Genomic DNA, 143,774 nt, shown 5'->3' on the forward strand with positions numbered 1-143,774 from the left:
GCATTGTGCATTGCTTTGCAATAGTCTGTGCATTGCTTTGCAATAATCTCTGTGCTTTGCTTTGCAATAATCTCTGTGCATTGCTTTGCAATAGTCTCTGTGCATTACTTTGCAATAGTCTGTGCATTGTGCATTGCTTTGCAATAGTTTGTGCATTACTTTGCAATAGTCTGTGCATTGTGCATTGCTTTGCAATAGTCTGTGCATTGCTTTGCAATAGTCTCTGTGCATTGCTTTGCAATAGTCTCTGTGCATTGCTTTGCAATAGTCTCTGTGCATTGCTTTGCAATGGTCTGTGCATTGCTTTGCAATAGTCTGTGCATTGCTTTGCAATAGTCTGTGCATTGCTTTGCAAAAATCTCTGTGCATTGCTTTGCAATAGTCTGTGCATTGCTTTGCAATAGTCTGTGCATTGCTTTGCAATAATCTCTGTGCATTACTTTGCAATAGTCTGTGCATTGCTTTGCAATAGTCTGTGCATTGCTTTGCAATAGTCTGTGCATTGCTTTGCAATAGTCTCTGTGCATTGCTATGCAATAGTCTGTGCATTGTTTTGCAATAGTCTCTGTGCATTGCTATGCAATAGTCTCTGTGCATTGCTTTGCAATAGTCTCGGTGCATTGCTTTGCAATAGTCTGTGCATTACTTTGCAATAGTCTCTGCATTGTGCATTGCTTTGCAATAGTCTGTGCATTGCTTTGCAATAATCTCTGTGCATTGCTTTGCAATAGTCTCTGTGCATTGCTTTGCAATATTCTCTGTGCATTGCTTTGCAATAGTCTGTGCATTGCTTTGCAATAGTCTGTGCATTGCTTTGCAATAGTCTGTGCATTGCTTTGCAAAAATCTCTGTGCATTGCTTTGCAATAGTCTGTGCATTGCTTTGCAATAGTCTGTGCATTGCTTTGCAATAGTCTCTGTGCATTGCTATGCAATAGTCTGTGCATTGCTTTGCAATAGTCTTTGTGCATTGCTTTGCAATAATCTCTGTGCATTGCTTTGCAATAGTCTCTGTGCATTGCTTTGCAATAGTCTCTGTGCATTGCTTTGCAATAGTCTGTGCATTGCTTTGCAATAGTCTGTGCATTGCTTTGCAATAGTCTGTGCATTGCTTTGCAAAAATCTCTGTGCATTGCTTTGCAATAGTCTGTGCATTGCTTTGCAATAGTCTGTGCATTGCTTTGCAATAGTCTCTGTGCATTGCTATGCAATAGTCTGTGCATTGCTTTGCAATAGTCTCTGTGCATTGCTTTGCAATAGTCTCTGTGCATTGCTTTGCAATAGTCTATGCTTTGCTTTGCAGTAGTCTGTGCATTGCTTTGCAGTAGTCTCTGTGCATTGCTTTGCAATAGTCTCTGCATTGTGCATTGCTTTGCAATAGTCTGTGCATTGCTTTGCAATAATCTCTGTGCATTGCTTTGCAATAATCTCTGTGCATTGCTTTGCAATAGTCTCTGTGCATTACTTTGCAATAGTCTGTGCATTGTGCATTGCTTCGCAATAGTCTGTGCATTACTTTGCAATAGTCTGTGCATTGTACATTGCTTTGCAATAGTCTGTGCATTACTTTGCAATAGTCTGTGCATTGTGCATTGCTTTGCAATAGTCTGTGCATCACTTTGCAATAGTCTGTGCATTGTGCATTGCTTTGCAATAGTCTTGCATTGCTTTGCAATAGTCTCTGTGCATTGCTTTGCAATAGTCTCTGTGCATTGCTTTGCAATATCCTCTGTGCATTGCTTTGTAATAGTCTGTGCATTGCTTTGCAATAGTCTCTGTGCATTGCTTTGCAATAGTCTGTGCATTGCTATGCAATAGTCGGTGCATTGTTTTGCAATAGTCTCTGTGCATTGCTATGCAATAGTCTGTGCATTGTTTTGCAATAGTCTCTGTGCATTGCTATGCAATAGTCTGTGCATTGTTTTGCAATAGTCTCTGTGCATTGCTTTGCAATAGTCTCGGTGCATTGCTTTGCAATAGTCTGTGCATTACTTTGCAATAGTCTCTGCATTGTGCATTGCTTTGCAATAGTCTGTGCATTGCTTTGCAATAGTCTCTGTGCATTGCTTTGCAATAGTCTGTGCATTGCTTTGCAATAGTCTCTGTGCATTGCTTTGCAATAGTCTCTGTGCATTGCTTTGCAATAGTCTGTGCATTGCTTTGCACTAGTCTGTGCATTGCTTTGCAATAGTCTGTGCATTGCTTTGCAATAGTCTCTATGCATTGCTATGCAATAGTCTGTGCATTGCTTTGCAATAGTCTCTGTGCATTGCTTTGCAATAGTCTCTGTGCATTGCTTTGCAATAGTCTATGCATTGCTTTGCAGTAGTCTGTGCATTGCTTTGCAGTAGTCTCTGTGCATTGCTTTGCAATAGTCTCTGTGCATTGCTTTGCAATAGTCTCTGTGCATTGCTTCGCAATAGTCTGTGCATTACTTTGCAATAGTCTGTGCATTGTACATTGCTTTGCAATAGTCTGTGCATTACTTTGCAATAGTCTGTGCATTGTGCATTGCTTTGCAATAGTCTGTGCATTACTTTGCAATAGTCTGTGCATTGTGCATTGCTTTGCAATAGTCTTGCATTGCTTTGCAATAGTCTCTGTGCATTGCTTTGCAATAGTCTCTGTGCATTGCTTTGCAATATCCTCTGTGCATTGCTTTGTAATAGTCTGTGCATTGCTTTGCAATAGTCTCTGTGCATTGCTTTGCAATAGTCTGTGCATTGCTTTGCAATAGTCTGTGCATTGCTTTGCAATAATCTCTGTGCATTACTTTGCAATAGTCTGTGCATTGCTTTGCAATAGTCTGTGCATTGCTTTGCAATAGTCTGTGCATTGCTTTGCAATAGTCTGTGCATTGTTTTGCAATAGTCTCTGTGCATTGCTATGCAATAGTCTGTGCATTGTTTTGCAATAGTCTCTGTGCATTGCTTTGCAATAGTCTCGGTGCATTGCTTTGCAATAGTCTGTGCATTACTTTGCAATAGTCTCTGCATTGTGCATTGCTTTGCAATAGTCTGTGCATTGCTTTGCAATAATCTCTGTGCATTGCTTTGCAATAGTCTCTGTGCATTGCTTCGCAATAGTCTGTGCATTACTTTGCTATAGTCTGTGCATTGTACATTGCTTTGCAATAGTCTGTGCATTGCTTTGCAATAGTCTCTGTGAATTGCTTTGCAATAGTCTCTGTGCATTGCTTTGCAATAATCTGTGCATTGCTTTGCAATAGTCTGTGCATTGCTTTGCAATAGTCTCTGTGCATTGCTATGCAATAGTCTGTGCATTGCTTTGCAATAGTCTGTGCATTGCTTTGCAATAGTCTCTGTGCATTGCTTTGCAATAGTCTGTGCATTGCTTTGCAATAGTCTGTGCATGGCTTTGCAATAGTCTCTGTGCATTACTTTGCAATAGTCTGTGCATTGCTTTGCAATAGTCTGTGCATTGCTTTGCAATAGTCTGTGCATTGCTTTGCAATAGTCTCTGTTCATTGCTATGCAATATTCTGTGCATTGTTTTGCAATAGTCTCTGTGCATTGCTATGCAATAGTCTGTGCATTGTTTTGCAATAGTCTGTGTGCATTGCTTTGCAATAGTCTCGGTGCATTGTTTTGCAATAGTCTGTGCATTACTTTGCAATAGTCTCTGCATTGTGCATTGCTTTGCAATAGTCTGTGCATTGCTTTGCAATAGTCTCTGTGCATTGCTTTGCAATAGTCTCTGTGCATTGCTTTGCAATAGTCTCTGTGCATTGCTTTGCAATAGTCTGTGCATTGATTTGCACTAGTCTGTACATTGCTTTCCAATAGTCTCTGTGCATTGCTTTGCAATAGTCTGTGCATTGCTTTGCAATAGTCTCCGTGCATTGCTTTGCAATAGTCTCTGTGCATTGCTTTGCAATAGTCTGTGCATTGCTTTACAATAGTCTCTTTGCATTGCTTTGCAATAGTCTGTGCATTGCTTTGCAATAATCTCTGTGCATTACTTTGCAATAGTCTGTGCATTGCTCTGCAATAGTCTGTGCATTGCTTTGCAATAGTCTGTGCATTGCTTTGCAATAGTCTCTGTGCATTGCTATGCAATAGTCTGTGCATTGTTTTGCAATAGTCTCTGTGCATTGCTTTGCAATAGTCTCTGTGCATTGCTTTGCAATAGTGTGTGCATTGCTTTGCAATAGTCTGTGCATTGCTTTGCAATAGTCTGTGCATTGCTTTGCAAAAATCTCTGTGCATTGCTTTGCAATAGTCTGTGCATTGCTTTGCAATAGTCTGTGCATTGCTTTGCAATAGTCTATGCATTGCTTGGCAGTAGTCTGTGCATTGCTTTGCAGTAGTCTCTGTGCATTGCTTTGCAATAGTCTCTGTGCATTGCTTTGCAATAGTCTCTGTGCATTGCTTCGCAATAGTCTGTGCATTACTTTGCAATAGTCTGTGCATTGTACATTGCTTTGCAATAGTCTGTGCATTACTTTGCAATAGTCTGTGCATTGTGCATTGCTTTGCAATAGTCTGTGCATTGCTTTGCAATAGTCTCTGTGCATTGCTTTGCAATAGTCTCTGTGCATTGCTTTGCAATATCCTCTGTGCATTGCTTTGCAATAGTCTGTGTATTGCTTTGCATTAGTCTCTGTGCATTGCTTTGCAATAGTCTGTGCATTGCTTTGCAATAGTCTGTGCATTGCTTTGCAATAGTCTGTGCATTGCTTTGCAATAGTCTGTGCATTGCTTTGCAATAGTCTGTGCATTGCTTTGCAATAGTCTCTGTGCATTGCTATGCAATAGTCTGTGCATTGTTTTGCAATAGTCTCTGTGCATTGCTATGCAATAGTCTGTGCATTGTTTTGCAATAGTCTCTGTGCATTGCTTTGCAATAGTCTCGGTGCATTGCTTTGCAATAGTCTGTGCATTACTTTGCAATAGTCTCTGCATTGTGCATTGCTTTGCAATAGTCTGTGCATTGCTTTGCAATAATCTCTGTGCATTGCTTTGCAATAATCTCTGTGCATTGCTTTGAAATAGTCTCTGTGCATTACTTTGCAATAGTCTGTGCATTGTGCATTGCTTTGCAATAGACTGTGCATTACTTTGCAATAGTCTGTGCATTGTGCATTGCTTTGCAATAGTCTGTGCATTGCTTTGCAATAGTCTCTGTGCATTGCTATGCAATAGTCTGTGCATTGTTTTGCAATAGTCTCTGTGCATTGCTTTGCAATAGTCTCGGTGCATTGCTTTGCAATAGTCTGTGCATTACTTTGCAATAGTCTCTGCATTGTGCATTGCTTTGCAATAGTCTGTGCATTGCTTTGCAATAATCTCTGTGCTTTGCTTTGCAATAATCTCTGTGCATTGCTTTGCAATAGTCTCTGTGCATTACTTTGCAATAGTCTGTGCATTGTGCATTGCTTTGCAATAGTTTGTGCATTACTTTGCAATAGTCTGTGCATTGTGCATTGCTTTGCAATAGTCTGTGCATTGCTTTGCAATAGTCTCTGTGCATTGCTTTGCAATAGTCTCTGTGCATTGCTTTGCAATAGTCTCTGTGCATTGCTTTGCAATGGTCTGTGCATTGCTTTGCAATAGTCTGTGCATTGCTTTGCAATAGTCTGTGCATTGCTTTGCAAAAATCTCTGTGCATTGCTTTGCAATAGTCTGTGCATTGCTTTGCAATAGTCTGTGCATTGCTTTGCAATAGTCTCTGTGCATTGCTTTGCAATAGTCTCTGTGCATTGCTTTGCAATATCCTCTGTGCATTGCTTTGCAATAGTCTGTGTATTGCTTTGCATTAGTCTCTGTGCATTGCTTTGCAATAGTCTGTGCATTGCTTTGCAATAGTCTGTGCATTGCTTTGCAATAATCTCTGTGCATTACTTTGCAATAGTGTGTGCATTGCTTTGCAATAGTGTGTGCATTGCTTTGCAATAGTCTGTGCATTTCTTTGCAATAGTCTCTGTGCATTGCTATGCAATAGTCTGTGCATTGTTTTGCAATAGTCTCTGTGCATTGCTATGCAATAGTCTGTGCATTGTTTTGCAATAGTCTCTGTGCATTGCTTTGCAATAGTCTCGGTGCATTGCTTTGCAATAGTCTGTGCATTACTTTGCAATAGTCTCTGCATTGTGCATTGCTTTGCAATAGTCTGTGCATTGCTTTGCAATAGTCTCTGTGCATTGCTTTGCAATAGTCTGTGCATTGCTTTGCAATAGTCTCTGTGCATTGCTTTGCAATAGTCTGTGCATTGCTTTGCACTAGTCTGTGCATTGCTTTGCAATAGTCTGTGCATTGCTTTGCAATAGTCTCTGTGCATTGCTTTGCAATAGTCTGTGCATTGCTTTGCAATAGTCTCTGTGCATTGCTTTGCAATAGTCTGTGCATTGCTTTGCACTAGTCTGTGCATTGCTTTGCAATAGTCTCTATGCATTGCTATGCAATAGTCTGTGCATTGCTTTGCAATAGTCTCTGTGCATTGCTTTGCAATAGTCTCTGTGCATTGCTTTGCAATAGTCTATGCATTGCTTTGCAGTAGTCTGTGCATTGCTTTGCAGTAGTCTCTGTGCATTGCTTTGCAATAGTCTCTGTGCATTGCTTTGCAATAGTCTCTGTGCATTGCTTCGCAATAGTCTGTGCATTACTTTGCAATAGTCTGTGCATTGTACATTGCTTTGCAATAGTCTGTGCATTACTTTGCAATAGTCTGTGCATTGTGCATTGCTTTGCAATAGTCTGTGCATTACTTTGCAATAGTCTGTGCATTGTGCATTGCTTTGCAATAGTCTTGCATTGCTTTGCAATAGTCTCTGTGCATTGCTTTGCAATAGTCTCTGTGCATTGCTTTGCAATATCCTCTGTGCATTGCTTTGTAATAGTCTGTGCATTGCTTTGCAATAGTCTCTGTGCATTGCTTTGCAATAGTCTGTACATTGCTTTGCAATAGTCTGTGCATTGCTTTGCAATATTCTCTGTGCATTACTTTGCAATAGTCTGTGCATTGCTTTGCAATAGTCTGTGCATTGCTTTGCAATAGTCTGTGCATTGCTTTGCAATAGTCTGTGCTTTGTTTTGCAATAGTCTGTGCATTGCTTTGCAATAGTCTGTGCATTGTTTTGCAATAGTCTCTGTGCATTGCTTTGCAATAGTCTCGGTGCATTGCTTTGCAATAGTCTGTGCATTACTTTGCAATAGTCTCTGCATTGTGCATTGCTTTGCAATAGTCTGTGCATTGCTTTGCAATAATCTCTGTGCATTGCTTTGCAATAGTCTCTGTGCATTGCTTCGCAATAGTCTGTGCATTACTTTGCTATAGTCTGTGCATTGTACATTGCTTTGCAATAGTCTGTGCATTGCTTTGCAATAGTCTCTGTGAATTGCTTTGCAATAGTCTCTGTGCATTGCTTTGCAATAGTCTGTGCATTGCTTTGCAATAGTCTGTGCATTGCTTTGCAATAGTCTCTGTGCATTGCTATGCAATAGTCTGTGCATTGCTTTGCAATAGTCTGTGCATTGCTTTGCAATAGTCTCTGTGCATTGCTTTGCAATAGTCTGTGCATTGCTTTGCAATAGTCTGTGCATGGCTTTGCAATAGTCTCTGTGCATTACTTTGCAATAGTGTGTGCATTGCTTTGCAATAGTCTGTGCATTGCTTTGCAATAGTCTGTGCATTGCTTTGCAATAGTCTCTGTGCATTGCTATGCAATATTCTGTGCATTGTTTTGCAATAGTCTCTGTGCATTGCTATGCAATAGTCTGTGCATTGTTTTGCAATAGTCTGTGTGCATTGCTTTGCAATAGTCTCGGTGCATTGCTTTGCAATAGTCTGTGCATTACTTTGCAATAGTCTCTGCATTGTGCATTGCTTTGCAATAGTCTGTGCATTGCTTTGTAATAGTCTCTGTGCATTGCTTTGCAATAGTCTCTGTGCATTGCTTTGCAATAGTCTCTGTGCATTGCTTTGCAATAGTCTGTGCATTGATTTGCACTAGTCTGTGCATTGCTTTCCAATAGTCTCTGTGCATTGCTTTGCAATAGTCTGTGCATTGCTTTGCAATAGTCTCCGTGCATTGCTTTGCAATAGTCTCTGTGCAGTGCTTTGCAATAGTCTGTGCATTGCTTTACAATAGTCTCTTTGCATTGCTTTGTAATAGTCTGTGCATTGCTTTGCAATAGTCTGTGCATTGCTTTGCAATAATCTCTGTGCATTACTTTGCAATAGTCTGTGCATTGCTTTGCAATAGTCTGTGCATTGCTTTGCAATAGTCTGTGCATTGCTTTGCAATAGTCTCTGTGCATTGCTATGCAATAGTCTGTGCATTGTTTTGCAATGGTCTCTGTGCATTGCTATGCAATAGTCTCTGTGCATTGCTTTGCAATAGTCTCGGTGCATTGCTTTGCAATAGTCTGTGCATTACTTTGCAATAGTCTCTGCATTGTGCATTACTTTGCAATAGTCTGTGCATTGCTTTGCAATAATCTCTGTGCATTGCTTTGCAATAGTCTCTGTGCATTGCTTTGCAATAGTCTCTGTGCATTGCTTTGCAATAGTCTGTGCATTGCTTTGCAATAGTCTGTGCATTGCTTTGCAATAGTCTGTGCATTGCTTTGCAAAAATCTCTGTGCATTGCTTTGCAATAGTCTGTGCATTGCTTTGCAATAGTCTGTGCATTGCTTTGCAATAGTCTCTGTGCATTGCTATGCAATAGTCTGTGCATTGCTTTGCAATAGTCTCTGTGCATTGCTTTGCAATAATCTCTGTGCATTGCTTTGCAATAGTCTCTGTGCATTGCTTTGCAATAGTCTCTGTGCATTGCTTTGCAATAGTCTGTGCATTGCTTTGCAATAGTCTGTGCATTGCTTTGCAATAGTCTGTGCATTGATTTGCAAAAATATCTGTGCATTGCTTTGCAATAGTCTGTGCATTGCTTTGCAATAGTCTGTGCATTGCTTTGCAATAGTCTCTGTGCATTGCTATGCAATAGTCTGTGCATTGCTTTGCAATAGTCTCTGTGCATTGCTTTGCAATAGTCTCTGTGCATTGCTTTGCAATAGTCTATGCTTTGCTTTGCAGTAGTCTGTGCATTGCTTTGCAGTAGTCTCTGTGCATTGCTTTGCAATAGTCTCTGCATTGTGCATTGCTTTGCAATAGTCTGTGCATTGCAATAATCTCTGTGCATTGCTTTGCAATAATCTCTGTGCATTGCTTTGCAATAGTCTCTGTGCATTACTTTGCAATAGTCTGTGCATTGTGCATTGCTTCGCAATAGTCTGTGCATTACTTTGCAATAGTCTGTGCATTGTACATTGCTTTGCAATAGTCTGTGCATTACTTTGCAATAGTCTGTGCATTGTGCATTGCTTTGCAATAGTCTGTGCATTACTTTGCAATAGTCTGTGCATTGTGCATTGCTTTGCAATAGTCTTGCATTGCTTTGCAATAGTCTCTGTGCATTGCTTTGCAATAGTCTCTGTGCATTGCTTTGCAATAGTCTCTGTGCATTACTTTGCAATAATCTCTGTGCATTGCTTTGCAATAGTCTCTGTGCATTACTTTGCAATAGTCTGTGCATTGTGCATTGCTTCGCAATAGTCTGTGCATTACTTTGCAATAGTCTGTGCATTGTACATTGCTTTGCAATAGTCTGTGCATTACTTTGCAATAGTCTGTGCATTGTGCATTGCTTTGCAATAGTCTGTGCATCACTTTGCAATAGTCTGTGCATTGTGCATTGCTTTGCAATAGTCTTGCATTGCTTTGCAATAGTCTCTGTGCATTGCTTTGCAATAGTCTCTGTGCATTGCTTTGCAATATCCTCTGTGCATTGCTTTGTAATAGTCTGTGCATTGCTTTGCAATAGTCTCTGTGCATTGCTTTGCAATAGTCTCTGTGCATTGCTTTGCAATAGTCTGTGCATTGCTATGCAATAGTCGGTGCATTGTTTTGCAATAGTCTCTGTGCATTGCTATGCAATAGTCTGTGCATTGTTTTGCAATAGTCTCTGTGCATTGCTATGCAATAGTCTGTGCATTGTTTTGCAATAGTCTCTGTGCATTGCTTTGCAATAGTCTCGGTGCATTGCTTTGCAATAGTCTGTGCATTACTTTGCAATAGTCTCTGCATTGTGCATTGCTTTGCAATAGTCTGTGCATTGCTTTGCAATAGTCTCTGTGCATTGCTTTGCAATAGTCTGTGCATTGCTTTGCAATAGTCTCTGTGCATTGCTTTGCAATAGTCTCTGTGCATTGCTTTGCAATAGTCTGTGCATTGCTTTGCACTAGTCTGTGCATTGCTTTGCAATAGTCTGTGCATTGCTTTGCAATAGTCTCTATGCATTGCTATGCAATAGTCTGTGCATTGCTTTGCAATAGTCTCTGTGCATTGCTTTGCAATAGTCTCTGTGCATTGCTTTGCAATAGTCTATGCATTGCTTTGCAGTAGTCTGTGCATTGCTTTGCAGTAGTCTCTGTGCATTGCTTTGCAATAGTCTCTGTGCATTGCTTTGCAATAGTCTCTGTGCATTGCTTCGCAATAGTCTGTGCATTACTTTGCAATAGTCTGTGCATTGTACATTGCTTTGCAATAGTCTGTGCATTACTTTGCAATAGTCTGTGCATTGTGCATTGCTTTGCAATAGTCTGTGCATTACTTTGCAATAGTCTGTGCATTGTGCATTGCTTTGCAATAGTCTTGCATTGCTTTGCAATAGTCTCTGTGCATTGCTTTGCAATAGTCTCTGTGCATTGCTTTGCAATATCCTCTGTGCATTGCTTTGTAATAGTCTGTGCATTGCTTTGCAATAGTCTCTGTGCATTGCTTTGCAATAGTCTGTGCATTGCTTTGCAATAGTCTGTGCATTGCTTTGCAATAATCTCTGTGCATTACTTTGCAATAGTCTGTGCATTGCTTTGCAATAGTCTGTGCATTGCTTTGCAATAGTCTGTGCATTGCTTTGCAATAGTCTGTGCATTGTTTTGCAATAGTCTCTGTGCATTGCTATGCAATAGTCTGTGCATTGTTTTGCAATAGTCTCTGTGCATTGCTTTGCAATAGTCTCGGTGCATTGCTTTGCAATAGTCTGTGCATTACTTTGCAATAGTCTCTGCATTGTGCATTGCTTTGCAATAGTCTGTGCATTGCTTTGCAATAATCTCTGTGCATTGCTTTGCAATAGTCTCTGTGCATTGCTTCGCAATAGTCTGTGCATTACTTTGCTATAGTCTGTGCATTGTACATTGCTTTGCAATAGTCTGTGCATTGCTTTGCAATAGTCTCTGTGAATTGCTTTGCAATAGTCTCTGTGCATTGCTTTGCAATAGTCTGTGCATTGCTTTGCAATAGTCTGTGCATTGCTTTGCAATAGTCTCTGTGCATTGCTATGCAATAGTCTGTGCATTGCTTTGCAATAGTCTGTGCATTGCTTTGCAATAGTCTCTGTGCATTGCTTTGCAATAGTCTGTGCATTGCTTTGCAATAGTCTGTGCATGGCTTTGCAATAGTCTCTGTGCATTACTTTGCAATAGTCTGTGCATTGCTTTGCAATAGTCTGTGCATTGCTTTGCAATAGTCTGTGCATTGCTTTGCAATAGTCTCTGTTCATTGCTATGCAATATTCTGTGCATTGTTTTGCAATAGTCTCTGTGCATTGCTATGCAATAGTCTGTGCATTGTTTTGCAATAGTCTGTGTGCATTGCTTTGCAATAGTCTCGGTGCATTGTTTTGCAATAGTCTGTGCATTACTTTGCAATAGTCTCTGCATTGTGCATTGCTTTGCAATAGTCTGTGCATTGCTTTGCAATAGTCTCTGTGCATTGCTTTGCAATAGTCTCTGTGCATTGCTTTGCAATAGTCTCTGTGCATTGCTTTGCAATAGTCTGTGCATTGATTTGCACTAGTCTGTACATTGCTTTCCAATAGTCTCTGTGCATTGCTTTGCAATAGTCTGTGCATTGCTTTGCAATAGTCTCCGTGCATTGCTTTGCAATAGTCTCTGTGCATTGCTTTGCAATAGTCTGTGCATTGCTTTACAATAGTCTCTTTGCATTGCTTTGCAATAGTCTGTGCATTGCTTGGCAGTAGTCTGTGCATTGCTTTGCAGTAGTCTCTGTGCATTGCTTTGCAATAGTCTCTGTGCATTGCTTTGCAATAGTCTCTGTGCATTGCTTCGCAATAGTCTGTGCATTACTTTGCAATAGTCTGTGCATTGTACATTGCTTTGCAATAGTCTGTGCATTACTTTGCAATAGTCTGTGCATTGTGCATTGCTTTGCAATAGTCTGTGCATTGCTTTGCAATAGTCTCTGTGCATTGCTTTGCAATAGTCTCTGTGCATTGCTTTGCAATAGTCTCTGTGCATTGCTTTGCAATATCCTCTGTGCATTGCTTTGCAATAGTCTGTGTATTGCTTTGCATTAGTCTCTGTGCATTGCTTTGCAATAGTCTGTGCATTGCTTTGCAATAGTCTGTGCATTGCTTTGCAATAGTCTGTGCATTGCTTTGCAATAGTCTGTGCATTGCTTTGCAATAGTCTGTGCATTGCTTTGCAATAGTCTCTGTGCATTGCTATGCAATAGTCTGTGCATTGTTTTGCAATAGTCTCTGTGCATTGCTATGCAATAGTCTGTGCATTGTTTTGCAATAGTCTCTGTGCATTGCTTTGCAATAGTCTCGGTGCATTGCTTTGCAATAGTCTGTGCATTACTTTGCAATAGTCTCTGCATTGTGCATTGCTTTGCAATAGTCTGTGCATTGCTTTGCAATAATCTCTGTGCATTGCTTTGCAATAATCTCTGTGCATTGCTTTGAAATAGTCTCTGTGCATTACTTTGCAATAGCCTGTGCATTGTGCATTGCTTTGCAATAGACTGTGCATTACTTTGCAATAGTCTGTGCATTGTGCATTGCTTTGCAATAGTCTGTGCATTGCTTTGCAATAGTCTCTGTGCATTGCTATGCAATAGTCTGTGCATTGTTTTGCAATAGTCTCTGTGCATTGCTTTGCAATAGTCTCGGTGCATTGCTTTGCAATAGTCTGTGCATTACTTTGCAATAGTCTCTGCATTGTGCATTGCTTTGCAATAGTCTGTGCATTGCTTTGCAATAATCTCTGTGCTTTGCTTTGCAATAATCTCTGTGCATTGCTTTGCAATAGTCTCTGTGCATTACTTTGCAATAGTCTGTGCATTGTGCATTGCTTTGCAATAGTTTGTGCATTACTTTGCAATAGTCTGTGCATTGTGCATTGCTTTGCAATAGTCTGTGCATTGCTTTGCAATAGTCTCTGTGCATTGCTTTGCAATAGTCTCTGTGCATTGCTTTGCAATAGTCTCTGTGCATTGCTTTGCAATGGTCTGTGCATTGCTTTGCAATAGTCTGTGCATTGCTTTGCAATAGTCTGTGCATTGCTTTGCAAAAATCTCTGTGCATTGCTTTGCAATAGTCTGTGCATTGCTTTGCAATAGTCTGTGCATTGCTTTGCAATAGTCTCTGTGCATTGCTTTGCAATAGTCTCTGTGCATTGCTTTGCAATATCCTCTGTGCATTGCTTTGCAATAGTCTGTGTATTGCTTTGCATTAGTCTCTGTGCATTGCTTTGCAATAGTCTGTGCATTGCTTTGCAATAGTCTGTGCATTGCTTTGCAATAATCTCTGTGCATTACTTTGCAATAGTGTGTGCATTGCTTTGCAATAGTGTGTGCATTGCTTTGCAATAGTCTGTGCATTTCTTTGCAATAGTCTCTGTGCATTGCTATGCAATAGTCTGTGCATTGTTTTGCAATAGTCTCTGTGCATTGCTATGCAATAGTCTGTGCATTGTTTTGCAATACTCTGTGCATTGCTTTGCAATAGTCTCGGTGCATTGCTTTGCAATAGTCTGTGCATTACTTTGCAATAGTCTCTGCATTGTGCATTGCTTTGCAATAGTCTGTGCATTGCTTTGCAATAGTCTCTGTGCATTGCTTTGCAATAGTCTGTGCATTGCTTTGCAATAGTCTCTGTGCATTGCTTTGCAATAGTCTGTGCATTGCTTTGCACTAGTCTGTGCATTGCTTTGCAATAGTCTGTGCATTGCTTTGCAATAGTCTCTGTGCATTGCTTTGCAATAGTCTGTGCATTGCTTTGCACTAGTCTGTGCATTGCTTTGCAATAGTCTCTATGCATTGCTATGCAATAGTCTGTGCATTGCTTTGCAATAGTCTCTGTGCATTGCTTTGCAATAGTCTCTGTGCATTGCTTTGCAATAGTCTATGCATTGCTTTGCAGTAGTCTGTGCATTGCTTTGCAGTAGTCTCTGTGCATTGCTTTGCAATAGTCTCTGTGCATTGCTTTGCAATAGTCTCTGTGCATTGCTTCGCAATAGTCTGTGCATTACTTTGCAATAGTCTGTGCATTGTACATTGCTTTGCAATAGTCTGTGCATTACTTTGCAATAGTCTGTGCATTGTGCATTGCTTTGCAATAGTCTGTGCATTACTTTGCAATAGTCTGTGCATTGTGCATTGCTTTGCAATAGTCTTGCATTGCTTTGCAATAGTCTCTGTGCATTGCTTTGCAATAGTCTCTGTGCATTGCTTTGCAATATCCTCTGTGCATTGCTTTGTAATAGTCTGTGCATTGCTTTGCAATAGTCTCTGTGCATTGCTTTGCAATAGTCTGTACATTGCTTTGCAATAGTCTGTGCATTGCTTTGCAATATTCTCTGTGCATTACTTTGCAATAGTCTGTGCATTGCTTTGCAATAGTCTGTGCATTGCTTTGCAATAGTCTGTGCATTGCTTTGCAATAGTCTGTGCTTTGTTTTGCAATAGTCTCTGTGCATTGCTATGCAATAGTCTGTGCATTGTTTTGCAATAGTCTCTGTGCATTGCTTTGCAATAGTCTCGGTGCATTGCTTTGCAATAGTCTGTGCATTACTTTGCAATAGTCTCTGCATTGTGCATTGCTTTGCAATAGTCTGTGCATTGCTTTGCAATAATCTCTGTGCATTGCTTTGCAATAGTCTCTGTGCATTGCTTCGCAATAGTCTGTGCATTACTTTGCTATAGTCTGTGCATTGTACATTGCTTTGCAATAGTCTGTGCATTGCTTTGCAATAGTCTCTGTGAATTGCTTTGCAATAGTCTCTGTGCATTGCTTTGCAATAGTCTGTGCATTGCTTTGCAATAGTCTGTGCATTGCTTTGCAATAGTCTCTGTGCATTGCTATGCAATAGTCTGTGCATTGCTTTGCAATAGTCTGTGCATTGCTTTGCATTAGTCTCTGTGCATTGCTTTGCAATAGTCTGTGTATTGCTTTGCATTAGTCTCTGTGCATTGCTTTGCAATAGTCTGTGCATTGCTTTGCAATAGTCTGTGCATTGCTTTGCAATAATCTCTGTGCATTACTTTGCAATAGTGTGTGCATTGCTTTGCAATAGTGTGTGCATTGCTTTGCAATAGTCTGTGCATTTCTTTGCAATAGTCTCTGTGCATTGCTATGCAATAGTCTGTGCATTGTTTTGCAATAGTCTCTGTGCATTGCTATGCAATAGTCTGTGCATTGTTTTGCAATAGTCTCTGTGCATTGCTTTGCAATAGTCTCGGTGCATTGCTTTGCAATAGTCTGTGCATTACTTTGCAATAGTCTCTGCATTGTGCATTGCTTTGCAATAGTCTGTGCATTGCTTTGCAATAGTCTCTGTGCATTGCTTTGCAATAGTCTGTGCATTGCTTTGCAATAGTCTCTGTGCATTGCTTTGCAATAGTCTGTGCATTGCTTTGCACTAGTCTGTGCATTGCTTTGCAATAGTCTCTATGCATTGCTATGCAATAGTCTGTGCATTGCTTTGCAATAGTCTCTGTGCATTGCTTTGCAATAGTCTCTGTGCATTGCTTTGCAATAGTCTATGCATTGCTTTGCAGTAGTCTGTGCATTGCTTTGCAGTAGTCTCTGTGCATTGCTTTGCAATAGTCTCTGTGCATTGCTTTGCAATAGTCTCTGTGCATTGCTTCGCAATAGTCTGTGCATTACTTTGCAATAGTCTGTGCATTGTACATTGCTTTGCAATAGTCTGTGCATTACTTTGCAATAGTCTGTGCATTGTGCATTGCTTTGCAATAGTCTGTGCATTACTTTGCAATAGTCTGTGCATTGTGCATTGCTTTGCAATAGTCTTGCATTGCTTTGCAATAGTCTCTGTGCATTGCTTTGCAATAGTCTCTGTGCATTGCTTTGCAATATCCTCTGTGCATTGCTTTGTAATAGTCTGTGCATTGCTTTGCAATAGTCTCTGTGCATTGCTTTGCAATAGTCTGTACATTGCTTTGCAATAGTCTGTGCATTGCTTTGCAATATTCTCTGTGCATTACTTTGCAATAGTCTGTGCATTGCTTTGCAATAGTCTGTGCATTGCTTTGCAATAGTCTGTGCATTGCTTTGCAATAGTCTGTGCTTTGTTTTGCAATAGTCTCTGTGCATTGCTATGCAATAGTCTGTGCATTGTTTTGCAATAGTCTCTGTGCATTGCTTTGCAATAGTCTCGGTGCATTGCTTTGCAATAGTCTGTGCATTACTTTGCAATAGTCTCTGCATTGTGCATTGCTTTGCAATAGTCTGTGCATTGCTTTGCAATAATCTCTGTGCATTGCTTTGCAATAGTCTCTGTGCATTGCTTCGCAATAGTCTGTGCATTACTTTGCTATAGTCTGTGCATTGTACATTGCTTTGCAATAGTCTGTGCATTGCTTTGCAATAGTCTCTGTGAATTGCTTTGCAATAGTCTCTGTGCATTGCTTTGCAATAGTCTGTGCATTGCTTTGCAATAGTCTGTGCATTGCTTTGCAATAGTCTCTGTGCATTGCTATGCAATAGTCTGTGCATTGCTTTGCAATAGTCTGTGCATTGCTTTGCAATAGTCTCTGTGCATTGCTTTGCAATAGTCTGTGCATTGCTTTGCAATAGTCTGTGCATGGCTTTGCAATAGTCTCTGTGCATTACTTTGCAATAGTGTGTGCATTGCTTTGCAATAGTCTGTGCATTGCTTTGCAATAGTCTGTGCATTGCTTTGCAATAGTCTCTGTGCATTGCTATGCAATATTCTGTGCATTGTTTTGCAATAGTCTCTGTGCATTGCTATGCAATAGTCTGTGCATTGTTTTGCAATAGTCTGTGTGCATTGCTTTGCAATAGTCTCGGTGCATTGCTTTGCAATAGTCTGTGCATTACTTTGCAATAGTCTCTGCATTGTGCATTGCTTTGCAATAGTCTGTGCATTGCTTTGTAATAGTCTCTGTGCATTGCTTTGCAATAGTCTCTGTGCATTGCTTTGCAATAGTCTCTGTGCATTGCTTTGCAATAGTCTGTGCATTGATTTGCACTAGTCTGTGCATTGCTTTCCAATAGTCTCTGTGCATTGCTTTGCAATAGTCTGTGCATTGCTTTGCAATAGTCTCCGTGCATTGCTTTGCAATAGTCTCTGTGCAGTGCTTTGCAATAGTCTGTGCATTGCTTTACAATAGTCTCTTTGCATTGCTTTGTAATAGTCTGTGCATTGCTTTGCAATAGTCTGTGCATTGCTTTGCAATAATCTCTGTGCATTACTTTGCAATAGTCTGTGCATTGCTTTGCAATAGTCTGTGCATTGCTTTGCAATAGTCTGTGCATTGCTTTGCAATAGTCTCTGTGCATTGCTATGCAATAGTCTGTGCATTGTTTTGCAATGGTCTCTGTGCATTGCTATGCAATAGTCTCTGTGCATTGCTTTGCAATAGTCTCGGTGCATTGCTTTGCAATAGTCTGTGCATTACTTTGCAATAGTCTCTGCATTGTGCATTACTTTGCAATAGTCTGTGCATTGCTTTGCAATAATCTCTGTGCATTGCTTTGCAATAGTCTCTGTGCATTGCTTTGCAATAGTCTCTGTGCATTGCTTTGCAATAGTCTGTGCATTGCTTTGCAATAGTCTGTGCATTGCTTTGCAATAGTCTGTGCATTGCTTTGCAAAAATCTCTGTGCATTGCTTTGCAATAGTCTGTGCATTGCTTTGCAATAGTCTGTGCATTGCTTTGCAATAGTCTCTGTGCATTGCTATGCAATAGTCTGTGCATTGCTTTGCAATAGTCTCTGTGCATTGCTTTGCAATAATCTCTGTGCATTGCTTTGCAATAGTCTCTGTGCATTGCTTTGCAATAGTCTCTGTGCATTGCTTTGCAATAGTCTGCGCATTGCTTTGCAATAGTCTGTGCATTGCTTTGCAATAGTCTGTGCATTGATTTGCAAAAATATCTGTGCATTGCTTTGCAATAGTCTGTGCATTGCTTTGCAATAGTCTGTGCATTGCTTTGCAATAGTCTCTGTGCATTGCTATGCAATAGTCTGTGCATTGCTTTGCAATAGTCTCTGTGCATTGCTTTGCAATAGTCTCTGTGCATTGCTTTGCAATAGTCTATGCTTTGCTTTGCAGTAGTCTGTGCATTGCTTTGCAGTAGTCTCTGTGCATTGCTTTGCAATAGTCTCTGCATTGTGCATTGCTTTGCAATAGTCTGTGCATTGCAATAATCTCTGTGCATTGCTTTGCAATAATCTCTGTGCATTGCTTTGCAATAGTCTCTGTGCATTACTTTGCAATAGTCTGTGCATTGTGCATTGCTTCGCAATAGTCTGTGCATTACTTTGCAATAGTCTGTGCATTGTACATTGCTTTGCAATAGTCTGTGCATTACTTTGCAATAGTCTGTGCATTGTGCATTGCTTTGCAATAGTCTGTGCATTACTTTGCAATAGTCTGTGCATTGTGCATTGCTTTGCAATAGTCTTGCATTGCTTTGCAATAGTCTCTGTGCATTGCTTTGCAATAGTCTCTGTGCATTGCTTTGCAATATCCTCTGTGCATTGCTTTGTAATAGTCTGTGCATTGCTTTGCAATAGTCTCTGTGCATTGCTTTGCAATAGTCTGTGCATTGCTTTGCAATAATCTCTGTGCATTACTTTGCAATAGTCTGTGCATTGCTTTGCAATAGTCTGTGCATTGCTTTGCAATAGTCTGTGCATTGTTTTGCAATAGTCTATGTGCATTGCTATGCAATAGTCTGTGCATTGTTTTGCAATAGTCTCTGTGCATTGCTTTGCAATAGTCTCGGTGCATTGCTTTGCAATAGTCTGTGCATTACTTTGCAATAGTCTCTGCATTGTGCATTGCTTTGCAATAGTCTGTGCATTGCTTTGCAATAATCTCTGTGCATTGCTTTGCAATAGTCTCTGTGTATTGCTTCGCAATAGTCTGTGCATTACTTTGCTATAGTCTGTGCATTGTACATTGCTTTGCAATAGTCTGTGCATTGCTTTGCAATAGTCTCTGTGAATTGCTTTGCAATAGTCTCTGTGCATTGCTTTGCAATAGTCTCTGTGCATTGCTTTGCAATAGTCTGTGCATTGCTTTGCAATAGTCTGTGCATTGCTTTGCAATAGTCTCTGTGCATTGCTATGCAATAGTCTGTGCATTGCTTTGCAATAGTCTGTGCATTGCTTTGCAATAGTCTCTGTGCATTGCTTTGCAATAGTCTGTGCATTGCTTTGCAATAGTCTGTGCATGGCTTTGCAATAATCTCTGTGCATTACTTTGCAATAGTGTGTGCATTGCTTTGCAATAGTCTGTGCATTGCTTTGCAATAGTCTGTGCATTGCTTTGCAATAGTCTCTGTGCATTGCTATGCAATATTCTGTGCATTGTTTTGCAATAGTCTCTGTGCATTGCTATGCAATAGTCTGTGCATTGTTTTGCAATAGTCTCTGTGCATTGCTTTGCAATAGTCTCGGTGCATTGCTTTGCAATAGTCTGTGCATTACTTTGCAATAGTCTCTGCATTGTGCATTGCTTTGCAATAGTCTGTGCATTGCTTTGCAATAGTCTCTGTGCATTGCTTTGCAATAGTCTCTGTGCATTGCTTTGCAATAGTCTGTGCATTGCTTTGCACTAGTCTGTGCATTGCTTTCCAATAGTCTCTGTGCATTGCTTTGCAATAGTCTGTGCATTGCTTTGCAATAGTCTCCGTGCATTGCTTTGCAATAGTCTCTGTGCATTGCTTTGCAATAATCTCTGTGCATTGCTTTGCAATAGTCTCTGTGCATTGCTTTGCAATAGTCTCTGTGCATTGCTTTGCAATAGTCTGTGCATTGCTTTGCAATAGTCTGTGCATTGCTTTGCAATAGTCTGTGCATTGCTTTGCAAAAATCTCTGTCCATTGCTTTGCAATAGTCTGTGAATTGCTTTGCAATAGTCTGTGCATTGCTTTGCAATAGTCTCTGTGCATTGCTATGCAATAGTCTGTGCATTGCTTTGCAATAGTCTCTGTGCATTGCTTTGCAATAGTCTCTGTGCATTGCTTTGCAATAGTCTATGCTTTGCTTTGCAGTAGTCTGTGCATTGCTTTGCAGTAGTCTCTGTGCATTGCTTTGCAATAGTCTCTGCATTGTGCATTGCTTTGCAATAGTCTGTGCATTGCTTTGCAATAATCTCTGTGCATTGCTTTGCAATAATCTCTGTGCATTGCTTTGCAATAGTCTCTGTGCATTACTTTGCAATAGTCTGTGCATTGTGCATTGCTTCGCAATAGTCTGTGCATTACTTTGCAATAGTCTGTGCATTGTACATTGCTTTGCAATAGTCTGTGCATTACTTTGCAATAGTCTGTGCATTGTGCATTGCTTTGCAATAGTCTGTGCATTACTTTGCAATAGTCTGTGCATTGTGCATTGCTTTGCAATAGTCTTGCATTGCTTTGCAATAGTCTCTGTGCATTGCTTTGCAATAGTCTCTGTGCATTGCTTTGCAATATCCTCTGTGCATTGCTTTGTAATAGTCTGTGCATTGCTTTGCAATAGTCTCTATGCATTGCTTTGCAATAGTCTGTGCATTGCTTTGCAATAGTCTGTGCATTGCTTTGCAATAATCTCTGTGCATTACTTTGCAATAGTCTGTGCATTGCTTTGCAATAGTCTGTGCATTGCTTTGCAATAGTCTGTGCATTGCTTTGCAATAGTCTGTGCATTGTTTTGCAATAGTCTCTGTGCATTGCTATGCAATAGTCTGTGCATTGTTTTGCAATAGTCTCTGTGCATTGCTTTGCAATAGTCTCGGTGCATTGCTTTGCAATAGTCTGTGCATTACTTTGCAATAGTCTCTGCATTGTGCATTGCTTTGCAATAGTCTGTGCATTGCTTTGCAATAATCTCTGTGCATTGCTTTGCAATAGTCTCTGTGCATTGCTTCGCAATAGTCTGTGCATTACTTTGCTATAGTCTGTGCATTGTACATTGCTTTGCAATAGTCTGTGCATTGCTTTGCAATAGTCTCTGTGAATTGATTTGCAATAGTCTCTGTGCATTGCTTTGCAATAGTCTCTGTGCATTGCTTTGCAATAGTCTGTGCATTGCTTTGCAATAGTCTGTGCATTGCTTTGCAATAGTCTCTGTGCATTGCTATGCAATAGTCTGTGCATTGCTTTGCAATAGTCTGTGCATTGCTTTGCAATAGTCTCTGTGCATTGCTTTGCAATAGTCTGTGCATTGCCTGTGCATTGCTTTGCAATAGTCTGTGCATGGCTTTGCAATAATCTCTGTGCATTACTTTGCAATAGTGTGTGCATTGCTTTGCAATAGTCTGTGCATTGCTTTGCAATAGTCTGTGCATTGCTTTGCAATAGTCTCTGTGCATTGCTATGCAATATTCTGTGCATTGTTTTGCAATAGTCTCTGTGAATTGCTATGCAATAGTCTGTGCATTGTTTTGCAATAGTCTTTGTGCATTGCTTTGCAATAGTCTCAGTGCATTGCTTTGCAATAGTCTGTGCATTACTTTGCAATAGTCTCTGCATTGTGCATTGCTTTGCAATAGTCTGTGCATAGCTGTGCAATAGTCTGTGTGCATTGCTTTGCAATAGTCTCTGTGCATTGCTTTCCAATAGTCTCTGTGCATTGCTTTGCAATAGTCTGTGCATTGCTTTGCACTAGTCTGTGCATTGCTTTGCAATAGTCTCTGTGCATTGCTTTGCAATAGTCTGTGCATTGCTTTGCAATAGTCTCCGTGCATTGCTTTGCAATAGTCTCTGTGCATTGCTTTGCAATAGTCTGTGCATTGCTTTACAATAGTCTCTTTGCATTGCTTTGCAATAGTCTGTGCATCGCTTTGCAATAGTCTGTGCATTGCTTTGCAATAGTCTGTGCATTGCTTTGCAATAGTCTCTGTGCATTGCTATGCAATAGTCTGTGCATTGTTTTGCAATAGTCTCTGTGCATTGCTATGCAATAGTCTCTGTGCATTGCTTTGCAATAGTCTCGGTGCATTGCTTTGCAATAGTCTGTGCATTACTTTGCAATAGTCTCTGCATTGTGCATTGCTTTGCGATAGTCTGTGCATTGCTTTGCAATAATCTCTGTGCATTGCTTTGCAATAGTCTCTGTGCATTGCTTTGCAATAGTCTCTGTGCATTGCTTTGCAATAGTCTGTGCATTGCTTTGCAATAGTCTGTGCATTGCTTTGCAATAGTCTGTGCATTGCTTTGCAAAAATCTCTGTGCATTGCTTTGCAATAGTCTGTGCATTGCTTTGCAATAGTCTGTGCATTGCTTTGCAATAGTCTCTGTGCATTGCTATGCAATAGTCTGTGCATTGCTTTGCAATAGTCTCTGTGCATTGCTTTGCAATAATCTCTGTGCATTGCTTTGCAATAGTCTCTGTGCATTGCTTTGCAATAGTCTCTGTGCATTGCTTTGCAATAGTCTGTGCATTGCTTTGCAATAGTCTCTGTGCATTGCTTTGCAATAGTCTGTGCATTGCTTTACAATAGTCTCTTTGCATTGCTTTGCAATAGTCTGTGCATTGCTTTGCAATAGTCTGTGCATTGCTTTGCAATAATCTCTGTGCATTACTTTGCAATAGTCTGTGCATTGCTTTGCAATAGTCTGTGCATTGCTTTGCAATAGTCTGTGCATTGCTTTGCAATAGTCTGTGCATTGCTTTGCAATAGTCTCTGTGCATTGCTATGCAATAGTCTGTGCATTGTTTTGCAATAGTCTCTGTGCATTGCTATGCAATAGTCTCTGTGCATTGCTTTGCAATAGTCTCGGTGCATTGCTTTGCAATAGTCTGTGCATTACTTTGCAATAGTCTCTGCATTGTGCATTGCTTTGCAATAGTCTGTGCATTGCTTTGCAATAATCTCTGTGCATTGTTTTGCAATAGTCTCTGTGCATTGCTTTGCAATAGTCTCTGTGCATTGCTTTGCAATAGTCTGTGCATTGCTTTGCAATAATCTCTGTGCATTACTTTGCAATAGTGTGTGCATTGCTTTGCAATAGTCTGTGCATTGCTTTGCAATAGTCTCTGTGAATTGCTATGCAATAGTCTGTGCATTGTTTTGCAATAGTCTCTGTGCATTGCTATGCAATAGTCTGTGCATTGTTTTGCAATAGTCTCTGTGCATTGCTTTGCAATAGTCTCGGTGCATTGCTTTGCAATAGTCTGTGCATTACTTTGCAATAGTCTCTGCATTGTGCATTGCTTTGCAATAGTCTGTGCATTGCTTTGCAATAGTCTCTGTGCATTGCTTTGCAATAGTCTGTGCATTGCTTTGCAATAGTCTCTGTGCATTGCTTTGCAATAGTCTCTGTGCATTGCTTTGCAATAGTCTCTGTGCATTGCTTCACAATAGTCTGTGCATTACTTTGCAATAGTCTGTGCATTGTACATTGCTTTGCAATAGTCTGTGCATTACTTTGCAATAGTCTGTGCATTGTGCATTGCTTTGCAATAGTCTGTGCATTGCTTTGCAATAGTCTCTCTGCATTGCTTTGCAATAGTCTCTGTGCATTGCTTTGCAATAGTCTATGCATTGCTTTGCAGTAGTCTGTGCATTGCTTTGCAGTAGTCTCTGTGCATTGCTTTGCAATAGTCTCTGTGCATTGCTTTGCAATAGTCTCTGTGCATTGCTTCACAATAGTCTGTGCATTACTTTGCAATAGTCTGTGCATTGTACATTGCTTTGCAATAGTCTGTGCATTACTTTGCAATAGTCTGTGCATTGTGCATTGCTTTGCAATAGTCTGTGCATTACTTTGCAATAGTCTGTGCATTGTGCATTGCTTTGCAATAGTCTTGCATTGCTTTGCAATAGTCTCTGTGCATTGCTTTGCAATAGTCTCTGTGCATTGCTTTGCAATATCCTCTGTGCATTGCTTTGTAATAGTCTGTGCATTGCTTTGCAATAGTCTCTGTGCATTGCTTTGCAATAGTCTGTGCATTGCTTTGCAATAGTCTGTGCATTGCTTTGCAATAATCTCTGTGCATTACTTTGCAATAGTCTGTGCATTGCTTTGCAATAGTCTGTGCATTGCTTTGCAATAGTCTGTGCATTGCTTTGCAATAGTCTGTGCATTGTTTTGCAATAGTCTCTGTGCATTGCTATGCAATAGTCTGTGCATTGTTTTGCAATAGTCTCTGTGCATTGCTTTGCAATAGTCTCGGTGCATTGCTTTGCAATAGTCTGTGCATTACTTTGCAATAGTCTCTGCATTGTGCATTGCTTTGCAATAGTCTGTGCATTGCTTTGCAATAATCTCTGTGCATTGCTTTGCAATAGTCTCTGTGCATTGCTTCGCAATAGTCTGTGCATTACTTTGCTATAGTCTGTGCATTGTACATTGCTTTGCAATAGTCTGTGCATTGCTTTGCAATAGTCTCTGTGAATTGCTTTGCAATAGTCTCTGTGCATTGCTTTGCAATAGTCTGTGCATTGCTTTGCAATAGTCTGTGCATTGCTTTGCAATAGTCTCTGTGCATTGCTATGCAATAGTCTGTGCATTGCTTTGCAATAGTCTGTGCATTGCTTTGCAATAGTCTCTGTGCATTGCTTTGCAAAAGTCTGTGCATTGCTTTGCAATAGTCTGTGCATTGCTTTGCAATAGTCTGTGCATTGTTTTGCAATAGTCTCTGTGCCTTGCTATGCAATAGTCTGTGCATTGTTTTGCAATAGTCTCTGTGCATTGCTTTGCAATAGTCTCGGTGCATTGCTTTGCAATAGTCTGTGCATTACTTTGCAATAGTCTCTGCATTGTGCATTGCTTTGCAATAGTCTGTGCATTGCTTTGCAATAATCTCTGTGAATTGCTTTGCAATAGTCTCTGTGCATTGCTTCACAATAGTCTGTGCATTACTTTGCTATAGTCTGTGCATTGTACATTGCTTTGCAATAGTCTGTGCATTGCTTTGCAATAGTCTCTGTGAATTGCTTTGCAATAGTCTCTGTGCATTGCTTTGCAATAGTCTGTGCATTGCTTTGCAATAGTCTGTGCATTGCTTTGCAATAGTCTCTGTGCATTGCTATGCAATAGTCTGTGCATTGCTTTGCAATAGTCTGTGCATTGCTTTGCAATAGTCTCTGTGCATTGCTTTGCAATAGTCTGTGCATTGCTTTGCAATAGTCTGTGCATGGCTTTGCAATAATCTCTGTACATTACTTTGCAATAGTGTGTGCATTGCTTTGCAATAGTCTGTGCATTGCTTTGCAATAGTCTGTGCATTGCTTTGCAATAGTCTCTGTGCATTGCTATGCAATATTCTGTGCATTGTTTTGCAATAGTCTCTGTGCATTGCTATGCAATAGTCTGTGCATTGTTTTGCAATAGTCTCTGTGCATTGCTTTGCAATAGTCTCGGTGCATTGCTTTGCAATAGTCTGTGCATTACTTTGCAATAGTCTCTGCATTGTGCATTGCTTTGCAATAGTCTGTGCATTGCTTTGCAATAGTCTCTGTGCATTGCTTTGCAATAGTCTCTGTGCATTGCTTTGCAATAGTCTCTGTGCATTGCTTTGCAATAGTCTGTGCATTGATTTGCACTAGTCTGTGCATTGCTTTCCAATAGTCTCTGTGCATTGCTTTGCAATAGTCTGTGCATTGCTTTGCAATAGTCTCCGTGCATTGCTTTGCAATAGTCTCTGTGCATTGCTTTGCAATATTATGTGCATTGCTTTACAATAGTCTCTTTGCATTGCTTTGCAATAGTCTGTGCAGTGCTTTGCAATAGTCTGTGCATTGCTTTGCAATAATCTCTGTGCATTACTTTGCAATAGTCTGTGCATTGCTTTGCAATAGTCTGTGCATTGCTTTGCAATAGTCTGTGCATTGCTTTGCAATAGTCTCTGTGCATTGCTATGCAATAGTCTGTGCATTGTTTTGCAATGGTCTCTGTGCATTGCTATGCAATAGTCTCTGTGCATTGCTTTGCAATAGTCTCGGTGCATTGCTTTGCAATAGTCTGTGCATTACTTTGCAATAGTCTCTGCATTGTGCATTACTTTGCAATAGTCTGTGCATTGCTTTGCAATAATCTCTGTGCATTGCTTTGCAATAGTCTCTGTGCATTGCTTTGCAATAGTCTCTGTGCATTGCTTTGCAATAGTCTGTGCATTGCTTTGCAATAGTCTGTGCATTGCTTTGCAATAGTCTGTGCATTGCTTTGCAAAAATCTCTGTGCATTGCTATGCAATAGTCTGTGCATTGCTTTGCAATAGTCTGTGCATTGCTTTGCAATAGTCTCTGTGCATTGCTATGCAATAGTCTGTGCATTGCTTTGCAATAGTCTCTGTGCATTGCTTTGCAATAATCTCTGTGCATTGCTTTGCAATAGTCTCTGTGCATTGCTTTGCAATAGTCTCTGTGCATTGCTTTGCAATAGTCTGTGCATTGCTTTGCAATAGTCTGTGCATTGCTTTGCAATAGTCTGTGCATTGATTTGCAAAAATCTCTGTGCATTGCTTTGCAATAGTCTGTGCATTGCTTTGCAATAGTCTGTGCATTGCTTTGCAATAGTCTCTGTGCATTGCTATGCAATAGTCTGTGCATTGCTTTGCAATAGTCTCTGTGCATTGCTTTGCAATAGTCTCTGTGCATTGCTTTGCAATAGTCTCTGTGCATTGCTTTGCAATAGTCTATGCTTTGCTTTGCAGAAGTCTGTGCATTGCTTTGCAGTAGTCTCTGTGCATTGCTTTGCAATAGTCTCTGCATTGTGCATTGCTTTGCAATAGTCTGTGCATTGCTTTGCAATAATCTCTGTGCATTGCTTTGCAATAATCTCTGTGCATTGCTTTGCAATAGTCTCTGTGCATTACTTTGCAATAGTCTGTGCATTGTGCATTGCTTCGCAATAGTCTGTGCATTACTTTGCAATAGTCTGTGCATTGTACATTGCTTTGCAATAGTCTGTGCATTACTTTGCAATAGTCTGTGCATTGTGCATTGCTTTGCAATAGTCTGTGCATTACTTTGCAATAGTCTGTGCATTGTGCATTGCTTTGCAATAGTCTTGCATTGCTTTGCAATAGTCTCTGTGCATTGCTTTGCAATAGTCTCTGTGCATTGCTTTGCAATATCCTCTGTGCATTGCTTTGTAATAGTCTGTGCATTGCTTTGGAATAGTCTCTGTGCATTGCTTTGCAATAGTCTGTGCATTGCTTTGCAATAGTCTGTGCATTGCTTTGCAATAATCTCTGTGCATTACTTTGCAATAGTCTGTGCATTGCTTTGCAATAGTCTGTGCATTGCTTTGCAATAGTCTGTGCATTGCTTTGCAATAGTCTGTGCATTGTTTTGCAATAGTCTCTGTGCATTGCTATGCAATAGTCTGTGCATTGTTTTGCAATAGTCTCTGTGCATTGCTTTGCAATAGTCTCGGTGCATTGCTTTGCAATAGTCTGTGCATTACTTTGCAATAGTCTCTGCATTGTGCATTGCTTTGCAATAGTCTGTGCATTGCTTTGCAATAATCTCTGTGCATTGCTTTGCAATAGTCTCTGTGCATTGCTTCGCAATAGTCTGTGCATTACTTTGCTATAGTCTGTGCATTGTACATTGCTTTGCAATAGTCTGTGCATTGCTTTGCAATAGTCTCTGTGAATTGCTTTGCAATAGTCTCTGTGCATTGCTTTGCAATAGTCTCTGTGCATTGCTTTGCAATAGTCTGTGCATTGCTTTGCAATAGTCTGTGCATTGCTTTGCAATAGTCTCTGTGCATTGCTATGCAATAGTCTGTGCATTGCTTTGCAATAGTCTGTGCATTGCTTTGCAATAGTCTGTGCATTGCTTTGCAATAGTCTCTGTGCATTGCTATGCAATATTCTGTGCATTGTTTTGCAATAGTCTCTGTGCATTGCTATGCAATACTCTGTGCATTGTTTTGCAATAGTCTCTGTGCATTGCTTTGCAATAGTCTCGGTGCATTACTTTGCAATAGTCTCTGCATTGTGCATTGCTTTGCAATAGTCTGTGCATTGCTTTGCAATAGTCTCTGTGCATTGCTTTGCAATAGTCTCTGTGCATTGCTTTGCAATAGTCTCTGTGCATTGTTTTGCAATAGTCTGTGCATTGCTTTGCACTAGTCTGTGCATTGCTTTCCAATAGTCTCAGTGCATTGCTTTGCAATAGTCTGTGCATTGCTTTGTAATAATAGTCTCCGTGCATTGCTTTGCAATAGTCTCTGTGCATTGCTTTGCAATAGTCTGTGCATTGCTTTACAATAGTCTCTTTGCATTGCTTTGCAATAGTCTGTGCATTGCTTTGCAATAGTCTGTGCATTGCTTTGCAATAATCTCTGTGCATTACTTTGCAATAGTCTGTGCATTGCTTTGCAATAGTCTGTGCATTGCTTTGCAATAGTCTGTGCATTGCTTTGCAATAGTCTCTGTGCATTGCTATGCAATAGTCTGTGCATTGTTTTGCAATAGTCTCTGTGCATTGCTATGCAATAGTCTCGGTGCATTGCTTTGCAATAGTCTCGGTGCATTGCTTTGCAATAGTCTGTGCATTACTTTGCAATAGTCTCTGCATTGTGCATTGCTTTGCAATAGTCTGTGCATTGCTTTGCAATAATCTCTGTGCATTGCTTTGCAATAGTCTCTGTGCATTGCTTTGCAATATTCTCTGTGCATTGCTTTGCAATAGTCTGTGCATTGCTTTGCAATAGTCTGTGCATTGCTTTGCAATAGTCTGTGCATTGCTTTGCAAAAATCTCTGTGCATTGCTTTGCAATAGTCTGTGCATTGCTTTGCAATAGTCTGTGCATTGCTTTGCAATAGTCTCTGTGCATTGCTATGCAATAGTCTGTGCATTGATTTGCAATAGTCTCTGTGCATTGCTTTGCAATAATCTCTGTGCATTGCTTTGCAATAGTCTCTGTGCATTGCTTTGCAATAGTCTCTGTGCATTGCTTTGCAATAGTCTGTGCATTGCTTTGCAATAGTCTGTGCATTGCTTTGCAATAGTCTGTGCATTGCTTTGCAAAAATCTCTGTCCATTGCTTTGCAATAGTCTGTGAATTGCTTTGCAATAGTCTGTGCATTGCTTTGCAATAGTCTCTGTGCATTGCTATGCAATAGTCTGTGCATTGCTTTGCAATAGTCTCTGTGCATTGCTTTGCAATAGTCTCTGTGCATTGCTTTGCAATAGTCTATGCTTTGCTTTGCAGTAGTCTGTGCATTGCTTTGCAGTAGTCTCTGTGCATTGCTTTGCAATAGTCTCTGCATTGTGCATTGCTTTGCAATAGTCTGTGCATTGCTTTGCAATAATCTCTGTGCATTGCTTTGCAATAATCTCTGTGCATTGCTTTGCAATAGTCTCTGTGCATTACTTTGCAATAGTCTGTGCATTGTGCATTGCTTCGCAATAGTCTGTGCATTACTTTGCAATAGTCTGTGCATTGTACATTGCTTTGCAATAGTCTGTGCATTACTTTGCAATAGTCTGTGCATTGTGCATTGCTTTGCAATAGTCTGTGCATTACTTTGCAATAGTCTGTGCATTGTGCATTGCTTTGCAATAGTCTTGCATTGCTTTGCAATAGTCTCTGTGCATTGCTTTGCAATAGTCTCTGTGCATTGCTTTGCAATATCCTCTGTGCATTGCTTTGCAATAGTCTGTGCATTGCTTTGCAATAATCTCTGTGCATTACTTTGCAATAGTCTGTGCATTGCTTTGCAATAGTCTGTGCATTGCTTTGCAATAGTCTGTGCATTGTTTTGCAATAGTCTCTGTGCATTGCTATGCAATAGTCTGTGCATTGTTTTGCAATAGTCTCTGTGCATTGCTTTGCAATAGTCTCGGTGCATTGCTTTGCAATAGTCTGTGCATTACTTTGCAATAGTCTCTGCATTGTGCATTGCTTTGCAATAGTCTGTGCATTGCTTTGCAATAATCTCTGTGCATTGCTTTGCAATAGTCTCTGTGCATTGCTTCGCAATAGTCTGTGCATTACTTTGCTATAGTCTGTGCATTGTACATTGCTTTGCAATAGTCTGTGCATTGCTTTGCAATAGTCTCTGTGAACTGATTTGCAATAGTCTCTGTGCATTGCTTTGCAATAGTCTCTGTGCATTGCTTTGCAATAGTCTGTGCATTGCTTTGCAATAGTCTGTGCATTGCTTTGCAATAGTCTCTGTGCATTGCTATGCAATAGTCTGTGCATTGCTTTGCAATAGTCTGTGCATTGCTTTGCAATAGTCTCTGTGCATTGCTTTGCAATAGTCTGTGCATTGCTTTGCAATAGTCTGTGCATGGCTTTGCAATAATCTCTGTGCATTACTTTGCAATAGTGTGTGCATTGCTTTGCAATAGTCTGTGCATTGCTTTGCAATAGTCTGTGCATTGCTTTGCAATAGTCTCTGTGCATTGCTATGCAATATTCTGTGCATTGTTTTGCAATAGTCTCTGTGAATTGCTATGCAATAGTCTGTGCATTGTTTTGCAATAGTCTGTGCATTACTTTGCAATAGTCTCTGCATTGTGCATTGCTTTGCAATAGTCTGTGCATTGCTGTGCAATAGTCTGTGTGCATTGCTTTGCAATAGTCTCTGTGCATTGCTTTCCAATAGTCTCTGTGCATTGCTTTGCAATAGTCTGTGCATTGCTTTGCACTAGTCTGTGCATTGCTTTGCAATAGTCTCTGTGCATTGCTTTGCAATAGTCTGTGCATTGCTTTGCAATAGTCTCCGTGCATTGCTTTGCAATAGTCTCTGTGCATTGCTTTGCAATAGTCTGTGCATTGCTTTACAATAGTCTCTTTGCATTGCTTTGCAATAGTCTGTGCATCGCTTTGCAATAGTCTGTGCATTGCTTTGCAATAGTCTCTGTGCATTGCTATGCAATAGTCTGTGCATTGTTTTGCAATAGTCTCTGTGCATTGCTATGCAATAGTCTCTGTGCATTGCTTTGCAATAGTCTCGGTGCATTGCTTTGCAATAGTCTGTGCATTACTTTGCAATAGTCTCTGCATTGTGCATTGCTTTGCGATAGTCTGTGCATTGCTTTGCAATAATCTCTGTGCATTGCTTTGCAATAGTCTCTGTGCATTGCTTTGCAATAGTCTCTGTGCATTGCTTTGCAATAGTCTGTGCATTGCTTTGCAATAGTCTGTGCATTGCTTTGCAATAGTCTGTGCATTGCTTTGCAAAAATCTCTGTGCATTGCTTTGCAATAGTCTGTGCATTGCTTTGCAATAGTCTGTGCATTGCTTTGCAATAGTCTCTGTGCATTGCTATGCAATAGTCTGTGCATTGCTTTGCAATAGTCTCTGTGCATTGCTTTGCAATAATCTCTGTGCATTGCTTTGCAATAGTCTCTGTGCATTGCTTTGCAATAGTCTCTGTGCATTGCTTTGCAATAGTCTGTGCATTGCTTTGCAATAGTCTCTGTGCATTGCTTTGCAATAGTCTGTGCATTGCTTTACAATAGTCTCTTTGCATTGCTTTGCAATAGTCTGTGCATTGCTTTGCAATAGTCTGTGCATTGCTTTGCAATAATCTCTGTGCATTACTTTGCAATAGTCTGTGCATTGCTTTGCAATAGTCTGTGCATTGCTTTGCAATAGTCTGTGCATTGCTTTGCAATAGTCTGTGCATTGCTTTGCAATAGTCTCTGTGCATTGCTATGCAATAGTCTGTGCATTGTTTTGCAATAGTCTCTGTGCATTGCTATGCAATAGTCTCTGTGCATTGCTTTGCAATAGTCTCGGTGCATTGCTTTGCAATAGTCTGTGCATTACTTTGCAATAGTCTCTGCATTGTGCATTGCTTTGCAATAGTCTCTGTGCATTGCTATGCAATAGTCTGTGCATTGTTTTGCAATAGTCTCTGTGCATTGCTTTGCAATAATCTCTGTGCATTGTTTTGCAATAGTCTCTGTGCATTGCTTTGCAATAGTCTCTGTGCATTGCTTTGCAATAGTCTGTGCATTGCTTTGCAATAGTCTGTGCATTGCTTTGCAATAGTCTGTGCATTGCTTTGCAAAAATCTCTGTGCATTGCTTTGCAATAGTCTGTGCATTGCTTTGCAATAGTCTGTGCATTGCTTTGCAATAGTCTCCGTGCATTGCTTTGCAATAGTCTGTGCATTGTTTTGCAATAGTCTCTGTGCATTGCTTTGCAATAGTCTCGGTGCATTGCTTTGCAATAGTCTGTGCATTACTTTGCAATAGTCTCTGCATTGTGCATTGCTTTGCAATAGTCTGTGCATTGCTGTGCAATAATCTCTGTGCATTGCTTTGCAATAGTCTCTGTGCATTGCTTTGCAATAGTCTCTGTGCATTGCTTTGCAATAGTCTGTGCATTGCTTTGCACTAGTCTGTGCATTGCTTTGCAATAGTCTCTGTGCATTGCTTTGCAATAGTCTGTGCATTGCTTTGCAATAGTCTCCGTGCATTGCTTTGCAATAGTCTCTGTGCATTGCTTTGCAATAGTCTGTGCATTGCTTTACAATAGTCTCTTTGCATTGCTTTGCAATAGTCTGTGCATTGCTTTGCAATAGTCTGTGCATTGCTTTGCTATAATCTCTGTGCATTACTTTGCAATAGTCTGTGCATTGCTTTGCAATAGTCTGTGCATTGCTTTGCAATAGTCTGTGCATTGCTTTGCAATAGTCTCTGTGCATTGCTATGCAATAGTCTGTGCATTGTTTTGCAATAGTCTCTGTGCATTGCTATGCAATAGTCTCTGTGCATTGCTTTGCAATAGTCTCGGTGCATTGCTTTGCAATAGTCTGTGCATTACTTTGCAATAGTCTCTGCATTGTGCATTGCTTTGCGATAGTCTGTGCATTGCTTTGCAATAATCTCTGTGCATTGCTTTGCAATAGTCTCTGTGCATTGCTTTGCAATAGTCTCTGTGCATTGCTTTGCAATAGTCTGTGCATTGCTTTGCAATAGTCTCTGTGCATTGCTTTGCAATAGTCTGTGCATTGCTTTACAATAGTCTCTTTGCATTGCTTTGCAATAGTCTGTGCATTGCTTTGCAATAGTCTGTGCATTGCTTTGCAATAATCTCTGTGCATTACTTTGCAATAGTCTGTGCATTGCTTTGCAATAGTCTGTGCATTGCTTTGCAATAGTCTGTGCATTGCTTTGCAATAGTCTCTGTGCATTGCTATGCAATAGTCTGTGCATTGTTTTGCAATAGTCTCTGTGCATTGCTATGCAATAGTCTCTGTGCATTGCTTTGCAATAGTCTCGGTGCATTGCTTTGCAATAGTCTGTGCATTACTTTGCAATAGTCTCTGCATTGTGCATTGCTTTGCAATAGTCTGTGCATTGCTTTGCAATAATCTCTGTGCATTGCTTTGCAATAGTCTCTGTGCATTGCTTTGCAATAGTCTCTGTGCATTGCTTTGCAATAGTCTGTGCATTGCTTTGCAATAGTCTGTGCATTGCTTTGCAATAGTCTGTGCATTGCTTTGCAAAAATCTCTGTGCATTGCTTTGCAATAGTCTGTGCATTGCTTTGCAATAGTCTGTGCATTGCTTTGCAATAGTCTATGCATTGCTTGGCAGTAGTCTGTGCATTGCTTTGCAGTAGTCTCTGTGCATTGCTTTGCAATAGTCTCTGTGCATTGCTTTGCAATAGTCTCTGTGCATTGCTTCGCAATAGTCTGTGCATTACTTTGCAATAGTCTGTGCATTGTACATTGCTTTGCAATAGTCTGTGCATTACTTTGCAATAGTCTGTGCATTGTGCATTGCTTTGCAATAGTCTGTGCATTGCTTTGCAATAGTCTCTGTGCATTGCTTTGCAATAGTCTCTGTGCATTGCTTTGCAATATCCTCTGTGCATTGCTTTGCAATAGTCTGTGTATTGCTTTGCATTAGTCTCTGTGCATTGCTTTGCAATAGTCTGTGCATTGCTTTGCAATAGTCTGTGCATTGCTTTGCAATAATCTCTGTGCATTTCTTTGTAATAGTCTGTGCATTGCTTTGCAATAGTCTGTGCATTGCTTTGCAATAGTCTGTGCATTGCTTTGCAATAGTCTGTGCATTGCTTTGCAATAGTCTCTGTGCATTGCTATGCAATAGTCTGTGCATTGTTTTGCAATAGTCTCTGTGCATTGCTATGCAATAGTCTGTGCATTGTTTTGCAATAGTCTCTGTGCATTGCTTTGCAATAGTCTCGGTGCATTGCTTTGCAATAGTCTGTGCATTACTTTGCAATAGTCTCTGCATTGTGCATTGCTTTGCAATAGTCTGTGCATTGCTTTGCAATAATCTCTGTGCATTGCTTTGCAATAATCTCTGTGCATTGCTTTGCAATAGTCTCTGTGCATTACTTTGCAATAGTCTGTGCATTGTGCATTGCTTTGCAATTGACTGTGCATTACTTTGCAATAGTCTGTGCATTGTGCATTGCTTTGCAATAGTCTGTGCATTGCTTTGCAATAGTCTCTGTGCATTGCTTTGCAATAGTCTCGGTGCATTGCTTTGCAATAGTCTGTGCATTACTTTGCAATAGTCTCTGCATTGTGCATTGCTTTGCAATAGTCTGTGCATTGCTTTGCAATATTCTCTGTGCTTTGCTTTGCAATAATCTCTGTGCATTGCTTTGCAATAGTCTCTGTGCATTACTTTGCAATAGTCTGTGCATTGTGCATTGCTTTGCAATAGTTTGTGCATTACTTTGCAATAGTCTGTGCATTGTGCATTGCTTTGCAATAGTCTGTGCATTGCTTTGCAATAGTCTCTGTGCATTGCTTTGCAATAGTCTCTGTGCATTGCTTTGCAATAGTCTCTGTGCATTGCTTTGCAATGGTCTGTGCATTGCTTTGCAATAGTCTGTGCATTGCTTTGCAATAGTCTGTGCATTGCTTTGCAAAAATCTCTGTGCATTGCTTTGCAATAGTCTGTGCATTGCTTTGCAATAGTCTGTGCATTGCTTTGCAATAGTCTCTGTGCATTGCTTTGCAATAGTCTCTGTGCATTGCTTTGCAATATCCTCTGTGCATTGCTTTGCAATAGTCTGTGTATTGCTTTGCATTAGTCTCTGTGCATTGCTTTGCAATAGTCTGTGCATTGCTTTGCAATAGTCTGTGCATTGCTTTGCAATAATCTCTGTGCATTACTTTGCAATAGTGTGTGCATTGCTTTGCAATAGTCTGTGCATTGCTTTGCAATAGTCTGTGCATTGCTTTGCAATAGTCTCTGTGCATTGCTATGCAATAGTCTGTGCATTGTTTTGCAATAGTCTCTGTGCATTGCTATGCAATAGTCTGTGCATTGTTTTGCAATAGTCTCTGTGCATTGCTTTGCAATAGTCTCGGTGCATTGCTTTGCAATAGTCTGTGCATTACTTTGCAATAGTCTCTGCATTGTGCATTGCTTTGCAATAGTCTGTGCATTGCTTTGCAATAGTCTCTGTGCATTGCTTTGCAATAGTCTGTGCATTGCTTTGCAATAGTCTCTGTGCATTGCTTTGCAATAGTCTGTGCATTGCTTTGCACTAGTCTGTGCATTGCTTTGCAATAGTCTGTGCATTGCTTTGCAATAGTCTCTATGCATTGCTATGCAATAGTCTGTGCATTGCTTTGCAATAGTCTCTGTGCATTGCTTTGCAATAGTCTCTGTGCATTGCTTTGCAATAGTCTATGCATTGCTTTGCAGTAGTCTGTGCATTGCTTTGCAGTAGTCTCTGTGCATTGCTTTGCAATAGTCTCTGTGCATTGCTTTGCAATAGTCTCTGTGCATTGCTTCGCAATAGTCTGTGCATTACTTTGCAATAGTCTGTGCATTGTACATTGCTTTGCAATAGTCTGTGCATTACTTTGCAATAGTCTGTGCATTGTGCATTGCTTTGCAATAGTCTGTGCATTACTTTGCAATAGTCTGTGCATTGTGCATTGCTTTGCAATAGTCTTGCATTGCTTTGCAATAGTCTCTGTGCATTGCTTTGCAATAGTCTCTGTGCATTGCTTTGCAATATCCTCTGTGCATTGCTTTGTAATAGTCTGTGCATTGCTTTGCAATAGTCTCTGTGCATTGCTTTGCAATAGTCTGTGCATTGCTTTGCAATAGTCTGTGCATTGCTTTGCAATAATCTCTGTGCATTACTTTGCAATAGTCTGTGCATTGCTTTGCAATAGTCTGTGCATTGCTTTGCAATAGTCTGTGCATTGCTTTGCAATAGTCTGTGCATTGTTTTGCAATAGTCTCTGTGCATTGCTATGCAATAGTCTGTGCATTGTTTTGCAATAGTCTCTGTGCATTGCTTTGCAATAGTCTCGGTGCATTGCTTTGCAATAGTCTGTGCATTACTTTGCAATAGTCTCTGCATTGTGCATTGCTTTGCAATAGTCTGTGCATTGCTTTGCAATAATCTCTGTGCATTGCTTTGCAATAGTCTCTGTGCATTGCTTCGCAATAGTCTGTGCATTACTTTGCTATAGTCTGTGCATTGTACATTGCTTTGCAATAGTCTGTGCATTGCTTTGCAATAGTCTCTGTGAATTGCTTTGCAATAGTCTCTGTGCATTGCTTTGCAATAGTCTGTGCATTGCTTTGCAATAGTCTGTGCATTGCTTTGCAATAGTCTCTGTGCATTGCTATGCAATAGTCTGTGCATTGCTTTGCAATAGTCTGTGCATTGCTTTGCAATAGTCTCTGTGCATTGCTTTGCAATAGTCTGTGCATTGCTTTGCAATAGTCTGTGCATGGCTTTGCAATAGTCTCTGTGCATTACTTTGCAATAGTGTGTGCATTGCTTTGCAATAGCCTGTGCATTGCTTTGCAATAGTCTGTGCATTGCTTTGCAATAGTCTCTGTGCATTGCTATGCAATATTCTGTGCATTGTTTTGCAATAGTCTCTGTGCATTGCTATGCAATAGTCTGTGCATTGTTTTGCAATAGTCTGTGTGCATTGCTTTGCAATAGTCTCGGTGCATTGCTTTGCAATAGTCTGTGCATTACTTTGCAATAGTCTCTGCATTGTGCATTGCTTTGCAATAGTCTGTGCATTGCTTTGCAATAGTCTCTGTGCATTGCTTTGCAATAGTCTCTGTGCATTGCTTTGCAATAGTCTCTGTGCATTGCTTTGCAATAGTCTGTGCATTGATTTGCACTTGTCTGTGCATTGCTTTCCAATAGTCTCTGTGCATTGCTTTGCAATAGTCTGTGCATTGCTTTGCAATAGTCTCCGTGCATTGCTTTGCAATAGTCTCTGTGCATTGCTTTGCAATAGTCTGTGCATTGCTTTACAATAGTCTCTTTGCATTGCTTTGCAATAGTCTGTGCATTGCTTTGCAATAGTCTGTGCATTGCTTTGCAATAATCTCTGTGCATTACTTTGCAATAGTCTGTGCATTGCTTTGCAATAGTCTGTGCATTGCTTTGCAATAGTCTCTGTGCATTGCTATGCAATAGTCTGTGCATTGTTTTGCAATGGTCTCTGTGCATTGCTATGCAATAGTCTCTGTGCATTGCTTTGCAATAGTCTCGGTGCATTGCTTTGCGATAGTCTGTGCATTACTTTGCAATAGTCTCTGCATTGTGCATTACTTTGCAATAGTCTGTGCATTGCTTTGCAATAATCTCTGTGCATTGCTTTGCAATAGTCTCTGTGCATTGCTTTGCAATATTCTCTGTGCATTGCTTTGCAATAGTCTGTGCATTGCTTTGCAATAGTCTGTGCATTGCTTTGCAATAGTCTGTGCATTGCTTTGCAAAAATCTCTGTGCATTGCTTTGCAATAGTCTGTGCATTGCTTTGCAATAGTCTCTGTGCATTGCTTTGCAATAGTCTCTGTGCATTGCTATGCAATAGTCTGTGCATTGCTTTGCAATAATCTCTGTGCATTGCTTTGCAATAGTCTCTGTGCATTGCTTTGCAATAGTCTCTGTGCATTGCTTTGCAATAGTCTGTGTATTGCTTTGCAATAGTCTGTGCATTGCTTTGCAATAGTCTGTGCATTGCTTTGCAAAAATCTCTGTGCATTGCTTTGCAATAGTCTGTGAATTGCTTTGCAATAGTCTGTGCATTGCTTTGCAATAGTCTCTGTGCATTGCTATGCAATAGTCTGTGCATTGCTTTGCAATAGTCTCTGTGCATTGCTTTGCAATAGTCTCTGTGCATTGCTTTGCAATAGTCTATGCTTTGCTTTGCAGTAGTCTGTGCATTGCTTTGCAGTAGTCTCTGTGCATTGCTTTGCAATAGTCTCTGCATTGTGCATTGCTTTGCAATAGTCTGTGCATTGCTTTGCAATAATCTCTGTGCATTGCTTTGCAATAATCTCTGTGCATTGCTTTGCAATAGTCTCTGTGCATTACTTTGCAATAGTCTGTGCATTGTGCATTGCTTCGCAATAGTCTGTGCATTACTTTGCAATAGTCTGTGCATTGTACATTGCTTTGCAATAGTCTGTGCATTACTTTGCAATAGTCTGTGCATTGTGCATTGCTTTGCAATAGTCTGTGCATTACTTTGCAATAGTCTGTGCATTGTGCATTGCTTTGCAATAGTCTTGCATTGCTTTGCAATAGTCTCTGTGCATTGCTTTGCAATAGTCTCTGTGCATTGCTTTGCAATATCCTCTGTGCATTGCTTTGTAATAGTCTGTGCATTGCTTTGCAATAGTCTCTATGCATTGCTTTGCAATAGTCTGTGCATTGCTTTGCAATAGTCTGTGCATTGCTTTGCAATAATCTCTGTGCATTACTTTGCAATAGTCTGTGCATTGCTTTGCAATAGTCTGTGCATTGCTTTGCAATAGTCTGTGCATTGCTTTGCAATAGTCTGTGCATTGTTTTGCAATAGTCTCTGTGCATTGCTATGCAATAGTCTGTGCATTGTTTTGCAATAGTCTCTGTGCATTGCTTTGCAATAGTCTCGGTGCATTGCTTTGCAATAGTCTGTGCATTACTTTGCAATAGTCTCTGCATTGTGCATTGCTTTGCAATAGTCTGTGCATTGCTTTGCAATAATCTCTGTGCATTGCTTTGCAATAGTCTCTGTGCATTGCTTCGCAATAGTCTGTGCATTACTTTGCTATAGTCTGTGCATTGTACATTGCTTTGCAATAGTCTGTGCATTGCTTTGCAATAGTCTCTGTGAATTGATTTGCAATAGTCTCTGTGCATTGCTTTGCAATAGTCTCTGTGCATTGCTTTGCAATAGTCTGTGCATTGCTTTGCAATAGTCTGTGCATTGCTTTGCAATAGTCTCTGTGCATTGCTATGCAATAGTCTGTGCATTGCTTTGCAATAGTCTGTGCATTGCTTTGCAATAGTCTCTGTGCATTGCTTTGCAATAGTCTGTGCATTGCTTTGCAATAGTCTGTGCATGGCTTTGCAATAATCTCTGTGCATTACTTTGCAATAGTGTGTGCATTGCTTTGCAATAGTCTGTGCATTGCTTTGCAATAGTCTGTGCATTGCTTTGCAATAGTCTCTGTGCATTGCTATGCAATATTCTGTGCATTGTTTTGCAATAGTCTCTGTGAATTGCTATGCAATAGTCTGTGCATTGTTTTGCAATAGTCTTTGTGCATTGCTTTGCAATAGTCTCAGTGCATTGCTTTGCAATAGTCTGTGCATTACTTTGCAATAGTCTCTGCATTGTGCATTGCTTTGCAATAGTCTGTGCATTGCTGTGCAATAGTCTCTGTGCATTGCTTTGCAATAGTCTCTGTGCATTGCTTTCCAATAGTCTCTGTGCATTGCTTTGCAATAGTCTGTGCATTGCTTTGCACTAGTCTGTGCATTGCTTTGCAATAGTCTCTGTGCATTGCTTTGCAATAGTCTGTGCATTGCTTTGCAATAGTCTCCGTGCATTGCTTTGCAATAGTCTCTGTGCATTGCTTTGCAATAGTCTGTGCATTGCTTTACAATAGTCTCTTTGCATTGCTTTGCAATAGTCTGTGCATCGCTTTGCAATAGTCTGTGCATTGCTTTGCAATAGTCTGTGCATTGCTTTGCAATAGTCTCTGTGCATTGCTATGCAATAGTCTGTGCATTGTTTTGCAATAGTCTCTGTGCATTGCTATGCAATAGTCTCTGTGCATTGCTTTGCAATAGTCTCGGTGCATTGCTTTGCAATAGTCTGTGCATTACTTTGCAATAGTCTCTGCATTGTGCATTGCTTTGCGATAGTCTGTGCATTGCTTTGCAATAATCTCTGTGCATTGCTTTGCAACAGTCTCTGTGCATTGCTTTGCAATAGTCTCTGTGCATTGCTTTGCAATAATCTGTGCATTGCTTTGCAATAGTCTGTGCATTGCTTTGCAATAGTCTGTGCATTGCTTTGCAAAAATCTCTGTGCATTGCTTTGCAATAGTCTGTGCATTGCTTTGCAATAGTCTGTGCATTGCTTTGCAATAGTCTCTGTGCATTGCTATGCAATAGTCTGTGCATTGCTTTGCAATAGTCTCTGTGCATTGCTTTGCAATAATCTCTGTGCATTGCTTTGCAATAGTCTCTGTGCATTGCTTTGCAATAGTCTCTGTGCATTGCTTTGCAATAGTCTGTGCATTGCTTTGCAATAGTCTCTGTGCATTGCTTTGCAATAGTCTGTGCATTGCTTTACAATAGTCTCTTTGCATTGCTTTGCAATAGTCTGTGCATTGCTTTGCAATAGTCTGTGCATTGCTTTGCAATAATCTCTGTGCATTACTTTGCAATAGTCTGTGCATTGCTTTGCAATAGTCTGTGCATTGCTTTGCAATAGTCTGTGCATTGCTTTGCAATAGTCTCTGCATTGCTTTGCAATAGTCTCTGTGCATTGCTATGCAATAGTCTGTGCATTGTTTTGCAATAGTCTGTGCATTGCTTTGCAATAGTCTGTGCATTGCTTTGCAATAGTCTGTGCATTGCTTTGCAATAGTCTCTGTGCATTGCTATGCAATAGTCTGTGCATTGTTTTGCAATAGTCTCTGTGCATTGCTATGCAATAGTCTCTGTGCATTGCTTTGCAATAGTCTCGGTGCATTGCTTTGGAATAGTTTGTGCATTACTTTGCAATAGTCTCTGCATTGTGCATTGCTTTGCAATAGTCTGTGCATTGCTTTGCAATAATCTCTGTGCATTGCTTTGCAATAGTCTCTGTGCATTGCTTTGCAATAGTCTCTGTGCATTGCTTTGCAATAGTCTGTGCATTGCTTTGCAATAGTCTGTGCATTGCTTTGCAATAGTCTGTGCATTGCTTTGCAAAAATCTCTGTGCATTGCTTTGCAATAGTCTGTGCATTGCTTTGCAATAGTCTGTGCATTGCTTTGCAATAGTCTCCGTGCATTGCTTTGCAATAGTCTGTGCATTGCTTTGCAATAGTCTCGGTGCATTGCTTTGCAATAGTCTGTGCATTACTTTGCAATAGTCTCTGCATTGTGCATTGCTTTGCAATAGTCTGTGCATTGCTGTGCAATAATCTCTGTGCATTGCTTTGCAATAGTCTCTGTGCATTGCTTTGCAATAGTCTCTGTGCATTGCTTTGCAATAGTCTGTGCATTGCTTTGCACTAGTCTGTGCATTGCTTTGCAATAGTCTCTGTGCATTGCTTTGCAATAGTCTGTGCATTGCTTTGCAATAGTCTCCGTGCATTGCTTTGCAATAGTCTCTGTGCATTGCTTTGCAATAGTCTGTGCATTGCTTTACAATAGTCTCTTTGCATTGCTTTGCAATAGTCTGTGCATTGCTTTGCAATAGTCTGTGCATTGCTTTGCAATAATCTCAGTGCATTACTTTGCAATAGTCTGTGCATTGCTTTGCAATAGTCTGTGCATTGCTTTGCAATAGTCTGTGCATTGCTTTGCAATAGTCTCTGTGCATTGCTATGCAATAGTCTGTGCATTGTTTTGCAATAGTCTCTGTGCATTGCTATGCAATAGTCTCTGTGCATTGCTTTGCAATAGTCTTGGTGCATTGCTTTGCAATAGTCTGTGCATTACTTTGCAATAGTCTCTGCATTGTGCATTGCTTTGCGATAGTCTGTGCATTGCTTTGCAATAATCTCTGTGCATTGCTTTGCAATAGTCTCTGTGCATTGCTTTTCAATAGTCTCTGTGCATTGCTTTGCAATAGTCTGTGCATTGCTTTGCAATAGTCTCTGTGCATTGCTTTTCAATAGTCTGTGCATTGCTTTACAATAGTCTCTTTGCATTGCTTTGCAATAGTCTGTGCATTGCTTTGCAAAAGTCTGTGCATTGCTTTGCAATAATCTCTGTGCATTACTTTGCAATAGTCTGTGCATTGCTTTGCAATAGTCTGTGCATTGCTTTGCAATAGTCTGTGCATTACTTTGCAATAGTCTCTGCATTGTGCATTGCTTTGCGATAGTCTGTGCATTGCTTTGCAATAATCTCTGTGCATTGCTTTGCAATAGTCTCTGTGCATTGCTTTGCAATAGTCTCTGTGCATTGCTTTGCAATAATCTGTGCATTGCTTTGCAATAGTCTGTGCATTGCTTTGCAATAGTCTGTGCATTGCTTTGCAAAAATCTCTGTGCATTGCTTTGCAATAGTCTGTGCATTGCTTTGCAATAGTCTGTGCATTGCTTTGCAATAGTCTCTGTGCATTGCTATGCAATAGTCTGTGCATTGCTTTGCAATAGTCTCTGTGCATTGCTTTGCAATAATCTCTGTGCATTGCTTTGCAATAGTCTCTGTGCATTGCTTTGCAATAGTCTCTGTGCATTGCTTTGCAATAGTCTGTGCATTGCTTTACAATAGTCTCTTTGCATTGCTTTGCAATAGTCTGTGCATTGCTTTGCAATAGTCTGTGCATTGCTTTGCAATAATCTCTGTGCATTACTTTGCAATAGTCTGTGCATTGCTTTGCAATAGTCTGTGCATTGCTTTGCAATAGTCTGTGCATTGCTTTGCAATAGTCTGTGCATTGCTTTGCAATAGTCTCTGTGCATTGCTATGCAATAGTCTGTGCATTGTTTTGCAATAGTCTCTGTGCATTGCTATGCAATAGTCTCTGTGCATTGCTTTGCAATAGTCTCGGTGCATTGCTTTGCAATAGTTTGTGCATTACTTTGCAATAGTCTCTGCATTGTGCATTGCTTTGCAATAGTCTGTGCATTGCTTTGCAATAATCTCTGTGCATTGCTTTGCAATAGTCTCTGTGCATTGCTTTGCAATAGTCTCTGTGCATTGCTTTGCAATAGTCTGTGCATTGCTTTGCAATAGTCTGTGCATTGCTTTGCAATAGTCTGTGCATTGCTTTGCAAAAATCTCTGTGCATTGCTTTGCAATAGTCTGTGCATTGCTTTGCAATAGTCTGTGCATTGCTTTGCAATAGTCTCCGTGCATTGCTTTGCAATAGTCTGTGCATTGCTTTGCAATAGTCTCGGTGCATTGCTTTGCAATAGTCTGTGCATTACTTTGCAATAGTCTCTGCATTGTGCATTGCTTTGCAATAGTCTGTGCATTGCTGTGCAATAATCTCTGTGCATTGCTTTGCAATAGTCTCTGTGCATTGCTTTGCAATAGTCTCTGTGCATTGCTTTGCAATAGTCTGTGCATTGCTTTGCACTAGTCTGTGCATTGCTTTGCAATAGTCTCTGTGCATTGCTTTGCAATAGTCTGTGCATTGCTTTGCAATAGTCTCCGTGCATTGCTTTGCAATAGTCTCTGTGCATTGCTTTGCAATAGTCTGTGCATTGCTTTACAATAGTCTCTTTGCATTGCTTTGCAATAGTCTGTGCATTGCTTTGCAATAGTCTGTGCATTGCTTTGCAATAATCTCTGTGCATTACTTTGCAATAGTCTGTGCATTGCTTTGCAATAGTCTGTGCATTGCTTTGCAATAGTCTGTGCATTGCTTTGCAATAGTCTCTGTGCATTGCTATGCAATAGTCTGTGCATTGTTTTGCAATAGTCTCTGTGCATTGCTATGCAATAGTCTCTGTGCATTGCTTTGCAATAGTCTTGGTGCATTGCTTTGCAATAGTCTGTGCATTACTTTGCAATAGTCTCTGCATTGTGCATTGCTTTGCGATAGTCTGTGCATTGCTTTGCAATAATCTCTGTGCATTGCTTTGCAATAGTCTCTGTGCATTGCTTTTCAATAGTCTCTGTGCATTGCTTTGCAATAGTCTGTGCATTGCTTTGCAATAGTCTCTGTGCATTGCTTTTCAATAGTCTGTGCATTGCTTTACAATAGTCTCTTTGCATTGCTTTGCAATAGTCTGTGCATTGCTTTGCAAAAGTCTGTGCATTGCTTTGCAATAATCTCTGTGCATTACTTTGCAATAGTCTGTGCATTGCTTTGCAATAGTCTGTGCATTGCTTTGCAATAGTCTGTGCATTGCTTTGCAATAGTCTCTGTGCATTGCTATGCAATAGTCTGTGCATTGTTTTGCAATAGTCTCTGTGCATTGCTATGCAATAGTCTCTGTGCATTGCTTTGCAATAGTCTCGGTGCATTGCTTTGCAATAGTCTGTGCATTACTTTGCAATAGTCTCTGCATTGTGCATTGCTTTGCAATAGTCTGTGCATTGCTTTGCAATAATCTCCGTGCATTGCTTTGCAATAGTCTCTGTGCATTGCTTTGCAATAGTCTCTGTGCATTGCTTTGCAATAGTCTGTGCATTGCTTTGCAATAGTCTGTGCATTGCTTTGCAATAGTCTGTGCATTGCTTTGCAAAAATCTCTGTGCATTGCTTTGCAATAGTCTGTGCATTGCTTTGCAATAGTCTGTGCATTGCTTTGCAATAGTCTATGCATTGCTTGGCAGTAGTCTGTGCATTGCTTTGCAGTAGTCTCTGTGCATTGCTTTGCAATAGTCTCTGTGCATTGCTTTGCAATAGTCTCTGTGCATTGCTTCACAATAGTCTGTGCATTACTTTGCAATAGTCTGTGCATTGTACATTGCTTTGCAATAGTCTGTGCATTACTTTGCAATAGTCTGTGCATTGTGCATTGCTTTGCAATAGTCTGTGCATTGCTTTGCAATAGTCTCTGTGCATTGCTTTGCAATAGTCTCTGTGCATTGCTTTGCAATATCCTCTGTGCATTGCTTTGCAATAGTCTGTGTATTGCTTTGCATTAGTCTCTGTGCATTGCTTTGCAATAGTCTGTGCATTGCTTTGCAATAGTCTGTGCATTGCTTTGCAATAATCTCTGTGCATTACTTTGCAATAGTCTGTGCATTGCTTTGCAATAGTCTGTGCATTGCTTTGCAATAGTCTGTGCATTGCTTTGCAATAGTCTGTGCATTGCTTTGCAATAGTCTCTGTGCATTGCTATGCAATAGTCTGTGCATTGTTTTGCAATAGTCTCTGTGCATTGCTATGCAATAGTCTGTGCATTGTTTTGCAATAGTCTCTGTGCATTGCTTTGCAATAGTCTCGGTGCATTGCTTTGCAATAGTCTGTGCATTACTTTGCAATAGTCTCTGCATTGTGCATTGCTTTGCAATAGTCTGTGCATTGCTTTGCAATAATCTCTGTGCATTGCTTTGCAATAATCTCTGTGCATTGCTTTGCAATAGTCTCTGTGCATTACTTTGCAATAGTCTGTGCATTGTGCATTGCTTTGCAATAGACTGTGCATTACTTTGCAATAGTCTGTGCATTGTGCATTGCTTTGCAATAGTCTGTGCATTGCTTTGCAATAGTCTCTGTGCATTGCTATGCAATAGTCTGTGCATTGTTTTGCAATAGTCTCTGTGCATTGCTTTGCAATAGTCTCGGTGCATTGCTTTGCAATAGTCTGTGCATTACTTTGCAATAGTCTCTGCATTGTGCATTGCTTTGCAATAGTCTGTGCATTGCTTTGCAATAATCTCTGTGCTTTGCTTTGCAATAATCTCTGTGCATTGCTTTGCAATAGTCTCTGTGCATTACTTTGCAATAGTCTGTGCATTGTGCATTGCTTTGCAATAGTTTGTGCATTACTTTGCAATAGTCTGTGCATTGTGCATTGCTTTGCAATAGTCTGTGCATTGCTTTGCAATAGTCTCTGTGCATTACTTTGCAATAGTCTGTGCATTGTGCATTGCTTTGCAATAGTTTGTGCATTACTTTGCAATAGTCTGTGCATTGTGCATTGCTTTGCAATAGTCTGTGCATTGCTTTGCAATAGTCTCTGTGCATTGCTTTGCAATAGTCTCTGTGCATTGCTTTGCAATAGTCTCTGTGCATTGCTTTGCAATGGTCTGTGCATTGCTTTGCAATAGTCTGTGCATTGCTTTGCAATAGTCTGTGCATTGCTTTGCAAAAATCTCTGTGCATTGCTTTGCAATAGTCTGTGCATTGCTTTGCAATAGTCTGTGCATTGCTTTGCAATAGTCTCTGTGCATTGCTTTGCAATAGTCTCTGTGCATTGCTTTGCAATATCCTCTGTGCATTGCTTTGCAATAGTCTGTGTATTGCTTTGCATTAGTCTCTGTGCATTGCTTTGCAATAGTCTGTGCATTGCTTTGCAATAGTCTGTGCATTGCTTTGCAATAATCTCTGTGCATTACTTTGCAATAGTGTGTGCATTGCTTTGCAATAGTCTGTGCATTGCTTTGCAATAGTCTGTGCATTTCTTTGCAATAGTCTCTGTGCATTGCTATGCAATAGTCTGTGCATTGTTTTGCAATAGTCTCTGTGCATTGCTATGCAATAGTCTGTGCATTGTTTTGCAATAGTCTCTGTGCATTGCTTTGCAATAGTCTCGGTGCATTGCTTTGCAATAGTCTGTGCATTACTTTGCAATAGTCTCTGCATTGTGCATTGCTTTGCAATAGTCTGTGCATTGCTTTGCAATAGTCTCTGTGCATTGCTTTGCAATAGTCTGTGCATTGCTTTGCAATAGTCTCTGTGCATTGCTTTGCAATAGTCTGTGCATTGCTTTGCACTAGTCTGTGCATTGCTTTGCAATAGTCTGTGCATTGCTTTGCAATAGTCTCTATGCATTGCTATGCAATAGTCTGTGCATTGCTTTGCAATAGTCTCTGTGCATTGCTTTGCAATAGTCTCTGTGCATTGCTTTGCAATAGTCTATGCATTGCTTTGCAGTAGTCTGTGCATTGCTTTGCAGTAGTCTCTGTGCATTGCTTTGCAATAGTCTCTGTGCATTGCTTTGCAATAGTCTCTGTGCATTGCTTTGCAATAGTCTGTGCATTACTTTGCAATAGTCTGTGCATTGTACATTGCTTTGCAATAGTCTGTGCATTACTTTGCAATAGTCTGTGCATTGTGCATTGCTTTGCAATAGTCTGTGCATTACTTTGCAATAGTCTGTGCATTGTGCATTGCTTTGCAATAGTCTTGCATTGCTTTGCAATAGTCTCTGTGCATTGCTTTGCAATAGTCTCTGTGCATTGCTTTGCAATATCCTCTGTGCATTGCTTTGTAATAGTCTGTGCATTGCTTTGCAATAGTCTCTGTGCATTGCTTTGCAATAGTCTGTGCATTGCTTTGCAATAGTCTGTGCATTGCTTTGCAATAATCTCTGTGCATTACTTTGCAATAGTCTGTGCATTGCTTTGCAATAGTCTGTGCATTGCTTTGTAATAGTCTGTGCATTGCTTTGCAATAGTCTGTGCATTGTTTTGCAATAGTCTCTGTGCATTGCTATGCAATAGTCTGTGCATTGTTTTGCAATAGTCTCTGTGCATTGCTTTGCAATAGTCTCGGTGCATTGCTTTGCAATAGTCTGTGCATTACTTTGCAATAGTCTCTGCATTGTGCATTGCTTTGCAATAGTCTGTGCATTGCTTTGCAATAATCTCTGTGCATTGCTTTGCAATAGTCTCTGTGCATTGCTTCGCAATAGTCTGTGCATTACTTTGCTATAGTCTGTGCATTGTACATTGCTTTGCAATAGTCTGTGCATTGCTTTGCAATAGTCTCTGTGAATTGCTTTGCAATAGTCTCTGTGCATTGCTTTGCAATAGTCTGTGCATTGCTTTGCAATAGTCTGTGCATTGCTTTGCAATAGTCTCTGTGCATTGCTATGCAATAGTCTGTGCATTGCTTTGCAATAGTCTGTGCATTGCTTTGCAATAGTCTCTGTGCATTGCTTTGCAATAGTCTGTGCATTGCTTTGCAATAGTCTGTGCATGGCTTTGCAATAGTCTCTGTGCATTACTTTGCAATAGTGTGTGCATTGCTTTGCAATAGTCTGTGCATTGCTTTGCAATAGTCTGTGCATTGCTTTGCAATAGTCTCTGTGCATTGCTATGCAATATTCTGTGCATTGTTTTGCAATAGTCTCTGTGCATTGCTATGCAATAGTCTGTGCATTGTTTTGCAATAGTCTGTGTGCATTGCTTTAGTCTCGGTGCATTGCTTTGCAATAGTCTGTGCATTACTTTGCAATAGTCTCTGCATTGTGCATTGCTTTGCAATAGTCTGTGCATTGCTTTGCAATAGTCTCTGTGCATTGCTTTGCAATAGTCTCTGTGCATTGCTTTGCAATAGTCTCTGTGCATTGCTTTGCAATAGTCTGTGCATTGATTTGCACTAGTCTGTGCATTGCTTTCCAATAGTCTCTGTGCATTGCTTTGCAATAGTCTGTGCATTGCTTTGCAATAGTCTCCGTGCATTGCTTTGCAATAGTCTCTGTGCATTGCTTTGCAATAGTCTGTGCATTGCTTTTCAATAGTCTCTTTGCATTGCTTTGCAATAGTCTGTGCATTGCTTTGCAATAGTCTGTGCATTGCTTTGCAATAATCTCTGTGCATTACTTTGCAATAGTCTGTGCATTGCTTTGCAATAGTCTGTGCATTGCTTTGCAATAGTCTGTGCATTGCTTTGCAATAGTCTCTGTGCATTGCTATGCAATAGTCTGTGCATTGTTTTGCAATGGTCTCTGTGCATTGCTATGCAATAGTCTCTGTGCATTGCTTTGCAATAGTCTCGGTGCATTGCTTTGCAATAGTCTGTGCATTACTTTGCAATAGTCTCTGCATTGTGCATTACTTTGCAATAGTCTGTGCATTGCTTTGCAATAATCTCTGTGCATTGCTTTGCAATAGTCTCTGTGCATTGCTTTGCAATAGTCTCTGTGCATTGCTTTGCAATAGTCTGTGCATTGCTTTGCAATAGTCTGTGCATTGCTTTGCAATAGTCTGTGCATTGCTTTGCAAAAATCTCTGTGCATTGCTTTGCAATAGTCTGTGCATTGCTTTGCAATAGTCTGTGCATTGCTTTGCAATAGTCTCTGTGCATTGCTTTGCAATAGTCTGTGCATTGCTTTGCAATAGTCTCTGTGCATTGCTTTGCAATAATCTCTGTGCATTGCCTTGCAATAGTCTCTGTGCATTGCTTTGCAATAGTCTCTGTGCATTGCTTTGCAATAGTCTCTGTGCATTGCTTTGCAATAGTCTGTGCATTGCTTTGCAATAGTCTGTGCATTGCTTTGCAATAGTCTGTGCATTGATTTGCAAAAATCTCTGTGCATTGCTTTGCAATAGTCTGTGCATTGCTTTGCAATAGTCTGTGCATTGCTTTGCAATAGTCTGTGCATTGCTTTGCAATAGTCTCTGTGCATTGCTATGCAATAGTCTGTGCATTGCTTTGCAATAGTCTCTGTGCATTGCTTTGCAATAGTCTCTGTGCATTGCTTTGCAATAGTCTATGCTTTGCTTTGCAGTAGTCTGTGCATTGCTTTGCAGTAGTCTCTGTGCATTGCTTTGCAATAGTCTCTGCATTGTGCATTGCTTTGCAATAGTCTGTGCATTGCTTTGCAATAATCTCTGTGCATTGCTTTGCAATAATCTCTGTGCATTGCTTTGCAATAGTCTCTGTGCATTACTTTGCAATAGTCTGTGCATTGTGCATTGCTTCGCAATAGTCTGTGCATTACTTTGCAATAGTCTGTGCATTGTACATTGCTTTGCAATAGTCTGTGCATTACTTTGCAATAGTCTGTGCATTGTGCTTTGCTTTGCAATAGTCTGTGCATTACTTTGCAATAGTCTGTGCATTGTGCATTGCTTTGCAATAGTCTTGCATTGCTTTGTAATAGTCTCTGTGCATTGCTTTGCAATAGTCTCTGTGCATTGCTTTGCAATATCCTCTGTGCATTGCTTTGTAATAGTCTGTGCATTGCTTTGCAATAGTCTCTGTGCATTGCTTTGCAATAGTCTGTGCATTGCTTTGCAATAATCTCTGTGCATTACTTTGCAATAGTCTGTGCATTGCTTTGCAATAGTCTGTGCATTGCTTTGCAATAGTCTGTGCATTGCTTTGCAATAGTCTGTGCATTGTTTTGCAATAGTCTCTGTGCATTGCTATGCAATAGTCTGTGCATTGTTTTGCAATAGTCTCTGTGCATTGCTTTGCAATAGTCTCGGTGCATTGCTTTGCAATAGTCTGTGCATTACTTTGCAATAGTCTCTGCATTGTGCATTGCTTTGCAATAGTCTGTGCATTGCTTTGCAATAATCTCTGTGCATTGCTTTGCAATAGTCTCTGTGCATTGCTTCGCAATAGTCTGTGCATTACTTTGCTATAGTCTGTGCATTGTACATTGCTTTGCAATAGTCTGTGCATTGCTTTGCAATAGTCTCTGTGAATTGCTTTGCAATAGTCTCTGTGCATTGCTTTGCAATAGTCTCTGTGCATTGCTTTGCAATAGTCTGTGCATTGCTTTGCAATAGTCTGTGCATTGCTTTGCAATAGTCTCTGTGCATTGCTATGCAATAGTCTGTGCATTGCTTTGCAATAGTCTGTGCATTGCTTTGCAATAGTCTCTGTGCATTGCTTTGCAATAGTCTGTGCATTGCTTTGCAATAGTCTGTGCATGGCTTTGCAATAATCTCTGTGCATTACTTTGCAATAGTGTGTGCATTGCTTTGCAATAGTCTGTGCATTGCTTTGCAATAGTCTGTGCATTGCTTTGCAATAGTCTCTGTGCATTGCTATGCAATATTCTGTGCATTGTTTTGCAATAGTCTCTGTGCATTGCTATGCAATAGTCTGTGCATTGTTTTGCAATAGTCTCTGTGCATTGCTTTGCAATAGTCTCGGTGCATTGCTTTGCAATAGTCTGTGCATTACTTTGCAATAGTCTCTGCATTGTGCATTGCTTTGCAATAGTCTGTGCATTGCTTTGCAATAGTCTCTGTGCATTGCTTTGCAATAGTCTCTGTGCATTGCTTTGCAATAGTCTGTGCATTGCTTTGCACTAGTCTGTGCATTGCTTTCCAATAGTCTCTGCATTGTGCATTGCTTTGCAATAGTCTGTGCATTGCTTTGCAATAGTCTCTGTGCATTGCTTTGCAATAGTCTCTGTGCATTGCTTTGCAATAGTCTCGGTGCATTGCTTTGCAATAGTCTGTGCATTACTTTGCAATAGTCTCTGCATTGTGCATTGCTTTGCAATAGTCTGTGCATTGCTTTGCAATAGTCTCTGTGCATTGCTTTGCAATAGTCTCTGTGCATTGCTTTGCAATAGTCTCCGTGCATTGCTTTGCAATAGTCTCTGTGCATTGCTTTGCAATAGTCTGTGCATTGCTTTACAATAGTCTCTTTGCATTGCTTTGCAATAGTCTGTGCATTGCTTTGCAATAGTCTGTGCATTGCTTTGCAATAATCTCTGTGCATTACTTTGCAATAGTCTGTGCATTGCTTTGCAATAGTCTGTGCATTGCTTTGCAATAGTCTGTGCATTGCTTTGCAATAGTCTCTGTGCATTGCTATGCAATAGTCTGTGCATTGTTTTGCAATAGTCTCTGTGCATTGCTATGCAATAGTCTCTGTGCATTGCTTTGCAATAGTCTCGGTGCATTGCTTTGCAATAGTCTGTGCATTACTTTGCAATAGTCTCTGCATTGTGCATTGCTTTGCAATAGTCTGTGCATTGCTTTGCAATAATCTCTGTGCATTGCTTTGCAATAGTCTCTGTGCATTGCTTTGCAATATTCTCTGTGCATTGCTTTGCAATAGTCTGTGCATTGTTTTGCAATAGTCTCTGTGCATTGCTATGCAATAGTCTCTGTGCATTGCTTTGCAATAGTCTCGGTGCATTGCTTTGCAATAGTCTGTGCATTACTTTGCAATAGTCTCTGCATTGTGCATTGCTTTGCAATAGTCTGTGCATTGCTTTGCAATAGTCTCTGTGCATTGCTTTGCAATAGTCTCTGTGCATTGCTTTGCAATAGTCTCGGTGCATTGCTTTGCAATAGTCTGTGCATTACTTTGCAATAGTCTCTGCATTGTGCATTGCTTTGCAATAGTCTGTGCATTGCTTTGCAATAGTCTCTGTGCATTGCTTTGCAATAGTCTCTGTGCATTGCTTTGCAATAGTCTCGGTGCATTGCTTTGCAATAGTCTGTGCATTACTTTGCAATAGTCTCTGCATTGTGCATTGCTTTGCAATAGTCTGTGCATTGCTTTGCAATAGTCTCTGTGCATTGCTTTGCAATAGTCTCTGTGCATTGCTTTGCAATAGTCTCCGTGCATTGCTTTGCAATAGTCTCTGTGCATTGCTTTGCAATAGTCTGTGCATTGCTTTACAATAGTCTCTTTGCATTGCTTTGCAATAGTCTGTGCATTGCTTTGCAATAGTCTGTGCATTGCTTTGCAATAATCTCTGTGCATTACTTTGCAATAGTCTGTGCATTGCTTTGCAATAGTCTGTGCATTGCTTTGCAATAGTCTGTGCATTGCTTTGCAATAGTCTCTGTGCATTGCTATGCAATAGTCTGTGCATTGTTTTGCAATAGTCTCTGTGCATTGCTATGCAATAGTCTCTGTGCATTGCTTTGCAATAGTCTCGGTGCATTGCTTTGCAATAGTCTGTGCATTACTTTGCAATAGTCTCTGCATTGTGCATTGCTTTGCAATAGTCTGTGCATTGCTTTGCAATAATCTCTGTGCATTGCTTTGCAATAGTCTCTGTGCATTGCTTTGCAATATTCTCTGTGCATTGCTTTGCAATAGTCTGTGCATTGCTTTGCAATAGTCTGTGCATTGCTTTGCAATAGTCTGTGCATTGCTTTGCAATAGTCTCTATGCATTGCTATGCAATAGTCTGTGCATTGCTTTGCAATAGTCTCTGTGCATTGCTTTGCAATAGTCTCTGTGCATTGCTTTGCAATAGTCTATGCTTTGCTTTGCAGTAGTCTGTGCATTGCTTTGCAGTAGTCTCTGTGCATTGCTTTGCAATAGTCTCTGCATTGTGCATTGCTTTGCAATAGTCTGTGCATTGCTTTGCAATAATCTCTGTGCATTGCTTTGCAATAGTCTCTGTGCATTACTTTGCAATAGTCTGTGCATTGTGCATTGCTTTGCAATAGTTTGTGCATTACTTTGCAATAGTCTGTGCATTGTGCATTGCTTTGCAATAGTCTGTGCATTGCTTTGCAATAGTCTCTGTGCATTGCTTTGCAATAGTCTCTGTGCATTTCTTTGCAATAGTCTCTGTGCATTGCTTTGCAATAGTCTGTGCATTGCTTTGCAATAGTCTGTGCATTGCTTTGCAATAGTCTGTGCATTGCTTTGCAAAAATCTCTGTGCATTGCTTTGCAATAGTCTGTGCATTGCTTTGCAATAGTCTGTGCATTGCTTTGCAATAGTCTCTGTGCATTGCTTTGCAATAGTCTCTGTGCATTGCTTTGCAATATCCTCTGTGCATTGCTTTGCAATAGTCTGTGTATTGCTTTGCATTAGTCTCTGTGCATTGCTTTGCAATAGTCTGTGCATTGCTTTGCAATAGTCTGTGCATTGCTTTGCAATAATCTCTGTGCATTACTTTGCAATAGTGTGTGCATTGCTTTGCAATAGTCTGTGCATTGCTTTGCAATAGTCTGTGCATTGCTTTGCAATAGTCTCTGTGCATTGCTATGCAATAGTCTGTGCATTGTTTTGCAATAGTCTCTGTGCATTGCTATGCAATAGTCTGTGCATTGTTTTGCAATAGTCTCTGTGCATTGCTTTGCAATAGTCTCGGTGCATTGCTTTGCAATAGTCTGTGCATTACTTTGCAATAGTCTCTGCATTGTGCATTGCTTTGCAATAGTCTGTGCATTGCTTTGCAATAGTCTCTGTGCATTGCTTTGCAATAGTCTGTGCATTGCTTTGCAATAGTCTCTGTGCATTGCTTTGCAATAGTCTCTGTGCATTGCTTTGCAATAGTCTGTGCATTGCTTTGCACTAGTCTGTGCATTGCTTTGCAATAGTCTGTGCATTGCTTTGCAATAGTCTCTATGCATTGCTATGCAATAGTCTGTGCATTGCTTTGCAATAGTCTCTGTGCATTGCTTTGCAATAGTCTCTGTGCATTGCTTTGCAATAGTCTATGCATTGCTTTGCAGTAGTCTGTGCATTGCTTTGCAGTAGTCTCTGTGCATTGCTTTGCAATAGTCTCTGTGCATTGCTTTGCAATAGTCTCTGTGCATTGCTTCGCAATAGTCTGTGCATTACTTTGCAATAGTCTGTGCATTGTACATTGCTTTGCAATAGTCTGTGCATTACTTTGCCATAGTCTGTGCATTGTGCATTGCTTTGCAATAGTCTGTGCATTACTTTGCAATAGTCTGTGCATTGTGCATTGCTTTGCAATAGTCTTGCATTGCTTTGCAATAGTCTCTGTGCATTGCTTTGCAATAGTCTCTGTGCATTGCTTTGCAATATCCTCTGTGCATTGCTTTGTAATAGTCTGTGCATTGCTTTGCAATAGTCTCTGTGCATTGCTTTGCAATAGTCTGTGCATTGCTTTGCAATAGTCTGTGCATTGCTTTGCAATAATCTCTGTGCATTACTTTGCAATAGTCTGTGCATTGCTTTGCAATAGTCTGTGCATTGCTTTGCAATAGTCTGTGCATTGCTTTGCAATAGTCTGTGCATTGTTTTGCAATAGTCTCTGTGCATTGCTATGCAATATCCTCTGTGCATTGCTTTGCAATAGTCTGTGTATTGCTTTGCATTAGTCTCTGTGCATTGCTTTGCAATAGTCTGTGCATTGCTTTGCAATAGTCTGTGCATTGCTTTGCAATAATCTCTGTGCATTACTTTGCAATAGTGTGTGCATTGCTTTGCAATAGTCTGTGCATTGCTTTGCAATAGTCTGTGCATTGCTTTGCAATAGTCTCTGTGCATTGCTATGCAATAGTCTGTGCATTGTTTTGCAATAGTCTCTGTGCATTGCTTTGCAATAGTCTCTGTGCATTGCTTTGCAATAGTCTGTGCATTGCTTTGCAATAGTCTGTGCATTGCTTTGCAATAGTCTGTGCATTGATTTGCAAAAATCTCTGTGCATTGCTTTGCAATAGTCTGTGCATTGCTTTGCAATAGTCTGTGCATTGCTTTGCAATAGTCTCTGTGCATTGCTATGCAATAGTCTGTGCATTGCTTTGCAATAGTCTCTGTGCATTGCTTTGCAATAGTCTCTGTGCATTGCTTTGTAATAGTCTATGCTTTGCTTTGCAGTAGTCTGTGCATTGCTTTGCAGTAGTCTCTGTGCATTGCTTTGCAATAGTCTCTGCATTGTGCATTGCTTTGCAATAGTCTGTGCATTGCTTTGCAATAATCTCTGTGCATTGCTTTGCAATAATCTCTGTGCATTGCTTTGCAATAGTCTCTGTGCATTACTTTGCAATAGTCTGTGCATTGTGCATTGCTTCGCAATAGTCTGTGCATTACTTTGCAATAGTCTGTGCATTGTACATTGCTTTGCAATAGTCTGTGCATTACTTTGCAATAGTCTGTGCATTGTGCATTGCTTTGCAATAGTCTGTGCATTACTTTGCAATAGTCTGTGCATTGTGCATTGCTTTGCAATAGTCCTGCATTGCTTTGCAATAGTCTCTGTGCATTGCTTTGCAATAGTCTCTGTGCATTGCTTTGCAATATCCTCTGTGCATTGCTTTGTAATAGTCTGTGCATTGCTTTGCAATAGTCTCTGTGCATTGCTTTGCAATAGTCTGTGCATTGCTTTGCAATAATCTCTGTGCATTACTTTGCAATAGTCTGTGCATTGCTTTGCAATAGTCTGTGCATTGCTTTGCAATAGTCTGTGCATTGCTTTGCAATAGTCTGTGCATTGTTTTGCAATAGTCTCTGTGCATTGCTATGCAATAGTCTGTGCATTGTTTTGCAATAGTCTCTGTGCATTGCTTTGCAATAGTCTCGGTGCATTGCTTTGCAATAGTCTGTGCATTACTTTGCAATAGTCTCTGCATTGTGCATTGCTTTGCAATAGTCTGTGCATTGCTTTGCAATAATCTCTGTGCATTGCTTTGCAATAGTCTCTGTGCATTGCTTCGCAATAGTCTGTGCATTACTTCGCTATAGTCTGTGCATTGTACATTGCTTTGCAATAGTCTGTGCATTGCTTTGCAATAGTCTCTGTGAATTGCTATGCAATAGTCTGTGCATTGCTTTGCAATAGTCTCTGTGCATTGCTTTGCAATAGTCTCTGTGCATTGCTTTGCAATAGTCTATGCATTGCTTTGCAGTAGTCTGTGCATTGCTTTGCATTGCTTTGCACAGACTATGCTTTGCACAGACTATGCTTTGCAATAGTCTGTGCATTGCTTTGCAATAGTCTGTGCATGGCTTTGCAATAATCTCTGTGCATTACTTTGCAATAGTGTGTGCATTGCTTTGCAATAGTCTGTGCATTGCTTTGCAATAGTCTGTGCATTGCTTTGCAATAGTCTCTGTGCATTGCTATGCAATATTCTGTGAATTGTTTTGCAATAGTCTCTGTGCATTGCTATGCAATAGTCTGTGCATTGTTTTGCAATAGTCTCTGTGCATTGCTTTGCAATAGTCTCGGTGCATTGCTTTGCAATAGTCTGTGCATTACTTTGCAATAGTCTCTGCATTGTGCATTGCTTTGCAATAGTCTGTGCATTGCTTTGCAATAGTCTCTGTGCATTGCTTTGCAATTGTCTCTGTGCATTGCTTTGCAATAGTCTCTGTGCATTGCTTTGCAATAGTCTGTGCATTGCTTTGCACTAGTCTGTGCATTGCTTTCCAATAGTCTCTGTGCATTGCTTTGCAATAGTCTGTGCATTGCTTTGCAATAGTCTCCGTGCATTGCTTTGCAATAGTCTCTGTGCATTGCTTTGCAATAGTCTGTGCATTGCTTTACAATAGTCTCTTTGCATTGCTTTGCAATAGTCTGTGCATTGCTTTGCAATAGTCTGTGCATTGCTTTGCAATAATCTCTGTGCATTACTTTGCAATAGTCTGTGCATTGCTTTGCAATAGTCTGTGCATTGCTTTGCAATAGTCTGTGCATTGCTTTGCAATAGTCTCTGTGCATTGCTATGCAATAGTCTGTGCATTGTTTTGCAATAGTCTCTGTGCATTGCTATGCAATAGTCTCTGTGCATTGCTTTGCAATAGTCTCGGTGCATTGCTTTGCAATAGTCTGTGCATTACTTTGCAATAGTCTCTGCATTGTGCATTGCTTTGCAATAGTCTGTGCATTGCTTTGCAATAATCTCTGTGCATTGCTTTGCAATAGTCTCTGTGCATTGCTTTGCAATATTCTCTGTGCATTGCTTTGCAATAGTCTGTGCATTGCTTTGCAATAGTCTGTGCATTGCTTTGCAATAGTCTGTGCATTGCTTTGCAAAAATCTCTGTGCATTGCTTTGCAATAGTCTGTGCATTGCTTTGCAATAGTCTGTGCATTGCTTTGCAATAGTCTCTGTGCATTGCTATGCAATAGTCTGTGCATTGCTTTGCAATAGTCTCTGTGCATTGCTTTGCAATAATCTCTGTGCATTGCTTTGCAATAGTCTCTGTGCATTGCTTTGCAATAGTCTCTGTGCATTGCTTTGCAATAGTCTGTGCATTGCTTTGCAATAGTCTGTGCATTGCTTTGCAATAGTCTGTGCATTGCTTTGCAAAAATCTCTGTGCATTGCTTTGCAATAGTCTGTGCATTGCTTTGCAATAGTCTGTGCATTGCTTTGCAATAGTCTCTGTGCATTGCTATGCAATAGTCTGTGCATTGCTTTGCAATAGTCTCTGTGCATTGCTTTGCAATAGTCTCTGTGCATTGCTTTGCAATAGTCTATGCTTTGCTTTGCAGTAGTCTGTGCATTGCTTTGCAGTAGTCTCTGTGCATTGCTTTGCAATAGTCTCTGCATTGTGCATTGCTTTGCAATAGTCTGTGCATTGCTTTGCAATAATCTCTGTGCATTGCTTTGCAATAATCTCTGTGCATTGCTTTGCAATAGTCTCTGTGCATTACTTTGCAATAGTCTGTGCATTGTGCATTGCTTCGCAATAGTCTGTGCATTACTTTGCAATAGTCTGTGCATTGTACATTGCTTTGCAATAGTCTGTGCATTACTTTGCAATAGTCTGTGCATTGTGCATTGCTTTGCAATAGTCTGTGCATTACTTTGCAATAGTCTGTGCATTGTGCATTGCTTTGCAATAGTCTTGCATTGCTTTGCAATAGTCTCTGTGCATTGCTTTGCAATAGTCTCTGTACATTGCTTTGCAATATCCTCTGTGCATTGCTTTGTAATAGTCTGTGCATTGCTTTGCAATAGTCTCTGTGCATTGCTTTGCAATAGTCTGTGCATTGCTATGCAATAGTCTGTGCATTGTTTTGCAATAGTCTCTGTGCATTGCTATGCAATAGTCTGTGCATTGTTTTGCAATAGTCTCTGTGCATTGCTATGCAATAGTCTGTGCATTGTTTTGCAATAGTCTCTGTGCATTGCTTTGCAATAGTCTCGGTGCATTGCTTTGCAATAGTCTGTGCATTACTTTGCAATAGTCTCTGCATTGTGCATTGCTTTGCAATAGTCTGTGCATTGCTTTGCAATAGTCTCTGTGCATTGCTTTGCAATAGTCTGTGCATTGCTTTACAATAGTCTCTGTGCATTGCTTTGCAATAGTCTCTGTGCATTGCTTTGCAATAGTCTGTGCATTGCTTTGCACTAGTCTGTGCATTGCTTTGCAATAGTCTGTGCATTGCTTTGCAATAGTCTCTATGCATTGCTATGCAATAGTCTGTGCATTGCTTTGCAATAGTCTCTGTGCATTGCTTTGCAATAGTCTCTGTGCATTGCTTTGCAATAGTCTATGCATTGCTTTGCAGTAGTCTGTGCATTGCTTTGCAGTAGTCTCTGTGCATTGCTTTGCAATAGTCTCTGTGCATTGCTTTGCAATAGTCTCTGTGCATTGCTTCGCAATAGTCTGTGCATTACTTTGCAATAGTCTGTGCATTGTACATTGCTTTGCAATAGTCTGTGCATTACTTTGCAATAGTCTGTGCATTGTGCATTGCTTTGCAATAGTCTGTGCATTACTTTGCAATAGTCTGTGCATTGTGCATTGCTTTGCAATAGTCTTGCATTGCTTTGCAATAGTCTCTGTGCATTGCTTTGCAATAGTCTCTGTGCATTGCTTTGCAATATCCTCTGTGCATTGCTTTGTAATAGTCTGTGCATTGCTTTGCAATAGTCTCTGTGCATTGCTTTGCAATAGTCTGTGCATTGCTTTGCAATAGTCTGTGCATTGCTTTGCAATAATCTCTGTGCATTACTTTGCAATAGTCTGTGCATTGCTTTGCAATAGTCTGTGCATTGCTTTGCAATAGTCTGTGCATTGCTTTGCAATAGTCTGTGCATTGTTTTGCAATAGTCTCTGTGCATTGCTATGCAATAGTCTGTGCATTGTTTTGTAATAGTCTCTGTGCATTGCTTTGCAATAGTCTCGGTGCATTGCTTTGCAATAGTCTGTACATTACTTTGCAATAGTCTCTGCATTGTGCATTGCTTTGCAATAGTCTGTGCATTGCTTTGCAATAATCTCTGTGCATTGCTTTGCAATAGTCTCTGTGCATTGCTTCGCAATAGTCTGTGCATTACTTTGCTATAGTCTGTGCATTGTACATTGCTTTGCAATAGTCTGTGCATTGCTTTGCAATAGTCTCTGTGAATTGCTTTGCAATAGTCTCTGTGCATTGCTTTGCAATAGTCTGTGCATTGCTTTGCAATAGTCTGTGCATTGCTTTGCAATAGTCTCTGTGCATTGCTATGCAATAGTCTGTGCATTGCTTTGCAATAGTCTGTGCATTGCTTTGCAATAGTCTCTGTGCATTGCTTTGCAATAGTCTGTGCATTGCTTTGCAATAGTCTGTGCATGGCTTTGCAATAGTCTCTGTGCATTACTTTGCAATAGTGTGTGCATTGCTTTGCAATAGTCTGTGCATTGCTTTGCAATAGTCTGTGCATTGCTTTGCAATAGTCTCTGTGCATTGCTATGCAATATTCTGTGCATTGTTTTGCAATAGTCTCTGTGCATTGCTATGCAATAGTCTGTGCATTGTTTTGCAATAGTCTGTGTGCATTGCTTTGCAATAGTCTCGGTGCATTGTTTTGCAATAGTCTGTGCATTACTGTGCAATAGTCTCTGCATTGTGCATTGCTTTGCAATAGTCTGTGCATTGCTTTGCAATAGTCTCTGTGCATTGCTTTGCAATAGTCTCTGTGCATTGCTTTGCAATAGTCTCTGTGCATTACTTTGCAATAGTCTGTGCATTGCTTTGCAATAGTCTGTGCATTGCTTTGCAATAGTCTGTGCATTGCTTTGCAATAATCTGTGCATTGTTTTGCAATAGTCTCTGTGCATTGCTATGCAATAGTCTGTGCATTGTTTTGCAATAGTCTCTGTGCATTGCTTTGCAATAGTCTCGGTGCATTGCTTTGCAATAGTCTGTGCATTACTTTGCAATAGTCTCTGCATTGTGCATTGCTTTGCAATAGTCTGTGCATTGCTTTGCAATAATCTCTGTGCATTGCTTTGCAATAGTCTCTGTGCATTGCTTAACAATAGTCTGTGCTTTACTTTGCTATAGTCTGTGCATTGTACATTGCTTTGCAATAGTCTGTGCATTGCTTTGCAATAGTCTCTGTGAATTGCTTTGCAATAGTCTCTGTGCATTGCTTTGCAATAGTCTCTGTGCATTGCTTTGCAATAGTCTGTGCATTGCTTTGCAATAGTCTGTGCATTGCTTTGCAATAGTCTCTGTGCATTGCTATGCAATAGTCTGTGCATTGCTTTGCAATAGTCTGTGCATTGCTTTGCAATAGTCTCTGTGCATTGCTTTGCAATAGTCTGTGCATTGCTTTGCAATAGTCTGTGCATGGCTTTGCAATAATCTCTGTGCATTACTTTGCAATAGTGTGTGCATTGCTTTGCAATAGTCTGTGCATTGCTTTGCAATAGTCTGTGCATTGCTTTGCAATAGTCTCTGTGCATTGCTATGCAATATTCTGTGCATTGTTTTGCAATAGTCTCTGTGCATTGCTATGCAATAGTCTGTGCATTGTTTTGCAATAGTCTCTGTGCATTGCTTTGCAATAGTCTCGGTGCATTGCTTTGCAATAGTCTGTGCATTACTTTGCAATAGTCTCTGCATTGTGCATTGCTTTGCAATAGTCTGTGCATTGCTTTGCAATAGTCTCTGTGCATTGCTTTGCAATTGTCTCTGTGCATTGCTTTGCAATAGTCTCTGTGCATTGCTTTGCAATAGTCTGTGCATTGCTTTGCACTAGTCTGTGCATTGCTTTCCAATAGTCTCTGTGCATTGCTTTGCAATAGTCTGTGCATTGCTTTGCAATAGTCTCCGTGCATTGCTTTGCAATAGTCTCTGTGCATTGCTTTGCAATAGTCTGTGCATTGCTTTACAATAGTCTCTTTGCATTGCTTTGCAATAGTCTGTGCATTGCTTTGCAATAGTCTCTGTGCATTGCTATGCAATAGTCTGTGCATTGTTTTGCAATAGTCTCTGTGCATTGCTATGCAATAGTCTCTGTGCATTGCTATGCAATAGTCTCTGTGCATTGCTTTGCAATAGTCTCGGTGCATTGCTTTGCAATAGTCTGTGCATTACTTTGCAATAGTCTCTGCATTGTGCATTGCTTTGCAATAGTCTGTGCATTGCTTTGCAATAATCTCTGTGCATTGCTTTGCAATAGTCTCTGTGCATTGCTTTGCAATATTCTCTGTGCATTGCTTTGCAATAGTCTGTGCATTGCTTTGCAATAGTCTGTGCATTGCTTTGCAATAGTCTGTGCATTGCTTTGCAAAAATCTCTGTGCATTGCTTTGCAATAGTCTGTGCATTGCTTTGCAATAGTCTGTGCATTGCTTTGCAATAGTCTCTGTGCATTGCTATGCAATAGTCTGTGCATTGCTTTGCAATAGTCTCTGTGCATTGCTTTGCAATAATCTCTGTGCATTGCTTTGCAATAGTCTCTGTGCATTGCTTTGCAATAGTCTCTGTGCATTGCTTTGCAATAGTCTGTGCATTGCTTTGCAATAGTCTGTGCATTGCTTTGCAATAGTCTGTGCATTGCTTTGCAAAAATCTCTGTGCATTGCTTTGCAATAGTCTGTGCATTGCTTTGCAATAGTCTGTGCATTGCTTTGCAATAGTCTCTGTGCATTGCTATGCAATAGTCTGTGCATTGCTTTGCAATAGTCTCTGTGCATTGCTTTGCAATAGTCTCTGTGCATTGCTTTGCAATAGTCTATGCTTTGCTTTGCAGTAGTCTGTGCATTGCTTTGCAGTAGTCTCTGTGCATTGCTTTGCAATAGTCTCTGCATTGTGCATTGCTTTGCAATAGTCTGTGCATTGCTTTGCAATAATCTCTGTGCATTGCTTTGCAATAATCTCTGTGCATTGCTTTGCAATAGTCTCTGTGCATTACTTTGCAATAGTCTGTGCATTGTGCATTGCTTCGCAATAGTCTGTGCATTACTTTGCAATAGTCTGTGCATTGTACATTGCTTTGCAATAGTCTGTGCATTACTTTGCAATAGTCTGTGCATTGTGCATTGCTTTGCAATAGTCTGTGCATTACTTTGCAATAGTCTGTGCATTGTGCATTGCTTTGCAATAGTCTTGCATTGCTTTGCAATAGTCTCTGTGCATTGCTTTGCAATAGTCTCTGTACATTGCTTTGCAATATCCTCTGTGCATTGCTTTGTAATAGTCTGTGCATTGCTTTGCAATAGTCTCTGTGCATTGCTTTGCAATAGTCTGTGCATTGCTATGCAATAGTCTGTGCATTGTTTTGCAATAGTCTCTGTGCATTGCTATGCAATAGTCTGTGCATTGTTTTGCAATAGTCTCTGTGCATTGCTTTGCAATAGTCTCGGTGCATTGCTTTGCAATAGTCTGTGCATTACTTTGCAATAGTCTCTGCATTGTGCATTGCTTTGCAATAGTCTGTGCATTGCTTTGCAATAGTCTCTGTGCATTGCTTTGCAATAGTCTGTGCATTGCTTTGCAGTAGTCTGTGCATTGCTTTGCAGTAGTCTCTGTGCATTGCTTTGCAATAGTCTCTGTGCATTGCTTTGCAATAGTCTCTGTGCATTGCTTCGCAATAGTCTGTGCATTACTTTGCAATAGTCTGTGCATTGTACATTGCTTTGCAATAGTCTGTGCATTACTTTGCAATAGTCTGTGCATTGTGCATTGCTTTGCAATAGTCTGTGCATTACTTTGCAATAGTCTGTGCATTGTGCATTGCTTTGCAATAGTCTTGCATTGCTTTGCAATAGTCTCTGTGCATTGCTTTGCAATAGTCTCTGTGCATTGCTTTGCAATATCCTCTGTGCATTGCTTTGTAATAGTCTGTGCATTGCTTTGCAATAGTCTCTGTGCATTGCTTTGCAATAGTCTGTGCATTGCTTTGCAATAGTCTGTGCATTGCTTTGCAATAATCTCTGTGCATTACTTTGCAATAGTCTGTGCATTGCTTTGCAATAGTCTGTGCATTGCTTTGCAATAGTCTGTGCATTGCTTTGCAATAGTCTGTGCATTGTTTTGCAATAGTCTCTATGCATTGCTATGCAATAGTCTGTGCATTGTTTTGCAATAGTCTCTGTGCATTGCTTTGCAATAGTCTCGGTGCATTGCTTTGCAATAGTCTGTGCATTACTTTGCAATAGTCTCTGCATTGTGCATTGCTTTGCAATAGTCTGTGCATTGCTTTGCAATAATCTCTGTGCATTGCTTTGCAATAGTCTCTGTGCATTGCTTCGCAATAGTCTGTGCATTACTTTGCTATAGTCTGTGCATTGTACATTGCTTTGCAATAGTCTGTGCATTGCTTTGCAATAGTCTCTGTGAATTGCTTTGCAATAGTCTCTGTGCATTGCTTTGCAATAGTCTGTGCATTGCTTTGCAATAGTCTCTGTGCATTGCTATGCAATAGTCTGTGCATTGCTTTGCAATAGTCTGTGCATTGCTTTGCAATAGTCTCTGTGCATTGCTTTGCAATAGTCTGTGCATTGCTTTGCAATAGTCTGTGCATGGCTTTGCAATAGTCTCTGTGCATTACTTTGCAATAGTGTGTGCATTGCTTTGCAATAGTCTGTGCATTGCTTTGCAATAGTCTGTGCATTGCTTTGCAATAGTCTCTGTGCATTGCTATGCAATATTCTGTGCATTGTTTTGCAATAGTCTCTGTGCATTGCTATGCAATAGTCTGTGCATTGTTTTGCAATAGTCTGTGTGCATTGCTTTGCAATAGTCTCGGTGCATTGTTTTGCAATAGTCTGTGCATTACTTTGCAATAGTCTCTGCATTGTGCATTGCTTTGCAATAGTCTGTGCATTGCTTTGCAATAGTCTCTGTGCATTGCTTTGCAATAGTCTCTGTGCATTGCTTTGCAATAGTCTCTGTGCATTGCTTTGCAATAGTCTGTGCATTGATTTGCACTAGTCTGTACATTGCTTTCCAATAGTCTCTGTGCATTGCTTTGCAATAGTCTGTGCATTGCTTTGCAATAGTCTCCGTGCATTGCTTTGCAATAGTCTCTGTGCATTGCTTTGCAATAGTCTGTGCATTGCTTTACAATAGTCTCTTTGCATTGCTTTGCAATAGTCTGTGCATTGCTTTGCAATAATCTCTGTGCATTACTTTGCAATAGTCTGTGCATTGCTCTGCAATAGTCTGTGCATTGCTTTGCAATAGTCTGTGCATTGCTTTGCAATAGTCTCTGTGCATTGCTATGCAATAGTCTGTGCATTGTTTTGCAATAGTCTCTGTGCATTGCTTTGCAATAGTCTCTGTGCATTGCTTTGCAATAGTCTGTGCATTGCTTTGCAATAGTCTGTGCATTGCTTTGCAATAGTCTGTGCATTGCTTTGCAAAAATCTCTGTGCATTGCTTTGCAATAGTCTGTGCATTGCTTTGCAATAGTCTGTGCATTGCTTTGCAATAGTCTATGCATTGCTTGGCAGTAGTCTGTGCATTGCTTTGCAGTAGTCTCTGTGCATTGCTTTGCAATAGTCTCTGTGCATTGCTTTGCAATAGTCTCTGTGCATTGCTTCGCAATAGTCTGTGCAATACTTTGCAATAGTCTGTGCATTGTACATTGCTTTGCAATAGTCTGTGCATTACTTTGCAATAGTCTGTGCATTGTGCATTGCTTTGCAATAGTCTGTGCATTGCTTTGCAATAGTCTCTGTGCATTGCTTTGCAATAGTCTCTGTGCATTGCTTTGCAATATCCTCTGTGCATTGCTTTGCAATAGTCTGTGTATTGCTTTGCATTAGTCTCTGTGCATTGCTTTGCAATAGTCTGTGCATTGCTTTGCAATAGTCTGTGCATTGCTTTGCAATAATCTCTGTGCATTACTTTGCAATAGTCTGTGCATTGCTTTGCAATAGTCTGTGCATTGCTTTGCAATAGTCTGTGCATTGCTTTGCAATAGTCTGTGCATTGCTTTGCAATAGTCTCTGTGCATTGCTATGCAATAGTCTGTGCATTGTTTTGCAATAGTCTCTGTGCATTGCTATGCAATAGTCTGTGCATTGTTTTGCAATAGTCTCTGTGCATTGCTTTGCAATAGTCTCGGTGCATTGCTTTGCAATAGTCTGTGCATTACTTTGCAATAGTCTCTGCATTGTGCATTGCTTTGCAATAGTCTGTGCATTGCTTTGCAATAATCTCTGTGCATTGCTTTGCAATAATCTCTGTGCATTGCTTTGCAATAGTCTCTGTGCATTACTTTGCAATAGTCTGTGCATTGTGCATTGCTTTGCAATAGACTGTGCATTACTTTGCAATAGTCTGTGCATTGTGCATTGCTTTGCAATAGTCTGTGCATTGCTTTGCAATAGTCTCTGTGCATTGCTATGCAATAGTCTGTGCATTGTTTTGCAATAGTCTCTGTGCATTGCTTTGCAATAGTCTCGGTGCATTGCTTTGCAATAGTCTGTGCATTACTTTGCAATAGTCTCTGCATTGTGCATTGCTTTGCAATAGTCTGTGCATTGCTTTGCAATAATCTCTGTGCTTTGCTTTGCAATAATCTCTGTGCATTGCTTTGCAATAGTCTCTGTGCATTACTTTGCAATAGTCTGTGCATTGTGCATTGCTTTGCAATAGTTTGTGCATTACTTTGCAATAGTCTGTGCATTGTGCATTGCTTTGCAATAGTCTGTGCATTGCTTTGCAATAGTCTCTGTGCATTGCTTTGCAATAGTCTCTGTGCATTGCTTTGCAATAGTCTCTGTGCATTGCTTTGCAATGGTCTATGCATTGCTTTGCAATAGTCTGTGCATTGCTATGCAATAGTCTGTGCATTGTTTTGCAATAGTCTCTGTGCATTGCTATGCAATAGTCTGTGCATTGTTTTGCAATAGTCTCTGTGCATTGCTATGCAATAGTCTGTGCATTGTTTTGCAATAGTCTCTGTGCATTGCTTTGCAATAGTCTCGATGCATTGCTTTGCAATAGTCTGTGCATTACTTTGCAATAGTCTCTGCATTGTGCATTGCTTTGCAATAGTCTGTGCATTGCTTTGCAATAGTCTCTGTGCATTGCTTTGCAATAGTCTGTGCATTGCTTTGCAATAGTCTCTGTGCATTGCTTTGCAATAGTCTCTGTGCATTGCTTTGCAATAGTCTGTGCATTGCTTTGCACTAGTCTGTGCATTGCTTTGCAATAGTCTGTGCATTGCTTTGCAATAGTCTCTATGCATTGCTATGCAATAGTCTGTGCATTGCTTTGCAATAGTCTCTGTGCATTGCTTTGCAATAGTCTCTGTGCATTGCTTTGCAATAGTCTATGCATTGCTTTGCAGTAGTCTGTGCATTGCTTTGCAGTAGTCTCTGTGCATTGCTTTGCAATAGTCTCTGTGCATTGCTTTGCAATAGTCTCTGTGCATTGCTTCGCAATAGTCTGTGCATTACTTTGCAATAGTCTGTGCATTGTACATTGCTTTGCAATAGTCTGTGCATTACTTTGCAATAGTCTGTGCATTGTGCATTGCTTTGCAATAGTCTGTGCATTACTTTGCAATAGTCTGTGCATTGTGCATTGCTTTGCAATAGTCTTGCATTGCTTTGCAATAGTCTCTGTGCATTGCTTTGCAATAGTCTCTGTGCATTGCTTTGCAATATCCTCTGTGCATTGCTTTGTAATAGTCTGTGCATTGCTTTGCAATAGTCTCTGTGCATTGCTTTGCAATAGTCTGTGCATTGCTTTGCAATAGTCTGTGCATTGCTTTGCAATAATCTCTGTGCATTACTTTGCAATAGTCTGTGCATTGCTTTGCAATAGTCTGTGCATTGCTTTGCAATAGTCTGTGCATTGCTTTGCAATAGTCTGTGCATTGTTTTGCAATAGTCTCTGTGCATTGCTATGCAATAGTCTGTGCATTGTTTTGCAATAGTCTCTGTGCATTGCTTTGCAATAGTCTCGGTGCATTGCTTTGCAATAGTCTGTGCATTACTTTGCAATAGTCTCTGCATTGTGCATTGCTTTGCAATAGTCTGTGCATTGCTTTGCAATAATCTCTGTGCATTGCTTTGCAATAGTCTCTGTGCATTGCTTCGCAATAGTCTGTGCATTACTTTGCTATAGTCTGTGCATTGTACATTGCTTTGCAATAGTCTGTGCATTGCTTTGCAATAGTCTCTGTGAATTGCTTTGCAATAGTCTCTGTGCATTGCTTTGCAATAGTCTGTGCATTGCTTTGCAATAGTCTGTGCATTGCTTTGCAATAGTCTCTGTGCATTGCTATGCAATAGTCTGTGCATTGCTTTGCAATAGTCTGTGCATTGCTTTGCAATAGTCTCTGTGCATTGCTTTGCAATAGTCTGTGCATTGCTTTGCAATAGTCTGTGCATGGCTTTGCAATAGTCTCTGTGCATTACTTTGCAATAGTGTGTGCATTGCTTTGCAATAGTCTGTGCATTGCTTTGCAATAGTCTGTGCATTGCTTTGCAATAGTCTCTGTGCATTGCTATGCAATATTCTGTGCATTGTTTTGCAATAGTCTCTGTGCATTGCTATGCAATAGTCTGTGCATTGTTTTGCAATAGTCTGTGTGCATTGCTTTGCAATAGTCTCGGTGCATTGTTTTGCAATAGTCTGTGCATTACTGTGCAATAGTCTTTGCATTGTGCATTGCTTTGCAATAGTCTGTGCATTGCTTTGCAATAGTCTCTGTGCATTGCTTTGCAATAGTCTCTGTGCATTGCTTTGCAATAGTCTCTGTGCATTACTTTGCAATAGTCTGTGCATTGCTTTGCAATAGTCTGTGCATTGCTTTGCAATAGTCTGTGCATTGCTTTGCAATAGTCTGTGCATTGTTTTGCAATAGTCTCTGTGCATTGCTATGCAATAGTCTGTGCATTGTTTTGCAATAGTCTCTGTGCATTGCTTTGCAATAGTCTCGGTGCATTGCTTTGCAATAGTCTGTGCATTACTTTGCAATAGTCTCTGCATTGTGCATTGCTTTGCAATAGTCTGTGCATTGCTTTGCAATAATCTCTGTGCATTGCTTTGCAATAGTCTCTGTGCATTGCTTCGCAATAGTCTGTGCATTACTTTGCTATAGTCTGTGCATTGTACATTGCTTTGCAATAGTCTGTGCATTGCTTTGCAATAGTCTCTGTGAATTGCTTTGCAATAGTCTCTGTGCATTGCTTTGCAATAGTCTCTGTGCATTGCTTTGCAATAGTCTGTGCATTGCTTTGCAATAGTCTGTGCATTGCTTTGCAATAGTCTCTGTGCATTGCTATGCAATAGTCTGTGCATTGCTTTGCAATAGTCTGTGCATTGCTTTGCAATAGTCTCTGTGCATTGCTTTGCAATAGTCTGTGCATTGCTTTGCAATAGTCTGTGCATGGCTTTGCAATAATCTCTGTGCATTACTTTGCAATAGTGTGTGCATTGCTTTGCAATAGTCTGTGCATTGCTTTGCAATAGTCTGTGCATTGCTTTGCAATAGTCTCTGTGCATTGCTATGCAATATTCTGTGCATTGTTTTGCAATAGTCTCTGTGCATTGCTATGCAATAGTCTGTGCATTGTTTTGCAATAGTCTCTGTGCATTGCTTTGCAATAGTCTCGGTGCATTGCTTTGCAATAGTCTGTGCATTACTTTGCAATAGTCTCTGCATTGTGCATTGCTTTGCAATAGTCTGTGCATTGCTTTGCAATAGTCTCTGTGCATTGCTTTGCAATTGTCTCTGTGCATTGCTTTGCAATAGTCTCTGTGCATTGCTTTGCAATAGTCTGTGCATTGCTTTGCACTAGTCTGTGCATTGCTTTCCAATAGTCTCTGTGCATTGCTTTGCAATAGTCTGTGCATTGCTTTGCAATAGTCTCCGTGCATTGCTTTGCAATAGTCTCTGTGCATTGCTTTGCAATAGTCTGTGCATTGCTTTACAATAGTCTCTTTGCATTGCTTTGCAATAGTCTGTGCATTGCTTTGCAATAGTCTGTGCATTGCTTTGCAATAATCTCTGTGCATTACTTTGCAATAGTCTGTGCATTGCTTTGCAATAGTCTGTGCATTGCTTTGCAATAGTCTGTGCATTGCTTTGCAATAGTCTCTGTGCATTGCTATGCAATAGTCTGTGCATTGTTTTGCAATAGTCTCTGTGCATTGCTATGCAATAGTCTCTGTGCATTGCTTTGCAATAGTCTCGGTGCATTGCTTTGCAATAGTCTGTGCATTACTTTGCAATAGTCTGTGCATTGCTTTGCAATAATCTCTGTGCATTGCTTTGCAATAGTCTCTGTGCATTGCTTTGCAATATTCTCTGTGCATTGCTTTGCAATAGTCTGTGCATTGCTTTGCAATAGTCTGTGCATTGCTTTGCAATAGTCTGTGCATTGCTTTGCAAAAATCTCTGTGCATTGCTTTGCAATAGTCTGTGCATTGCTTTGCAATAGTCTGTGCATTGCTTTGCAATAGTCTCTGTGCATTGCTATGCAATAGTCTGTGCATTGCTTTGCAATAGTCTCTGTGCATTGCTTTGCAATAATCTCTGTGCATTGCTTTGCAATAGTCTCTGTGCATTGCTTTGCAATAGTCTCTGTGCATTGCTTTGCAATAGTCTGTGCATTGCTTTGCAATAGTCTGTGCATTGCTTTGCAATAGTCTGTGCATTGCTTTGCAAAAATCTCTGTGCATTGCTTTGCAATAGTCTGTGCATTGCTTTGCAATAGTCTGTGCATTGCTTTGCAATAGTCTCTGTGCATTGCTATGCAATAGTCTGTGCATTGCTTTGCAATAGTCTCTGTGCATTGCTTTGCAATAGTCTCTGTGCATTGCTTTGCAATAGTCTATGCTTTGCTTTGCAGTAGTCTGTGCATTGCTTTGCAGTAGTCTCTGTGCATTGCTTTGCAATAGTCTCTGCATTGTGCATTGCTTTGCAATAGTCTGTGCATTGCTTTGCAATAATCTCTGTGCATTGCTTTGCAATAATCTCTGTGCATTGCTTTGCAATAGTCTCTGTGCATTACTTTGCAATAGTCTGTGCATTGTGCATTGCTTCGCAATAGTCTGTGCATTACTTTGCAATAGTCTGTGCATTGTACATTGCTTTGCAATAGTCTGTGCATTACTTTGCAATAGTCTGTGCATTGTGCATTGCTTTGCAATAGTCTGTGCATTACTTTGCAATAGTCTGTGCATTGTGCATTGCTTTGCAATAGTCTTGCATTGCTTTGCAATAGTCTCTGTGCATTGCTTTGCAATTGTCTCTGTGCATTGTTTTGCAATAGTCTCTGTGCATTGCTATGCAATAGTCTGTGCATTGTTTTGCAATAGTCTCTGTGCATTGCTTTGCAATAGTCTCGGTGCATTGCTTTGCAATAGTCTGTGCATTACTTTGCAATAGTCTCTGCATTGTGCATTGCTTTGCAATAGTCTGTGCATTGCTTTGCAATAGTCTCTGTGCATTGCTTTGCAATAGTCTGTGCATTGCTTTGCAATAGTCTCTGTGCATTGCTTTGCAATAGTCTCTGTGCATTGCTTTGCAATAGTCTGTGCATTGCTTTGCACTAGTCTTTGCATTGCTTTGCAATAGTCTGTGCATTGCTTTGCAATAGTCTCTATGCATTGCTATGCAATAGTCTGTGCATTGCTTTGCAATAGTCTCTGTGCATTGCTTTGCAATAGTCTCTGTGCATTGCTTTGCAATAGTCTATGCATTGCTTTGCAGTAGTCTGTGCATTGCTTTGCAGTAGTCTCTGTGCATTGCTTTGCAATAGTCTCTGTGCATTGCTTTGCAATAGTCTCTGTGCATTGCTTCGCAATAGTCTGTGCATTACTTTGCAATAGTCTGTGCATTGTACATTGCTTTGCAATAGTCTGTGCATTACTTTGCAATAGTCTGTGCATTGTGCATTGCTTTGCAATAGTCTGTGCATTACTTTGCAATAGTCTGTGCATTGTGCATTGCTTTGCAATAGTCTTGCATTGCTTTGCAATAGTCTCTGTGCATTGCTTTGCAATAGTCTCTGTGCATTGCTTTGCAATATCCTCTGTGCATTGCTTTGTAATAGTCTGTGCATTGCTTTGCAATAGTCTCTGTGCATTGCTTTGCAATAGTCTCTGTGCATTGCTTTGCAATAGTCTATGCATTGCTTGGCAGTAGTCTGTGCATTGCTTTGCAGTAGTCTCTGTGCATTGCTTTGCAATAGTCTCTGTGCATTGCTTTGCAATAGTCTCTGTGCATTGCTTCGCAATAGTCTGTGCAATACTTTGCAATAGTCTGTGCATTGTACATTGCTTTGCAATAGTCTGTGCATTACTTTGCAATAGTCTGTGCATTGTGCATTGCTTTGCAATAGTCTGTGCATTGCTTTGCAATAGTCTCTGTGCATTGCTTTGCAATAGTCTCTGTGCATTGCTTTGCAATATCCTCTGTGCATTGCTTTGCAATAGTCTGTGTATTGCTTTGCATTAGTCTCTGTGCATTGCTTTGCAATAGTCTGTGCATTGCTTTGCAATAGTCTGTGCATTGCTTTGCAATAATCTCTGTGCATTACTTTGCAATAGTCTGTGCATTGCTTTGCAATAGTCTGTGCATTGCTTTGCAATAGTCTGTGCATTGCTTTGCAATAGTCTGTGCATTGCTTTGCAATAGTCTGTGCATTGCTTTGCAATAGTCTCTGTGCATTGCTATGCAATAGTCTGTGCATTGTTTTGCAATAGTCTCTGTGCATTGCTATGCAATAGTCTGTGCATTGTTTTGCAATAGTCTCTGTGCATTGCTTTGCAATAGTCTCGGTGCATTGCTTTGCAATAGTCTGTGCATTACTTTGCAATAGTCTCTGCATTGTGCATTGCTTTGCAATAGTCTGTGCATTGCTTTGCAATAATCTCTGTGCATTGCTTTGCAATAATCTCTGTGCATTGCTTTGCAATAGTCTCTGTGCATTACTTTGCAATAGTCTGTGCATTGTGCATTGCTTTGCAATAGACTGTGCATTACTTTGCAATAGTCTGTGCATTGTGCATTGCTTTGCAATAGTCTGTGCATTGCTTTGCAATAGTCTCTGTGCATTGCTATGCAATAGTCTGTGCATTGTTTTGCAATAGTCTCTGTGCATTGCTTTGCAATAGTCTCGGTGCATTGCTTTGCAATAGTCTGTGCATTACTTTGCAATAGTCTCTGCATTGTGCATTGCTTTGCAATAGTCTGTGCATTGCTTTGCAATAATCTCTGTGCTTTGCTTTGCAATAATCTCTGTGCATTGCTTTGCAATAGTCTCTGTGCATTACTTTGCAATAGTCTGTGCATTGTGCATTGCTTTGCAATAGTTTGTGCATTACTTTGCAATAGTCTGTGCATTGTGCATTGCTTTGCAATAGTCTGTGCATTGCTTTGCAATAGTCTCTGTGCATTGCTTTGCAATAGTCTCTGTGCATTGCTTTGCAATAGTCTCTGTGCATTGCTTTGCAATGGTCTATGCATTGCTTTGCAATAGTCTGTGCATTGCTTTGCAATAGTCTGTGCATTGCTTTGCAAAAATCTCTGTGCATTGCTTTGCAATAGTCTGTGCATTGCTTTGCAATAGTCTGTGCATTGCTTTGCAATAGTCTCTGTGCATTGCTTTGCAATAGTCTCTGTGCATTGCTTTGCAATATCCTCTGTGCATTGCTTTGCAATAGTCTGTGTATTGCTTTGCATTAGTCTCTGTGCATTGCTTTGCAATAGTCTGTGCATTGCTTTGCAATAGTCTGTGCATTGCTTTGCAATAATCTCTGTGCATTACTTTGCAATAGTGTGTGCATTGCTTTGCAATAGTCTGTGCATTGCTTTGCAATAGTCTGTGCATTTCTTTGCAATAGTCTCTGTGCATTGCTATGCAATAGTCTGTGCATTGTTTTGCAATAGTCTCTGTGCATTGCTATGCAATAGTCTGTGCATTGTTTTGCAATAGTCTCTGTGCATTGCTTTGCAATAGTCTCGGTGCATTGCTTTGCAATAGTCTGTGCATTACTTTGCAATAGTCTCTGCATTGTGCATTGCTTTGCAATAGTCTGTGCATTGCTTTGCAATAGTCTCTGTGCATTGCTTTGCAATAGTCTGTGCATTGCTTTGCAATAGTCTCTGTGCATTGCTTTGCAATAGTCTGTGCATTGCTTTGCACTAGTCTGTGCATTGCTTTGCAATAGTCTGTGCATTGCTTTGCAATAGTCTCTATGCATTGCTATGCAATAGTCTGTGCATTGCTTTGCAATAGTCTCTGTGCATTGCTTTGCAATAGTCTCTGTGCATTGCTTTGCAATAGTCTATGTATTGCTTTGCAGTGGTCTGTGCATTGCTTTGCAGTAGTCTCTGTGCATTGCTTTGCAATAGTCTCTGTGCATTGCTTTGCAATAGTCTCTGTGCATTGCTTCGCAATAGTCTGTGCATTACTTTGCAATAGTCTGTGCATTGTACATTGCTTTGCAATAGTCTGTGCATTACTTTGCAATAGTCTGTGCATTGTGCATTGCTTTGCAATAGTCTGTGCATTACTTTGCAATAGTCTGTGCATTGTGCATTGCTTTGCAATAGTCTTGCATTGCTTTGCAATAGTCTCTGTGCATTGCTTTGCAATAGTCTCTGTGCATTGCTTTGCAATATCCTCTGTACATTGCTTTGTAATAGTCTGTGCATTGCTTTGCAATAGTCTCTGTGCATTGCTTTGCAATAGTCTGTGCATTGCTTTGCAATAGTCTGTGCATTGCTTTGCAATAATCTCTGTGCATTACTTTGCAATAGTCTGTGCATTGCTTTGCAATAGTCTGTGCATTGCTTTGCAATAGTCTGTGCATTGTTTTGCAATAGTCTCTGTGCATTGCTATGCAATAGTCTCGGTGCATTGCTTTGCAATAGTCTGTGCATTACTTTGCAATAGTCTCTGCATTGTGCATTGCTTTGCAATAGTCTGTGCATTGCTTTGCAATAATCTCTGTGCATTGCTTTGCAATAGTCTCTGTGCATTGCTTCGCAATAGTCTGTGCATTACTTTGCTATAGTCTGTGCATTGTACATTGCTTTGCAATAGTCTGTGCATTGCTTTGCAATAGTCTCTGATTGCTTTGCAATAGTCTCTGTGCATTGCTTTGCAATAGTCTGTGCATTGCTTTGCAATAGTCTGTGCATTGCTTTGCAATAGTCTCTGTGCATTGCTATGCAATAGTCTGTGCATTGCTTTGCAATAGTCTGTGCATTGCTTTGCAATAGTCTCTGTGCATTGCTTTGCAATAGTCTGTGCATTGCTTTGCAATAGTCTGTGCATGGCTTTGCAATAGTCTCTGTGCATTACTTTGCAATAGTGTGTGCATTGCTTTGCAATAGTCTGTGCATTGCTTTGCAATAGTCTGTGCATTGCTTTGCAATAGTCTCTGTGCATTGCTATGCAATATTCTGTGCATTGTTTTGCAATAGTCTCTGTGCATTGCTATGCAATAGTCTGTGCATTGTTTTGCAATAGTCTCTGTGCATTGCTTTGCAATAGTCTGTGCATTGATTTGCACTAGTCTGTGCATTGCTTTCCAATAGTCTCTGTGCATTGCTTTGCAATAGTCTGTGCATTGCTTTGCAATAGTCTCCGTGCATTGCTTTGCAATAGTCTCTGTGCATTGCTTTGCAATAGTCTGTGCATTGCTTTACAATAGTCTCTTTGCATTGCTTTGCAATAGTCTGTGCATTGCTTTGCAATAGTCTGTGCATTGCTTTGCAATAATCTCTGTGCATTACTTTGCAATAGTCTGTGCATTGCTTTGCAATAGTCTGTGCATTGCTTTGCAATAGTCTGTGCATTGCTTTGCAATAGTCTCTGTGCATTGCTATGCAATAGTCTGTGCATTGTTTTGCAATGGTCTCTGTGCATTGCTATGCAATAGTCTCTGTGCATTGCTTTGCAATAGTCTCGGTGCATTGCTTTGCAATAGTCTGTGCATTACTTTGCAATAGTCTCTGCATTGTGCATTACTTTGCAATAGTCTGTGCATTGCTTTGCAATAATCTCTGTGCATTGCTTTGCAATAGTCTCTGTGCATTGCTTTGCAATAGTCTCTGTGCATTGCTTTGCAATAGTCTGTGCATTGCTTTGCAATAGTCTGTGCATTGCTTTGCAATAGTCTGTGCATTGCTTTGCAAAAATCTCTGTGCATTGCTTTGCAATAGTCTGTGCATTGCTTTGCAATAGTCTGTGCATTGCTTTGCAATAGTCTCTGTGCATTGCTATGCAATAGTCTGTGCATTGCTTTGCAATAGTCTCTGTGCATTGCTTTGCAATAATCTCTGTGCATTGCTTTGCAATAGTCTCTGTGCATTACTTTGCAATAGTCTGTGCATTGTGCATTGCTTCGCAATAGTCTGTGCATTACTTTGCAATAGTCTGTGCATTGTACATTGCTTTGCAATAGTCTGTGCATTACTTTGCAATAGTCTGTGCATTGTGCATTGCTTTGCAATAGTCTGTGCATTACTTTGCAATAGTCTGTGCATTGTTCATTGCTTTGCAATAGTCTTGCATTGCTTTGCAATAGTCTCTGTGCATTGCTTTGCAATAGTCTCTGTGCATTGCTTTGCAATATCCTCTGTGCATTGCTTTGTAATAGTCTGTGCATTGCTTTGCAATAGTCTCTGTGCATTGCTTTGCAATAGTCTGTGCATTGCTTTGCAATAATCTCTGTGCATTACTTTGCAATAGTCTGTGCATTGCTTTGCAATAGTCTGTGCATTGCTTTGCAATAGTCTGTGCATTGCTTTGCAATAGTCTGTGCATTGTTTTGCAATAGTCTCTGTGCATTGCTATGCAATAGTCTGTGCATTGTTTTGCAATAGTCTCTGTGCATTGCTTTGCAATAGTCGGTGCATTGCTTTGCAATAGTCTGTGCATTACTTTGCAATAGTCTCTGCATTGTGCATTGCTTTGCAATAGTCTGTGCATTGCTTTGCAATAATCTCTGTGCATTGCTTTGCAATAGTCTCTGTGCATTGCTTCGCAATAGTCTGTGCATTACTTTGCTATAGTCTGTGCATTGTACATTGCTTTGCAATAGTCTGTGCATTGCTTTGCAATAGTCTCTGTGAATTGCTTTGCAATAGTCTCTGTGCATTGCTTTGCAATAGTCTCTGTGCATTGCTTTGCAATAGTCTGTGCATTGCTTTGCAATAGTCTGTGCATTGCTTTGCAATAGTCTCTGTGCATTGCTATGCAATAGTCTGTGCATTGTTTTGCAATAGTCTGTGCATTGCTTTGCAATAGTCTCTGTGCATTGCTTTGCAATAGTCTGTGCATTGCTTTGCAATAGTCTGTGCATAGCTTTGCAATAATCTCTGTGCATTACTTTGCAATAGTGTGTGCATTGCTTTGCAATAGTCTGTGCATTGCTTTGCAATAGTCTGTGCATTGCTTTGCAATAGTCTCTGTGCATTGCTATGCAATATTCTGTGCATTGTTTTGCAATAGTCTCTGTGCATTGCTATGCAATAGTCTGTGCATTGTTTTGCAATAGTCTCTGTGCATTGCTTTGCAATAGTCTCGGTGCATTGCTTTGCAATAGTCTGTGCATTACTTTGCAATAGTCTCTGCATTGTGCATTGCTTCGCAATAGTCTGTGCATTGCTTTGCAATAGTCTCTGTGCATTGCTTTGCAAATGTCTCTGTGCATTGCTTTGCAATAGTCTCTGTGCATTGCTTTGCAATAGTCTGTGCATTGCTTTGCACTAGTCTGTGCATTGCTTTCCAATAGTCTCTGTGCATTGCTTTGCAATAGTCTGTGCATTGCTTTGCAATAGTCTCCGTGCATTGCTTTGCAATAGTCTCTGTGCATTGCTTTGCAATAGTCTGTGCATTGCTTTACAATAGTCTCTTTGCATTGCTTTGCAATAGTCTGTGCATTGCTTTGCAATAGTCTGTGCATTGCTTTGCAATAATCTCTGTGCATTACTTTGCAATAGTCTGTGCATTGCTTTGCAATAGTCTGTGCATTGCTTCGCAATAGTCTGTGCATTGCTTTGCAATAGTCTCTGTGCATTGCTATGCAATAGTCTGTGCATTGTTTTGCAATAGTCTCTGTGCATTGCTATGCAATAGTCTCTGTGCATTGCTTTGCAATAGTCTCGGTGCATTGCTTTGCAATAGTCTGTGCATTACTTTGCAATAGTCTCTGCATTGTGCATTGCTTTGCAATAGTCTGTGCATTGCTTTGCAATAATCTCTGTGCATTGCTTTGCAATAGTCTCTGTGCATTGCTTTGCAATAATCTCTGTGCATTGCTTTGCAATAGTCTCTGTGCATTGCTTTGCAATAGTCTCTGTGCATTGCTTTGCAATAGTCTGTGCATTGCTTTGCAATAGTCTGTGCATTGCTTTGCAATAGTCTGTGCATTGCTTTGCAAAAATCTCTGTGCATTGCTTTGCAATAGTCTGTGCATTGCTTTGCAATAGTCTGTGCATTGCTTTGCAATAGTCTCTGTGCATTGCTATGCAATAGTCTGTGCATTGCTTTGCAATGGTCTCTGTGCATTGCTTTGCAATAGTCTCTGTGCATTGCTTTGCAATAGTCTATGCTTTGCTTTGCAGTAGTCTGTGCATTGCTTTGCAGTAGTCTCTGTGCATTGCTTTGCAATAGTCTCTGCATTGTGCATTGCTTTGCAATAGTCTGTGCATTGCTTTGCAATAATCTCTGTGCATTGCTTTGCAATAATCTCTGTGCATTGCTTTGCAATAGTCTCTGTGCATTACTTTGCAATAGTCTGTGCATTGTGCATTGCTTTGCAATAGTCTGTGCATTACTTTGCAATAGTCTGTGCATTGTACATTGCTTTGCAATAGTCTGTGCATTACTTTGCAATAGTCTGTGCATTGTGCATTGCTTTGCAATAGTCTGTGCATTACTTTGCAATAGTCTGTGCATTGTGCATTGCTTTGCAATAGTCTTGCATTGCTTTGCAATAGTCTCTGTGCATTGCTTTGCAATAGTCTCTGTGCATTGCTTTGCAATATCCTCTGTGCATTGCTTTGTAATAGTCTGTGCATTGCTTTGCAATAGTCTCTGTGCATTGCTTTGCAATAGTCTGTGCATTGCTATGCAATAGTCGGTGCATTGTTTTGCAATAGTCTCTGTGCATTGCTATGCAATAGTCTGTGCATTGTTTTGCAATAGTCTCTGTGCATTGCTATGCAATAGTCTGTGCATTGTTTTGCAATAGTCTCTGTGCATTGCTTTGCAATAGTCTCGGTGCATTGCTTTGCAATAGTCTGTGCATTACTTTGCAATAGTCTCTGCATTGTGCATTGCTTTGCAATAGTCTGTGCATTGCTTTGCAATAGTCTCTGTGCATTGCTTTGCAATAGTCTGTGCATTGCTTTGCAATAGTCTCTGTGCATTGCTTTGCAATAGTCTCTGTGCATTGCTTTGCAATAGTCTGTGCATTGCTTTGCACTAGTCTGTGCATTGCTTTGCAATAGTCTGTGCATTGCTTTGCAATAGTCTCTATGCATTGCTATGCAATAGTCTGTGCATTGCTTTGCAATAGTCTCTGTGCATTGCTTTGCAATAGTCTCTGTGCATTGCTTTGCAATAGTCTATGCATTGCTTTGCAGTAGTCTGTGCATTGCTTTGCAGTAGTCTCTGTGCATTGCTTTGCAATAGTCTCTGTGCATTGCTTTGCAATAGTCTCTGTGCATTGCTTCGCAATAGTCTGTGCATTACTTTGCAATAGTCTGTGCATTGTACATTGCTTTGCAATAGTCTGTGCATTACTTTGCAATAGTCTGTGCATTGTGCATTGCTTTGCAATAGTCTGTGCATTGTACATTGCTTTGCAATAGTCTGTGCATTACTTTGCAATAGTCTGTGCATTGTGCATTGCTTTGCAATAGTCTGTGCATTACTTTGCAATAGTCTGTGCATTGTGCATTGCTTTGCAATAGTCTTGCATTGCTTTGCAATAGTCTCTGTGCATTGCTTTGCAATAGTCTCTGTGCATTGCTTTGCAATATCCTCTGTGCATTGCTTTGTAATAGTCTGTGTATTGCTTTGCAATAGTCTCTGTGCATTGCTTTGCAATAGTCTGTGCATTGCTTTGCAATAGTCTGTGCATTGCTTTGCAATAATCTCTGTGCATTACTTTGCAATAGTCTGTGCATTGCTTTGCAATAGTCTGTGCATTGCTTTGCAATAGTCTGTGCATTGCTTTGCAATAGTCTGTGCATTGTTTTGCAATAGTCTCTGTGCATTGCTATGCAATAGTCTGTGCATTGTTTTGCAATAGTCTCTGTGCATTGCTTTGCAATAGTCTTGGTGCATTGCTTTGCAATAGTCTGTGCATTACTTTGCAATAGTCTCTGCATTGTGCATTGCTTTGCAATAGTCTGTGCATTGCTTTGCAATAATCTCTGTGCATTGCTTTGCAATAGTCTCTGTGCATTGCTTCGCAATAGTCTGTGCATTACTTTGCTATAGTCTGTGCATTGTACATTGCTTTGCAATAGTCTGTGCATTGCTTTGCAATAGTCTCTGTGAATTGCTTTGCAATAGTCTCTGTGCATTGCTTTGCAATAGTCTGTGCATTGCTTTGCAATAGTCTGTGCATTGCTTTGCAATAGTCTCTGTGCATTGCTATGCAATAGTCTGTGCATTGCTTTGCAATAGTCTGTGCATTGCTTTGCAATAGTCTCTGTGCATTGCTTTGCAATAGTCTGTGCATTGCTTTGCAATAGTCTGTGCATGGCTTTGCAATAGTCTCTGTGCATTACTTTGCAATAGTGTGTGCATTGCTTTGCAATAGTCTGTGCATTGCTTTGCAATAGTCTGTGCATTGCTTTGCAATAGTCTCTGTGCATTGCTATGCAATATTCTGTGCATTGTTTTGCAATAGTCTCTGTGCATTGCTATGCAATAGTCTGTGCATTGTTTTGCAATAGTCTGTGTGCATTGCTTTGCAATAGTCTCGGTGCATTGTTTTGCAATAGTCTGTGCATTACTTTGCAATAGTCTCTGCATTGTGCATTGCTTTGCAATAGTCTGTGCATTGCTTTGCAATAGTCTCTGTGCATTGCTTTGCAATAGTCTCTGTGCATTGCTTTGCAATAGTCTCTGTGCATTGCTTTGCAATAGTCTGTGCATTGATTTGCACTAGTCTGTACATTGCTTTCCAATAGTCTCTGTGCATTGCTTTGCAATAGTCTGTGCATTGCTTTGCAATAGTCTCCGTGCATTGCTTTGCAATAGTCTCTGTGCATTGCTTTGCAATAGTCTGTGCATTGCTTTACAATAGTCTCTTTGCATTGCTTTGCAATAGTCTGTGCATTGCTTTGCAATAATCTCTGTGCATTACTTTGCAATAGTCTGTGCATTGCTCTGCAATAGTCTGTGCATTGCTTTGCAATAGTCTGTGCATTGCTTTGCAATAGTCTCTGTGCATTGCTATGCAATAGTCTGTGCATTGTTTTGCAATAGTCTCTGTGCATTGCTTTGCAATAGTCTGTGCATTGCTTTGCAATAGTCTGTGCATTCCTTTGCAATAGTCTGTGCATTGCTTTGCAAAAATCTCTGTGCATTGCTTTGCAATAGTCTGTGCATTGCTTTGCAATAGTCTGTGCATTGCTTTGCAATAGTCTATGCATTGCTTGGCAGTAGTCTGTGCATTGCTTTGCAGTAGTCTCTGTGCATTGCTTTGCAATAGTCTCTGTGCATTGCTTTGCAATAGTCTCTGTGCATTGCTTCGCAATAGTCTGTGCATTACTTTGCAATAGTCTGTGCATTGTACATTGCTTTGCAATAGTCTGTGCATTACTTTGCAATAGTCTGTGCATTGTGCATTGCTTTGCAATAGTCTGTGCATTGCTTTGCAATAGTCTCTGTGCATTGCTTTGCAATAGTCTCTGTGCATTGCTTTGCAATATCCTCTGTGCATTGCTTTGCAATAGTCTGTGTATTGCTTTGCATTAGTCTCTGTGCATTGCTTTGCAATAGTCTGTGCATTGCTTTGCAATAGTCTGTGCATTGCTTTGCAATAATCTCTGTGCATTACTTTGCAATAGTCTGTGCATTGCTTTGCAATAGTCTGTGCATTGCTTTGCAATAGTCTCTGTGCATTGCTATGCAATAGTCTGTGCATTGTTTTGCAATAGTCTCTGTGCATTGCTATGCAATAGTCTGTGCATTGTTTTGCAATAGTCTCTGTGCATTGCTTTGCAATAGTCTCGGTGCATTGCTTTGCAATAGTCTGTGCATTACTTTGCAATAGTCTCTGCATTGTGCATTGCTTTGCAATAGTCTGTGCATTGCTTTGCAATAATCTCTGTGCATTGCTTTGCAATAATCTCTGTGCATTGCTTTGCAATAGTCTCTGTGCATTACTTTGCAATAGTCTGTGCATTGTGCATTGCTTTGCAATAGACTGTGCATTACTTTGCAATAGTCTGTGCATTGTGCATTGCTTTGCAATAGTCTGTGCATTGCTTTGCAATAGTCTCTGTGCATTGCTATGCAATAGCCTGTGCATTGTTTTGCAATAGTCTCTGTGCATTGCTTTGCAATAGTCTCGGTGCATTGCTTTGCAATAGTCTGTGCATTACTTTGCAATAGTCTCTGCATTGTGCATTGCTTTGCAATAGTCTGTGCATTGCTTTGCAATAATCTCTGTGCTTTGCTTTGCAATAATCTCTGTGCATTGCTTTGCAATAGTCTCTGTGCATTACTTTGCAATAGTCTGTGCATTGTGCATTGCTTTGCAATAGTTTGTGCATTACTTTGCAATAGTCTGTGCATTGTGCATTGCTTTGCAATAGTCTGTGCATTGCTTTGCAATAGTCTCTGTGCATTGCTTTGCAATAGTCTCTGTGCATTGCTTTGCAATAGTCTCTGTGCATTGCTTTGCAATGGTCTGTGCATTGCTTTGCAATAGTCTGTGCATTGCTTTGCAATAGTCTGTGCATTGCTTTGCAAAAATCTCTGTGCATTGCTTTGCAATAGTCTGTGCATTGCTTTGCAATAGTCTGTGCATTGCTTTGCAATAATCTCTGTGCATTACTTTGCAATAGTCTGTGCATTGCTTTGCAATAGTCTGTGCATTGCTTTGCAATAGTCTGTGCATTGCTTTGCAATAGTCTCTGTGCATTGCTATGCAATAGTCTGTGCATTGTTTTGCAATAGTCTCTGTGCATTGCTATGCAATAGTCTCTGTGCATTGCTTTGCAATAGTCTCGGTGCATTGCTTTGCAATAGTCTGTGCATTACTTTGCAATAGTCTCTGCATTGTGCATTGCTTTGCAATAGTCTGTGCATTGCTTTGCAATAATCTCTGTGCATTGCTTTGCAATAGTCTCTGTGCATTGCTTTGCAATATTCTCTGTGCATTGCTTTGCAATAGTCTGTGCATTGCTTTGCAATAGTCTGTGCATTGCTTTGCAATAGTCTGTGCATTGCTTTGCAAAAATCTCTGTGCATTGCTTTGCAATAGTCTGTGCATTGCTTTGCAATAGTCTGTGCATTGCTTTGCAATAGTCTCTGTGCATTGCTATGCAATAGTCTGTGCATTGCTTTGCAATAGTCTCTGTGCATTGCTTTGCAATAATCTCTGTGCATTGCTTTGCAATAGTCTCTGTGCATTGCTTTGCAATAGTCTCTGTGCATTGCTTTGCAATAGTCTGTGCATTGCTTTGCAATAGTCTGTGCATTGCTTTGCAATAGTCTCTGTGCATTGCTTTGCAATAGTCTCTGTGCATTGCTTTGCAATAGTCTGTGCATTGCTTTGCAATAGTCTGTGCATTCCTTTGCAATAGTCTGTGCATTGCTTTGCAAAAATCTCTGTGCATTGCTTTGCAATAGTCTGTGCATTGCTTTGCAATAGTCTGTGCATTGCTTTGCAATAGTCTATGCATTGCTTGGCAGTAGTCTGTGCATTGCTTTGCAGTAGTCTCTGTGCATTGCTTTGCAATAGTCTCTGTGCATTGCTTTGCAATAGTCTCTGTGCATTGCTTCGCAATAGTCTGTGCATTACTTTGCAATAGTCTGTGCATTGTACATTGCTTTGCAATAGTCTGTGCATTACTTTGCAATAGTCTGTGCATTGTGCATTGCTTTGCAATAGTCTGTGCATTGCTTTGCAATAGTCTCTGTGCATTGCTTTGCAATAGTCTCTGTGCATTGCTTTGCAATAGTCTCTGTGCATTGCTTTGCAATATCCTCTGTGCATTGCTTTGCAATAGTCTGTGTATTGCTTTGCATTAGTCTCTGTGCATTGCTTTGCAATAGTCTGTGCATTGCTTTGCAATAGTCTGTGCATTGCTTTGCAATAATCTCTGTGCATTACTTTGCAATAGTCTGTGCATTGCTTTGCAATAGTCTGTGCATTGCTTTGCAATAGTCTCTGTGCATTGCTATGCAATAGTCTGTGCATTGTTTTGCAATAGTCTCTGTGCATTGCTATGCAATAGTCTGTGCATTGTTTTGCAATAGTCTCTGTGCATTGCTTTGCAATAGTCTCGGTGCATTGCTTTGCAATAGTCTGTGCATTACTTTGCAATAGTCTCTGCATTGTGCATTGCTTTGCAATAGTCTGTGCATTGCTTTGCAATAATCTCTGTGCATTGCTTTGCAATAATCTCTGTGCATTGCTTTGCAATAGTCTCTGTGCATTACTTTGCAATAGTCTGTGCATTGTGCATTGCTTTGCAATAGACTGTGCATTACTTTGCAATAGTCTGTGCATTGTGCATTGCTTTGCAATAGTCTGTGCATTGCTTTGCAATAGTCTCTGTGCATTGCTATGCAATAGTCTGTGCATTGTTTTGCAATAGTCTCTGTGCATTGCTTTGCAATAGTCTCGGTGCATTGCTTTGCAATAGTCTGTGCATTACTTTGCAATAGTCTCTGCATTGTGCATTGCTTTGCAATAGTCTGTGCATTGCTTTGCAATAATCTCTGTGCTTTGCTTTGCAATAATCTCTGTGCATTGCTTTGCAATAGTCTCTGTGCATTACTTTGCAATAGTCTGTGCATTGTGCATTGCTTTGCAATAGTTTGTGCATTACTTTGCAATAGTCTGTGCATTGTGCATTGCTTTGCAATAGTCTGTGCATTGCTTTGCAATAGTCTCTGTGCATTGCTTTGCAATAGTCTCTGTGCATTGCTTTGCAATAGTCTCTGTGCATTGCTTTGCAATGGTCTGTGCATTGCTTTGCAATAGTCTGTGCATTGCTTTGCAATAGTCTGTGCATTGCTTTGCAAAAATCTCTGTGCATTGCTTTGCAATAGTCTGTGCATTGCTTTGCAATAGTCTGTGCATTGCTTTGCAATAATCTCTGTGCATTACTTTGCAATAGTCTGTGCATTGCTTTGCAATAGTCTGTGCATTGCTTTGCAATAGTCTGTGCATTGCTTTGCAATAGTCTCTGTGCATTGCTATGCAATAGTCTGTGCATTGTTTTGCAATAGTCTCTGTGCATTGCTATGCAATAGTCTCTGTGCATTGCTTTGCAATAGTCTCGGTGCATTGCTTTGCAATAGTCTGTGCATTACTTTGCAATAGTCTCTGCATTGTGCATTGCTTTGCAATAGTCTGTGCATTGCTTTGCAATAATCTCTGTGCATTGCTTTGCAATAGTCTCTGTGCATTGCTTTGCAATATTCTCTGTGCATTGCTTTGCAATAGTCTGTGCATTGCTTTGCAATAGTCTGTGCATTGCTTTGCAATAGTCTGTGCATTGCTTTGCAAAAATCTCTGTGCATTGCTTTGCAATAGTCTGTGCATTGCTTTGCAATAGTCTGTGCATTGCTTTGCAATAGTCTCTGTGCATTGCTATGCAATAGTCTGTGCATTGCTTTGCAATAGTCTCTGTGCATTGCTTTGCAATAATCTCTGTGCATTGCTTTGCAATAGTCTCTGTGCATTGCTTTGCAATAGTCTCTGTGCATTGCTTTGCAATAGTCTGTGCATTGCTTTGCAATAGTCTGTGCATTGCTTTGCAATAGTCTGTGCATTGCTTTGCAAAAATCTCTGTGCATTGCTTTGCAATAGTCTCTGCATTGCTTTGCAATAGTCTGTGCATTGCTTTGCAATAGTCTCTGTGCATTGCTATGCAATAGTCTGTGCATTGCTTTGCAATAGTCTCTGTGCATTGCTTTGCAATAGTCTCTGTGCATTGCTTTGCAATAGTCTATGCTTTGCTTTGCAGTAGTCTGTGCATTGCTTTGCAGTAGTCTCTGTGCATTGCTTTGCAATAGTCTCTGCATTGTGCATTGCTTTGCAATAGTCTGTGCATTGCTTTGCAATAATCTCTGTGCATTGCTTTGCAATAATCTCTGTGCATTGCTTTGCAATAGTCTCTGTGCATTACTTTGCAATAGTCTGTGCATTGTGCATTGCTTCGCAATAGTCTGTGCATTACTTTGCAATAGTCTGTGCATTGTACATTGCTTTGCAATAGTCTGTGCATTACTTTGCAATAGTCTGTGCATTGTGCATTGCTTTGCAATAGTCTGTGCATCACTTTGCAATAGTCTGTGCATTGTGCATTGCTTTGCAATAGTCTTGCATTGCTTTGCAATAGTCTCTGTGCATTGCTTTGCAATAGTCTCTGTGCATTGCTTTGCAATATCCTCTGTGCATTGCTTTGTAATAGTCTGTGCATTGCTTTGCAATAGTCTCTGTGCATTGCTTTGCAATAGTCTGTGCATTGCTATGCAATAGTCGGTGCATTGTTTTGCAATAGTCTCTGTGCATTGCTATGCAATAGTCTGTGCATTGTTTTGCAATAGTCTCTGTGCATTGCTATGCAATAGTCTGTGCATTGTTTTGCAATAGTCTCTGTGCATTGCTTTGCAATAGTCTCGGTGCATTGCTTTGCAATAGTCTGTGCATTACTTTGCAATAGTCTCTGCATTGTGCATTGCTTTGCAATAGTCTGTGCATTGCTTTGCAATAGTCTCTGTGCATTGCTTTGCAATAGTCTGTGCATTGCTTTGCAATAGTCTCTGTGCATTGCTTTGCAATAGTCTCTGTGCATTGCTTTGCAATAGTCTGTGCATTGCTTTGCACTAGTCTGTGCATTGCTTTGCAATAGTCTGTGCATTGCTTTGCAATAGTCTCTATGCATTGCTATGCAATAGTCTGTGCATTGCTTTGCAATAGTCTCTGTGCATTGCTTTGCAATAGTCTCTGTGCATTGCTTTGCAATAGTCTATGCATTGCTTTGCAGTAGTCTGTGCATTGCTTTGCAGTAGTCTCTGTGCATTGCTTTGCAATAGTCTCTGTGCATTGCTTTGCAATAGTCTCTGTGCATTGCTTCGCAATAGTCTGTGCATTACTTTGCAATAGTCTGTGCATTGTACATTGCTTTGCAATAGTCTGTGCATTACTTTGCAATAGTCTGTGCATTGTGCATTGCTTTGCAATAGTCTGTGCATTACTTTGCAATAGTCTGTGCATTGTGCATTGCTTTGCAATAGTCTTGCATTGCTTTGCAATAGTCTCTGTGCATTGCTTTGCAATAGTCTCTGTGCATTGCTTTGCAATATCCTCTGTGCATTGCTTTGTAATAGTCTGTGCATTGCTTTGCAATAGTCTCTGTGCATTGCTTTGCAATAGTCTGTGCATTGCTTTGCAATAGTCTGTGCATTGCTTTGCAATAATCTCTGTGCATTACTTTGCAATAGTCTGTGCATTGCTTTGCAATAGTCTGTGCATTGCTTTGCAATAGTCTGTGCATTGCTTTGCAATAGTCTGTGCATTGTTTTGCAATAGTCTCTGTGCATTGCTATGCAATAGTCTGTGCATTGTTTTGCAATAGTCTCTGTGCATTGCTTTGCAATAGTCTCGGTGCATTGCTTTGCAATAGTCTGTGCATTACTTTGCAATAGTCTCTGCATTGTGCATTGCTTTGCAATAGTCTGTGCATTGCTTTGCAATAATCTCTGTGCATTGCTTTGCAATAGTCTCTGTGCATTGCTTCGCAATAGTCTGTGCATTACTTTGCTATAGTCTGTGCATTGTACATTGCTTTGCAATAGTCTGTGCATTGCTTTGCAATAGTCTCTGTGAATTGCTTTGCAATAGTCTCTGTGCATTGCTTTGCAATAGTCTGTGCATTGCTTTGCAATAGTCTGTGCATTGCTTTGCAATAGTCTCTGTGCATTGCTATGCAATAGTCTGTGCATTGCTTTGCAATATTCTGTGCATTGCTTTGCAATAGTCTCTGTGCATTGCTTTGCAATAGTCTGTGCATTGCTTTGCAATAGTCTGTGCATGGCTTTGCAATAGTCTCTGTGCATTACTTTGCAATAGTCAGTGCATTGCTTTGCAATAGTCTGTGCATTGCTTTGCAATAGTCTGTGCATTGCTTTGCAATAGTCTCTGTTCATTGCTATGCAATATTCTGTGCATTGTTTTGCAATAGTCTCTGTGCATTGCTATGCAATAGTCTGTGCATTGTTTTGCAATAGTCTGTGTGCATTGCTTTGCAATAGTCTCGGTGCATTGTTTTGCAATAGTCTGTGCATTACTTTGCAATAGTCTCTGCATTGTGCATTGCTTTGCAATAGTCTGTGCATTGCTTTGCAATAGTCTCTGTGCATTGCTTTGCAATAGTCTCTGTGCATTGCTTTGCAATAGTCTCTGTGCATTGCTTTGCAATAGTCTGTGCATTGATTTGCACTAGTCTGTACATTGCTTTCCAATAGTCTCTGTGCATTGCTTTGCAATAGTCTGTGCATTGCTTTGCAATAGTCTCCGTGCATTGCTTTGCAATAGTCTCTGTGCATTGCTTTGCAATAGTCTGTGCATTGCTTTACAATAGTCTCTTTGCATTGCTTTGCAATAGTCTGTGCATTGCTTTGCAATAATCTCTGTGCATTGCTTTACAATAGTCTCTGTGCATTGCTTTGCAATAGTGTGTGCATTGCTTTGCAATAGTCTGTGCATTGCTTTGCAATAGTCTGTGCATTGCTTTGCAAAAATCTCTGTGCATTGCTTTGCAATAGTCTGTGCATTGCTTTGCAATAGTCTGTGCATTGCTTTGCAATAGTCTATGCATTGCTTGGCAGTAGTCTGTGCATTGCTTTGCAGTAGTCTCTGTGCATTGCTTTGCAATAGTCTCTGTGCATTGCTTTGCAATAGTCTCTGTGCATTGCTTCGCAATAGTCTGTGCATTACTTTGCAATAGTCTGTGCATTGTACATTGCTTTGCAATAGTCTGTGCATTACTTTGCAATAGTCTGTGCATTGTGCATTGCTTTGCAATAGTCTGTGCATTGCTTTGCAATAGTCTCTGTGCATTGCTTTGCAATAGTCTCTGTGCATTGCTTTGCAATATCCTCTGTGCATTGCTTTGCAATAGTCTGTGTATTGCTTTGCATTAGTCTCTGTGCATTGCTTTGCAATAGTCTGTGCATTGCTTTGCAATAGTCTGTGCATTGCTTTGCAATAATCTCTGTGCATTACTTTGCAATAGTCTGTGCATTGCTTTGCAATAGTCTGTGCATTGCTTTGCAATAGTCTGTGCATTGCTTTGCAATAGTCTGTGCATTGCTTTGCAATAGTCTCTGTGCATTGCTATGCAATAGTCTGTGCATTGTTTTGCAATAGTCTCTGTGCATTGCTATGCAATAGTCTGTGCATTGTTTTGCAATAGTCTCTGTGCATTGCTTTGCAATAGTCTCGGTGCATTGCTTTGCAATAGTCTGTGCATTACTTTGCAATAGTCTCTGCATTGTGCATTGCTTTGCAATAGTGTGTGCATTGCTTTGCAATAATCTCTGTGCATTGCTTTGCAATAATCTCTGTGCATTGCTTTGAAATAGTCTCTGTGCATTACTTTGCAATAGTCTGTGCATTGTGCATTGCTTTGCAATAGACTGTGCATTACTTTGCAATAGTCTGTGCATTGTGCATTGCTTTGCAATAGTCTGTGCATTGCTTTGCAATAGTCTCTGTGCATTGCTATGCAATAGTCTGTGCATTGTTTTGCAATAGTCTCTGTGCATTGCTTTGCAATAGTCTCGGTGCATTGCTTTGCAATAGTCTGTGCATTACTTTGCAATAGTCTCTGCATTGTGCATTGCTTTGCAATAGTCTGTGCATTGCTTTGCAATAATCTCTGTGCTTTGCTTTGCAATAATCTCTGTGCATTGCTTTGCAATAGTCTCTGTGCATTACTTTGCAATAGTCTGTGCATTGTGCATTGCTTTGCAATAGTTTGTGCATTACTTTGCAATAGTCTGTGCATTGTGCATTGCTTTGCAATAGTCTGTGCATTGCTTTGCAATAGTCTCTGTGCATTGCTTTGCAATAGTCTCTGTGCATTGCTTTGCAATAGTCTCTGTGCATTGCTTTGCAATGGTCTGTGCATTGCTTTGCAATAGTCTGTGCATTGCTTTGCAATAGTCTGTGCATTGCTTTGCAAAAATCTCTGTGCATTGCTTTGCAATAGTCTGTGCATTGCTTTGCAATAGTCTGTGCATTGCTTTGCAATAGTCTCTGTGCATTGCTTTGCAATAGTCTCTGTGCATTGCTTTGCAATATCCTCTGTGCATTGCTTTGCAATAGTCTGTGTATTGCTTTGCATTAGTCTCTGTGCATTGCTTTGCAATAGTCTGTGCATTGCTTTGCAATAGTCTGTGCATTGCTTTGCAATAATCTCTGGGTTTGGCCTCTTGCTGGCATAGTCACTCCGCCCCACCAAAGAAGACTTTAAAAAAACTTTTCTGGGAGTGGGTTGACGTGAAGCGCTCTAGTAGCCAGCAGCATTGCAAAACCACCGCAGCTTTCCTGTTGTTTAAAGACGTTGTCTTGTATGAGCCATATATGGATATCATTACAGTTGCCATGGATAGGTCCCTGTATATAAAATTTCGGCTAGGAACCTTGCCCTTGGCGGATCTCTGTTCAAGGTGGAACAAAGCCCAGCACACATCACGCTTTTGCGCCTCTTGTTTGGATAAACCAGAGACGGTGCCACACTTCCTTTTTGAATGCCCGGACTATGGTCGCCCCAGATCACGTTGGCTTGGCCCAATTTGCAGAGAATTGGGGACTCGTCAGCACTCTGTTGCCCTTCGGATTCTTTTAACGAATACAGCCCCCCCTATTGTTTGCGCTGTTGCTAAATTTTTAAAATGGGCTTGGTTGATAAGACTGAGAAGACTGTCCATATCAATTTAATTCTCTTTTTAGATAATTTATTCTGATACATCGTGTTTTAATTGCCATTCTATTTGTACAGTCTTACTTATTTCGACATGCTGCTTTTATATTTTTTTTGTACTGCTTTTATGATATGTGCATATCGAAATAAAGCATCAATCAATCAATCAATCAATCAATAATCTCTGTGCATTACTTTGCAATAGTGTGTGCATTGCTTTGCAATAGTGTGTGCATTGCTTTGCAATAGTCTGTGCATTTCTTTGCAATAGTCTCTGTGCATTGCTATGCAATAGTCTGTGCATTGTTTTGCAATAGTCTCTGTGCATTGCTATGCAATAGTCTGTGCATTGTTTTGCAATAGTCTCTGTGCATTGCTTTGCAATAGTCTCGGTGCATTGCTTTGCAATAGTCTGTGCATTACTTTGCAATAGTCTCTGCATTGTGCATTGCTTTGCAATAGTCTGTGCATTGCTTTGCAATAGTCTCTGTGCATTGCTTTGCAATAGTCTGTGCATTGCTTTGCAATAGTCTCTGTGCATTGCTTTGCAATAGTCTGTGCATTGCTTTGCACTAGTCTGTGCATTGCTTTGCAATAGTCTGTGCATTGCTTTGCAATAGTCTCTATGCATTGCTATGCAATAGTCTGTGCATTGCTTTGCAATAGTCTCTGTGCATTGCTTTGCAATAGTCTCTGTGCATTGCTTTGCAATAGTCTATGCATTGCTTTGCAGTAGTCTGTGCATTGCTTTGCAGTAGTCTCTGTGCATTGCTTTGCAATAGTCTCTGTGCATTGCTTTGCAATAGTCTCTGTGCATTGCTTCGCAATAGTCTGTGCATTACTTTGCAATAGTCTGTGCATTGTACATTGCTTTGCAATAGTCTGTGCATTACTTTGCAATAGTCTGTGCATTGTGCATTGCTTTGCAATAGTCTGTGCATTACTTTGCAATAGTCTGTGCATTGTGGATTGCTTTGCAATAGTCTTGCATTGCTTTGCAATAGTCTCTGTGCATTGCTTTGCAATAGTCTCTGTGCATTGCTTTGCAATATCCTCTGTGCATTGCTTTGTAATAGTCTGTGCATTGCTTTGCAATAGTCTCTGTGCATTGCTTTGCAATAGTCTGTGCATTGCTTTGCAATAGTCTGTGCATTGCTTTGCAATATTCTCTGTGCATTACTTTGCAATAGTCTGTGCATTGCTTTGCAATAGTCTGTGCATTGCTTTGCAATAGTCTGTGCATTGCTTTGCAATAGTCTGTGCTTTGTTTTGCAATAGTCTCTGTGCATTGCTATGCAATAGTCTGTGCATTGTTTTGCAATAGTCTCTGTGCATTGCTTTGCAATAGTCTCGGTGCATTGCTTTGCAATAGTCTGTGCATTACTTTGCAATAGTCTCTGCATTGTGCATTGCTTTGCAATAGTCTGTGCATTGCTTTGCAATAATCTCTGTGCATTGCTTTGCAATAGTCTCTGTGCATTGCTTCGCAATAGTCTGTGCATTACTTTGCTATAGTCTGTGCATTGTACATTGCTTTGCAATAGTCTGTGCATTGCTTTGCAATAGTCTCTGTGAATTGCTTTGCAATAGTCTCTGTGCATTGCTTTGCAATAGTCTGTGCATTGCTTTGCAATAGTCTGTGCATTGCTTTGCAATAGTCTCTGTGCATTGCTATGCAATAGTCTGTGCATTGCTTTGCAATAGTCTGTGCATTGCTTTGCAATAGTCTCTGTGCATTGCTTTGCAATAGTCTGTGCATTGCTTTGCAATAGTCTGTGCATGGCTTTGCAATAGTCTCTGTGCATTACTTTGCAATAGTGTGTGCATTGCTTTGCAATAGTCTGTGCATTGCTTTGCAATAGTCTGTGCATTGCTTTGCAATAGTCTCTGTGCATTGCTATGCAATATTCTGTGCATTGTTTTGCAATAGTCTCTGTGCATTGCTATGCAATAGTCTGTGCATTGTTTTGCAATAGTCTGTGTGCATTGCTTTGCAATAGTCTCGGTGCATTGCTTTGCAATAGTCTGTGCATTACTTTGCAATAGTCTCTGCATTGTGCATTGCTTTGCAATAGTCTGTGCATTGCTTTGTAATAGTCTCTGTGCATTGCTTTGCAATAGTCTCTGTGCATTGCTTTGCAATAGTCTCTGTGCATTGCTTTGCAATAGTCTGTGCATTGATTTGCACTAGTCTGTGCATTGCTTTCCAATAGTCTCTGTGCATTGCTTTGCAATAGTCTGTGCATTGCTTTGCAATAGTCTCCGTGCATTGCTTTGCAATAGTCTCTGTGCAGTGCTTTGCAATAGTCTGTGCATTGCTTTACAATAGTCTCTTTGCATTGCTTCGTAATAGTCTGTGCATTGCTTTGCAATAGTCTGTGCATTGCTTTGCAATAATCTCTGTGCATTACTTTGCAATAGTCTGTGCATTGCTTTGCAATAGTCTGTGCATTGCTTTGCAATAGTCTGTGCATTGCTTTGCAATAGTCTGTGCATTGCTTTGCAATAGTCTCTGTGCATTGCTATGCAATAGTCTGTGCATTGTTTTGCAATGGTCTCTGTGCATTGCTATGCAATAGTCTCTGTGCATTGCTTTGCAATAGTCTCGGTGCATTGCTTTGCAATAGTCTGTGCATTACTTTGCAATAGTCTCTGCATTGTGCATTACTTTGCAATAGTCTGTGCATTGCTTTGCAATAATCTCTGTGCATTGCTTTGCAATAGTCTCTGTGCATTGCTTTGCAATAGTCTCTGTGCATTGCTTTGCAATAGTCTGTGCATTGCTTTGCAATAGTCTGTGCATTGCTTTGCAATAGTCTGTGCATTGCTTTGCAAAAATCTCTGTGCATTGCTTTGCAATAGTCTGTGCATTGCTTTGCAATAGTCTGTGCATTGCTTTGCAATAGTCTCTGTGCATTGCTATGCAATAGTCTGTGCATTGCTTTGCAATAGTCTCTGTGCATTGCTTTGCAATAATCTCTGTGCATTGCTTTGCAATAGTCTCTGTGCATTGCTTTGCAATAGTCTCTGTGCATTGCTTTGCAATAGTCTGTGCATTGCTTTGCAATAGTCTGTGCATTGCTTTGCAATAGTCTGTGCATTGATTTGCAAAAATATCTGTGCATTGCTTTGCAATAGTCTGTGCATTGCTTTGCAATAGTCTGTGCATTGCTTTGCAATAGTCTCTGTGCATTGCTATGCAATAGTCTGTGCATTGCTTTGCAATAGTCTCTGTGCATTGCTTTGCAATAGTCTCTGTGCATTGCTTTGCAATGGTCTATGCTTTGCTTTGCAGTAGTCTGTGCATTGCTTTGCAGTAGTCTCTGTGCATTGCTTTGCAATAGTCTCTGCATTGTGCATTGCTTTGCAATAGTCTGTGCATTGCAATAATCTCTGTGCATTGCTTTGCAATAATCTCTGTGCATTGCTTTGCAATAGTCTCTGTGCATTACTTTGCAATAGTCTGTGCATTGTGCATTGCTTCGCAATAGTCTGTGCATTACTTTGCAATAGTCTGTGCATTGTACATTGCTTTGCAATAGTCTGTGCATTACTTTGCAATAGTCTGTGCATTGTGCATTGCTTTGCAATAGTCTGTGCATTACTTTGCAATAGTCTGTGCATTGTGCATTGCTTTGCAATAGTCTTGCATTGCTTTGCAATAGTCTCTGTGCATTGCTTTGCAATAGTCTCTGTGCATTGCTTTGCAATATCCTCTGTGCATTGCTTTGTAATAGTCTGTGCATTGCTTTGCAATAGTCTCTGTGCATTGCTTTGCAATAGTCTGTGCATTGCTTTGCAATAATCTCTGTGCATTACTTTGCAATAGTCTGTGCATTGCTTTGCAATAGTCTGTGCATTGTTTTGCAATAGTCTCTGTGCATTGCTATGCAATAGTCTGTGCATTGTTTTGCAATAGTCTCTGTGCATTGCTTTGCAATAGTCTCGGTGCATTGCTTTGCAATAGTCTGTGCATTACTTTGCAATAGTCTCTGCATTGTGCATTGCTTTGCAATAGTCTGTGCATTGCTTTGCAATAATCTCTGTGCATTGCTTTGCAATAGTCTCTGTGTATTGCTTCGCAATAGTCTGTGCATTACTTTGCTATAGTCTGTGCATTGTGCATTGCTTTGCAATAGTCTGTGCATTACTTTGCAATAGTCTGTGCATTGTGCATTGCTTTGCAATAGTCTTGCATTGCTTTGCAATAGTCTCTGTGCATTGCTTTGCAATAGTCTCTGTGCATTGCTTTGCAATATCCTCTGTGCATTGCTTTGTAATAGTCTGTGCATTGCTTTGCAATAGTCTCTGTGCATTGCTTTGCAATAGTCTGTGCATTGCTTTGCAATAATCTCTGTGCATTACTTTGCAATAGTCTGTGCATTGCTTTGCAATAGTCTGTGCATTGTTTTGCAATAGTCTCTGTGCATTGCTATGCAATAGTCTGTGCATTGTTTTGCAATAGTCTCTGTGCATTGCTTTGCAATAGTCTCGGTGCATTGCTTTGCAATAGTCTGTGCATTACTTTGCAATAGTCTCTGCATTGTGCATTGCTTTGCAATAGTCTGTGCATTGCTTTGCAATAATCTCTGTGCATTGCTTTGCAATAGTCTCTGTGTATTGCTTCGCAATAGTCTGTGCATTACTTTGCTATAGTCTGTGCATTGTACATTGCTTTGCAATAGTCTGTGCATTGCTTTGCAATAGTCTCTGTGAATTGCTTTGCAATAGTCTCTGTGCATTGCTTTGCAATAGTCTCTGTGCATTGCTTTGCAATAGTCTGTGCATTGCTTTGCAATAGTCTGTGCATTGCTTTGCAATAGTCTCTGTGCATTGCTATGCAATAGTCTGTGCATTGCTTTGCAATAGTCTGTGCATTGCTTTGCAATAGTCTCTGTGCATTGCTTTGCAATAGTCTGTGCATTGCTTTGCAATAGTCTGTGCATGGCTTTGCAATAATCTCTGTGCATTACTTTGCAATAGTGTGTGCATTGCTTTGCAATAGTCTGTGCATTGCTTTGCAATAGTCTGTGCATTGCTTTGCAATAGTCTCTGTGCATTGCTATGCAATATTCTGTGCATTGTTTTGCAATAGTCTCTGTGCATTGCTATGCAATAGTCTGTGCATTGTTTTGCAATAGTCTCTGTGCATTGCTTTGCAATAGTCTCGGTGCATTGCTTTGCAATAGTCTGTGCATTACTTTGCAATAGTCTCTGCATTGTGCATTGCTTTGCAATAGTCTGTGCATTGCTTTGCAATAGTCTCTGTGCATTGCTTTGCAATAGTCTCTGTGCATTGCTTTGCAATAGTCTGTGCATTGCTTTGCACTAGTCTGTGCATTGCTTTCCAATAGTCTCTGTGCATTGCTTTGCAATAGTCTGTGCATTGCTTTGCAATAGTCTCCGTGCATTGCTTTGCAATAGTCTCTGTGCATTGCTTTGCAATAGTCTGTGCATTGCTTTACAATAGTCTCTTTGCATTGCTTTGCAATAGTCTGTGCATTGCTTTGCAATAGTCTGTGCATTGCTTTGCAATCTCTGTGCATTACTTTGCAATAGTCTGTGCATTGCTTTGCAATAGTCTGTGCATTGCTTTGCAATAGTCTGTGCATTGCTTTGCAATAGTCTCTGTGCATTGCTATGCAATAGTCTGTGCATTGTTTTGCAATAGTCTCTGTGCATTGCTATGCAATAGTCTCTGTGCATTGCTTTGCAATAGTCTCGGTGCATTGCTTTGCAATAGTCTGTGCATTACTTTGCAATAGTCTCTGCATTGTGCATTGCTTTGCAATAGTCTGTGCATTGCTTTGCAATAATCTCTGTGCATTGCTTTGCAATAGTCTCTGTGCATTGCTTTGCAATATTCTCTGTGCATTGCTTTGCAATAGTCTGTGCATTGCTTTGCAATATTCTCTGTGCATTGCTTTGCAATAGTCTGTGCATTGCTTTGCAAAAATCTCTGTGCATTGCTTTGCAATAGTCTGTGCATTGCTTTGCAATAGTCTGTGCATTGCTTTGCAATAGTCTCTGTGCATTGCTATGCAATAGTCTGTGCATTGCTTTGCAATAGTCTCTGTGCATTGCTTTGCAATAATCTCTGTGCATTGCTTTGCAATAGTCTCTGTGCATTGCTTTGCAATAGTCTCTGTGCATTGCTTTGCAATAGTCTGTGCATTGCTTTGCAATAGTCTGTGCATTGCTTTGCAATAGTCTGTGCATTGCTTTGCAAAAATCTCTGTGCATTGCTTTGCAATAGTCTGTGCATTGCTTTGCAATAGTCTGTGCATTGCTTTGCAATAGTCTCTGTGCATTGCTATGCAATAGTCTGTGCATTGCTTTGCAATAGTCTCTGTGCATTGCTTTGCAATAGTCTCTGTGCATTGCTTTGCAATAGTCTATGCTTTGCTTTGCAGTAGTCTGTGCATTGCTTTGCAGTAGTCTCTGTGCATTGCTTTGCAATAGTCTCTGCATTGTGCATTGCTTTGCAATAGTCTGTGCATTGCTTTGCAATAATCTCTGTGCATTGCTTTGCAATAGTCTCTGTGCATTACTTTGCAATAGTCTGTGCATTGTGCATTGCTTTGCAATAGTTTGTGCATTACTTTGCAATAGTCTGTGCATTTTGCATTGCTTTGCAATAGTCTGTGCATTGCTTTGCAATAGTCTCTGTGCATTGCTTTGCAATAGTCTCTGTGCATTTCTTTGCAATAGTCTCTGTGCATTGCTTTGCAATAGTCTGTGCATTGCTTTGCAATAGTCTGTGCATTGCTTTGCAATAGTCTGTGCATTGCTTTGCAAAAATCTCTGTGCATTGCTTTGCAATAGTCTGTGCATTGCTTTGCAATAGTCTGTGCATGGCTTTGCAATAGTCTCTGTGCATTGCTTTGCAATAGTCTCTGTGCATTGCTTTGCAATATCCTCTGTGCATTGCTTTGCAATAGTCTGTGTATTGCTTTGCATTAGTCTCTGTGCATTGCTTTGCAATAGTCTGTGCATTGCTTTGCAATAGTCTGTGCATTGCTTTGCAATAATCTCTGTGCATTACTTTGCAATAGTGTGTGCATTGCTTTGCAATAGTCTGTGCATTGCTTTGCAATAGTCTGTGCATTGCTTTGCAATAGTCTCTGTGCATTGCTATGCAATAGTCTGTGCATTGTTTTGCAATAGTCTCTGTGCATTGCTATGCAATAGTCTGTGCATTGTTTTGCAATAGTCTCTGTGCATTGCTTTGCAATAGTCTCGGTGCATTGCTTTGCAATAGTCTGTGCATTACTTTGCAATAGTCTCTGCATTGTGCATTGCTTTGCAATAGTCTGTGCATTGCTTTGCAATAGTCTCTGTGCATTGCTTTGCAATAGTCTGTGCATTGCTTTGCAATAGTCTCTGTGCATTGCTTTGCAATAGTCTCTGTGCATTGCTTTGCAATAGTCTGTGCATTGCTTTGCACTAGTCTGTGCATTGCTTTGCAATAGTCTCTGTGCATTGCTTTGCAATAGTCTCTGTGCATTGCTTTGCAATAGTCTGTGCATTGCTTTGCACTAGTCTGTGCATTGCTTTGCAATAGTCTCTGTGCATTGCTTTGCAATAGTCTCTGTGCATTGCTTTGCAATAGTCTATGCATTGCTTTGCAGTAGTCTGTGCATTGCTTTGCAGTAGTCTCTGTGCATTGCTTTGCAATAGTCTCTGTGCATTGCTTTGCAATAGTCTGTGCATTACTTTGCAATAGTCTGTGCATTGTGCATTGCTTTGCAATAGTCTGTGCATTACTTTGCAATAGTCTGTGCATTGTGCATTGCTTTGCAATAGTCTTGCATTGCTTTGCAATAGTCTCTGTGCATTGCTTTGCAATAGTCTCTGTGCATTGCTTTGCAATATCCTCTGTGCATTGCTTTGTAATAGTCTGTGCATTGCTTTGCAATAGTCTCTGTGCATTGCTTTGCAATAGTCTGTGCATTGCTTTGCAATAATCTCTGTGCATTACTTTGCAATAGTCTGTGCATTGCTTTGCAATAGTCTGTGCATTGCTTTGCAATAGTCTGTGCATTGCTTTGCAATAGTCTGTGCATTGTTTTGCAATAGTCTCTGTGCATTGCTTTGCAATAGTCTCGGTGCATTGCTTTGCAATAGTCTGTGCATTACTTTGCAATAGTCTCTGCATTGTGCATTGCTTTGCAATAGTCTGTGCATTGCTTTGCAATAATCTCTGTGCATTGCTTTGCAATAGTCTCTGTGCATTGCTTCGCAATAGTCTGTGCATTACTTTGCTATAGTCTGTGCATTGTACATTGCTTTGCAATAGTCTGTGCATTGCTTTGCAATAGTCTCTGTGAATTGCTTTGCAATAGTCTCTGTGCATTGCTTTGCAATAGTCTGTGCATTGCTTTGCAATAGTCTCTGTGCATTGCTATGCAATATTCTGTGCATTGTTTTGCAATAGTCTCTGTGCATTGCTATGCAATAGTCTGTGCATTGTTTTGCAATAGTCTCTGTGCATTGCTTTGCAATAGTCTCGGTGCATTGCTTTGCAATAGTCTGTGCATTACTTTGCAATAGTCTCTGCATTGTGCATTGCTTTGCAATAGTCTGTGCATTGCTTTGCAATAGTCTCTGTGCATTGCTTTGCAATAGTCTCTGTGCATTGCTTTGCAATAGTCTGTGCATTGCTTTGCACTAGTCTGTGCATTGCTTTCCAATAGTCTCTGTGCATTGCTTTGCAATAGTCTGTGCATTGCTTTGCAATAGTCTCCGTGCATTGCTTTGCAATAGTCTCTGTGCATTGCTTTGCAATAGTCTGTGCATTGCTTTACAATAGTCTCTTTGCATTGCTTTGCAATAGTCTGTGCATTGCTTTGCAATAGTCTGTGCATTGCTTTGCAATCTCTGTGCATTACTTTGCAATAGTCTGTGCATTGCTTTGCAATAGTCTGTGCATTGCTTTGCAATAGTCTGTGCATTGCTTTGCAATAGTCTCTGTGCATTGCTATGCAATAGTCTGTGCATTGTTTTGCAATAGTCTCTGTGCATTGCTATGCAATAGTCTCTGTGCATTGCTTTGCAATAGTCTCGGTGCATTGCTTTGCAATAGTCTGTGCATTACTTTGCAATAGTCTCTGCATTGTGCATTGCTTTGCAATAGTCTGTGCATTGCTTTGCAATAATCTCTGTGCATTGCTTTGCAATAGTCTCTGTGCATTGCTTTGCAATATTCTCTGTGCATTGCTTTGCAATAGTCTGTGCATTGCTTTGCAATAGTCTGTGCATTGCTTTGCAATAGTCTGTGCATTGCTTTGCAAAAATCTCTGTGCATTGCTTTGCAATAGTCTGTGCATTGCTTTGCAATAGTCTGTGCATTGCTTTGCAATAGTCTCTGTGCATTGCTATGCAATAGTCTGTGCATTGCTTTGCAATAGTCTCTGTGCATTGCTTTGCAATAATCTCTGTGCATTGCTTTGCAATAGTCTCTGTGCATTGCTTTGCAATAGTCTCTGTGCATTGCTTTGCAATAGTCTGTGCATTGCTTTGCAATAGTCTGTGCATTGCTTTGCAATAGTCTGTGCATTGCTTTGCAAAAATCTCTGTGCATTGCTTTGCAATAGTCTGTGCATTGCTTTGCAATAGTCTGTGCATTGCTTTGCAATAGTCTCTGTGCATTGCTATGCAATAGTCTGTGCATTGCTTTGCAATAGTCTCTGTGCATTGCTTTGCAATAGTCTCTGTGCATTGCTTTGCAATAGTCTATGCTTTGCTTTGCAGTAGTCTGTGCATTGCTTTGCAGTAGTCTCTGTGCATTGCTTTGCAATAGTCTCTGCATTGTGCATTGCTTTGCAATAGTCTGTGCATTGCTTTGCAATAATCTCTGTGCATTGCTTTGCAATAGTCTCTGTGCATTACTTTGCAATAGTCTGTGCATTGTGCATTGCTTTGCAATAGTTTGTGCATTACTTTGCAATAGTCTGTGCATTTTGCATTGCTTTGCAATAGTCTGTGCATTGCTTTGCAATAGTCTCTGTGCATTGCTTTGCAATAGTCTCTGTGCATTTCTTTGCAATAGTCTCTGTGCATTGCTTTGCAATAGTCTGTGCATTGCTTTGCAATAGTCTGTGCATTGCTTTGCAATAGTCTGTGCATTGCTTTGCAAAAATCTCTGTGCATTGCTTTGCAATAGTCTGTGCATTGCTTTGCAATAGTCTGTGCATGGCTTTGCAATAGTCTCTGTGCATTGCTTTGCAATAGTCTCTGTGCATTGCTTTGCAATATCCTCTGTGCATTGCTTTGCAATAGTCTGTGTATTGCTTTGCATTAGTCTCTGTGCATTGCTTTGCAATAGTCTGTGCATTGCTTTGCAATAGTCTGTGCATTGCTTTGCAATAATCTCTGTGCATTACTTTGCAATAGTGTGTGCATTGCTTTGCAATAGTCTGTGCATTGCTTTGCAATAGTCTGTGCATTGCTTTGCAATAGTCTCTGTGCATTGCTATGCAATAGTCTGTGCATTGTTTTGCAATAGTCTCTGTGCATTGCTATGCAATAGTCTGTGCATTGTTTTGCAATAGTCTCTGTGCATTGCTTTGCAATAGTCTCGGTGCATTGCTTTGCAATAGTCTGTGCATTACTTTGCAATAGTCTCTGCATTGTGCATTGCTTTGCAATAGTCTGTGCATTGCTTTGCAATAGTCTCTGTGCATTGCTTTGCAATAGTCTGTGCATTGCTTTGCAATAGTCTCTGTGCATTGCTTTGCAATAGTCTCTGTGCATTGCTTTGCAATAGTCTGTGCATTGCTTTGCACTAGTCTGTGCATTGCTTTGCAATAGTCTCTGTGCATTGCTTTGCAATAGTCTCTGTGCATTGCTTTGCAATAGTCTGTGCATTGCTTTCCACTAGTCTGTGCATTGCTTTGCAATAGTCTCTGTGCATTGCTTTGCAATAGTCTCTGTGCATTGCTTTGCAATAGTCTATGCATTGCTTTGCAGTAGTCTGTGCATTGCTTTGCAGTAGTCTCTGTGCATTGCTTTGCAATAGTCTCTGTGCATTGCTTTGCAATAGTCTGTGCATTACTTTGCAATAGTCTGTGCATTGTGCATTGCTTTGCAATAGTCTGTGCATTACTTTGCAATAGTCTGTGCATTGTGCATTGCTTTGCAATAGTCTTGCATTGCTTTGCAATAGTCTCTGTGCATTGCTTTGCAATAGTCTCTGTGCATTGCTTTGCAATATCCTCTGTGCATTGCTTTGTAATAGTCTGTGCATTGCTTTGCAATAGTCTCTGTGCATTGCTTTGCAATAGTCTGTGCATTGCTTTGCAATAATCTCTGTGCATTACTTTGCAATAGTCTGTGCATTGCTTTGCAATAGTCTGTGCATTGCTTTGCAATAGTCTGTGCATTGCTTTGCAATAGTCTGTGCATTGTTTTGCAATAGTCTCTGTGCATTGCTTTGCAATAGTCTCGGTGCATTGCTTTGCAATAGTCTGTGCATTACTTTGCAATAGTCTCTGCATTGTGCATTGCTTTGCAATAGTCTGTGCATTGCTTTGCAATAATCTCTGTGCATTGCTTTGCAATAGTCTCTGTGCATTGCTTCGCAATAGTCTGTGCATTACTTTGCTATAGTCTGTGCATTGTACATTGCTTTGCAATAGTCTGTGCATTGCTTTGCAATAGTCTCTGTGAATTGCTTTGCAATAGTCTCTGTGCATTGCTTTGCAATAGTCTGTGCATTGCTTTGCAATAGTCTGTGCATTGCTTTGCAATAGTCTCTGTGCATTGCTATGCAATAGTCTGTGCATTGCTTTGCAATAGTCTGTGCATTGCTTTGCAATAGTCTCTGTGCATTGCTTTGCAATAGTCTGTGCATTGCTTTGCAATTGTGTGTGCATGGCTTTGCAATAGTCTCTGTGCATTACTTTGCAATAGTGTGTGCATTGCTTTGCAATAGTCTGTGCATTGCTTTGCAATAGTCTGTGCATTGCTTTGCAATAGTCTCTGTGCATTGCTATGCAATATTCTGTGCATTGTTTTGCAATAGTCTCTGTGCATTGCTATGCAATAGTCTGTGCATTGTTTTGCAATAGTCTGTGTGCATTGCTTTGCAATAGTCTCGGTGCATTGCTTTGCAATAGTCTGTGCATTACTTTGCAATAGTCTCTGCATTGTGCATTGCTTTGCAATAGTCTGTGCATTGCTTTGCAATAGTCTCTGTGCATTGCTTTGCAATAGTCTCTGTGCATTGCTTTGCAATAGTCTCTGTGCATTGCTTTGCAATAGTCTGTGCATTGATTTGCACTAGTCTGTGCATTGCTTTTCAATAGTCTCTGTGCATTGCTTTGCAATAGTCAGTGCATTGCTTTGCAATAGTCTCCGTGCATTGCTTTGCAATAGTCTCTGTGCATTGCTTTGCAATAGTCTGTGCATTGCTTTACAATAGTCTCTTTGCATTGCTTTGCAATAGTCTGTGCATTGCTTTGCAATAGTCTGTGCATTGCTTTGCAATAATCTCTGTGCATTACTTTGCAATAGTCTGTGCATTGCTTTGCAATAGTCTGTGCATTGCTTTGCAATAGTCTGTGCATTGCTTTGCAATAGTCTCTGTGCATTGCTATGCAATAGTCTGTGCATTGTTTTGCAATGGTCTCTGTGCATTGCTATGCAATAGTCTCTGTGCATTGCTTTGCAATAGTCTCGGTGCATTGCTTTGCAATAGTCTGTGCATTACTTTGCAATAGTCTCTGCATTGTGCATTACTTTGCAATAGTCTGTGCATTGCTTTGCAATAATCTCTGTGCATTGCTTTGCAATAGTCTCTGTGCATTGCTTTGCAATAGTCTCTGTGCATTGCTTTGCAATAGTCTGTGCATTGCTTTGCAATAGTCTGTGCATTGCTTTGCAATAGTCTGTGCATTGCTTTGCAAAAATCTCTGTGCATTGCTTTGCAATAGTCTGTGCATTGCTTTGCAATAGTCTGTGCATTGCTTTGCAATAGTCTCTGTGCATTGCTATGCAATAGTCTGTGCATTGCTTTGCAATAGTCTCTGTGCATTGCTTTGCAATAATCTCTGTGCATTGCTTTGCAATAGTCTCTGTGCATTGCTTTGCAATAGTCTCTGTGCATTGCTTTGCAATAGTCTGTGCATTGCTTTGCAATAGTCTGTGCATTGCTTTGCAATAGTCTGTGCATTGATTTGCAAAAATCTCTGTGCATTGCTTTGCAATAGTCTGTGCATTGCTTTGCAATAGTCTGTGCATTGCTTTGCAATAGTCTCTGTGCATTGCTATGCAATAGTCTGTGCATTGCTTTGCAATAGTCTCTGTGCATTGCTTTGCAATAGTCTCTGTGCATTGCTTTGCAATAGTCTATGCTTTGCTTTGCAGTAGTCTGTGCATTGCTTTGCAGTAGTCTCTGTGCATTGCTTTGCAATAGTCTCTGCATTGTGCATTGCTTTGCAATAGTCTGTGCATTGCTTTGCAATAATCTCTGTGCATTGCTTTGCAATAATCTCTGTGCATTGCTTTGCAATAGTCTCTGTGCATTACTTTGCAATAGTCTGTGCATTGTGCATTGCTTCGCAATAGTCTGTGCATTACTTTGCAATAGTCTGTGCATTGTACATTGCTTTGCAATAGTCTGTGCATTACTTTGCAATAGTCTGTGCATTGTGCATTGCTTTGCAATAGTCTGTGCATTACTTTGCAATAGTCTGTGCATTGTGCATTGCTTTGCAATAGTCTTGCATTGCTTTGCAATAGTCTCTGTGCCTTGCTTTGCAATAGTCTCTGTGCATTGCTTTGCAATATCCTCTGTGCATTGCTTTGTAATAGTCTGTGCATTGCTTTGCAATAGTCTCTGTGCATTGCTTTGCAATAGTCTGTGCATTGCTTTGCAATAATCTCTGTGCATTACTTTGCAATAGTCTGTGCATTGCTTTGCAACAGTCTGTGCATTGCTTTGCAATAGTCTGTGCATTGCTTTGCAATAGTCTGTGCATTGTTTTGCAATAGTCTCTGTGCATTGCTATGCAATAGTCTGTGCATTGTTTTGCAATAGTCTCTGTGCATTGCTTTGCAATAGTCTCGGTGCATTGCTTTGCAATAGTCTGTGCATTACTTTGCAATAGTCTCTGCATTGTGCATTGCTTTGCAATAGTCTGTGCATTGCTTTGCAATAATCTCTGTGCATTGCTTTGCAATAGTCTCTGTGCATTGCTTCGCAATAGTCTGTGCATTACTTTGCTATAGTCTGTGCATTGTACATTGCTTTGCAATAGTCTGTGCATTGCTTTGCAATAGTCTCTGTGAATTGCTTTGCAATAGTCTCTGTGCATTGCTTTGCAATAGTCTCTGTGCATTGCTTTGCAATAGTCTGTGCATTGCTTTGCAATAGTCTGTGCATTGCTTTGCAATAGTCTCTGTGCATTGCTATGCAATAGTCTGTGCATTGCTTTGCAATAGTCTGTGCATTGCTTTGCAATAGTCTCTGTGCATTGCTTTGCAATAGTCTGTGCATTACTTTGCAATAGTCTGTGCATTGTGCATTGCTTTGCAATAGTCTGTGCATTACTTTGCAATAGTCTGTGCATTGTGCATTGCTTTGCAATAGTCTTGCATTGCTTTGCAATAGTCTCTGTGCATTGCTTTGCAATAGTCTCTGTGCATTGCTTTGCAATATCCTCTGTGCATTGCTTTGTAATAGTCTGTGCATTGCTTTGCAATAGTCTCTGTGCATTGCTTTGCAATAGTCTGTGCATTGCTTTGCAATAATCTCTGTGCATTACTTTGCAATAGTCTGTGCATTGCTTTGCAATAGTCTGTGCATTGCTTTGCAATAGTCTGTGCATTGCTTTGCAATAGTCTGTGCATTGTTTTGCAATAGTCTCTGTGCATTGCTTTGCAATAGTCTCGGTGCATTGCTTTGCAATAGTCTGTGCATGGCTTTGCAATAATCTCTGTGCATTACTTTGCAATAGTGTGTGCATTGCTTTGCAATAGTCTGTGCATTGCTTTGCAATAGTCTGTGCATTGCTTTGCAATAGTCTCTGTGCATTGCTATGCAATATTCTGTGCATTGTTTTGCAATAGTCTCTGTGCATTGCTATGCAATAGTCTGTGCATTGTTTTGCAATAGTCTCTGTGCATTGCTTTGCAATAGTCTCGGTGCATTGCTTTGCAATAGTCTGTGCATTACTTTGCAATAGTCTCTGCATTGTGCATTGCTTTGCAATAGTCTGTGCATTGCTTTGCAATAGTCTCTGTGCATTGCTTTGCAATTGTCTCTGTGCATTGCTTTGCAATAGTCTCTGTGCATTGCTTTGCAATAGTCTGTGCATTGCTTTGCACTAGTCTGTGCATTGCTTTCCAATAGTCTCTGTGCATTGCTTTGCAATAGTCTGTGCATTGCTTTGCAATAGTCTCCGTGCATTGCTTTGCAATAGTCTCTGTGCATTGCTTTGCAATAGTCTGTGCATTGCTTTACAATAGTCTCTTTGCATTGCTTTGCAATAGTCTGTGCATTGCTTTGCAATAGTCTGTGCATTGCTTTGCAATAATCTCTGTGCATTACTTTGCAATAGTCTGTGCATTGCTTTGCAATAGTCTGTGCATTGCTTTGCAATAGTCTGTGCATTGCTTTGCAATAGTCTCTGTGCATTGCTATGCAATAGTCTGTGCATTGTTTTGCAATAGTCTCTGTGCATTGCTATGCAATAGTCTCTGTGCATTGCTTTGCAATAGTCTCGGTGCATTGCTTTGCAATAGTCTGTGCATTACTTTGCAATAGTCTCTGCATTGTGCATTGCTTTGCAATAGTCTGTGCATTGCTTTGCAATAATCTCTGTGCATTGCTTTGCAATAGTCTCTGTGCATTGCTTTGCAATATTCTCTGTGCATTACTTTGCAATAGTCTGTGCATTGCTTTGCAATAGTCTGTGCATTGCTTTGCAATAGTCTGTGCATTGCTTTGCAAAAATCTCTGTGCATTGCTTTGCAATAGTCTGTGCATTGCTTTGCAATAGTCTGTGCATTGCTTTGCAATAGTCTCTGTGCATTGCTATGCAATAGTCTGTGCATTGCTTTGCAATAGTCTCTGTGCATTGCTTTGCAATAGTCTCTGTGCATTGCTTTGCAATAGTCTATGCTTTGCTTTGCAGTAGTCTGTGCATTGCTTTGCAGTAGTCTCTGTGCATTGCTTTGCAATAGTCTCTGCATTGTGCATTGCTTTGCAATAGTCTGTGCATTGCTTTGCAATAATCTCTGTGCATTGCTTTGCAATAATCTCTGTGCATTGCTTTGCAATAGTCTCTGTGCATTACTTTGCAATAGTCTGTGCATTGTGCATTGCTTCGCAATAGTCTGTGCATTACTTTGCAATAGTCTGTGCATTGTACATTGCTTTGCAATAGTCTGTGCATTACGTTGCAATAGTCTGTGCATTGTGCATTGCTTTGCAATAGTCTGTGCATTACTTTGCAATAGTCTGTGCATTGTGCATTGCTTTGCAATAGTCTTGCATTGCTTTGCAATAGTCTCTGTGCATTGCTTTGCAATAGTCTCTGTGCATTGCTTTGCAATATCCTCTGTGCATTGCTTTGTAATAGTCTGTGCATTGCTTTGCAATAGTCTCTGTGCATTGCTTTGCAATAGTCTGTGCATTGCTATGCAATAGTCTGTGCATTGTTTTGCAATAGTCTCTGTGCATTGCTATGCAATAGTCTGTGCATTGTTTTGCAATAGTCTCTGTGCATTGCTATGCAATAGTCTGTGCATTGTTTTGCAATAGTCTCTGTGCATTGCTTTGCAATAGTCTCGGTGCATTGCTTTGCAATAGTCTGTGCATTACTTTGCAATAGTCTCTGCATTGTGCATTGCTTTGCAATAGTCTGTGCATTGCTTTGCAATAGTCTCTGTGCATTGCTTTGCAATAGTCTGTGCATTGCTTTGCAATAGTCTCTGTGCATTGCTTTGCAATAGTCTCTGTGCATTGCTTTGCAATAGTCTGTGCATTGCTTTGCAATAGTCTGTGCATTGCTTTGCAATAGTCTCTATGCATTGCTATGCAATAGTCTGTGCATTGCTTTGCAATAGTCTCTGTGCATTGCTTTGCAATAGTCTCTGTGCATTGCTTTGCAATAGTCTCTGTGCATTGCTTTGCAATAGTCTATGCATTGCTTTGCAGTAGTCTGTGCATTGCTTTGCAGTAGTCTCTGTGCATTGCTTTGCAATAGTCTCTGTGCATTGCTTTGCAATAGTCTCTGTGCATTGCTTCGCAATAGTCTGTGCATTACTTTGCAATAGTCTGTGCATTGTGCATTGCTTTGCAATAGTCTGTGCATTACTTTGCAATAGTCTGTGCATTGTGCATTGCTTTGCAATAGTCTGTGCATTACTTTGCAATAGTCTGTGCATTGTGCATTGCTTTGCAATAGTCTTGCATTGCTTTGCAATAGTCTCTGTGCATTGCTTTGCAATAGTCTCTGTGCATTGCTTTGCAATATCCTCTGTGCATTGCTTTGTAATAGTCTGTGCATTGCTTTGCAATAGTCTCTGTGCATTGCTTTGCAATAGTCTGTGCATTGCTTTGCAATAGTCTGTGCATTGCTTTGCAATAATCTCTGTGCATTACTTTGCAATAGTCTGTGCATTGCTTTGCAATAGTCTGTGCATTGCTTTGCAATAGTCTGTGCATTGCTTTGCAATAGTCTGTGCATTGTTTTGCAATAGTCTCTGTGCATTGCTATGCAATAGTCTGTGCATTGTTTTGCAATAGTCTCTGTGCATTGCTTTGCAATAGTCTCGGTGCATTGCTTTGCAATAGTCTGTGCATTACTTTGCAATAGTCTCTGCATTGTGCATTGCTTTGCAATAGTCTGTGCATTGCTTTGCAATAATCTCTGTGCATTGCTTTGCAATAGTCTCTGTGCATTGCTTCGCAATAGTCTGTGCATTACTTTGCTATAGTCTGTGCATTGTACATTGCTTTGCAATAGTCTGTGCATTGCTTTGCAATAGTCTCTGTGAATTGCTTTGCAATAGTCTCTGTGCATTGCTTTGCAATAGTCTGTGCATTGCTATGCAATAGTCTGTGCATTGCTTTGCAATAGTCTGTGCATTGCTTTGCAATAGTCTCTGTGCATTGCTTTGCAATAGTCTGTGCATTGCTTTGCAATAGTCTGTGCATGGCTTTGCAATAGTCTCTGTGCATTACTTTGCAATAGTGTGTGCATTGCTTTGCAATAGTCTGTGCATTGCTTTGCAATAGTCTGTGCATTGCTTTGCAATAGTCTCTGTGCATTGCTATGCAATATTCTGTGCATTGTTTTGCAATAGTCTCTGTGCATTGCTATGCAATAGTCTGTGCATTGTTTTGCAATAGTCTGTGTGCATTGCTTTGCAATAGTCTCGGTGCATTGCTTTGCAATAGTCTGTGCATTACTTTGCAATAGTCTCTGCATTGTGCATTGCTTTGCAATAGTCTGTGCATTGCTTTGCAATAGTCTCTGTGCATTGCTTTGCAATAGTCTCTGTGCATTGCTTTGCAATAGTCTCTGTGCATTGCTTTGCAATAGTCTGTGCATTGATTTGCACTAGTCTGTGCATTGCTTTCCAATAGTCTCTGTGCATTGCTTTGCAATAGTCTGTGCATTGCTTTGCAATAGTCTCCGTGCATTGCTTTGCAATAGTCTCTGTGCATTGCTTTGCAATAGTCTGTGCATTGCTTTACAATAGTCTCTTTGCATTGCTTTGCAATAGTCTGTGCATTGCTTTGCAATAATCTCTGTGCATTACTTTGCAATAGTCTGTGCATTGCTCTGCAATAGTCTGTGCATTGCTTTGCAATAGTCTGTGCATTGCTTTGCAATAGTCTCTGTGCATTGCTATGCAATAGTCTGTGCATTGTTTTGCAATGGTCTCTGTGCATTGCTATGCAATAGTCTCTGTGCATTGCTTTGCAATAGTCTCGGTGCATTGCTTAGCAATAGTCTGTGCATTACTTTTCAATAGTCTCTGCATTGTGCATTACTTTGCATTAGTCTGTGCATTGCTTTGCAATAATCTCTGTGCATTGCTTTGCAATAGTCTCTGTGCATTGCTTTGCAATAGTCTCTGTGCATTGCTTTGCAATAGTCTGTGCATTGCTTTGCAATAGTCTATGCATTGCTTTGCAATAGTCTGTGCATTGCTTTGCAAAAATCTCTGTGCATTGCTTTGCAATAGTCTGTGCATTCCTTTGCAATAGTCTGTGCATTGCTTTGCAATAGTCTCTGTGCATTGCTATGCAATAGTCTGTGCATTGCTTTGCAATAGTCTCTGTGCATTGCTTTGCAATAATCTCTGTGCATTGCTTTGCAATAGTCTCTGTGCATTGCTTTGCAATAGTCTCTGTGCATTGCTTTGCAATAGTCTGTGCATTGCTTTGCAATAGTCTGTGCATTGCTTTGCAATAGTCTGTGCATTGATTTGCAAAAATCTCTGTGCATTGCTTTGCAATAGTCTGTGCATTGCTTTGCAATAGTCTGTGCATTGCTTTGCAATAGTCTCTGTGCATTGCTATGCAATAGTCTGTGCATTGCTTTGCAATAGTCTCTGTGCATTGCTTTGCAATAGTCTCTGTGCATTGCTTTGCAATAGTCTATGCTTTGCTTTGCAGTAGTCTGTGCATTGCTTTGCCGTAGTCTCTGTGCATTGCTTTGCAATAGTCTCTGCATTGTGCATTGCTTTGCAATAGTCTGTGCATTGCTTTGCAATAATCTCTGTGCATTGCTTTGCAATAGTCTCTGTGCATTACTTTGCAATAGTCTGTGCATTGTGCATTGCTTCGCAATAGTCTGTGCATTACTTTGCAATAGTCTGTGCATTGTACATTGCTTTGCAATAGTCTGTGCATTACTTTGCAATAGTCTGTGCATTGTGCATTGCTTTGCAATAGTCTGTGCATTACTTTGCAATAGTCTGTGCATTGTGCATTGCTTTGCAATAGTCTTGCATTGCTTTGCAATAGTCTCTGTGCATTGCTTTGCAATAGTCTCTGTGCATTGCTTTGCAATATCCTCTGTGCATTGCTTTGTAATAGTCTGTGCATTGCTTTGCAATAGTCTCTGTGCATTGCTTTGCAATAGTCTGTGCATTGCTTTGCAATAATCTCTGTGCATTACTTTGCAATAGTCTGTGCATTGCTTTGCAATAGTCTGTGCATTGCTTTGCAATAGTCTGTGCATTGCTTTGCAATAGTCTGTGCATTGTTTTGCAATAGTCTCTGTGCATTGCTATGCAATAGTCTGTGCATTGTTTTGCAATAGTCTCTGTGCATTGCTTTGCAATAGTCTCGGTGCATTGCTTTGCAATAGTCTGTGCATTACTTTGCAATAGTCTCTGCATTGTGCATTGCTTTGCAATAGTCTGTGCATTGCTTTGCAATAATCTCTGTGCATTGCTTTGCAATAGTCTCTGTGCATTGCTTCGCAATAGTCTGTGCATTACTTTGCTATAGTCTGTGCATTGTACATTGCTTTGCAATAGTCTGTGCATTGCTTTGCAATAGTCTCTGTGAATTGCTTTGCAATAGTCTCTGTGCATTGCTTTGCAATAGTCTCTGTGCATTGCTTTGCAATAGTCTGTGCATTGCTTTGCAATAGTCTGTGCATTGCTTTGCAATAGTCTCTGTGCATTGCTATGCAATAGTCTGTGCATTGCTTTGCAATAGTCTGTGCATTGCTTTGCAATAGTCTCTGTGCATTGCTTTGCAATAGTCTGTGCATTGCTTTGCAATAGTCTGTGCATGGCTTTGCAATAATCTCTGTGCATTACTTTGAAATAGTGTGTGCATTGCTTTGCAATAGTCTGTGCATTGCTTTGCAATAGTCTGTGCATTGCTTTGCAATAGTCTCTGTGCATTGCTATGCAATATTCTGTGCATTGTTTTGCAATAGTCTCTGTGCATTGCTATGCAATAGTCTGTGCATTGTTTTGCAATAGTCTCTGTGCATTGCTTTGCAATAGTCTCGGTGCATTGCTTTGCAATAGTCTGTGCATTACTTTGCAATAGTCTGTGCATTGTGCATTGCTTTGCAATAGTCTTGCATTGCTTTGCAATAGTCTCTGTGCATTGCTTTGCAATAGTCTCTGTGCATTGCTTTGCAATATCCTCTGTGCATTGCTTTGTAATAGTCTGTGCATTGCTTTGCAATAGTCTCTGTGCATTGCTTTGCAATAGTCTGTGCATTGCTATGCAATAGTCTGTGCATTGTTTTGCAATAGTCTCTGTGCATTGCTATGCAATAGTCTGTGCATTGTTTTGCAATAGTCTCTGTGCATTGCTATGCAATAGTCTGTGCATTGTTTTGCAATAGTCTCTGTGCATTGCTTTGCAATAGTCTCGGTGCATTGCTTTGCAATAGTCTGTGCATTACTTTGCAATAGTCTCTGCATTGTGCATTGCTTTGCAATAGTCTGTGCATTGCTTTGCAATAGTCTCTGTGCATTGCTTTGCAATAGTCTGTGCATTGCTTTGCAATAGTCTCTGTGCATTGCTTTGCAATAGTCTCTGTGCATTGCTTTGCAATAGTCTGTGCATTGCTTTGCAATAGTCTGTGCATTGCTTTGCAATAGTCTCTATGCATTGCTATGCAATAGTCTGTGCATTGCTTTGCAATAGTCTCTGTGCATTGCTTTGCAATAGTCTCTGTGCATTGCTTTGCAATAGTCTCTGTGCATTGCTTTGCAATAGTCTATGCATTGCTTTGCAGTAGTCTGTGCATTGCTTTGCAGTAGTCTCTGTGCATTGCTTTGCAATAGTCTCTGTGCATTGCTTTGCAATAGTCTCTGTGCATTGCTTCGCAATAGTCTGTGCATTACTTTGCAATAGTCTGTGCATTGTGCATTGCTTTGCAATAGTCTGTGCATTACTTTGCAATAGTCTGTGCATTGTGCATTGCTTTGCAATAGTCTGTGCATTACTTTGCAATAGTCTGTGCATTGTGCATTGCTTTGCAATAGTCTTGCATTGCTTTGCAATAGTCTCTGTGCATTGCTTTGCAATAGTCTCTGTGCATTGCTTTGCAATATCCTCTGTGCATTGCTTTGTAATAGTCTGTGCATTGCTTTGCAATAGTCTCTGTGCATTGCTTTGCAATAGTCTGTGCATTGCTTTGCAATAGTCTGTGCATTGCTTTGCAATAATCTCTGTGCATTACTTTGCAATAGTCTGTGCATTGCTTTGCAATAGTCTGTGCATTGCTTTGCAATAGTCTGTGCATTGCTTTGCAATAGTCTGTGCATTGTTTTGCAATAGTCTCTGTGCATTGCTATGCAATAGTCTGTGCATTGTTTTGCAATAGTCTCTGTGCATTGCTTTGCAATAGTCTCGGTGCATTGCTTTGCAATAGTCTGTGCATTACTTTGCAATAGTCTCTGCATTGTGCATTGCTTTGCAATAGTCTGTGCATTGCTTTGCAATAATCTCTGTGCATTGCTTTGCAATAGTCTCTGTGCATTGCTTCGCAATAGTCTGTGCATTACTTTGCTATAGTCTGTGCATTGTACATTGCTTTGCAATAGTCTGTGCATTGCTTTGCAATAGTCTCTGTGAATTGCTTTGCAATAGTCTCTGTGCATTGCTTTGCAATAGTCTGTGCATTGCTATGCAATAGTCTGTGCATTGCTTTGCAATAGTCTGTGCATTGCTTTGCAATAGTCTCTGTGCATTGCTTTGCAATAGTCTGTGCATTGCTTTGCAATAGTCTGTGCATGGCTTTGCAATAGTCTCTGTGCATTACTTTGCAATAGTGTGTGCATTGCTTTGCAATAGTCTGTGCATTGCTTTGCAATAGTCTGTGCATTGCTTTGCAATAGTCTCTGTGCATTGCTATGCAATATTCTGTGCATTGTTTTGCAATAGTCTCTGTGCATTGCTATGCAATAGTCTGTGCATTGTTTTGCAATAGTCTGTGTGCATTGCTTTGCAATAGTCTCGGTGCATTGCTTTGCAATAGTCTGTGCATTACTTTGCAATAGTCTCTGCATTGTGCATTGCTTTGCAATAGTCTGTGCATTGCTTTGCAATAGTCTCTGTGCATTGCTTTGCAATAGTCTCTGTGCATTGCTTTGCAATAGTCTCTGTGCATTGCTTTGCAATAGTCTGTGCATTGATTTGCACTAGTCTGTGCATTGCTTTCCAATAGTCTCTGTGCATTGCTTTGCAATAGTCTGTGCATTGCTTTGCAATAGTCTCCGTGCATTGCTTTGCAATAGTCTCTGTGCATTGCTTTGCAATAGTCTGTGCATTGCTTTACAATAGTCTCTTTGCATTGCTTTGCAATAGTCTGTGCATTGCTTTGCAATAATCTCTGTGCATTACTTTGCAATAGTCTGTGCATTGCTCTGCAATAGTCTGTGCATTGCTTTGCAATAGTCTGTGCATTGCTTTGCAATAGTCTCTGTGCATTGCTATGCAATAGTCTGTGCATTGTTTTGCAATGGTCTCTGTGCATTGCTATGCAATAGTCTCTGTGCATTGCTTTGCAATAGTCTCGGTGCATTGCTTAGCAATAGTCTGTGCATTACTTTTCAATAGTCTCTGCATTGTGCATTACTTTGCAATAGTCTGTGCATTGCTTTGCAATAATCTCTGTGCATTGCTTTGCAATAGTCTCTGTGCATTGCTTTGCAATAGTCTCTGTGCATTGCTTTGCAATAGTCTGTGCATTGCTTTGCAATAGTCTATGCATTGCTTTGCAATAGTCTGTGCATTGCTTTGCAAAAATCTCTGTGCATTGCTTTGCAATAGTCTGTGCATTGCTTTGCAATAGTCTGTGCATTGCTTTGCAATAGTCTCTGTGCATTGCTATGCAATAGTCTGTGCATTGCTTTGCAATAGTCTCTGTGCATTGCTTTGCAATAATCTCTGTGCATTGCTTTGCAATAGTCTCTGTGCATTGCTTTGCAATAGTCTCTGTGCATTGCTTTGCAATAGTCTGTGCATTGCTTTGCAATAGTCTGTGCATTGCTTTGCAATAGTCTGTGCATTGATTTGCAAAAATCTCTGTGCATTGCTTTGCAATAGTCTGTGCATTGCTTTGCAATAGTCTGTGCATTGCTTTGCAATAGTCTCTGTGCATTGCTATGCAATAGTCTGTGCATTGCTTTGCAATAGTCTCTGTGCATTGCTTTGCAATAGTCTCTGTGCATTGCTTTGCAATAGTCTATGCTTTGCTTTGCAGTAGTCTGTGCATTGCTTTGCCGTAGTCTCTGTGCATTGCTTTGCAATAGTCTCTGCATTGTGCATTGCTTTGCAATAGTCTGTGCATTGCTTTGCAATAATCTCTGTGCATTGCTTTGCAATAGTCTCTGTGCATTACTTTGCAATAGTCTGTGCATTGTGCATTGCTTCGCAATAGTCTGTGCATTACTTTGCAATAGTCTGTGCATTGTACATTGCTTTGCAATAGTCTGTGCATTACTTTGCAATAGTCTGTGCATTGTGCATTGCTTTGCAATAGTCTGTGCATTACTTTGCAATAGTCTGTGCATTGTGCATTGCTTTGCAATAGTCTTGCATTGCTTTGCAATAGTCTCTGTGCATTGCTTTGCAATAGTCTCTGTGCATTGCTTTGCAATATCCTCTGTGCATTGCTTTGTAATAGTCTGTGCATTGCTTTGCAATAGTCTCTGTGCATTGCTTTGCAATAGTCTGTGCATTGCTTTGCAATAATCTCTGTGCATTACTTTGCAATAGTCTGTGCATTGCTTTGCAATAGTCTGTGCATTGCTTTGCAATAGTCTGTGCATTGCTTTGCAATAGTCTGTGCATTGTTTTGCAATAGTCTCTGTGCATTGCTATGCAATAGTCTGTGCATTGTTTTGCAATAGTCTCTGTGCATTGCTTTGCAATAGTCTCGGTGCATTGCTTTGCAATAGTCTGTGCATTACTTTGCAATAGTCTCTGCATTGTGCATTGCTTTGCAATAGTCTGTGCATTGCTTTGCAATAATCTCTGTGCATTGCTTTGCAATAGTCTCTGTGCATTGCTTCGCAATAGTCTGTGCATTACTTTGCTATAGTCTGTGCATTGTACATTGCTTTGCAATAGTCTGTGCATTGCTTTGCAATAGTCTCTGTGAATTGCTTTGCAATAGTCTCTGTGCATTGCTTTGCAATAGTCTCTGTGCATTGCTTTGCAATAGTCTGTGCATTGCTTTGCAATAGTCTGTGCATTGCTTTGCAATAGTCTCTGTGCATTGCTATGCAATAGTCTGTGCATTGCTTTGCAATAGTCTGTGCATTGCTTTGCAATAGTCTCTGTGCATTGCTTTGCAATAGTCTGTGCATTGCTTTGCAATAGTCTGTGCATGGCTTTGCAATAATCTCTGTGCATTACTTTGAAATAGTGTGTGCATTGCTTTGCAATAGTCTGTGCATTGCTTTGCAATAGTCTGTGCATTGCTTTGCAATAGTCTCTGTGCATTGCTATGCAATATTCTGTGCATTGTTTTGCAATAGTCTCTGTGCATTGCTATGCAATAGTCTGTGCATTGTTTTGCAATAGTCTCTGTGCATTGCTTTGCAATAGTCTCGGTGCATTGCTTTGCAATAGTCTGTGCATTACTTTGCAATAGTCTCTGCATTGTGCATTGCTTTGCAATAGTCTGTGCATTGCTTTGCAATAGTCTCTGTGCATTGCTTTGCAATTGTCTCTGTGCATTGCTTTGCAATAGTCTCTGTGCATTGCTTTGCAATAGTCTGTGCATTGCTTTGCACTAGTCTGTGCATTGCTTTCCAATAGTCTCTGTGCATTGCTTTGCAATAGTCTGTGCATTGCTTTGCAATAGTCTCCGTGCATTGCTTTGCAATAGTCTCTGTGCATTGCTTTGCAATAGTCTGTGCATTGCTTTACAATAGTCTCTTTGCATTGCTTTGCAATAGTCTGTGCATTGCTTTGCAATAGTCTGTGCATTGCTTTGCAATAATCTCTGTGCATTACTTTGCAATAGTCTGTGCATTGCTTTGCAATAGTCTGTGCATTGCTTTGCAATAGTCTGTGCATTGCTTTGCAATAGTCTCTGTGCATTGCTATGCAATAGTCTGTGCATTGTTTTGCAATAGTCTCTGTGCATTGCTATGCAATAGTCTCTGTGCATTGCTTTGCAATAGTCTCGGTGCATTGCTTTGCAATAGTCTGTGCATTACTTTGCAATAGTCTCTGCATTGTGCATTGCTTTGCAATAGTCTGTGCATTGCTTTGCAATAATCTCTGTGCATTGCTTTGCAATAGTCTCTGTGCATTGCTTTGCAATATTCTCTGTGCATTGCTTTGCAATAGTCTGTGCATTGCTTTGCAATAGTCTGTGCATTGCTTTGCAATAGTCTGTGCATTGCTTTGCAAAAATCTCTGTGCATTGCTTTGCAATAGTCTGTGCATTGCTTTGCAATAGTCTGTGCATTGCTTTGCAATAGTCTCTGTGCATTGCTTTGCAATAATCTCTGTGCATTGCTTTGCAATAGTCTCTGTGCATTGCTTTGCAATAGTCTCTGTGCATTGCTTTGCAATAGTCTGTGCATTGCTTTGCAATAGTCTGTGCATTGCTTTGCAATAGTCTGTGCATTGATTTGCAAAAATCTCTGTGCATTGCTTTGCAATAGTCTGTGCATTGCTTTGCAATAGTCTGTGCATTGCTTTGCAATAGTCTCTGTGCATTGCTATGCAATAGTCTGTGCATTGCTTTGCAATAGTCTCTGTGCATTGCTTTGCAATAGTCTCTGTGCATTGCTTTGCAATAGTCTATGCTTTGCTTTGCAGTAGTCTGTGCATTGCTTTGCCGTAGTCTCTGTGCATTGCTTTGCAATAGTCTCTGCATTGTGCATTGCTTTGCAATAGTCTGTGCATTGCTTTGCAATAATCTCTGTGCATTGCTTTGCAATAGTCTCTGTGCATTACTTTGCAATAGTCTGTGCATTGTGCATTGCTTCGCAATAGTCTGTGCATTACTTTGCAATAGTCTGTGCATTGTACATTGCTTTGCAATAGTCTGTGCATTACTTTGCAATAGTCTGTGCATTGTGCATTGCTTTGCAATAGTCTGTGCATTACTTTGCAATAGTCTGTGCATTGTGCATTGCTTTGCAATAGTCTTGCATTGCTTTGCAATAGTCTCTGTGCATTGCTTTGCAATAGTCTCTGTGCATTGCTTTGCAATATCCTCTGTGCATTGCTTTGTAATAGTCTGTGCATTGCTTTGCAATAGTCTCTGTGCATTGCTTTGCAATAGTCTGTGCATTGCTTTGCAATAATCTCTGTGCATTACTTTGCAATAGTCTGTGCATTGCTTTGCAATAGTCTGTGCATTGCTTTGCAATAGTCTGTGCATTGCTTTGCAATAGTCTGTGCATTGTTTTGCAATAGTCTCTGTGCATTGCTATGCAATAGTCTGTGCATTGTTTTGCAATAGTCTCTGTGCATTGCTTTGCAATAGTCTCGGTGCATTGCTTTGCAATAGTCTGTGCATTACTTTGCAATAGTCTCTGCATTGTGCATTGCTTTGCAATAGTCTGTGCATTGCTTTGCAATAATCTCTGTGCATTGCTTTGCAATAGTCTCTGTGCATTGCTTCGCAATAGTCTGTGCATTACTTTGCTATAGTCTGTGCATTGTACATTGCTTTGCAATAGTCTGTGCATTGCTTTGCAATAGTCTCTGTGAATTGCTTTGCAATAGTCTCTGTGCATTGCTTTGCAATAGTCTCTGTGCATTGCTTTGCAATAGTCTGTGCATTGCTTTGCAATAGTCTGTGCATTGCTTTGCAATAGTCTCTGTGCATTGCTATGCAATAGTCTGTGCATTGCTTTGCAATAGTCTGTGCATTGCTTTGCAATAGTCTCTGTGCATTGCTTTGCAATAGTCTGTGCATTGCTTTGCAATAGTCTGTGCATGGCTTTGCAATAATCTCTGTGCATTACTTTGCAATAGTGTGTGCATTGCTTTGCAATAGTCTGTGCATTGCTTTGCAATAGTCTGTGCATTGCTTTGCAATAGTCTCTGTGCATTGCTATGCAATATTCTGTGCATTGTTTTGCAATAGTCTCTGTGCATTGCTATGCAATAGTCTGTGCATTGTTTTGCAATAGTCTCTGTGCATTGCTTTGCAATAGTCTCGGTGCATTGCTTTGCAATAGTCTGTGCATTACTTTGCAATAGTCTCTGCATTGTGCATTGCTTTGCAATAGTCTGTGCATTGCTTTGCAATAGTCTCTGTGCATTGCTTTGCAATTGTCTCTGTGCATTGCTTTGCAATAGTCTCTGTGCATTGCTTTGCAATAGTCTGTGCATTGCTTTGCACTAGTCTGTGCATTGCTTTCCAATAGTCTCTGTGCATTGCTTTGCAATAGTCTGTGCATTGCTTTGCAATAGTCTCCGTGCATTGCTTTGCAATAGTCTCTGTGCATTGCTTTGCAATAGTCTGTGCATTGCTTTACAATAGTCTCTTTGCATTGCTTTGCAATAGTCTGTGCATTGCTTTGCAATAGTCTGTGCATTGCTTTGCAATAATCTCTGTGCATTACTTTGCAATAGTCTGTGCATTGCTTTGCAATAGTCTGTGCATTGCTTTGCAATAGTCTGTGCATTGCTTTGCAATAGTCTCTGTGCATTGCTATGCAATAGTCTGTGCATTGTTTTGCAATAGTCTCTGTGCATTGCTATGCAATAGTCTCTGTGCATTGCTTTGCAATAGTCTCGGTGCATTGCTTTGCAATAGTCTGTGCATTACTTTGCAATAGTCTCTGCATTGTGCATTGCTTTGCAATAGTCTGTGCATTGCTTTGCAATAATCTCTGTGCATTGCTTTGCAATAGTCTCTGTGCATTGCTTTGCAATATTCTCTGTGCATTGCTTTGCAATAGTCTGTGCATTGCTTTGCAATAGTCTGTGCATTGCTTTGCAATAGTCTGTGCATTGCTTTGCAAAAATCTCTGTGCATTGCTTTGCAATAGTCTGTGCATTGCTTTGCAATAGTCTGTGCATTGCTTTGCAATAGTCTCTGTGCATTGCTATGCAATAGTCTGTGCATTGCTTTGCAATAGTCTCTGTGCATTGCTTTGCAATAATCTCTGTGCATTGCTTTGCAATAGTCTCTGTGCATTGCTTTGCAATAGTCTCTGTGCATTGCTTTGCAATAGTCTGTGCATTGCTTTGCAATAGTCTGTGCATTGCTTTGCAATAGTCTGTGCATTGCTTTGCAAAAATCTCTGTGCATTGCTTTGCAATAGTCTGTGCATTGCTTTGCAATAGTCTGTGCATTGCTTTGCAATAGTCTCTGTGCATTGCTATGCAATAGTCTGTGCATTGCTTTGCAATAGTCTCTGTGCATTGCTTTGCAATAGTCTCTGTGCATTGCTTTGCAATAGTCTATGCTTTGCTTTGCAGTAGTCTGTGCATTGCTTTGCAGTACTCTCTGTGCATTGCTTTGCAATACTCTCTGCATTGTGCATTGCTTTGCAATAGTCTGTGCATTGCTTTGCAATAATCTCTGTGCATTGCTTTGCAATGATCTCTGTGCATTGCTTTGCAATAGTCTCTGTGCATTACTTTGCAATAGTCTGTGCATTGTGCATTGCTTCGCAATAGTCTGTGCATTACTTTGCAATAGTCTGTGCATTGTACATTGCTTTGCAATAGTCTGTGCATTACTTTGCAATAGTCTGTGCATTGTGCATTGCTTTGCAATAGTCTGTGCATTACTTTGCAATAGTCTGTGCATTGTGCATTGCTTTGCAATAGTCTTGCATTGCTTTGCAATAGTCTCTGTGCATTGCTTTGCAATAGTCTCTGTGCATTGCTTTGCAATATCCTCTGTGCATTGCTTTGTAATAGTCTGTGCATTGCTTTGCAATAGTCTCTGTGCATTGCTTTGCAATAGTCTGTGCATTGCTTTGCAATAGTCTGTGCATTGCTTTGCAATAATCTCTGTGCATTACTTTGCAATAGTCTGTGCATTGCTTTGCAATAGTCTGTGCATTGCTTTGTAATAGTCTGTGCATTGCTTTGCAATAGTCTGTGCATTGTTTTGCAATAGTCTCTGTGCATTGCTATGCAATAGTCTGTGCATTGTTTTGCAATAGTCTCTGTGCATTGCTTTGCAATAGTCTCGGTGCATTGCTTTGCAATAGTCTGTGCATTACTTTGCAATAGTCTCTGCATCGTGCATTGCTTTGCAATAGTCTGTGTATTGCTTTGCAATAATCTCTGTGCATTGCTTTGCAATAGTCTCTGTGCATTGCTTCGCAATAGTCTGTGCATTACTTTGCTATAGTCTGTGCATTGTACATTGCTTTGCAATAGTCTGTGCATTGCTTTGCAATAGTCTCTGTGAATTGCTTTGAAATAGTCTCTGTGCATTGCTTTGCAATAGTCTCTGTGCATTGCTTTGCAATAGTCTGTGCATTGCTTTGCAATAGTCTCTGTGCATTGCTATGCAATAGTCTGTGCATTGCTTTGCAATAGTCTGTGCATTGCTTTGCAATAGTCTCTGTGCATTGCTTTGCAATAGTCTATGCTTTGCTTTGCAGTAGTCTGTGCATTGCTTTGCAATAGTCTCTGTGCATTGCTATGCAATATTCTGTGCATTGTTTTGCAATAGTCTCTGTGAATTGCTATGCAATAGTCTGTGCATTGTTTTGCAATAGTCTCTGTGCATTGCTTTGCAATAGTCTCGGTGCTTTGCAATAGTCTGTGCATTACTTTGCAATAGTCTCTGCATTGTGCATTGCTTTGCAATAGTCTGTGCATTGCTGTGCAATAGTCTCTGTGCATTGCTTTGCAATAGTCTCTGTGCATTGCTTTCCAATAGTCTCTGTGCATTGCTTTGCAATAGTCTGTGCATTGCTTTGCACTAGTCTGTGCATTGCTTTGCAATAGTCTCTGTGCATTGCTTTGCAATAGTCTGTGCATTGCTTTGCAATAGTCTCCGTGCATTGCTTTGCAATAGTCTCTGTGCATTGCTTTGCAATAGTCTGTGCATTGCTTTACAATAGTCTCTTTGAATTGCTTTGCAATAGTCTGTGCATTGCTTTGCAATAGTCTGTGCATTGCTTTGCAATAATCTCTGTGCATTACTTTGCAATAGTCTGTGCATTGCTTTTCAATAGTCTGTGCATTGCTTTGCAATAGTCTGTGCATTGCTTTGCAATAGTCTCTGTGCATTGCTATGCAATAGTCTGTGCATTGTTTTGCAATAGTCTCTGTGCATTGCTATGCAATAGTCTCTGTGCATTGCTTTGCAATAGTCTCGGTGCATGCTTTGCAATAGTCTGTGCATTACTTTGCAATAGTCTCTGCATTGTGCATTGCTTTGCGATAGTCTGTGCATTGCTTTGCAATAATCTCTGTGCATTGCTTTGCAATAGTCTCTGTGCATTGCTTTGCAATAGTCTCTGTGCATTGCTTTGCAATAGTCTGTGCATTGCTTTGCAATAGTCTCTGTGCATTGCTATGCAATAGTCTGTGCATTGTTTTGCAATAGTCTCTGTGCATTGCTATGCAATAGTCTCTGTGCATTGCTTTGCAATAGTCTCGGTGCATGCTTTGCAATAGTCTGTGCATTACTTTGCAATAGTCTCTGCATTGTGCATTGCTTTGCGATAGTCTGTGCATTGCTTTGCAATAATCTCTGTGCATTGCTTTGCAATAGTCTCTGTGCATTGCTTTGCAATAGTCTCTGTGCATTGCTTTGCAATAGTCTGTGCATTGCTTTGCAATAGTCTGTGCATTGCTTTGCAATAGTCTGTGCATTGCTTTGCAAAAATCTCTGTGCATTGCTTTGCAATAGTCTGTGCATTGCTTTGCAATAGTCTGTGCATTGCTTTGCAATAGTCTCTGTGCATTGCTATGCAATAGTCTGTGCATTGCTTTGCAATAGTCTCTGTGTATTGCTTTGCAATAATCTCTGTGCATTGCTTTGCAATAGTCTCTGTGCATTGCTTTGCAATAGTCTCTGTGCATTGCTTTGCAATAGTCTGTGCATTGCTTTGCAATAGTCTCTGTGCATTGCTTTGCAATAGTCTGTGCATTGCTTTACAATAGTCTCTTTGCATTGCTTTGCAATAGTCTGTGCATTGCTTTGCAATAGTCTGTGCATTGCTTTGCAATAATCTCTGTGCATTACTTTGCAATAGTCTGTGCATTGCTTTGCAATAGTCTGTGCATTGCTTTGCAATAGTCTGTGCATTGCTTTGCAATAGTCTCTGTGCATTGCTATGCAATAGTCTGTGCATTGTTTTGCAATAGTCTCTGTGCATTGCTATGCAATAGTCTCTGTGCATTGCTTTGCAATAGTCTCGGTGCATTGCTTTGCATTAGTCTGTGCATTACTTTGCAATAGTCTCTGCATTGTGCATTGCTTTGCAATAGTCTGTGCATTGCTTTGCAATAATCTCTGTGCATTGCTTTGCAATAATCTCTGTGCATTGCTTTGCAATAGTCTCTGTGCATTACTTTGCAATAGTCTGTGCATTGTGCATTGCTTTGCAATAGACTGTGCATTACTTTGCAATAGTCTGTGCATTGTGCATTGCTTTGCAATAGTCTGTGCATTGCTTTGCAATAGTCTCTGTGCATTGCTATGCAATAGTCTGTGCATTGTTTTGCAATAGTCTCTGTGCATTGCTTTGCAATAGTCTCGGTGCATTGCTTTGCAATAGTCTGTGCATTACTTTGCAATAGTCTCTGCATTGTGCATTGCTTTGCAATAGTCTGTGCATTGCTTTGCAATAATCTCTGTGCTTTGCTTTGCAATAATCTCTGTGCATTGCTTTGCAATAGTCTCTGTGCATTACTTTGCAATAGTCTGTGCATTGTGCATTGCTTTGCAATAGTTTGTGCATTACTTTGCAATAGTCTGTGCATTGTGCATTGCTTTGCAATAGTCTGTGCATTGCTTTGCAATAGTCTCTGTGCATTGCTTTGCAATAGTCTCTGTGCATTGCTTTGCAATAGTCTCTGTGCATTGCTTTGCAATAGTCTGTGCATTGCTTTGCAATAGTCTGTGCATTGCTTCGCAAAAATCTCTGTGCATTGCTTTGCAATAGTCTGTGCATTGCTTTGCAATAGTCTGTGCATTGCTTTGCAATAGTCTCTGTGCATTGCTTTGCAATAGTCTCTGTGCATTGCTTTGCAATATCCTCTGTGCATTGCTTTGCAATAGTCTGTGTATTGCTTTGCATTAGTCTCTGTGCATTGCTTTGCAATAGTCTGTGCATTGCTTTGCAATAGTCTGTGCATTGCTTTGCAATAATCTCTGTGCATTACTTTGCAATAGTGTGTGCATTGCTTTGCAATAGTCTGTGCATTGCTTTGCAATAGTCTGTGCATTGCTTTGCAATAGTCTCTGTGCATTGCTATGCAATAGTCTGTGCATTGTTTTGCAATAGTCTCTGTGCATTGCTATGCAATAGTCTGTGCATTGTTTTGCAGTAGTCTCTGTGCATTGCTTTGCAATAGTCTCGGTGCATTGCTTTGCAATAGTCTGTGCATTACTTTGCAATAGTCTCTGCATTGTGCATTGCTTTGCAATAGTCTGTGCATTGCTTTGCAATAGTCTCTGTGCATTGCTTTGCAATAGTCTGTGCATTGCTTTGCAATAGTCTCTGTGCATTGCTTTGCAATAGTCTCTGTGCATTGCTTTGCAATAGTCTGTGCATTGCTTTGCACTAGTCTGTGCATTGCTTTGCAATAGTCTGTGCATTGCTTTGCAATAGTCTCTATGCATTGCTATGCAATAGTCTGTGCATTGCTTTGTAATAGTCTGTGCATTGCTTTGCAATAGTCTGTGCATTGCTTTGCAAAAATCTCTGTGCATTGCTTTGCAATAGTCTGTGCATTGCTTTGCAATAATCTCTGTGCATTACTTTGCAATAGTCTGTGCATTGCTTTGCAATAGTCTGTGCATTGCTTTGCAATAGTCTGTGCATTGCTTTGCAATAGTCTCTGTGCATTGCTATGCAATAGTCTGTGCATTGTTTTGCAATAGTCTCTGTGCATTGCTATGCAATAGTCTCTGTGCATTGCTTTGCAATAGTCTCGGTGCATTGCTTTGCAATAGTCTGTGCATTACTTTGCAATAGTCTCTGCATTGTGCATTGCTTTGCAATAGTCTGTGCATTGCTTTGCAATAATCTCTGCATTGCTTTGCAATAGTCTCTGTGCATTGCTTTGCAATATTCTCTGTGCATTGCTTTGCAATAGTCTGTGCATTGCTTTGCAATAGTCTGTGCATTGCTTTGCAATAGTCTGTGCATTGCTTTGCAAAAATCTCTGTGCATTGCTTTGCAATAGTCTGTGCATTGCTTTGCAATAGTCTGTGCATTGCTTTGCAATAGTCTCTGTGCATTGCTATGCAATAGTCTGTGCATTGCTTTGCAATAGTCTTAGTCTCTGTGCATTGCTTTGCAATAATCTCTGTGCATTGCTTTGCAATAGTCTCTGTGCATTGCTTTGCAATAGTCTCTGTGCATTGCTTTGCAATAGTCTGTGCATTGCTTTGCAATAGTCTGTGCATTGCTTTGCAATAGTCTGTGCATTGCTTTGCAAACATCTCTGTGCATTGCTTTGCAATAGTCTGTGCATTGCTTTGCAATAGTCTGTGCATTGCTTTGCAATAGTCCCTGTGCATTGCTATGCAATAGTCTGTGCATTGCTTTGCAATAGTCTCTGTGCATTGCTTTGCAATAGTCTCTGTGCATTGCTTTGCAATAGTCTGTGCATTGCTTTGCAATAGTCTGTGCATTGCTTTGCAATAGTCTGTGCATTGCTTTGCAAACATCTCTGTGCATTGCTTTGCAATAGTCTATGCTTTGCTTTGCAGTAGTCTGTGCATTGCTTTGCAGTAGTCTCTGTGCATTGCTTTGCAATAGTCTCTGCATTGTGCATTGCTTTGCAATAGTCTGTGCATTGCTTTGCAATAATCTCTGTGCATTGCTTTGCAATAATCTCTGTGCATTGCTTTGCAATAGTCTCTGTGCATTACTTTGCAATAGTCTGTGCATTGTGCATTGCTTCGCAATAGTCTGTGCATTACTTTGCAATAGTCTGTGCATTGTACATTGCTTTGCAATAGTCTGTGCATTACTTTGCAATAGTCTGTGCATTGTGCATTGCTTTGCAATAGTCTGTGCATCACTTTGCAATAGTCTGCGCATTGTGCATTGCTTTGCAATAGTCTTGCATTGCTTTGCAATAGTCTCTGTGCATTGCTTTGCAATAGTCTCTGTGCATTGCTTTGCAATATCCTCTGTGCATTGCTTTGTAATAGTCTGTGCATTGCTTTGCAATAGTCTCTGTGCATTGCTTTGCAATAGTCTGTGCATTGCTATGCAATAGTCGGTGCATTGTTTTGCAATAGTCTCTGTGCATTGCTATGCAATAGTCTGTGCATTGTTTTGCAATAGTCTCTGTGCATTGCTATGCAATAGTCTGTGCATTGTTTTGCAATAGTCTCTGTGCATTGCTTTGCAATAGTCTCGGTGCATTGCTTTGCAATAGTCTGTGCATTACTTTGCAATAGTCTCTGCATTGTGCATTGCTTTGCAATAGTCTGTGCATTGCTTTGCAATAGTCTCTGTGCATTGCTTTGCAATAGTCTGTGCATTGCTTTGCAATAGTCTCTGTGCATTGCTTTGCAATAGTCTCTGTGCATTGCTTTGCAATAGTCTGTGCATTGCTTTGCACTAGTCTGTGCATTGCTTTGCAATAGTCTGTGCATTGCTTTGCAATAGTCTCTATGCATTGCTATGCAATAGTCTGTGCATTGCTTTGCAATAGTCTCTGTGCATTGCTTTGCAATAGTCTCTGTGCATTGCTTTGCAATAGTCTATGCATTGCTTTGCAGTAGTCTGTGCATTGCTTTGCAGTAGTCTCTGTGCATTGCTTTGCAATAGTCTCTGTGCATTGCTTTGCAATAGTCTCTGTGCATTGCTTCGCAATAGTCTGTGCATTACTTTGCAATAGTCTGTGCATTGTACATTGCTTTGCAATAGTCTGTGCATTACTTTGCAATAGTCTGTGCATTGTGCATTGCTTTGCAATAGTCTGTGCATTACTTTGCAATAGTCTGTGCATTGTGCATTGCTTTGCAATAGTCTTGCATTGCTTTGCAATAGTCTCTGTGCATTGCTTTGCAATAGTCTCTGTGCATTGCTTTGCAATATCCTCTGTGCATTGCTTTGTAATAGTCTGTGCATTGCTTTGCAATAGTCTCTGTGCATTGCTTTGCAATAGTCTGTGCATTGCTTTGCAATAGTCTGTGCATTGCTTTGCAATAATCTCTGTGCATTACTTTGCAATAGTCTGTGCATTGCTTTGCAATAGTCTGTGCATTGCTTTGCAATAGTCTGTGCATTGCTTTGCAATAGTCTGTGCATTGTTTTGCAATAGTCTCTGTGCATTGCTATGCAATAGTCTGTGCATTGTTTTGCAATAGTCTCTGTGCATTGCTTTGCAATAGTCTCGGTGCATTGCTTTGCAATAGTCTGTGCATTACTTTGCAATAGTCTCTGCATTGTGCATTGCTTTGCAATAGTCTGTGCATTGCTTTGCAATAATCTCTGTGCATTGCTTTGCAATAGTCTCTGTGCATTGCTTCGCAATAGTCTGTGCATTACTTTGCTATAGTCTGTGCATTGTACATTGCTTTGCAATAGTCTGTGCATTGCTTTGCAATAGTCTCTGTGAATTGCTTTGCAATAGTCTCTGTGCATTGCTTTGCAATAGTCTGTGCATTGCTTTGCAATAGTCTGTGCATTGCTTTGCAATAGTCTCTGTGCATTGCTATGCAATAGTCTGTGCATTGCTTTGCAATAGTCTGTGCATTGCTTTGCAATAGTCTCTGTGCATTGCTTTGCAATAGTCTGTGCATTGCTTTGCAATAGTCTGTGCATGGCTTTGCAATAGTCTCTGTGCATTACTTTGCAATAGTCTGTGCATTGCTTTGCAATAGTCTGTGCATTGCTTTGCAATAGTCTGTGCATTGCTTTGCAATAGTCTCTGTTCATTGCTATGCAATATTCTGTGCATTGTTTTGCAATAGTCTCTGTGCATTGCTATGCAATAGTCTGTGCATTGTTTTGCAATAGTCTGTGTGCATTGCTTTGCAATAGTCTCGGTGCATTGTTTTGCAATAGTCTGTGCATTACTTTGCAATAGTCTCTGCATTGTGCATTGCTTTGCAATAGTCTGTGCATTGCTTTGCAATAGTCTCTGTGCATTGCTTTGCAATAGTCTCTGTGCATTGCTTTGCAATAGTCTCTGTGCATTGCTTTGCAATAGTCTGTGCATTGATTTGCACTAGTCTGTACATTGCTTTCCAATAGTCTCTGTGCATTGCTTTGCAATAGTCTGTGCATTGCTTTGCAATAGTCTCCGTGCATTGCTTTGCAATAGTCTCTGTGCATTGCTTTGCAATAGTCTGTGCATTGCTTTACAATAGTCTCTTTGCATTGCTTTGCAATAGTCTGTGCATTGCTTTGCAATAATCTCTGTGCATTACTTTGCAATAGTCTGTGCATTGCTCTGCAATAGTCTGTGCATTGCTTTGCAATAGTCTGTGCATTGCTTTGCAATAGTCTCTGTGCATTGCTATGCAATAGTCTGTGCATTGTTTTGCAATAGTCTCTGTGCATTGCTTTGCAATAGTCTCTGTGCATTGCTTTGCAATAGTCTGTGCATTGCTTTGCAATAGTCTGTGCATTGCTTTGCAATAGTCTGTGCATTGCTTTGCAAAAATCTCTGTGCATTGCTTTGCAATAGTCTGTGCATTGCTTTGCAATAGTCTGTGCATTGCTTTGCAATAGTCTATGCATTGCTTGGCAGTAGTCTGTGCATTGCTTTGCAGTAGTCTCTGTGCATTGCTTTGCAATAGTCTCTGTGCATTGCTTTGCAATAGTCTCTGTGCATTGCTTCGCAATAGTCTGTGCATTACTTTGCAATAGTCTGTGCATTGTACATTGCTTTGCAATAGTCTGTGCATTACTTTGCAATAGTCTGTGCATTGTGCATTGCTTTGCAATAGTCTGTGCATTGCTTTGCAATAGTCTCTGTGCATTGCTTTGCAATAGTCTCTGTGCATTGCTTTGCAATATCCTCTGTGCATTGCTTTGCAATAGTCTGTGTATTGCTTTGCATTAGTCTCTGTGCATTGCTTTGCAATAGTCTGTGCATTGCTTTGCAATAGTCTGTGCATTGCTTTGCAATAATCTCTGTGCATTACTTTGCAATAGTCTGTGCATTGCTTTGCAATAGTCTGTGCATTGCTTTGCAATAGTCTGTGCATTGCTTTGCAATAGTCTGTGCATTGCTTTGCAATAGTCTCTGTGCATTGCTATGCAATAGTCTGTGCATTGTTTTGCAATAGTCTCTGTGCATTGCTATGCAATAGTCTGTGCATTGTTTTGCAATAGTCTCTGTGCATTGCTTTGCAATAGTCTCGGTGCATTGCTTTGCAATAGTCTGTGCATTACTTTGCAATAGTCTCTGCATTGTGCATTGCTTTGCAATAGTCTGTGCATTGCTTTGCAATAATCTCTGTGCATTGCTTTGCAATAATCTCTGTGCATTGCTTTGAAATAGTCTCTGTGCATTACTTTGCAATAGTCTGTGCATTGTGCATTGCTTTGCAATAGACTGTGCATTACTTTGCAATAGTCTGTGCATTGTGCATTGCTTTGCAATAGTCTGTGCATTGCTTTGCAATAGTCTCTGTGCATTGCTATGCAATAGTCTGTGCATTGTTTTGCAATAGTCTCTGTGCATTGCTTTGCAATAGTCTCGGTGCATTGCTTTGCAATAGTCTCTGCATTGTGCATTGCTTTGCAATAGTCTGTGCATTGCTTTGCAATAATCTCTGTGCTTTGCTTTGCAATAATCTCTGTGCATTGCTTTGCAATAGTCTCTGTGCATTACTTTGCAATAGTCTGTGCATTGTGCATTGCTTTGCAATAGTTTGTGCATTACTTTGCAATAGTCTGTGCATTGTGCATTGCTTTGCAATAGTCTGTGCATTGCTTTGCAATAGTCTCCGTGCATTGCTTTGCAATAGTCTCTGTGCATTGCTTTGCAATAGTCTCTGTGCATTGCTTTGCAATGGTCTGTGCATTGCTTTGCAATAGTCTGTGCATTGCTTTGCAATAGTCTGTGCATTGCTTTGCAAAAATCTCTGTGCATTGCTTTGCAATAGTCTGTGCATTGCTTTGCAATAGTCTGTGCATTGCTTTGCAATAGTCTCTGTGCATTGCTTTGCAATAGTCTCTGTGCATTGCTTTGCAATATCCTCTGTGCATTGCTTTGCAATAGTCTGTGTATTGCTTTGCATTAGTCTCTGTGCATTGCTTTGCAATAGTCTGTGCATTGCTTTGCAATAGTCTGTGCATTGCTTTGCAATAATCTCTTTGCATTACTTTGCAATAGTGTGTGCATTGCTTTGCAATAGTCTGTGCATTGCTTTGCAATAGTCTGTGCATTGCTTTGCAATAGTCTGTGCATTGCTTTGCAATAGTCTCTGTGCATTGCTATGCAATAGTCTGTGCATTGCTTTGCAATAGTCTCTGTGTATTGCTTTGCAATAATCTCTGTGCATTGCTTTGCAATAGTCTCTGTGCATTGCTTTGCAATAGTCTCTGTGCATTGCTTTGCAATAGTCTGTGCATTGCTTTGCAATAGTCTCTGTGCATTGCTTTGCAATAGTCTGTGCATTGCTTTACAATAGTCTCTTTGCATTGCTTTGCAATAGTCTGTGCATTGCTTTGCAATAGTCTGTGCATTGCTTTGCAATAATCTCTGTGCATTACTTTGCAATAGTCTGTGCATTGCTTTGCAATAGTCTGTGCATTGCTTTGCAATAGTCTGTGCATTGCTTTGCAATAGTCTCTGTGCATTGCTATGCAATAGTCTGTGCATTGTTTTGCAATAGTCTCTGTGCATTGCTATGCAATAGTCTCTGTGCATTGCTTTGCAATAGTCTCGGTGCATTGCTTTGCAATAGTCTGTGCATTACTTTGCAATAGTCTCTGCATTGTGCATTGCTTTGCAATAGTCTGTGCATTGCTTTGCAATAATCTCTGTGCATTGCTTTGCAATAATCTCTGTGCATTGCTTTGCAATAGTCTCTGTGCATTACTTTGCAATAGTCTGTGCATTGTGCATTGCTTTGCAATAGACTGTGCATTACTTTGCAATAGTCTGTGCATTGTGCATTGCTTTGCAATAGTCTGTGCATTGCTTTGCAATAGTCTCTGTGCATTGCTATGCAATAGTCTGTGCATTGTTTTGCAATAGTCTCTGTGCATTGCTTTGCAATACTCTCGGTGCATTGCTTTGCAATAGTCTGTGCATTACTTTGCAATAGTCTCTGCATTGTGCATTGCTTTGCAATAGTCTGTGCATTGCTTTGCAATAATCTCTGTGCTTTGCTTTGCAATAATCTCTGTGCATTGCTTTGCAATAGTCTCTGTGCATTACTTTGCAATAGTCTGTGCATTGTGCATTGCTTTGCAATAGTTTGTGCATTACTTTGCAATAGTCTGTGCATTGTGCATTGCTTTGCAATAGTCTGTGCATTGCTTTGCAATAGTCTCTGTGCATTGCTTTGCAATAGTCTCTGTGCATTGCTTTGCAATAGTCTCTGTGCATTGCTTTGCAATAGTCTGTGCATTGCTTTGCAATAGTCTGTGCATTGCTTTGCAATAGTCTGTGCATTGCTTCGCAAAAATCTCTGTGCATTGCTTTGCAATAGTCTGTGCATTGCTTTGCAATAGTCTGTGCATTGCTTTGCAATAGTCTCTGTGCATTGCTTTGCAATATCCTCTGTGCATTGCTTTGCAATAGTCTGTGTGTTGCTTTGCATTAGTCTCTGTGCATTGCTTTGCAATAGTCTGTGCATTGCTTTGCAATAGTCTGTGCATTGCTTTGCAATAATCTCTGTGCATTACTTTGCAATAGTGTGTGCATTGCTTTGCAATAGTCTGTGCATTGCTTTGCAATAGTCTGTGCATTGCTTTGCAATAGTCTCTGTGCATTGCTATGCAATAGTCTGTGCATTGTTTTGCAATAGTCTCTGTGCATTGCTATGCAATAGTCTGTGCATTGTTTTGCAATAGTCTCTGTGCATTGCTTTGCAATAGTCTCGGTGCATTGCTTTGCAATAGTCTGTGCATTACTTTGCAATAGTCTCTGCATTGTGCATTGCTTTGCAATAGTCTGTGCATTGCTTTGCAATAGTCTCTGTGCATTGCTTTGCAATAGTCTGTGCATTGCTTTGCAATAGTCTCTGTGCATTGCTTTGCAATAGTCTCTGTGCATTGCTTTGCAATAGTCTGTGCATTGCTTTGCACTAGTCTGTGCATTGCTTTGCAATAGTCTGTGCATTGCTTTGCAATAGTCTCTATGCATTGCTATGCAATAGTCTGTGCATTGCCTGTGCATTGCTTTGCAATAGTCTGTGCATTGCTTTGCAAAAATCTCTGTGCATTGCTTTGCAATAGTCTGTGCATTGCTTTGCAATAGTCTGTGCATTGCTTTGCAATAATCTCTGTGCATTACTTTGCAATAGTCTGTGCATTGCTTTGCAATAGTCTGTGCATTGCTTTGCAATAGTCTGTGCATTGCTTTGCAATAGTCTCTGTGCATTGCTATGCAATAGTCTGTGCATTGTTTTGCAATAGTCTCTGTGCATTGCTATGCAATAGTCTCTGTGCATTGCTTTGCAATAGTCTCGGTGCATTGCTTTGCAATAGTCTGTGCATTACTTTGCAATAGTCTCTGCATTGTGCATTGCTTTGCAATAGTCTGTGCATTGCTTTGCAATAATCTCTGTGCATTGCTTTGCAATAGTCTCTGTGCATTGCTTTGCAATATTCTCTGTGCATTGCTTTGCAATAGTCTGTGCATTGCTTTGCAATAGTCTGTGCATTGCTTTGCAATAGTCTGTGCATTGCTTTGCAAAAATCTCTGTGCATTGCTTTGCAATAGTCTGTGCATTGCTTTGCAATAGTCTGTGCATTGCTTTGCAATAGTCTCTGTGCATTGCTATGCAATAGTCTGTGCATTGCTTTGCAATAGTCTCTGTGCATTGCTTTGCAATAATCTCTGTGCATTGCTTTGCAATAGTCTCTGTGCATTGCTTTGCAATAGTCTCTGTGCATTGCTTTGCAATAGTCTGTGCATTGCTTTGCAATAGTCTGTGCATTGCTTTGCAATAGTCTGTGCATTGCTTTGCAAAAATCTCTGTGCATTGCTTTGCAATAGTCTGTGCATTGCTTTGCAATAGTCTGTGCATTGCTTTGCAATAGTCTCTGTGCATTGCTATGCAATAGTCTGTGCATTGCTTTGCAATAGTCTCTGTGCATTGCTTTGCAATAGTCTCTGTGCATTGCTTTGCAATAGTCTATGCTTTGCTTTGCAGTAGTCTGTGCATTGCTTTGCAGTAGTCTCTGTGCATTGCTTTGCAATAGTCTCTGCATTGTGCATTGCTTTGCAATAGTCTGTGCATTGCTTTGCAATAATCTCTGTGTATTGCTTTGCAATAATCTCTGTGCATTGCTTTGCAATAGTCTCTGTGCATTACTTTGCAATAGTCTGTGCATTGTGCATTGCTTCGCAATAGTCTGTGCATTACTTTGCAATAGTCTGTGCATTGTACATTGCTTTGCAATAGTCTGTGCATTACTTTGCAATAGTCTGTGCATTGTGCATTGCTTTGCAATAGTCTGTGCATCACTTTGCAATAGTCTGTGCATTGTGCATTGCTTTGCAATAGTCTTGCATTGCTTTGCAATAGTCTCTGTGCATTGCTTTGCAATAGTCTCTGTGCATTGCTTTGCAATATCCTCTGTGCATTGCTTTGTAATAGTCTGTGCATTGCTTTGCAATAGTCTCTGTGCATTGCTTTGCAATAGTCTGTGCATTGCTATGCAATAGTCGGTGCATTGTTTTGCAATAGTCTCTGTGCATTGCTATGCAATAGTCTGTGCATTGTTTTGCAATAGTCTCTGTGCATTGCTATGCAATAGTCTGTGCATTGTTTTGCAATAGTCTCTGTGCATTGCTTTGCAATAGTCTCGGTGCATTGCTTTGCAATAGTCTGTGCATTACTTTGCAATAGTCTCTGCATTGTGCATTGCTTTGCAATAGTCTGTGCATTGCTTTGCAATAGTCTCTGTGCATTGCTTTGCAATAGTCTCTGTGCATTGCTTTGCAATAGTCTGTGCATTGCTTTGCACTAGTCTGTGCATTGCTTTGCCATAGTCTGTGCATTGCTTTGCAATAGTCTCTATGCATTGCTATGCAATAGTCTGTGCATTGCTTTGCAATAGTCTCTGTGCATTGCTTTGCAATAGTCTCTGTGCATTGCTTTGCAATAGTCTATGCATTGCTTTGCAGTAGTCTGTGCATTGCTTTGCAGTAGTCTCTGTGCATTGCTTTGCAATAGTCTCTGTGCATTGCTTTGCAATAGTCTCTGTGCATTGCTTCGCAATAGTCTGTGCATTACTTTGCAATAGTCTGTGCATTGTACATTGCTTTGCAATAGTCTGTGCATTACTTTGCAATAGTCTGTGCATTGTGCATTGCTTTGCAATAGTCTGTGCATTACTTTGCAATAGTCTGTGCATTGTGCATTGCTTTGCAATAGTCTTGCATTGCTTTGCAATAGTCTCTGTGCATTGCTTTGCAATAGTCTCCGTGCATTGCTTTGCAATATCCTCTGTGCATTGCTTTGTAATAGTCTGTGCATTGCTTTGCAATAGTCTCTGTGCATTGCTTTGCAATAGTCTGTGCATTGCTTTGCAATAGTCTGTGCATTGCTTTGCAATAATCTCTGTGCATTACTTTGCAATAGTCTGTGCATTGCTTTGCAATAGTCTGTGCATTGCTTTGCAATAGTCTGTGCATTGCTTTGCAATAGTCTGTGCATTGTTTTGCAATAGTCTCTGTGCATTGCTATGCAATAGTCTGTGCATTGTTTTGCAATAGTCTCTGTGCATTGCTTTGCAATAGTCTCGGTGCATTGCTTTGCAATAGTCTGTGCATTACTTTGCAATAGTCTCTGCATTGTGCATTGCTTTGCAATAGTCTGTGCATTGCTTTGCAATAATCTCTGTGCATTGCTTTGCAATAGTCTCTGTGCATTGCTTCGCAATAGTCTGTGCATTACTTTGCTATAGTCTGTGCATTGTACATTGCTTTGCAATAGTCTGTGCATTGCTTTGCAATAGTCTCTGTGAATTGCTTTGCAATAGTCTCTGTGCATTGCTTTGCAATAGTCTGTGCATTGCTTTGCAATAGTCTGTGCATTGCTTTGCAATAGTCTCTGTGCATTGCTATGCAATAGTCTGTGCATTGCTTTGCAATAGTCTGTGCATTGCTTTGCAATAGTCTCTGTGCATTGCTTTGCAATAGTCTGTGCATTGCTTTGCAATAGTCTGTGCATGGCTTTGCAATAGTCTCTGTGCATTACTTTGCAATAGTCTGTGCATTGCTTTGCAATAGTCTGTGCATTGCTTTGCAATAGTCTGTGCATTGCTTTGCAATAGTCTCTGTTCATTGCTATGCAATATTCTGTGCATTGTTTTGCAATAGTCTCTGTGCATTGCTATGCAATAGTCTGTGCATTGTTTTGCAATAGTCTGTGTGCATTGCTTTGCAATAGTCTCGGTGCATTGTTTTGCAATAGTCTGTGCATTACTTTGCAATAGTCTCTGCATTGTGCATTGCTTTGCAATAGTCTGTGCATTGCTTTGCAATAGTCTCTGTGCATTGCTTTGCAATAGTCTCTGTGCATTGCTTTGCAATAGTCTCTGTGCATTGCTTTGCAATAGTCTGTGCATTGATTTGCACTAGTCTGTACATTGCTTTCCAATAGTCTCTGTGCATTGCTTTGCAATAGTCTGTGCATTGCTTTGCAATAGTCTCCGTGCATTGCTTTGCAATAGTCTCTGTGCATTGCTTTGCAATAGTCTGTGCATTGCTTTACAATAGTCTCTTTGCATTGCTTTGCAATAGTCTGTGCATTGCTTTGCAATAATCTCTGTGCATTACTTTGCAATAGTCTGTGCATTGCTCTGCAATAGTCTGTGCATTGCTTTGCAATAGTCTGTGCATTGCTTTGCAATAGTCTCTGTGAATTGCTATGCAATAGTCTGTGCATTGTTTTGCAATAGTCTCTGTGCATTGCTTTGCAATAGTCTCTGTGCATTGCTTTGCAATAGTCTGTGCATTGCTTTGCAATAGTCTGTGCATTGCTTTGCAATAGTCTGTGCATTGCTTTGCAAAAATCTCTGTGCATTGCTTTGCAATAGTCTGTGCATTGCTTTGCAATAGTCTGTGCATTGCTTTGCAATAGTCTATGCATTGCTTGGCAGTAGTCTGTGCATTGCTTTGCAGTAGTCTCTGTGCATTGCTTTGCAATAGTCTCTGTGCATTGCTTTGCAATAGTCTCTGTGCATTGCTTCGCAATAGTCTGTGCATTACTTTGCAATAGTCTGTGCATTGTACATTGCTTTGCAATAGTCTGTGCATTACTTTGCAATAGTCTGTGCATTGTGCATTGCTTTGCAATAGTCTGTGCATTGCTTTGCAATAGTCTCTGTGCATTGCTTTGCAATAGTCTCTGTGCATTGCTTTGCAATATCCTCTGTGCATTGCTTTGCAATAGTCTGTGTATTGCTTTGCATTAGTCTCTGTGCATTGCTTTGCAATAGTCTGTGCATTGCTTTGCAATAGTCTGTGCATTGCTTTGCAATAATCTCTGTGCATTACTTTGCAATAGTCTGTGCATTGCTTTGCAATAGTCTGTGCATTGCTTTGCAATAGTCTGTGCATTGCTTTGCAATAGTCTCTGTGCATTGCTATGCAATAGTCTGTGCATTGTTTTGCAATAGTCTCTGTGCATTGCTATGCAATAGTCTGTGCATTGTTTTGCAATAGTCTCTGTGCATTGCTTTGCAATAGTCTCGGTGCATTGCTTTGCAATAGTCTGTGCATTACTTTGCAATAGTCTCTGCATTGTGCATTGCTTTGCAATAGTCTGTGCATTGCTTTGCAATAATCTCTGTGCATTGCTTTGCAATAATCTCTGTGCATTGCTTTGAAATAGTCTCTGTGCATTACTTTGCAATAGTCTGTGCATTGTGCATTGCTTTGCAATAGACTGTGCATTACTTTGCAATAGTCTGTGCATTGTGCATTGCTTTGCAATAGTCTGTGCATTGCTTTGCAATAGTCTCTGTGCATTGCTATGCAATAGTCTGTGCATTGTTTTGCAATAGTCTCTGTGCATTGCTTTGCAATAGTCTCGGTGCATTGCTTTGCAATAGTCTCAGCATTGTGCATTGCTTTGCAATAGTCTGTGCATTGCTTTGCAATAATCTCTGTGCTTTGCTTTGCAATAATCTCTGTGCATTGCTTTGCAATAGTCTCTGTGCATTACTTTGCAATAGTCTGTGCATTGTGCATTGCTTTGCAATAGTTTGTGCATTACTTTGCAATAGTCTGTGCATTGTGCATTGCTTTGCAATAGTCTGTGCATTGCTTTGCAATAGTCTCTGTGCATTGCTTTGCACTCTGTGCATTGCTTTGCAATAGTCTCTGTGCATTGCTTTGCAATAGTCTCTGTGCATTGCTTTGCAATGGTCTGTGCATTGCTTTGCAATAGTCTGTGCATTGCTTTGCAATAGTCTGTGCATTGCTTTGCAAAAATCTCTGTGCATTGCTTTGCAATAGTCTGTGCATTGCTTTGCAATAGTCTGTGCATTGCTTTGCAATAGTCTCTGTGCATTGCTTTGCAATAGTCTCTGTGCATTGCTTTGCAATATCCTCTGTGCATTGCTTTGCAATAGTCTGTGTATTGCTTTGCATTAGTCTCTGTGCATTGCTTTGCAATAGTCTGTGCATTGCTTTGCAATAGTCTGTGCATTGCTTTGCAATAATCTCTGTGCATTACTTTGCAATAGTGTGTGCATTGCTTTGCAATAGTCTGTGCATTGCTTTGCAATAGTCTGTGCATTTCTTTGCAATAGTCTCTGTGCATTGCTATGCAATAGTCTGTGCATTGTTTTGCAATAGTCTCTGTGCATTGCTATGCAATAGTCTGTGCATTGTTTTGCAATAGTCTCTGTGCATTGCTTTGCAATAGTCTCGGTGCATTGCTTTGCAATAGTCTGTGCATTACTTTGCAATAGTCTCTGCATTGTGCATTGCTTTGCAATAGTCTGTGCATTGCTTTGCAATAGTCTCTGTGCATTGCTTTGCAATAGTCTGTGCATTGCTTTGCAATAGTCTCTGTGCATTGCTTTGCAATAGTCTGTGCATTGCTTTGCACTAGTCTGTGCATTGCTTTGCAATAGTCTGTGCATTGCTTTGCAATAGTCTCTATGCATTGCTATGCAATAGTCTGTGCATTGCTTTGCAATAGTCTCTGTGCATTGCTTTGCAATAGTCTCTGTGCATTGCTTTGCAATAGTCTATGCATTGCTTTGCAGTAGTCTGTGCATTGCTTTGCAGTAGTCTCTGTGCATTGCTTTGCAATAGTCTCTGTGCATTGCTTTGCAATAGTCTCTGTGCATTGCTTCGCAATAGTCTGTGCATTACTTTGCAATAGTCTGTGCATTGTACATTGCTTTGCAATAGTCTGTGCATTACTTTGCAATAGTCTGTGCATTGTGCATTGCTTTGCAATAGTCTGTGCATTACTTTGCAATAGTCTGTGCATTGTGCATTGCTTTGCAATAGTCTTGCATTGCTTTGCAATAGTCTCTGTGCATTGCTTTGCAATATCCTCTGTGCATTGCTTTGTAATAGTCTGTGCATTGCTTTGCAATAGTCTCTGTGCATTGCTTTGCAATAGTCTGTGCATTGCTTTGCAATAGTCTGTGCATTGCTTTGCAATATTCTCTGTGCATTACTTTGCAATAGTCTGTGCATTGCTTTGCAATAGTCTGTGCATTGCTTTGCAATAGTCTGTGCATTGCTTTGCAATAGTCTGTGCTTTGTTTTGCAATAGTCTCTGTGCATTGCTATGCAATAGTCTGTGCATTGTTTTGCAATAGTCTCTGTGCATTGCTTTGCAATAGTCTCGGTGCATTGCTTTGCAATAGTCTGTGCATTACTTTGCAATAGTCTCTGCATTGTGCATTGCTTTGCAATAGTCTGTGCATTGCTTTGCAATAATCTCTGTGCATTGCTTTGCAATAGTCTCTGTGCATTGCTTCGCAATAGTCTGTGCATTACTTTGCTATAGTCTGTGCATTGTACATTGCTTTGCAATAGTCTGTGCATTGCTTTGCAATAGTCTCTGTGAATTGCTTTGCAATAGTCTCTGTGCATTGCTTTGCAATAGTCTGTGCATTGCTTTGCAATAGTCTGTGCATTGCTTTGCAATAGTCTCTGTGCATTGCTATGCAATAGTCTGTGCATTGCTTTGCAATAGTCTGTGCATTGCTTTGCAATAGTCTCTGTGCATTGCTTTGCAATAGTCTGTGCATTGCTTTGCAATAGTCTGTGCATGGCTTTGCAATAGTCTCTGTGCATTACTTTGCAATAGTGTGTGCATTGCTTTGCAATAGTCTGTGCATTGCTTTGCAATAGTCTGTGCATTGCTTTGCAATAGTCTCTGTGCATTGCTATGCAATATTCTGTGCATTGTTTTGCAATAGTCTCTGTGCATTGCTATGCAATAGTCTGTGCATTGTTTTGCAATAGTCTGTGTGCATTGCTTTGCAATAGTCTCGGTGCATTGCTTTGCAATAGTCTGTGCATTACTTTGCAATAGTCTCTGCATTGTGCATTGCTTTGCAATAGTCTGTGCATTGCTTTGTAATAGTCTCTGTGCATTGCTTTGCAATAGTCTCTGTGCATTGCTTTGCAATAGTCTCTGTGCATTGCTTTGCAATAGTCTGTGCATTGATTTGCACTAGTCTGTGCATTGCTTTCCAATAGTCTCTGTGCATTGCTTTGCAATAGTCTGTGCATTGCTTTGCAATAGTCTCCGTGCATTGCTTTGCAATAGTCTCTGTGCAGTGCTTTGCAATAGTCTGTGCATTGCTTTACAATAGTCTCTTTGCATTGCTTTGCAATAGTCTGTGCATTGCTTTGCAATAGTCTGTGCATTGCTTTGCAATAATCTCTGTGCATTACTTTGCAATAGTCTGTGCATTGCTTTGCAATAGTCTGTGCATTGCTTTGCAATAGTCTGTGCATTGCTTTGCAATAGTCTCTGTGCATTGCTATGCAATAGTCTGTGCATTGTTTTGCAATGGTCTCTGTGCATTGCTATGCAATAGTATCTGTGCATTGCTTTGCAATAGTCTCGGTGCATTGCTTTGCAATAGTCTGTGCATTACTTTGCAATAGTCTCTGCATTGTGCATTACTTTGCAATAGTCTGTGCATTGCTTTGCAATAATCTCTGTGCATTGCTTTGCAATAGTCTCTGTGCATTGCTTTGCAATAGTCTCTGTGCATTGCTTTGCAATAGTCTGTGCATTGCTTTGCAATAGTCTGTGCATTGCTTTGCAATAGTCTGTGCATTGCTTTGCAAAAATCTCTGTGCATTGCTTTGCAATAGTCTGTGCATTGCTTTGCAATAGTCTGTGCATTGCTTTGCAATAGTCTCTGTGCATTGCTATGCAATAGTCTGTGCATTGCTTTGCAATAGTCTCTGTGCATTGCTTTGCAATAATCTCTGTGCATTGCTTTGCAATAGTCTCTGTGCATTGCTTTGCAATAGTCTCTGTGCATTGCTTTGCAATAGTCTGTGCATTGCTTTGCAATAGTCTGTGCATTGCTTTGCAATAGTCTGTGCATTGATTTGCAAAAATATCTGTGCATTGCTTTGCAATAGTCTGTGCATTGCTTTGCAATAGTCTGTGCATTGCTTTGCAATAGTCTCTGTGCATTGCTATGCAATAGTCTGTGCATTGCTTTGCAATAGTCTCTGTGCATTGCTTTGCAATAGTCTCTGTGCATTGCTTTGCAATAGTCTATGCTTTGCTTTGCAGTAGTCTGTGCATTGCTTTGCAGTAGTCTCTGTGCATTGCTTTGCAATAGTCTCTGCATTGTGCATTGCTTTGCAATAGTCTGTGCATTGCAATAATCTCTGTGCATTGCTTTGCAATAATCTCTGTGCATTGCTTTGCAATAGTCTCTGTGCATTACTTTGCAATAGTCTGTGCATTGTGCATTGCTTCGCAATAGTCTGTGCATTACTTTGCAATAGTCTGTGCATTGTACATTGCTTTGCAATAGTCTGTGCATTACTTTGCAATAGTCTGTGCATTGTGCATTGCTTTGCAATAGTCTGTGCATTACTTTGCAATAGTCTGTGCATTGTGCATTGCTTTGCAATAGTCTTGCATTGCTTTGCAATAGTCTCTGTGCATTGCTTTGCAATAGTCTCTGTGCATTGCTTTGCAATATCCTCTGTGCATTGCTTTGTAATAGTCTGTGCATTGCTTTGCAATAGTCTCTGTGCATTGCTTTGCAATAGTCTGTGCATTGCTTTGCAATAATCTCTGTGCATTACTTTGCAATAGTCTGTGCATTGCTTTGCAATAGTCTGTGCATTGCTTTGCAATAGTCTGTGCATTGTTTTGCAATAGTCTCTGTGCATTGCTATGCAATAGTCTGTGCATTGTTTTGCAATAGTCTCTGTGCATTGCTTTGCAATAGTCTCGGTGCATTGCTTTGCAATAGTCTGTGCATTACTTTGCAATAGTCTCTGCATTGTGCATTGCTTTGCAATAGTCTGTGCATTGCTTTGCAATAATCTCTGTGCATTGCTTTGCAATAGTCTCTGTGTATTGCTTCGCAATAGTCTGTGCATTACTTTGCTATAGTCTGTGCATTGTACATTGCTTTGCAATAGTCTGTGCATTGCTTTGCAATAGTCTCTGTGAATTGCTTTGCAATAGTCTCTGTGCATTGCTTTGCAATAGTCTCTGTGCATTGCTTTGCAATAGTCTGTGCATTGCTTTGCAATAGTCTGTGCATTGCTTTGCAATAGTCTCTGTGCATTGCTATGCAATAGTCTGTGCATTGCTTTGCAATAGTCTGTGCATTGCTTTGCAATAGTCTCTGTGCATTGCTTTGCAATAGTCTGTGCATTGCTTTGCAATAGTCTGTGCATGGCTTTGCAATAATCTCTGTGCATTACTTTGCAATAGTGTGTGCATTGCTTTGCAATAGTCTGTGCATTGCTTTGCAATAGTCTGTGCATTGCTTTGCAATAGTCTCTGTGCATTGCTATGCAATATTCTGTGCATTGTTTTGCAATAGTCTCTGTGCATTGCTATGCAATAGTCTGTGCATTGTTTTGCAATAGTCTCTGTGCATTGCTTTGCAATAGTCTCGGTGCATTGCTTTGCAATAGTCTGTGCATTACTTTGCAATAGTCTCTGCATTGTGCATTGCTTTGCAATAGTCTGTGCATTGCTTTGCAATAGTCTCTGTGCATTGCTTTGCAATAGTCTCTGTGCATTGCTTTGCAATAGTCTGTGCATTGCTTTGCACTAGTCTGTGCATTGCTTTCCAATAGTCTCTGTGCATTGCTTTGCAATAGTCTGTGCATTGCTTTGCAATAGTCTCCGTGCATTGCTTTGCAATAGTCTCTGTGCATTGCTTTGCAATAGTCTGTGCATTGCTTTACAATAGTCTCTTTGCATTGCTTTGCAATAGTCTGTGCATTGCTTTGCAATAGTCTGTGCATTGCTTTGCAATCTCTGTGCATTACTTTGCAATAGTCTGTGCATTGCTTTGCAATAGTCTGTGCATTGCTTTGCAATAGTCTGTGCATTGCTTTGCAATAGTCTCTGTGCATTGCTATGCAATAGTCTGTGCATTGTTTTGCAATAGTCTCTGTGCATTGCTATGCAATAGTCTCTGTGCATTGCTTTGCAATAGTCTCGGTGCATTGCTTTGCAATAGTCTGTGCATTACTTTGCAATAGTCTCTGCATTGTGCATTGCTTTGCAATAGTCTGTGCATTGCTTTGCAATAATCTCTGTGCATTGCTTTGCAATAGTCTCTGTGCATTGCTTTGCAATATTCTCTGTGCATTGCTTTGCAATAGTCTATGCATTGCTTTGCAATAGTCTGTGCATTGCTTTGCAATAGTCTGTGCATTGCTTTGCAAAAATCTCTGTGCATTGCTTTGCAATAGTCTGTGCATTGCTTTGCAATAGTCTGTGCATTGCTTTGCAATAGTCTCTGTGCATTGCTATGCAATAGTCTGTGCATTGCTTTGCAATAGTCTCTGTGCATTGCTTTGCAATAATCTCTGTGCATTGCTTTGCAATAGTCTCTGTGCATTGCTTTGCAATAGTCTCTGTGCATTGCTTTGCAATAGTCTGTGCATTGCTTTGCAATAGTCTGTGCATTGCTTTGCAATAGTCTGTGCATTGCTTTGCAAAAATCTCTGTGCATTGCTTTGCAATAGTCTGTGCATTGCTTTGCAATAGTCTGTGCATTGCTTTGCAATAGTCTCTGTGCATTGCTATGCAATAGTCTGTGCATTGCTTTGCAATAGTCTCTGTGCATTGCTTTGCAATAGTCTCTGTGCATTGCTTTGCAATAGTCTATGCTTTGCTTTGCAGTAGTCTGTGCATTGCTTTGCAGTAGTCTCTGTGCATTGCTTTGCAATAGTCTCTGCATTGTGCATTGCTTTGCAATAGTCTGTGCATTGCTTTGCAATA

This window comes from Lissotriton helveticus (genome assembly GCF_964261635.1).
Source record: "Lissotriton helveticus chromosome 1_1 unlocalized genomic scaffold, aLisHel1.1 SUPER_1_unloc_37, whole genome shotgun sequence".
In the NCBI taxonomy this organism is placed as follows: domain Eukaryota; kingdom Metazoa; phylum Chordata; class Amphibia; order Caudata; family Salamandridae; genus Lissotriton; species Lissotriton helveticus.